General features: G+C 48.6%; 3 protein-coding genes across 10 annotated transcripts; 1 reads left to right on the plus strand and 2 right to left on the minus strand.

Annotated features, from left to right (window-relative positions):
* Positions 1-29318: 29318 nt before the first annotated feature.
* On the plus strand, positions 29319-58319 carry CCDC167 (coiled-coil domain containing 167). Of its 3 annotated transcripts, none has more exons than XM_084753163.1 (5): positions 29319-29399; positions 42085-42179; positions 42514-42566; positions 43404-43503; positions 58283-58319. In XM_084753163.1, the coding sequence occupies exons 1-5, from the start codon at positions 29358-29360 to the stop codon at positions 58302-58304; spliced, it is 312 nt and encodes a 103-aa protein (XP_084609289.1). In that variant the 5' UTR covers positions 29319-29357; the 3' UTR covers positions 58305-58319. The 3 variants fall into 3 exon arrangements, with proteins under 3 accessions (XP_084609289.1, XP_084609290.1, XP_084609291.1); XM_084753164.1 differs by lacking the exon at positions 58283-58319 and adding an exon at positions 44098-44386; XM_084753165.1 differs by lacking the exon at positions 58283-58319 and having other exon boundaries at positions 43404-43695.
* Positions 44636-90707, minus strand: CMTR1 (cap methyltransferase 1). Of its 4 annotated transcripts, XR_014773659.1 has the most exons (25): positions 90549-90705; positions 88135-88284; positions 77408-77559; positions 75319-75477; positions 69568-69660; positions 67618-67689; positions 66054-66148; positions 65872-65944; positions 62710-62908; positions 61243-61361; positions 58328-58424; positions 57894-58026; positions 56917-57096; positions 53822-53878; positions 53210-53267; positions 52547-52615; positions 50547-50678; positions 49755-49877; positions 49074-49165; positions 48335-48403; positions 47311-47358; positions 46820-46932; positions 46304-46412; positions 45358-45790; positions 44636-45309 (listed from the first exon to the last, which is right to left on the minus strand). XR_014773659.1 is itself a non-coding variant. In XM_084753160.1 (24 exons), the coding sequence occupies exons 2-24, from the start codon at positions 88262-88264 to the stop codon at positions 45649-45651; spliced, it is 2514 nt and encodes an 837-aa protein (XP_084609286.1). In that variant the 5' UTR covers positions 88265-88269; positions 90549-90707; the 3' UTR covers positions 44636-45648. The 4 variants fall into 4 exon arrangements, 3 of the variants coding, with proteins under 3 accessions (XP_084609286.1, XP_084609287.1, XP_084609285.1); XM_084753160.1 differs by having other exon boundaries at positions 44636-45790; positions 88135-88269; positions 90549-90707; XM_084753161.1 differs by having other exon boundaries at positions 44636-45790; positions 62734-62908; positions 90549-90706.
* A 15338-nt stretch (positions 90708-106045) lies between these two features.
* Positions 106046-135849, minus strand: RNF8 (ring finger protein 8). Of its 3 annotated transcripts, none has more exons than XM_084754313.1 (8): positions 135238-135849; positions 129419-129547; positions 120429-121172; positions 118409-118471; positions 116112-116201; positions 112932-113039; positions 111724-111902; positions 106046-106432 (listed from the first exon to the last, which is right to left on the minus strand). In XM_084754313.1, exons 1-8 carry the CDS (start codon positions 135346-135348, stop codon positions 106390-106392), a joined length of 1467 nt encoding a protein of 488 aa, XP_084610439.1. In that variant the 5' UTR covers positions 135349-135849; the 3' UTR covers positions 106046-106389. The 3 variants fall into 3 exon arrangements, with proteins under 3 accessions (XP_084610439.1, XP_084610438.1, XP_084610440.1); XM_084754312.1 differs by having other exon boundaries at positions 111698-111902; positions 135238-135847; XM_084754314.1 differs by lacking the exon at positions 118409-118471 and having other exon boundaries at positions 111698-111902.
* Between the last annotated feature and the right edge of the window lie 333 nt (positions 135850-136182).

Raw genomic sequence — 136182 nt, forward strand, 5'->3', positions numbered from 1 at the left:
CTCTTGGCCAGTTACTACTGTGGCCACTGGTTCCTCCCAGAGGCTGGACGGTGGTCAGGAAAGGGTCACTACGAGAAAGAAGGGCTGCTGCCTGTTCCTCTTTCTTGGAGACCCCTCGCAGGGCAGACAGAGGAGGGGCTGCAGGGACAGGCGGGACCCCACAGAGCATCGCTGGTAAATAATGCACGCCTCCCATGCCTGGCTGCCGCAGGTAGCGTATCAAAGTAATACCGCGAGACGGATTGCAGTGTAATCGCCATAATTTAGGGCCCCGTGGGTGAGGCCGTTTCGGAAAAGCTGCACACCCGGGTGGGCCAAGGTGACTGGAGCGCCTGCACCAGCTTTGACCTCTGGATTTCCTCCAAGCTAAGTGAGGCCATAAAAAATTCAGAAGCCCAGGCTGCCTCCCAGCAAATGGGGTGTGGGTAGAGAGATTGCCCTATTCATCTAGAGCCGGGCAGGATGGATGCTCTCAGGCCGCACGGAGAGAGATGCACCAAGCCAAAAGCCCCCGCCCCTTCCAGGTGTCTGAGAAGCCCCACAGACGTGATCCAGCCGCCAGGCCAACTAACGACATTTTTATTAGAGTTCTTGTGGTCCCTGTAGAGATTCCAGGTCCTAGGTGACCGGCCCCCTCCCCACCTGCACTGGGACACGGATACATTCCTCATATTCTTGTCCAGGTCTTCTCAAGGGATCTCTGCAGGGCTCCCCCTCCCTCAGCCCCTCCCGGGAGAGTCCTTTTGGAGTGCAGAGCTAGTAAGGGGCAGTTCGTTTGAATGAAACTTCTTGGTGGGAGCCAGCCGGAAGTAAGCAAGTAGGGGACCCCCCCCCTCTCTGTTCCTGATGACCTACAAGGTGATATTCATGCGTTTCTCTCGAGGAAAGACAAAGAAATAGAAAAACTTATCAGACTCTGCAGCCCTGTCAGGTTGCATTAGCGGCCAGCCTCGCCTCTGCCACCCCACCTTGCTTCTGGGGTCGGGGGTGAGGGAGGGAAGGGGGCTATTTCGTGAATTCTTAGAGGTGCCCTCATCCTCTCATTACATGGGCCTGGAGGCTCCTACTCCCTCTTCACCTGTCCCTAAATCATTTTATGTTTTGCAGTAAAGAGATACCCCAGGTTCCAAGCTTTCCTGGGTTGGCAATCTGCTCTCATGCACCCTCCCCCCCAGCTCTGCGCCTCCCCCCCCTCCCCCCCTGGCTGCTTTGATGTGGTCTGGGTGTGGGTTTGAGAGCCACCAGCGACCTTAGATGAGGTTCTGATTAAGCAAGTTACGGAGGGAGCGTCCTTATGACAGAACATTCCACCGCAACAGGAATAAGGGAGATTTATGCACATGTGGACACAGAGGGGGTGTCCGTCCGGAATATACTGTTAATCAGAAAAGGCAAGCCAAGCTGCAAATAGCATGCGAAGTACAATCTCATTTGCGTTACGTTTTAAATAAAGGCTGTACATGTTCACAAGCTTGCCTGTGCGTAGGCAATGTCTGGAGAGAACAGGGACCGTTGACAAGACTGTCCCCAGGGAGAAGGGAAGGGCTGCAACCTCTCCTTCCTGGCTTTTTTTCTTTTCTTTTTTTTTTAGCTGTTAATTTTTTTCCAACAAATACTTTTACTAGTTCCATAACGTAAATATAAATACCTTTCAAGGAAAGTGAGAAGGAAATATGGCTGGGCCAACCCCTCCATATGCGACAAAGGTCCAAAGAGAGGGGCAGCTATGGCAATACCCACAAGGCTCTGGGGACATGGAGGAAGAGGGGTCAGAAAGACTGTGTGAGCCGGAGGATAACGAGGAGAGCTTGTGAGACGGTGTTGACTTGACCATTGCATGTACAAACTCAGAGCAGCTGTGACGCCTGGACAAGAAGGAGGGGACGAGATTAGTCAGTGTCCAACCAGGCAGCACTATTCGGACTCAGTGAATTAAAGAGGGGAGGGCATGAAGGTGGGACAGGATATGTTGAGGGAAAGAGGAAGTAGGAGGGGCAGTTGGGGTTAGCATAATCCAAGACACATAGTATTCATGTATGAAACTGTTGAGGATTAAAACACTAAAAAAAAAAAACCCCTGTGAAATAGTTTTGGAAGCCCAACCGAGTGACCTACATTTGTCTTTGACCTCACTCAGTCCTCAACAATTGGCCTCTCCTGGGCCGTGCTTGCCCAGCCGGCAAAAGAAGGCCATGCCTAGGTGCCTAGCCGTCTTGACTTGTCCAGGAACATAGAGGGGTTCCCAGGACGCAGGCAGGGTTTCCAGTGTTAAAACTGAGACAGTGGGGGCAAACAGGGACAAGTGAGGGCCACGCCTTGTCTTGCCAGGCCACAGAAAGGTTTGGCAAAGACAGCTTTTAGTAACTCAAGGGTGAGGAGGCTTCCTAGCGGACTGACTCCTGCTTAAGCCAGCCAGATTCTGCAGCGGCTCTTCGGAGGAGGGTGAGGTAGCGAGGGTTAACTTGTTAATTCGTGGCTTGTCTGTTGCTTGCTCTCTACACACTGTATGTCCATACACACACACACAGAGAGAGAGAGAGAGAGAGAGAGAGAGAGAGAGAGAGAGAGAGAGAGAGAGAGACTGGCGCATGCGCACACATGCACACAGCCCCCAGCGGTTCTCAGCCCACTGAGAGGCGCATTGGCCAGGGCCCATCTATCCTATGCAGAGCCCACTGCCACTTTTGAGCAACATAATCCTCAAGAAATTCCCAAAGCCTTTAATTACACACAGGGTGCATGGCAATCTCTCATCTCTCCCTCCCCACCCCAGGAGACAAAAAGGAAATTTCACACCCTACTGAACCCAGCTCCGCTTGTTCGCTTTGATGCCAGCCTGGGGTTAAAAAGCTGGGACAGGCAGCGCCAGCCTCCTCCAGGTCCTGATGCAAAGCGTGAGCCTTAAAGATGATAATCAGGACGTTCTGTGCCGCCTTCCATGCCGATGAATGTCCCCCTCCCGCCCGTCTCCCACCCTCCCACCCCCAGCTTCTGCACTGCAGCACCGGGTGCTCTGCAGCCAGCCACACCTGAGGCTGGCCACCCTTGGGAGGTTGAGAGACACACTGGTCCTCAGATGGGGGAAGGGCCATCACTGGGAAAGATTCAGGTGGGTTCTCAGTCCTGTCACTTGATAGCTGTGTGGCTTGAAGTGGCTTTTCCCTGCCCCTCTCTGGTCATGAGTTACCCATCCATAAAGTGAAGGAGCCTCCTCCTGGGCATGGTGGCACACGTGACAGGAATCCCAGCATGCAGGAGGTGGAGGCAGGGATACTAGGGAGATACCTGTGGCCAACTGACTGTCTGGTGGGGCTCTCTGGTTCCCTCCCCGCAGCACCAGGCAGACCAGGAAGAGAGCCGGAGAGCAAGGCAAATGACCCTTGTTACTGTAGAGCATGCCACTGTAGGTGACATGTGGTGCCCAGCTGTGCCCCCATTGCGGATGTCTTTTAAACTTGTTCTGTGCGGTTCCCCCGAGTGGGTGATGTGTCACAGAATTGAGCCTGAGGCCCAGGAAGGTAACGGCTTGTCAGTGCATCCCTTTCTTGTAACTTCTCTCTCCTTCCTGCCTCTGCACCTCAAGATCACCCTCCAAACCGCTGTCCCCAAGCCCCTGTCACAGCTGGTATGGCTTTGCAGCATCAGGGTCAAACCCAGGGCCAAGTTCTTGCTAGGTAAACGCCCTGCGGCTGTGCCCCACCCCTCAGCCCCTTGCGCAGGGTACTTTGTAAACATCATCTTGCCTCTTTGGAACAACCTTCCTCAAGACACAGGACGACAGAGGCTAACTGCCACAGAGCCCTGGAGTGACCCAGACAGCAGTCCTGTCTCCCTGTGCCTCCACTGTCTCCTTCTCTCCTGGAAGAGGCTGCTACCCTGGAGGCCTTCCTGAGGACCTGTGGGAGCAGCAGCTTGCCTCCAGGCAGGGACAAGGGCCATGGAGCTGGGCCATCTGGGAAATATCTGCTTCCCCAGTCACTCAGAACCTTCCAGAACCCTTGTGGGGCACACCCCCTGGTCAGAGCAATCAGACATTTGACAGTATAGCTCGATTTAAGTGCCAATATGTGGAGACCATTGGGGAAAAGAGACCTCCCAGGGTGCTGGGGATGGACTGAGCCTCTGCCTGTCCCCCAGAGGGTGCAGTGCCTTCCTGGGCCCCAGCTGAGCCTCCCCTTGGCTCCTGGAAATGTGTGCTAATGGCAAGTGTGATGGGCCATCTGCCTAGACCCAGGGGGAGCCACACTTTCCCCCAGCACAGAGACCTCACTTCAGATGGGGGGGGGTGAGCACAATTTCTAGAGGTTTTATGCTTATGATCGCTTTTATATGTGCACAGTCCCAAACCCATGCAAGCCTTCCTCACTTCCCTGCGCCCCCGCCTGCATTGCTCTCCCTGAAGACACCTGCTGCTGGTGCTGACAGAAGGAATCCCACTGTATGAGGTGTTACTCGGTGATAGTGCGCTGCCTTCTACAGACGCCGCACACACCCGTGAGCACAGAGACGCCGCCACTCAGATCCCTTCTTCCTTCTTTCTGGAATAACAACACATCTTGGAGGCCTTTCTGTGTGGGTGTATATGGGACCTGGCGTTCCTCTTTATAGCTGTATAGTACTCCACTGTGTCTCTGGCCCGTGTGTGGTGTAAGCGTCTACAGTGGGCAGAGAATTTGAGTTAGTCCCGGTCTCTGCTTATACAAAGCCTGCACCCTTAGCAATGCATCTATAGAAGATAAACTTCCTAGCTGTGTGTCTGTAGTTAGGATTGCTGAGACAGAGTATGCAGTCTTGTGACTCTGGAAGATGGGATTGGTTTAAACTCTACCTGTCTGTCACTCTGAGGGACACGTAGGAGGGAACATGGCTGATGTAGGTCTCACAAGGGTAGAGTTATTGGCCTTAACTGAGGAGAACCCTTCATCCCGTGCCAGGCCGTGGGCCCCATGCCTTCCGCCCCTTTGGATTTGCCTTGCACACTGACACACCGAGGTGTGTATGCACTGTCAGTGCCTCACTTGACAGAAGAGCTGGGTGTTGGAGCTCTGAGAAGTCAAGTAGTTTTCCCGGCACCACACAGCCAACAGGTGTGTGATGTGACTCCTCGGTGTGGCTTTAGCCCAAGCTACCCCAGTTTCTGGTGACTTTTGTTTTGCCTTGGGTGTGCCCCAAACTCCTCTGAGTATGGAACCAAGTCCTCTCACCGTATTAGGCCCACGGTTGAGCAGTCAGAGATTAGTGGAAAGTCAGAACTGGGAAGGGCCGACCGTAAAGGGCTTGTTGGTTTGTTTTTTTTTTAAAGGATGTTTTCTGAGGTTGGTAAGATGGCTCAGTGGGTAAAGGCGCTTGCTGCCAAGCCTGATGGCCTGAGTTCAATCCTGGGATCCACATGGTGGAAGGAGAAAGCTGAATCCTGAAAGTTGTCATCTGGTTTCTGCATGTGTACAGCACACTCATACACACACACACACACACACACACACACACACACACACACACCGACTTTAATTTTAAAAATCTTTTTTTTAAGTAAATGGTTTTTTGTGTTGTTGAGTTTTTTTTGTTTTTGTTTTTGTTTTTTTTTTTAGATTTTATTTATTTAATCTTTTTTATTTATACCATATTCTGCCCCCATGTGTGCAGCAGGCCAGAAGAGGGCACCAGATCACATTATAGGTGGTTGTGAGCCACCATGTGGTTGCTGGGAATTGAACTGTTCTTAACCTCTGAGCCATCTCTCCAGCCCTAAAAATCTTTTAAAGGAGAAATTTCCTGCCCTGGGCCACAGAGGGAGGGGATGGTTGTGTTTGCCTAGTGTGTGTTGGAGGTGAGGAGGTGGGTAGTCAGTTGCCCTACCTCTTGTGGGAAGGTCTCAGTCGACAAAGGATTATTCTTCCCCAAAGGCCCACAGTGCCCCCTGTTGAGAAACTCCAGAACCATTTCTGTATTATAAGGAAGATCAGGAAAAGCCCAGAGAAGAAACAGGCACAGGGTGACTCTAGGCCAAGGCAGGACTGAACAGGGCCAGATGACCCTGCTGGACCAGAGGCTGAGCTCTGCCTGCCGCTGCCTCTTGCTCATGTGTGAAACAAAGGGGGGGCGGAGGAGGAGGAGGAGGAGGAGGAGGAGGAGGAGGAGGAGGGCTCTTTGCGAAGCGCCTGCTGTCTACTCACCATCATCTAAGTTCCAGGATAAATGTAATTCTGCCTTAGAGGAGACAAGCTCTGAGCCTCCAGCTAGAGACGGGGAGTTGCGGAGGAGGGGTTAAGTGGGGAGAAGCCGACATGCCAGCAGAGGGCTTTGTGTCTATCGCAGGGTTGGCTCCAGGCTCTCAGATGAGGCGTGGTTTGCCTGACTGATCACCTGTGTATATTTAGGGTGCCAGTTATGTTCACGATACTTTACCCAGGCTGCTCGCTGCCCACATTGCCTTTCTAGGCCCATGGAGACCCCCAAGTACTGCAGCTCAAAGTCTCTGTGAGGCGTTCTCTACCCCCCTGGGATTATACCCCCAGTTATGTGGGGATCCCTAGCAGGGGCTAGGTCATTTCTTTGCATCCCCAAGTCTATACCGGATGGATGGATGGATGGATGGATGGATGGATAATAGGATGAAGGAATGCATAGATAGATCAATGAATAGATAGGTGTGGATGGGTGGGTGGGAGAATGAATGGGATGGGTGGGTGGGTGGGTGGGATGGATGGATGGTGGTGGATGGATGGGTGGGTGGGTGGGATGGATGGGTGGGTGGGTGGGTGGTGGATGGGTGGGTGGGTGGGATGGATGGGTGGCTGGGTAGGTAAATGCAAGGATGGGATGGGAGGGAGGGAGGGACAGGGTAGATGCTGCATGAGGTGGTGGGTGGATGGGTGGGTGGGATGGGGTGTGTTCATTGACAGATGGATGAGTGGATAGATAGATGGGTAGGTGGGCGGGTGGGATAGGATGAACTGAGTGGATGAGTGGGCGTGCTGGTGGGATGGGTAGGTAGAAGGGGGGGATGGGGGATGGGCGGATGGAGTGATGAAGGCCTGTCTGAGCAAGCTGGAGGAAAGAGGGCATGACCTCTTAGCCCCCCAAATGCCGCTACATACTAACAGGGCTGTTACTGCTCTCATTCGCAGACAAGGAGACTAAGGCTCAGAGAAACAATGTATCTAGTTAGTTCTCTGCAACCTGCTGCTGCTAAGTAGCAGAGCCAAGCCTTGAACCTAGAAAGTCTAGCTCTGATCCAAGGTGTCCATTGTATACGACTTAAAAGGACTCCAGCTGGGGATGAAGCCCAAGCCATTCACCCTGGGACACAGGATAAAGAGGCTAGGGCTCCTATTTGCTGGCCTCCAGCCCCACCCACTCACTCCCTCCCTTTCAATAGCTCAGCTCACAACCACCACCACCACCTTCTTCAACCCACACAGAATGTGCTAGCTGGATGGAGGGACAGCGTCCTCTCCTGGAGACAAGCAGAAGTGCAGGCTGACAGTAGACTCTTCCCCCCCCCCCCCCATGGGCTCCTGGCCTGTCCCAGCTGAGTGGACTCTGGGCGAGAAGCCAGCTGCAGCCTGCAGTGCCCTCTCTCTTCTGCGCCTCCTCCCTCACCCCAGTCACACTCCACATGCTCAGGGTCCTTTGTGGTGGGTGTTTTGATTAATTTTATTCTAATTAATTCAGTAATCTCAAGCTGTTTGCAAAATCTGCACCAAGCTCTGCCCTGTGATGGATCTGCAGAAGTGGCTGCAGACGCAGGCTCGTTCAGCTCTTAGTTGTGTGTGTGTGTGTGTGTGTGTGTGTGTGTGTGTGTGTGTGTGTGTGTGTACTGAGAAGGAGGCCCGAGGCACAACCTCTGGTTTCTCACTACCACTTCCCAAGTGTCCTCTGCGTGCCTACACTGGGGCTGTTGCTGGAGAACAGGAACCCTGAAGGCCATTTTTTTTTACAGTGTGTGTGTGTGTGTGTGTGTGTATGTAAGCTAGTGAGCAAATTAAAGAAGTCCATTCTCTCCTCCTACCATGTGGGGCCCAGGTAGTGAATTCAGATTGTTAGCCTTGGCAGCAAGTGTCTTTACCCACTAAACCAGCCTCCTGGCCCCCTAAGGCCATCCTGTAGGGAGTTTGGTGGCAGGGATTTTTTGTGATGGAGACACAGGTGATTTGCTGCAACGACTTTAACATCCTCCCTTAGAAAATGAGTGTTGTAAAACCTTGTACAGGCCCCCAGAGGCCCCCAGGGGACCAGCGTGGGAAGTGATACAGACCACACAGGAAGGCGGACAGTAGGGGACGGCACCCAAGAAGCTAACCGGATTCCCTGGGTTTCAGTCTTGACTTTGTGCTAGCTGGGCCCTGGGAGAGGGATTGTACTTGTCTGTGCTACCCCCAACACACACACGGAAATAAATGTAATTGGAAAATTGTAAGGGCTGGCAGATGCCTCGAAAGGTAAAGGCTCTTTCTGCCAGATGTGATGACGGGGTCTGATCTCTGATACCCACGTGGTAGGAGAGAACTGACTCCCACAAGTTGTCCTCTGACCCCAACACATACACGGTGGCACACGCACACACACACACACACACACACACACACACACACACACACACACATTAATACACATTTTTTAAATGTTTAGATACCAGTACAGTGTATCTATTATTATAGCTCCTCCCCCCCACACCCCTTTTTTGGAGATAGGCTCTCTGTATCCCAGCCTCTGCCTCCCGAGTCCTGGGGTTATGGGGAGCACTCACTCATATGCCCTTGAGCCCGTATTTCCAACACCAGTACAGTGGGAATTAGAAGTGGTGTTTAACTAGGTGCCCAGAGGCAGTCTGCCCACTGAGGACCCTGGGTGAACGGCGCTCATGCTGTCTCATCAGAAGAGAACCCTTTCCAGGAACGGTCCTCAGTACCTCAGTACCTGGAGGCTAGACAGCTCCCTGGCTGCCCCACATCTCCTGGTCGATACCAGCAGTCAAACCATGACCCCTGGACTACCATCCTTTTCCTCACCTGGGAGGGGCATCTTCAAACTCCACCCACAGCTGAAGTACAGAGCGCCCCCTAGCGCCGCCAGTGTTACCTGTCAGAAAGCAAAGATTTCTATGACTCCCACCAACCTATCCCTCCCCCCCAAATAGTGCCACAGCAAGGGGTGGGATGGGATCTCCATGCCTGATGCCACAGGCCCGTTGCAGTCATGGACAAGTGGCCAGATACCTCCCCACCCCTATTTCTCTGCTTGTGTTTTTGCTCTCCCTCTGCCACTCTGAACCCCAAGTTCTCTCTTTGTCATATTCTGTATCACCACCCCCCACAGTTTAATCCATCCCATGTATACTACATTTGATAAAATTTCCCTTGAAAACCTAAGTTATAGCTGGGCATGGTGCTCAGGAGGCAGAGGCAGACAGATCGCTGTGAGTTCAAGGCCAACCTGGTCTACAAAGCAAGTCCAAGACAGCCAAGGCTACACAAAGAAACTTTGTCTCAAAAAAAACCAAAAAAAGAAAAAAAAAAAAAAAAGAAAGAAAGAAAAAAAGAAAAAGAAAGGAAGGAAGGAAGAAACCCTAAGTTATTCTGTTTCTTGTATGACCATTGGTCTCTCTCAGAGGTGGGACTGCACGGGAGGACCCTGGCCAGGCAACTCTCATTCCTATGGGCACAGAGGCAAATCTGTGACCTCCAACATCAGGCAGCACATGAATTTCGAAGTTCATTTTTTAAAGTTCTCTAGTTGGAGCTGAGTGTGATGGTGCCTACCTAAAATCTCAGCACTTGGAAGGTAGAGAACGGTAGAAGAATCAGGAGTTGAAAGTCATCATCTGGTACTTAGGGAGTTCAAGGCCAGCCTGGGCCACTTGAGACCCTGTCTCAAAAAAAAAAAAATGCTGGGCATGGTGGTGAATGCCTTTAATCCCAGCACTCGGGAGGCAAAGGCAGGCAGATCGCTGTGAGTTCAAGGCCAGCCTGGTCTAAAAAGTGAGTTCAGGACAGCCAAGGCTACACAGAGAAACCCTGTTTCGAAAAACAAACAAACAAAAAAAAGGGCACAGTGGATCATAGGATTCAGGAGGCTGAGGCAGGTGGGTCTCTTTGATTTAACTGCCAAGCCAGCCAGGACCACATAGTGAGACTCTGTCTTGAAAACACAAAATTATATAAATAACAACAAAATGAAGAATGAACAAATAAATTGCCTAATCTGTGGTCTTGCCAACTATCCAGACCAGGCTCTCCTGTAGCCCAGACCCCCTCCTCCACCAGTTGCCGGGCACCCACCTGCCAGGGACAGGGTACTCCACTTGGCCCCAGCACCCAGCTCAGGTCAGGTGCTCCGTAAATGTCCGAGTCAATAGCCCTGTCCAGTCAGACTGAAGCTGCTGGGCTAACTGACAGCTGGTATAGGGTAGGGTCTCTATGGAGTCATCCAGGCACACTGGTGACAGGATCCACAGCCGTCACCCTCACCTCCTTGGCCGCGCCATCTCCTGCCTCATTAGCTGGCTCTAGCCTCCTCCCTTCCTTCCCCTCTCTTAATGGCTGCGGATCTGAACCCGAGCACCGGACCGGACCGAGCTTTCTGCAATTACCGCCCACCCCCACCAGCCCAGATCACCGTGTCTGGGGGATTAGTGTCAGGAGATTTGCTGGGTAATGGGTTCTGGGCAGTAGGACACGGGCCCTCAGCTGGGACCTGATTATGCAAGCTACACTTCCCTGGGCCCCAGACACAGCCACAGACCTTGGCAAGCAGGTGTCTGCCAGGCGGGGTCCACGGGATCTTCTTTACTCGCTGTAAATATAAATGACACGAGATGGTTTTTCTTCCCCCTTTCCCTCTCTTTTCTTTCCGTTAGCAAACACTGCAGACCCTCGTGAGCCACAAAAGCTTTGTGATATTACACAGGAATATAGGAGGGAAACTCCATATTTCCGCCTGTCAAAGGTTCGGTTTTCTTATTTATTTACTAGCGTGCCACTGGGTAAATTGAACCCTGAACAATATTAAAAGGAAATAAACATATCTCTCAGTTGCTCACGGACCCAGCACTCGCCAGGGAGCTGGGCTAGCGACAAGCCTTCCAGGCTGGGGACAAAGTCACAGCTGGGAGGGGGGGTGGTGGCAGGGAGGGCTCCTGACTGCAGCTTCCCCTCCCCACCAGCCTGCAAGACGCACTGCTGACACACATGGCCACACAGCGTCCTCTACAGCTCCCAGGTGGCAGGACAGTTCCGGTCTGACCCCATCCTTCCAGTCAGTCACAATACAGACACACAGACACACACACACACACACACACACACACACACACACACACAAGAGAGAGAGAGAGAGAAAGAGAGAGAGAGAGAGAGAGAGAGAGAGAGAGAGAGAGAGAGAAACGGCTCCTGAGAGTTGTCCTCTGACATTCACACCCATGTCATGGTGTCTACACACACACACACACACACACACACACACACACACACACAGGAAATAAATTAAATATTTAATAAGTTAAAAAAAACTTACTGAATTAGAGCTGGCTTGCCTTGTCTTGCCTTGTCTCATCCTGCAGAGGGACCCTGTTACAAATCCAGTCTCACTTGAGAAGTGTGACCCCCCCCCCATCTGTGCCTACTTCCAAGGGTCAGGAGAGCTAGGTCCTGTGCCCCACCGCCACCCACCTGCAGGGTGAAAGTGAAGGCCCGTGGAGCCTTCTACACAGCAGGTGTAGTTCTGTCTCCTTGTGGGGCTAATGTGTCCCTTTCTCCTTTACTCTGAGCTAAGGAGGACTGAAAGGACCGAGGGATCTACAGGGGCCACAGGGCATCTTCAGCCCGCACCAGGGCCAGGGCCTGAAATCCTTGACCTCGCCTAGAAGAGGTGATGAGACCCTGTGGCCGATCTTGGCATGATCATGGAGACTGGGCCCAGCTGGGGGATTGGAGGGCGGTGAGAATGCAGGCCCCAAGCCAGCTAGGCCTGTCCCCACAACCATGCCCTCAGCCGCCCGCAGGGCCTCCCAGAGCCCACCTGTCCCGATCAGTGTTCTGTCCCTTCCCCCTAGCATGACCACAGCAGATGGTGATGACAGAAGTGCTCACAAAGCCTGGGGGCAGTTGGGAAAGTGGAATATGGCTCAGCCGCGTCATGGTGAGAACCAGGGGCAAACAGAGGTGCTGGCGCTGACTATGGCCTCCGGAGCTGTCCTGCCCAGGTTTCAGTCTCAGAGCTGTCGCGCAGAAGCTATGTGGCCCATCTGTGCCTGGGCTTCCTTATTTGCCAAACAGAGGCTTGAATGCCGGATGGTGATGGATCCCAGCCCTGGGGAACCAGAGTCAGGAGGATCTCTGTGAGTTCAAGTCCAGCCTGATCTACCTAGTGAGTTCCAGGCCAGGCAGGGCTACATAATGAGACCCTGCCTCGAAATAAACAAACAAAAAACAGAACAAATAAAACAAACAAACAAGCCAGAGGTTCTGGGAGTTCAGACCAGATCAAAGAGGCCAACCGTTTCCAATGTGGTTACAGAGGTCCTAGATCAACACAGCTGGTTGGCTTCTTCTCACTGTCTTCTCTAGTCTCATAACTCTCAGCCAAGGACATGACCACACAGAATCAAAACTATATCCGCTGGCTTCCCTTGCAGCTAGACATAGTATTAACTTGTGAGCAAAATGGCGTAAAGGAAAAATAACAGATAAAAGCTTCGTGGATTCCTCCTCCAGGTGATTAGAAGGTGGATGAAATGGCTGGACTCAGAGCAGCCATGTTGGTCTATGAGGCGACCTTGTCATAAAAACAATTTATTACATGGGAGACTAGTTGTCAGAGGATCACGTGGAACAGAGCCACCGTATTAGCCCGGGACTGTAAACTTGTAAGAAGTAAAGAAAGCAAGCCACTAAACTGTATAAGCCAACATTTTAGGGGGTGCTACTTTTCAGAACGGCTCGTGTGGCTCCCAATAGATACCCACACAACACTAGGGAGGCAGTCGAGAACACAGGTAACTCAACTGGTGGGAGGCAATGGGTTTGCACACGGTACTGTAGGAGGAGGAAGTGGGGGAGTGGAGACCACAGTCTGCCTGGCTTCCGGAATGAGTGCCGCTGCATCAGATCCCCTGAGGGATTACAGAATGGTGAGGGGTGGGAAGGACGGTGACATGGGGTCAGGGCAATCTAGAGAGGGAGAGAAAGAGGGAGAGAGAGAGAGAGAGAGGGGGGGGGGGGGAGGAAGGGAGGGAGGGAGAGAGAGTATTGTGTGGCACTGTCCCACAAAAACAGGACACTGGGGCTCTGAGTAGTTTGGCTGGCTGGGAAGGCTCCAGTGTGGGACCAGAGTTGGCTTGGACATCACTGACAGGCCTGGGGCTTCTGTGCCAGATGCCTGGTGTCCTATATGGCACATTTTTAACTACAGCATCAACTCTATGAGATGAGTACAAGGTCTCCCTTTCTGGGGACAGAGAGCAGGCTCAGAGCCTAAGCTGCTTGCTCAAGGAGGTGGATGGCAGGGCTGGGCTGGGTCCTAGACAGAGGAGCTGCAGCCTACCTAGTCTCCCAAGGCCACAGGTGTCCTGGGGACACCCTCAGCCCTTCCCCCCCACCCCTGAAATGGCCTCCTACACCCCCACTGGAACACTCCCAGACAGATAACTGTTTCACTTTTGTCCTGTGAAGAAACATGGCACGGGGCTCCCCCAAGGAGGCAGAGACCAGAAAGATGCTAAAGAGGAGCCCCTGGATTTCTCTTCCTGTTACACATGAGGTCCAGAAAAGGCAAATAATTTTCTTGGGGTTGCCAGCTCATAAACTATGGAGTTCTGAATCCACCAAGGTCTGGACCAACCTAAGCCCACTTAAAACTGCCTCAGTCCTACAGTAACTCCCCTGGGGAGTGTCCCACATCCATGACAGAATGACAGAATTCTGTTCTGCTGTGGCTGCCTCCCCTCTTCATCCCGCCCCCCGCCTTTTTCTGTCCCTCCCCTCTCTCCATCCCAGCCTGCTGCCACAATCTGTAGCCAACATATGCCTTCAAAAGGCCACAGTGCCGCCATCCACTGAGGTTTTAAAATATGTAGTACTATTCTGCAAGGGCTGAGAGCGTCTCTCAATTTACTTAATCCCAGCACGTTGGAAAACCTTCTTCAACTCGAATCTGAGAGCCTTTGAACACCGGAGACCTTGGCGAGCCATGTCTCTGTGTCTCATGAAGGCTTTCCTGTGCCTGTAAACTCAGCCCTTCGATGCCACAAAGCTCCGAGCCCCAGCACTGCCCTTCAGGAACTTCGGTTGCTGGCCCTGGGCCTATCAGGTCCAGCCAGTGACATCTTCAGGCCAGGCTAGAGTTTTCCTTCGGGCTGGCTGCTAAAGCCCTCGCTCCCAAGGTCTTTCCCAGGAAAAGCACCGAATGCAAGGCAGTAAAATGGAAAAAAGCAAACAAACAAACAAACTGATACTCCAGCACCGCTGCTTGCTGCAGGGCTGAGCAGGTCAGGGCCTCCAGATACACGAGCACAGATTTTAAAACCTACAGCAGCAGGCCACTAGGCATACTGGAAGCCAGGACACTGTTTCTAGATGGAATTTTCAAGCCCCTGTGGCTTTCAGAGATCAGGTCGGCAGGGGCAGCGGGTGGGGGGGTACGGGTCTCCAGATGCTGAGGTCCAGAGCAACCAGGGGTAATGGCTGCTGTCCTGAGCTGTCTTTCCTCCTTACCAGCTCTCTCTCTGGTCTGCTGCCTTCTGCCAAGATCCTAGCTCTCCAACAGTTGCGGGAGTGGGGGCGGGGGTGGGGGGGCTGGTTAGGTAGGAGGAGGAGAGGCTTTGATCCTCACTCCACAGATGTAGACGGCTAATGACAAAGGAGTCAGTCCCAAGGGACCTGGGCCTTTGTTACAGGTACCCAACCACGGGACAGCCGCTCCCGGAATAGTTCTCAGTGCAGCTGCCAAGGCAGGGAGGGGAGCCATGGACATCAGGTGCCTGGGGTGTTGGCTGGTTGAGTTCTACGGATGTCACCCAGCAGCCAGTAACATGCAAGGAGGCCTGGCAGATGCTGTCCCTGTGCCCGACTCTACCTTATCCTCTTCAGCCAGTTTAGCAGCCAGCTCAGTCCCCAGGCAGGCGGAACTCCATCCCTCGGAGCCCAGGAGGCCAGGGTGAGGACCAGAAATGCGTGGATGCTGAAAATAGACTAGAGGAGAGGCTCTCCAGCGGGGAAGCCTGAGGCACCCTTTCTTGAATGGCACCGTCTTCCCCTTTGTGCTCTCAAATGCCACCCAATCACCAAGCAAGGCCACCAAAGCCAGAAGGCGAAAGGCAGAGAGGGACTGCCTGGGGCGCTGGCCTCTGGGCTGCCTGCCAGGGCTGACAGGCGGCCCGGACTTCAATACCAGCAAGTGAAGGAGACAAGAAAACAGCTCCTCAGAAAAGACTCACAACTGCACGGAACCTGGCCTGCCTTGTGCAGCGACAGCAGTTCATCCACACGGGGCTGTCTGCCCACAGGCTCACGCCCACCTGGTGGCCACTAATGAGGCCTGGCAGCCAGTGGAGCCATGTATTGCGTGCTGGCCCTGCTGGTGGTCCAAGTCCCCTGTCACTAATGAGCCAGAGCCCACCTCTTCCTCTGTGACCAGTGGGTGAGTTTGTCGGGCGGCTTCTCTGACATTCCCTGTATCTTCAGAGCAAAGAACACAAAAGCCCTGTGGTCGGTTCAACTCCCCCAGTGAAACTGCTGTGTCCCAAAGCATGTTTGGAGAGATGTCCCCAGGCAGCATTATTAATTTTGTTGTTATTTATTCTCTTTAAACATCTTATTTAGGGCATGGAAAAGGGGTTCGGTGGTTAAGAGCACTTGCTGTTCCTTCAGAGGACCTGTGTTGGGTTCCCAGCACCCACATGAGGTGGCTCACAATGACCTATGGCTCTAGTTTTGGGGAATCTGACACTCTTCTCTGGTCTTCAAGGGTGCATGCATGCATGTGGTGCACATGCAGGTGAGCGGGTGCACACACATTAAATACTTTTTTAAAAAAGATTTATTTATTGTGTATACAGTGTTCTGCCTGCATGTACGCCTGCACACCATAAGAGGGCACCAGATATCACTGTAGATGGTTGTGAGCCACCATGTGGTTGCTGTGAATCGAACTAAGAACTTTGAAAGAGCAGGCAATGCTCTTAACCTCTGAGCCGTCTCCCCAGTCTCCTAAATACTTAAAAAAAAAAAAAGATTTTATCATGTCTGTGTATATGCATGTGTCTATGTGCCTGTATATGCATGAGTGTGCAGGTGGCTGTGGGGACTTGGGGAAGGCTTAGGTATGGGCGGTTTGTGAACTGCCTGATTTGGGTGCTGGGAACCAAATTTGGGTCCTCTGAAAGAGCAGCAAGCGCTCTTAGCCCCCTGAGTCACCACGCTGGCCCTTTCATTTGTTTGTTTCTTATGTGCACATCCGTGTTTATGCATGCTGGTGTGTACTGTACATGTATGTGGCAGCCCACAGAGGACACCAGGGATTCTCCATCACCTTTTGCCCATTTCTTTGAAGCATCATCTCTCCCTGAACCTATGGCTCATGTTTTCTCAGCTAGGCTGGAAGTCCCAGCAATCCTCCTGTCTCCACTCCCCCTTGAAGTTGGGGTTACAGGTAAGTGAGAGATGCCTAGCTTGTCAGACAGGTGCTGGGATCTGAACTCTGCTCCCATGATTTTACAGCAAGCACCTTAAATGAACCCCTGAGCCATCCCTCCAGCCCACCGTGGCACTGACAGCAGAAACAAAGCTGAATCTTGCTTTGCTTTGTTTGACACAAGCTCTCAATATATAGCCCCAGGCTGGTAATAAATCTGTGGTGATCCTCCTGTCTCTGCCTCCCCCGTTCTAGGCTGACAGATGGGTGCATTATGTCTAACATGATGGATTCTTTTTCCCAAATGTGCATGAAGATTCTCCTGGGGGCCAGTAGAGTTTGCACACAGAGCCCTATTTATCCATGAAGAATAATGAAATTATGACATTTGACATAATGTGTGGAGCACATTGGCCCCAGTATACGCGTCTTGGTTTTCTACTGCTGTGATGAAACACCCTGGCCAAGACAGCTTACAGAAGAAAGGGTTTATTTGGAGTTAGGATTCCTGGGGGATAAGGGACTGTAATGGGGAGGGGGTGGGGAGGAGGCAAAGGCGCGGGAGCGGGAACGGGAAGCTCAGGAAGCAGAGAAAGGGAATCAAGAATGGTGAGAGGCTCTGAGTCCTCAAACACACACCCTCCAGCAAGGCTACATCTCCTAGACCTTCCCAAAGAGCACCACCCACTGGGTACCACATGTTCAAATGCCAAAGCCCATGAGGGACATTCTCAAAGCACCACAGCACATGTCCGGAATGTGTTGACCAACATGTGCGCTAGGGGAGCAACTCCACCCACCCCTACAGTCCTCCACCTTCTTACCTTGCTACACCCAGCCCAGCTCAGCAGGGACCCCAGAGATCTGCTAGGATGACACGCATAGCAGATTCTGGCAGAGGGCACCTCAGGAGCCCCCCTCCCCCTCTTCTCCTATTATTTCCCTGAGCAAAGGCACCCCAGTCCACTTGCAATGCACTGGGCAAGTAAATGGGGTTTTGTTTTTTTTTGTAAGCTACTGAGACTGTCAGGGTTGTTTGTTACTCAGCATTATCACAATAGGTACTGACTAATACAATGGACATTTTAATTGTACTTTGTTGTGACAGTAAAGAATTGGAAGCATGTTTACATGTGTCAACTATGAATATCTGAAGTGGCATCTCAAGTTTGTTTTACGTGTGTGTGTGTGTGTGTGTGTGTGTGTGTGTGTGTGTGTGTGTCTTGAGCCCATCAATTAGCAAGCCCCAGCGATCTGTCCATCTCTGCCTCTGCAACACATCTGGCTTTTTATGTGGATACTGGGAGTCAGACTTAGACCTTTGAGTGTCCGCAGCAAGCATTTTGCCAACTGAGCCATATCCCCAGGCCCTTGCACCGCCAACTTTTTAGGGATGATTTGTTTTCCAAAGTTTTGTACCAATTTGCACTCCATCAGCCATGTCACAGGGCTTTCATGGCCCCACATCCTCGTCAACACTTGAGTTTGTCAGATGTCTGGGAGTTGATGGGTGTGAAATTACACTGCCTGTCTAAGCCCTTCTTGTGTCTCCCTGCCTCCAGGCCTCCGTGCTCGATGCCTGCCTCCGTGCTCGATGCCTGCCTCAACCATGGCCACAGAGACTCGGTGCACGCACAGGCTGTGTGTCCACAGATACCTACAATGCATCATGTCCATCTGATGCTCTGCAGACTGTCCCCTTGCCCCCGGCCCACTACAGAGCTCAGCACACAGTAGGTGCTTAGGTGACAACTAGCAAAGAACGTATGGTGAGAACTTCAACCACCTGGTCAACCTCTGCCCCGGGGGAGCATAGGAGCAGACATGACACCTCATCAAAGGTACAACACACACATCAAGGCTTGTCCGAAGGCAGAGACAGCTTTTTATGTGGCTGGCACACACGGGCTTTGAATACAACTTGTTTTTATGTGGGGGGAAAAATGTGATCAGTCCAAGGTAGATCTCAGGGGAAACGGAGGTGGCTAGAAAGATATGAGGGAAAGCTCACCTCTGAGGCCCTGGCAAAGATCTGTTGGCAAATTCTAACTCAAAAGAAAAGATGTTATCCACACAGAATAAAAGCATTTGTCTCATGCTTTTCTGAGTGCTTTATGCATATTGAGGCTGTGAAAAACCAGAGGAGATCAGGGACCAGTGGGCAGCACCAGAGGAGGGGATGGAGGGCGGTGTCCCATCAGGATACACAGCTAGGGAGAGGCCCTGGGTGGCACAAGGGCTGGTGGCTTCAACCACTCTTCTGTGACACATCCTGGAGCCCATCACTAACCCCCTTCAGGCTATGGCTTTAGAGGTTAAGGAGCTTGGCATGTCCCAGAGATCCCATCCCCGAAGTGAAGAGAACTACCTTTGGGTCATGGGAATATGTTTGACATCTCAAAAATCATATGCTAGGGACGAGGTCCTGAGAGGTCACTGTGGAGGCCATCTCACCTCCCAGTTAGCATGACGGGAAAACATGGGGTTCAGCTTGGTGACCTCTGTGGAGTCCAAGCTGGACCTAAGTCTTTTTTTCTTTCATTATGTTTGTCTTTTAAATTTATTTACTTATTTACGGCATGTGCGGTCAGAGGGCAACTTCGAGATTCGGTTCTGTTTTCTCCTTCCACCATGTGGTTCTCAGGAATTGAACTTGGGTCATCAGCCTTGTTGGTGAGTGTTTTTGCCCACTGAGTCATCTTATCAGAGGATGGACCACAGTCTTATTTGGAGTATTCTTACAGCAGGTGTGGTGGTGCACAGCTGTAATCCCAGCACTTGAAAGGGCTGAAGCAGGAGGATTCTGAGTTGGAGGATAGCCTGGGCTACATAGAGATACTCTGTCAAGAATTAATAAATAAGGCAGGCAGAGGTGGTGCACACTGTTAATCCTAGCACTGCGGAGGCAGAGGCAAGCAGATCTCTAAATTCGAGGTTAGCCTGGTCTACAGAGTGAGACCCAAGGCAGCCAGAGCTATACAGAGAAACCCTGTATTGAAAATAACAACGACAAACAGGGGCTGAAGAGATGGCTCAGCAGTTGTGCACACTGACTGCTCTCCCAGGGGACTTGAGTTTGGTTCACAGCACCCGTGTCTGCCGAACTGGTAACCTCTGGTAACGCCAGCTCCACTCCAGGAGATTTGACCCTTCCTTTTTCCTGAGTCAAACGCCTAGAAGGTAAAATCCGGTTGGCCCAGCTTCAGTCAGCTGTTATCTTCTGGTCCAATCAGCTGTGACCAGGAAGTTTGGCTCACATCAGCCTCAGGAGACCGAGACCATTGTGAGGGATAGCTCTCTAGAAGATTCTTTAAGTTTAAGAAAGTTACTCTCTGTAGTCTATCTCTAGGGCCTCTCTTGGAGATGACTTTTCTCATGTATTTGAGGAGAGATTGGATTCATGTTTGTTGAGCCGTTGCGTTGGCTGTTCCGGGCATACCATAGGTGCTTAATAAATGTGTTCAGTGGATGAGTGATGAGAGCGTTCTATTAGCCCCTGGGTCGGATAGTCTGGGTTCTGAAAACTCACATAAGACGTGGGTGCTGGGAACCAGCAGAAGGGAAGAGCAGAGGGTGGGTAGACGCTGGCCGGAAGTGCCCGGGCATGCCAGCTTAAGCAGGCTTTGCTCTGGGCATCTTTCCAGAGCCCATCCTGTGTCTTCACCAAGCAGCCTTCAGGAAAGGATTTGGCTTCTCTAATGGACTCTATGTCTCCAGGGACAGTGCCCTTTATAAGCCACTAAACTGGCTTCCTGACAGCAGCCAACAATGCTGCCGTTTGGGAAGTGCGGTCGAAAGGAGCCGGCCGGGTTCAATTCCGATTCCAGAGTCTGCTCGCCTGGGCGGGGCCATCGCCTCTGCAGAATGCCAGCTTCCTTTTTACCAGACACATATATTCTATCTCATTCATGGGGATGTTTGAGAGAGAGAGAGAGAGAGAGACAGACAGACAGACAGACAGACAGAGAGGGAGTGTGAATGAAAAAGTATGCAAAATAGTTGAGTTATATTTGTGGTGTGACAACTATTGGCAATCAGGATATATCTATAACCTCTGACATCGTGACACTGGGCTGTTAACAACGTTCTTCCTCAAGAGCGACGTTGGCTGGTTGGTTGGTTGGTTTTTCTTTCTTTTTTTTTAAAGTTAATTTTACTTATTTAATCGTTCCATGGCCTGATCCCAGCCTCCACCCTCGTTTCCCCTCAGCCTCGCCCTCAAGCTTCCCTCCTCCCCTTTCCCCTCTCTCCTCAGAAAACAGGAAGACCCTAAGGGGTACTAACCCACCACTGGCACCTCAAGTCACAGCAGGACTAAGCACATTTTCTTCCATTGAGACAAGACAAGGCAGCCCAGCTGGGAGAAGGGACCCGAAGTTAGGCAACACAGTCAGAGGTAGCCCCTACTCTCCTTGTTAGGAGACCCACATGATGACCATGCTGCACATCTGCTACATGTGTGTAGGGGGCCTAAATCTGGCCCATGCAAGCTCTTTTTTGTTTTTTTTTGTTTGTTTGTTTGTTTTTTGGTTTTTTTTTTTTTGGTTTTTCAAGACAGGGCCTCTCTGTGTAGCCTTGGCTGTCCTGGACTCGCTTTGTAGACCAGGCTGGCCTCGAACTCACAGCGATCCACTTGCCTCTGCCTCCCGAGTGTTGGGATTAAAGGCGTGCGCCACCACGCCCGGCTCATGCAAGCTCTTTTCTTGGTGGTTCAGTCTCTGTGAACCCCCGGGGGCCCAGGTTAGTTGACTCTGTCTTCTTGTGGTGTCCTTGGCCCCTCCAGCTCCCTTATTCCTTCCTCCCACTCTTCCACAAACCCCCTCAAGCTCAGCCTACTGTTTGGCTGTGGGACTCTGCATCTGTCTCCATCAGCTGCTGGATGAAGCCTCTCAGAAGACAGTTACACTAGGCTCCTGTCTGCAAGCACAGCAGAGTGTCATTAATAGTGTCAGGGTTGGTGGGTCTCAAGCTGGGCCAGTCATTGGTTGGCCATTTCCTCAACCTCTGCTCCATCTTTATCCCTACATTTCTTATAGGCAAATTTTGGGTCGAAGATTTTATGGGTGGGTTGGTGGTTGATTGGTTTTTCAAGACAAGGTTTTTTGTGTAGCCCCCGGCTGCCTTGGAACTAGCTCTGTAGACTGGACTGGCCTCAAACTCAAAGATCTGCCTACCTCTGCCTCTCCAAGTGCTGGGATTAAGGGTGGTGTGCCACTACCACCAGACTTTTCTTTTTTCTTTTTAATCTCATAATGTTTTGAGTTTTTGTGTCAGTTTGTATTGTAATCTGTTTCAGGTTCCAGGGCCCTCATGGCCCAGAGGCCACAGATTGAACTCTCCCGAATCTCTTTTACTCTCTGTGAGACAGGTTTTCTCTGTGTAGATTTGGCTGTCTACTCACTGTGTAGACCAGGCTGGCCTCGAACTCACAGAAATCTGCCTGTCTCTGCCTCCTGAGTGCTGGGATTACAGGTGTGTGCCACTGCCACCCCAAATATGTATTTTGAAATTTTATTTTATGTGCATTGGTGTTTTGCCTGCATGTATGCCTGCGTGAGAGTGGCAAATCTTGGAGTTACAGAGTTGTGAGGTGCCATGTAGGTGCTGGGATTTGAACCCAGGTCATCTGGAAGAACAGTCAGTGCCCTTAACTTCTCAGCCGTCTCTCCGAGCACTCTTGAATCTTAACAGGACTCTTAAGGTCAGGCATGGTGACCTGTGCCTGTAATCCCAGAGCTGGACTGGCTGGAGCAGAAGAGTTACTGCAAGTCTGAGGGTCGCCCAGGCTGCAGAGTGAGACACTCCCTGTCTCAAAGGGTCAAATAGTGAAGCCTTGGGATACAGCACAGTGCCAAAGCATCTGCCTCGTGGGGGAAATCCTGAGTCTTATCACAAACGTATCTGATTAAGTAGCTCCTCCTGATGTCCCCATTTCACAGACCGAGGGACGGAAGCTCGGGGGTTAAATGGCATGCCCCGTACCACACAGCCAATGAACAGCTGGGCAGGATGTCCCCCCTGAGCCCCCAGATGTGACTGGCATTGTCATGATTGCCTCCCAAAGTCCAGCTACAAAAAAAAGATAAACACGGGGTCTGACTTGTGAGTCTGGGAGACCAAAGCTTGGCCTGCAGGAAACATCATTTCTTTTGATTTTTTGAATTTTATTTTTGAGACAGGGTTTCTCCGTATAGCCTTGGCTATCCTGGACTCACTTTGTAGACCAGGCTGGCCTCTGCCTCCCAAGTACTGGGATTATAGGCATGTGCCACAACCGCACAGCTCACATCTTTTTTTAAAAATATGTTTTTATTTGTAGATTATGTGTAGCTGTGTAAATCTGCATGTGGGTAGGTGTTGGAGCCATGAGAGGCTGGAGTCATTTGACTCCCTAGAGCTGGAGCCACAGCACCCTGATATGGATGCTAAGAACTAAACTCAGGCCCTGTGGAAATGCTCCTAATAGTTGGGCCTTCTCCCCAGCCTGAGAGGCATCATTTATTGGGGGGGAAGAGAGGAAGGGAGGAAAGAAGGAAACAAATGAACAAGGCAAGTTTAATTTTTTTGGTTTTGTTTTGGGGGATTTTTGGTTTTTTGTTGTTGTTGTTCTTTTTTTTGTTTTTGTTTTTTTGTTTTTGTTTTTGTTTGTTTGTTTGGTTTGGTTTGTGGTTTTGGTTTTTGTCAAGACAGGCTTTCTCTGTGTTTTCTTGACTGTCCTGAACTCACTTTGTAGACCAGGCTGGCCTTGAACTCACAGAGATCCAGTTGCCCTGCCTCCCCAGGTACTGGGATTAAAGATGTGCGCCACCACGCCCCCGGCTCTTCTCATCTTCTTCAAAGGGAGCCTTCTGCTTCTCTATGCAGCAGGAGGAGCAGGTCTGCCCTTTTCTGCAGGCCACATTACTTACGGACATACCCCATTCCTTTTTCTGCAAAATGGAAGTGACTAAGCCAGCTCTACCTTCCTTACCTGCAGAACTAGTGGGTACAGAGACTGCTGTAGGAAGAGCAAAGTGTCACATTTACAAACACAGGATGCATTTATTGATTTATTCATGGTCCTTTGTGTCCTCCCCCCCAAAAAAAGAAGGATTCCAGGTATCATACTGTGAGCTAAAAATAGGGTCTGTGGAGCTGAAGAATTGGCTCAGCAGTAAAGTGCACTGGCTGCTCTTTCAGAGGACCGGGACTCAGTTCCCAGCACCCACACTGCAGCTCACGACCTTCTGTGACTCCAGTTCTAAGGGATCCAATGTCCTCTTCTGGCCTCCAGGGACATCAGGCCCAATGCAGTACCCAGCCACACACAGGCAAAACACCCGCACACATCCAACAAAAACAAACACCTTAAGTTGAAAGGAATAGGTTCCATGATAGAGCTAAGAGAAATCAGTGAGAGAACAAGCCGAGCCAGGGAGAAAGCTATGTTATGGGGGCTCATGCTCTAGGGCCCAAAACAGAATCACAAAAGGTGCAGGAGCCCCAAGATGGGACCACAAGGCTCGTCTTGTCCCGAATGTCTTGATGAGGGACTGGGGTTTAGCTCAGTAGGGGGCGGGCCTGCCTGGAATGCATGAAGCCCTGGGTTTGATGCCTAACACCCAGCACGGTGGTGGACACCTGTAATCCCAGCGCTTGGAAGGCAGAGGCAAGAGGCACAGGGCTTCCAGGTCATCCCCAGCTACCTAGGAAATCTGAAGCCAGCCTGGGCTACATGAGACTATGTTTTAGAAAACTTCAAGAAAGAATTCTGTGGGATCAAAATAATTGGATTTCTGTGCCGTCAATAATCCCCCATTCTTTTGTTTTCATGATCTCCCCCAGATTATCTATTTATTATTATACTTGACTAGAAACTGGACACCAAGTAAGATATTGGCAAAAAAAAAAATCATGTTTTTTTTTAAATGTAGCTGGATCTAAGCCAGGGTATATATGAGGTTCCCTCCAGCATCTTGGCTTATATATCTGAAACATATAAAAACCACGAAGACATGAAACCCATCTGAGCAAGCCATAAACACACCGCTGCCTTTGCCTTGGAACTTGGAGCTATAATCTGCTGCCCTGGAACAAAACTCAAACATAAATCAGCTCCCACCGTATTTTAAAACCAGCTACGAAACTCTTCATTTCCTGCCTGAAGTGCTTCTGACGGTGAGTGATGCCGCTCTCGCTCGGCCCTGCTCAGAAGAGGCTCCCTCGGGGGCACTGCTGGGGACCGGAGCCTGGGATCACAGTTCAGGCTAAGTCCCGGAAAGAGGAGAAGGGTGGAAGGAAGCATCTGGAGCTTGGGCAGAGGCCAGCGTCTGTAATGCTGTTACCCAAAGTTGGATGGGGCTCTTCTTCCCGGCGTTCCTTACCAACCGGGAGGCCCTCTCTTCATCACTGCCCACCCCAGTCTCATCTGCGCCCTCTGACCTAGAACTCCTGCTAAGCCACCCCAGAAGCCCTAGCATTTGAATGCAGCAACCGTAAGCACCGGGCAGCTGGCACTTAATTATACCATGTCTGGCATTCGATATTTCATCTTGTCAGTCTGACTCTCTAACTAGATTAACGATATCTTGAGGGTAACGATGGGATCGTTCTTACGGCGTATGTCTTACCTTACAGTTAACCGTGGCGCCTTACGTCTGGGCACCTTTCGAACAACAAGCTCAGGACAACAGGATGGCAGGCCGTCTAAGCTGGCTTCTCCCACTGCTCTTTTCGTTTTGTAGAGAAAGAAAAAGCCAAAAGGGAGGCTTGACCAGCCCAAGGTTGTGCCGTGAGAACTTTCCAGAAGTGACCAAGCCTCCTGCTTGCCAACACACATGTTCTATTTGCTTTAGCCACTCCAAAACCCTAAAAAATAAATAAATAAATAAATAAATAAATAAATAAATAAATAAATAAAATAAAATAAAATAAAATAAAAATAAAAAAAAAGACAGTTCAGGCACACACACACACACCTCACTTGGGAACAAAGACACACCCATCCCCCAGGACTCCCATCCGCTCCTGGGCAGGACTGGCAGGCTAGGTTGCAGTAAAGCTCAGTGAACTGCCTTGGTGGGAATCAAAGCCAGGGTGGAGTGGGGTGTGCAAAAACCTGAGTGGATTACCTGCATGCCCGAAGCCTCCCTTCACATGCAACAGGGTCAGCAATCTGTGCTGCCCTGACACGTCAAACTGTGACGGACGGCCCCGCACAAGGTCAAGCAGGGAGAGGAAAAGGTGAGGGCCCTCTGTAGAGAGATGCCTGTGCATTCGGGGGGTGGGGGGGGGCGCTGTCTGCAATAACTCCACATTCCAGGTGTTTGCCTCAAACTTCAAACAACAGATGTTCTATGTTTTAATGTGAAGGTTAGCAGAAACCAGGCTCAAGGCAAGGGAATAAATGGCAGCAACTGGTACCCAAAACCCAGTCACAGGCTGGTGGCTCCTCAGTCCTGCAGGCTTCCCTGGCCACTCTGCAGCTGCAACTTCTTAGCAATCCTCACAAGGGACTTCTACCCCTGGTGATGTGCTCACTTAACAGATGTGAAAACTGGGCTCTGGGAAACTGAAGTACCTCGCTCCGCATTGCCACTTTGTACAGCTGCTAAGGGACAGAGGTGGGGTTGGGGGGCAGGATGGCTTCACTGTAAAAGTCCTCCTTTTCACTATAACCCACGAAAACAGAGACTTGGATTCCAGTCCATTTTGAGTTTGTTTGTTTTGTTTTGTTCTTTGAGAGAGTGTTTCCTCTGTGTAGCCCTGGCTGTCCTGGTAGTTCCCCTGTAGATGAGGCTGGCCTTGAACTCAGAGATCTACCTGCCCCTGCCTCCCAAAGTGTTGGAATTAAAGGCATCTGCCCTTTTTTTGTTTTTGTTTTTGTTTTTTCTGAGAGAGGGTTTCTCTGTGAAGCCTTGGCTGTCCTGGAGTCACTTTGTAGACCAGGCTGGCCTCGAACTCACAGAGATCCACCTGCCTCTGCCTCCTGAGTGCGGCACCTGGCTTTTTAAAAGACTTATTTAATTTTATTTATGTGCTTGGGAGTTTTGGCTGTGCACCATGTGAATGCAGTGTCCAAGCATGCCAGAAGAGGGCGTTGGATGCTATGAAGCTGGGGTTACAGGATGCTGCTAGACACCATGTGGATGCTGGGAATGGAACCTTAGTCCTCTTGCTAGGTCCTCTGCAAGAGCTAAAATGCCCTTACCTGTGGTTCCCTCTCTCCAGCCTCTCATCTTGACCCAGGCCTGGTTGGAAAAACATGAGGCTGCTCAGGGAGGAAAGCTGAGCGCTTTCCTGACTTTGCGCGGGGCTAGGAGGAGGAAATGTGACTGGCATGAGGCACGCCCAGAGCTCTGTGGCTTTTTCTTGGTGCCAAAGAAATGCAGAAGGAGCCACTTGTAAAAGAACACAGTGTTTTTCCTCCTCTTCTCACCTCCCCTGGGCCAGCGCCTGTGATAATTGGGAAGCAGAGTCTGCTTTTTCTGGGACTGGACCCAGTGCTGGAAGAGTGTTTTGACAATAGGGGTTGTTGATTGACAGCTGATAGACAATGTTCTTGAGGAAGGTTTTCCTGTGCCGGGTGTTAAGCTGAGAACTGCACTAAACAACTTCAACAGCCTGCGTCCTGCTCAGGTAGAATTTACTGCATGTTCTCTCCGTGGGTCGCAGTCAGGCGGCCAAGTGAGATGGTATCTCAGGTCCCTTCCAGCCCCATCACTCAAGGACTCTATCAAGAAGCAAACACAGATCTGAAAACATTTTTTTCCCCTCCAAACAGTGAGTGGGGTTATTATTCACACGGAGAAACAGGCTCCGGTAGGTACAGAGATAACTGACTGCAGAGCAAGGAGCTTCCATTCTGGGCTCGTCATCTTTGACCTGGTAATTCCACCCGGGCAAATTTATCTTTCGCACGGAACACAGAAGGACAGAACTGCGCTTGCAGAGATGTGTGCTCTGTTCACTGAGCACAGAGATGTTCCACCCTAGGATTAATGTCCAGCACAAGAATGGAATGTATCGAGGCCAGCCTGGTCTACGAAGCAAGTCCAGGACAGCCAGGGCTACACAGAGAAACCCTGTCTTGAAAAACCAAAAAACAAAAACAAAACAAAAAAAAACCCAAACAAACAAACAAACAAACAAAAACAAAAAAAAGAAAGAAAGAAAGAAATTGAATGTATGAGTCGGGAGCAGTGGCACACGCCTGTGATCCCAGCACTCAGGAGGCAGAGGCAGGTGGATCACTGTGAGTTTGGGGCCAGCCTGGTCTATAAAGTGAGTCTAGGAGAGGCAAACGCTACACAGGGAAACCCTGTCTCAACCCCCCCTCCCAAAGAATGGAGTGTGTTTACCTGATAGCATCTATGACAGTTTTTTTAACCACACCCCACTCCTTTAGACCACATCTACCTACTTGGTAGGGTTTTTGCCACACACTCAAACACACACACACACACACACACACACACACACTTTTTTTTTTAAATTAAAAGCATTTTTTAATTGTTGAGGTGTCACTATTGTCCAGGCTGATTTCAGATGTGTGGGCTCTAAATGATGCTCCTACCTCACTATCCTAAGTAACGGAGACTACGCATGTGGCCCATCCTGCTCGGCTATCTACAGTAAAACCAAAAACCACAATACTGCACAGATGCTGAAGGTACTGACTTGTAAAACTTTGGTTGCAGTTCTATGTTCTGTGATAGGATTATAGTGAAAACATCTCAGAGACCACAGGTCTAAGCTCGGTACAATACTAAGCATGAGCAAGCCTATAAAGGAACGCAGAGAACAAGGTGAAAGCCAGCAAATCGTAGGCTGGACAGCGCATGCTGCTTGCCCTCTCCGTGTCTCCTGTGGTGTTCTCTTCTCTCCAGAAAACACGGCAAGACGGAAAGGCTTAACAGCACAAGGCCATACTAGAACTCAAAGAGCAGAGTGGGTCAAGTTGGGGCGGAAGGAGCAGGGCTTGCAGGCTGAGCATCTTGTTGAGGGCACATCCATCCTGCAGCGGCCGTGTTTGTGAGGGCCATGTTTGACATAGGACTGACAGAAACTGTGCAGAAACCGGCCACGGTGGCACACGCCTTTGATCCCAGCACTCAGGAGGCAGAGCCAGGAGGATCTCTATGAGTTCAAGGCCAGCCGGGTGTACAGAGTGAGTTCCAGGACAGCCAGGACTGCACAGAGAAACCCTGTCTCGAAAACGAAACAAAGAAACAAACTGTGCAGGTATGCTCCTGAACGATGCAAAACTGAAGATGTTTTAAAAAGAAAGAAGGAAGCTGGGCGTGGAGGCGCACGCCTTTAATCCCAGCACTCAGGAGGCAGAGGCAGGCGGATCGCTGTGAATTCGAGGCTAACCTGATTTACAAAGGGAGTTCAGGACCACCAAGTCTTCACAGAAAGAACAAAAACAAACAACCCCAAAAACAAAAAGAAAGAAAGAAGGAAAGGAAAGGAAAAAGGAAAGAAAAAAGATCTCAATGTGTAAAGAGGTCTCTACGCACTGAAAGACCAGTTACTATTTCTAGGCAGATCTTATGCCCTGAGACTTCCAACTAGAGGACGTCCCTCACAAACATGGCCGCCGCGGGTGGACGTGCCCTCAACAAGATGGCGATTGCTGTAGCCCCGCCTTTTTCCTCAGCGCGGGCCAATGAAAAAGAAGCACGAGGATTTGCGCGTGCGCAGTGCGACTTAGTGGGCCGGTCCAGTACCGGGACACAGCAAGCAATATGACTAAAAAGAAGCGGGAGAATCTTGGCGTCGCTCAGGAGGTGAGGGGAGATGTCGGGTTGGGGACACGTGGTTAGTCACTGTGTTCTGTCGCAGGGGCGTCGGTCAGCCCGGCGGCTGCGAGGTCGAGGGGCCAGCGGGAGGAAGCGAGGGAGACGTGGCTTTGGGAGAGGCCTGGACGAGGCAGGGCCCTCGAGAGCCTCCCGAGGTGAAGGGGCATGACCCGGAGGTGAGGGGGTCACGATGAGGAGAGCCCAGGGACGACGGTCCAGAAGCCAGGGGATCCCGGAGGAAGAGATGTGGAACGGGGACCCTAAACAAGACAGTCCATAGTGGGTATTCTAAGGGCAGAGACTCGGAAACTGAGGCGAGACTTCATAATTTAGGAGTAGCCAAAAGGGACAATGGCTACCAAAGGTGTTGGGGACATGTAGGTGAGGGGACCATCCTGGAGCTAAGACTCAAAGGTGAGTGTGCTTCTGTTATCCGTGTTGCTAGTGGCTTAACCCTCTCCAGAGGCGGCCAGTTTTTTCCTGTGGGATGTCAAAGCTTGTAGCTTGGAAATTACTTCGAGGATCTTTGGGAATCTGGAAAGAATTCTAGAATTGGCGTTAGGGAAAGCCTTTAAAATATGTTGTCATATGCGAGACGTGGTGGCGCACGCCTTTAATCCCAGCACTTGGGAGGCAGAGGCAGGCGTGTGAGTTGGAGGCCAGTTGGTCTACAAAGCGAGTCCAGGACAGCCAGGGCTACACAGAGAAACCCTGTCTCGAAAAACCAAAAATAAAATAATAGTTTGTCACACATGAAAAGAAGCTACTCTTCGCTTGCATTCTCAATGAATCCTTGCATTCCTGTCATGTTCATATAGACGAGGGAACTGAGGTTCTAAGTAAAACGCAGGAGCTGGGCGTGGTAGTGCATGTTTACAGTCCCAGGACTTGGAGAGCTAAGGCTGTAAGATTGTGAGTTCAAAGCCAGCCTGGGATACAAAGCAAGACCGTGCCCCAAAGAGGGAAAGGAAATGAAAAGGTGGAAGTGGTGAAGGTGACAGAGCAGAGAACGAGCCTCAAGTGGGCTTCCCAGAAGTGAGGACTCAGTTCCTTTCGGTTACCATAGAAAGCATGGGCAGCCTGGGTCCCATAGGGCTGTGACCCAACATGTTTATAGATGGCAGTATCAGGGGTTTCCATGTCGGGAGTTTTGGACACTGCTGGGGTCATCTTCCCAGAGGCTTCCTACTGATTCAGTAACTCTCAAGAGTCTCCGCTGTAGAGCTTGCAGAAGAGGAGGCAGGACCGTTTCTTACATCGCAGGAAACTCAGGAAGACCTGACTATGTTTTACAAAGGCTATGCGTATCCATGCTAAGGCTGGTGTTGTGTATGACTGTCCTGGGAGCCAAGCCATGGCCACCGGAGGAAGTTCATGTTGACTGTTTACTTGCCACATGGGGGGTTTAAGGGAGGGTCAAAGATCCGCACCTGAGTCCCCAGCCTCTCCCTATGTCTATCACCTGTTGTATGCAACTCTGCTTTAATTGCACATAGGCTCAGGGCGGGGCCACAGTATATAGCCAAGGGGGCCGGAGCTCCATCCCAGTGGCTATGGGGAAGCCCTCATCCCTGTCAGATAAGGTAAAGCCTTCCAAGTGTGGGCTGTTGGGGGAGGAATATTGACACCCCTGTAAGTAACCTCTCACCCACTCTCAAGAAAGCCCAGTAAACCCAAGAGTGAATCTTGTTTGCCGTTGGAGTTTTGGAGGAGGGGTAGGCATCGCTTATGTCTCCTCCTGGGAATGAATTTTAGCAACAGCAGATGACTGTAGTAGCATCTCTCCAACCGGGTATTGGCCTGCTTGATAGGCTTAAAAAAAAAGTTGTTGGAAATGTGACTGTCCTTCTAAAAGACTAAAGCATGCATGCTGAGAGAAGCTGACAGTGCAAGCGTGGAGACCTGACAGCCTGTATTAGAGCACGGTGAGCTGCTGTAACAGAAACCCCAAAACTCAGAAGCTTCAAGACTGAAAATGTCATTATCTCTAACAGCCTGGAGCAGAGGTCAGGAGACCTTGTGTAGAGTCAAACAGTACCTACTTGAGCCTCTGTGTAGGATGCCTCTGTTGCAGCTCTCTTCAGCCTTATTCACTGTCGTATGTCTGCTGGCCTCAGATCAGTGCCAGCATATTTGCAAAAACAAACAGGCAGCTCATGGGAGTCACCTGAGAGCCGTGTTTCCAGCTTCGACTGAGCAAGTACGGCCCTGCCCTGTTTGGGCTGTCGTGCCATAACAAATGTCCCTTTTATGGGCTTTCTAGTGCCATGATTTTTGCATTTTTGTGCTCTTTATTGGTGATTTTGCTATTTCAAGGGATCCCTAAGCACAGCTCTAAAGTACTGCCTAGTGTTCCAGAGCTGTGATGGGGCTGGTAGGGACAATCGGTTTGTTAGATAAACCGCTTTTCAGGCCTGAAACAACTCGACACTACATGATGCCCTGGGCAATGAGTTCAGTGCTAACGAGAATCGTCCGTTTATTAAATAAGATCTCTTTAATGGAAACACACATCTGAGAACGTTGTATGTGGATCAGTTGATGGAAATGTTGACCAGAGCTTTGCAGAAGCCCAACCCACTTCAGTGTTTGCTAATTCAATATTGGGTCAATTTTAAAGACTGTAAGTGCTGGGGCTGGAGAAATGGCTCAGTGGTTAAGAGCATTGGCTGTTCTTGCAGAGGAACAGGATTGGTCCCCACCCTCCACATGGCAGCTCGCAGTCTCTCTACCTCCAGTTCCAGGGGATCTGATGCCTTTTTTGGCCTCTTTGGACACCAAACATGTATGTGGTACACAAACATGTAAGCAGAGCATTCATAAAATATAAATAAGTCTTGAAAAAGGTTAACTGTCATAGCCAGTAATGATAGCATATGCCTGTCATGCCAGCACTTAGGAAACAGAAGGGAAGATCAGGAGTTCAAGATCACCCTAACTACAGAGCCTAACCCATGCTACATGTGATCCTCGCTGAGGTCAGGCCTTGTTTAAGCTAATTGTGTGCTTAGGTGACTGAGAAAAAAACACATGAGTTTAAGGTCACCATAGACGACAACAGTGAGAAACATCTCAAAAACCAAAATGCCCTTCTTTGTAAGAAGAGAAGTAGTGGATGTTTGGTTCCCAGGCCCTCACTTGCCAGCCTCTAGTCTAGTGCACCTGGGGTCCTGCCACCTTATCAACAAGGCAGGACACACCTCAGGGTATGTCCTTGGTCAGGAGAGGGTAGAAATGCCCACTGAATTAAGGACCCTGAGCCCAGACTGCCCGCTTTCTTTAAGAGCCAAGGTGCATGGCCCCACTACCTACCAGGGCAGCTGGGAAATGGGCTCCTTAGCCAAGAGCCACATGCTCAGCTGCAGCCTGATGGCCTGGTGAGAAGGGGTTGGCATGTCGTAGGGACCAGGTCTCCTGCACATCACACCTTTTCTCCCCGTGCAGCTGTCAGGTGCCCAGAGTGTGCCTGGCGTAAGGTGGCCAGCAACAAAGGCTGTTCCTGCTTCATGGCCTGTGCAGGTCTGAGTCCATCCCCTTCTTCCTGCTTTGGTTCCCTCATTAGTAACACTGAGGAATAAACTGTCTTGTCGGGCAGACACAGTGTCTGTCTACCCGTCTGTCTGTCTATCTACCTGTTTATGCTGGATCTAGAGCCAGGCCTGCCTGCCTGCTAGGCAAGTGCTCTACCAGAATTTTAAGTATTTGAATTCAACTCAACATGTAATCTCTTAGTACCCTTTATTATTTGGCGGGGCGGTTTCGAGGCAGGGTTTCTCTGTGTAGCCTTAGCTGTCCTGTATTCGCTTTGTAGACCAGCCTGGCCTCCAATTCACATTGATCCTCCCGCCTCTGCCTCTGGGATTAAAGGCGTGCGCCACCGCGCCTGGCTCTCTTAGTGCTTTGTATGGGAGCAGCTCCACCCGTTCTGCAGCCTTACGAATGATAGGGTGCTGGCTAGGTTTTTTTGGTTTTGTTTTGGTCAAGTTGACACAAACTAGGGCCATCTATTAAGAAGGAACTTCAAGAAATTACCTCCATGACAACGACTTGTGGGCAGATCTGTGGGGCATCTTCTTGATGAATGATTTTACGTGAGAGGGCTTAGCCCACTGGGAGCAGTGCCAGCCTCGGGCAGATGGTCCAGAGTTGTTTAAGAAAGCAGGCGGAGTGAGCCATGAAGAGCAAGCCAGTAAGCAGCTTCCACCATGGCCTCTGCTTAGCTCCTGTCTCCAGGTTCCTGCCTTGAGTTCCTTGAGTAAACTGTAGGTTGAAGTTAACCCTTTCCTCCCCAAGTTGCTTTTGGTTGTGTTGTTTATCACAGCAATAGAAGAGCAAATTAAAACAACTTGGTACCAGGTTCCTGGGTAATTGCTGTGGCACACCTGACCATGTTGTTTGGGGAGGATTGTGGAGGCATTTGCAACCCTGGGCTGGAAATACCATTAGTGAGCAAGCTTAGTGGGCTGTTCCAGGAGCTGGGAAATAAATAAGAGCAGATCATGGAGGGTCTGGCTTGTGGCGTTTCAGAGCAAAGACAAGACTTGACCAGGGCTGATTGTGTGCTGTTTTGTATTGAGAATCTGTGCCTCTGGTCAGCTGGGACTCAAGAGCCAGCTGTGACATAATGAGACCAGCACAGTAGGCAGGTCCTCTAGCACTGAGCTTTATCGCCAGCACATTTTACCTCCTCAGTAACACTGCGCTTCCATAGATGTTTGCACGGATATTTGAAATATCGGTAAATAGGTAGATGTGTAAAAATATATGAGCCCGCAGGTATCCTTGGGTTTGTCTCTAAGGTTACTGTTTGCTGGGATATTCAAGGATTTGAAACCTGTAACCCTGGGCCTTCCTGGCATCCGGCTGTTTCTCCGCTTCCTTTTCTGTCTCCCCCAGCGGGTCTGAGTATTGAATGTGCACTGGATGCTCACTAGCAGTAGATATTGTCCTCTTATTAAAAGTCGTGCGCTCAGAGCTAGTCAAGTGGTGATTTAATAAAAAAAAGTTTGTTAATCTGACAAGTGCAGTAAAAGACCCACAAGTGAGATCTCAGCCCCTGCAAACAGCCCTCGTTTACTTGTCATAATGAAACAATTACCAAGCAGGTGGCCCTCACCCCGAGGGTAGCCATGGGCCAGCTGTGCCAGGTGATTACCTGTAGGGTAGCCAGGCCCCTTAGTCATTCCCCAACTCTGCCTTGTTAGTAGCTGGCCTGTAGCCTTTGGTCAGTTGCCGTAAGTTACTAAGCATGGGTCTTAGCTGGCCCCAGCCTGTTGTAGCACTAGAGTTTGAGCCCAGTGCCTCCTGCACACTTGGAAGGTGCTCTGCTGCTGAGCCGTGTCCCCAACTGACACCTTGGAGGGGATAACTTGGCTAGATTTGGTGCCGAGTATACAAATTTGTCCATTTGGGAAGTTTCTATGTACCAAGTTTCCAAGTTTCTTATGCACATGGGAATACTGTTCTCCCCAGGGGAAATGGTAGGAAAGCGCCTGCATTGGTTCAAGCAGCTTATCTCTGTTCAGCAGCTAGTACTTAGTATCAGGGTTAGGGTTTCTGCATACCCTCATCTGTGTCCATAGTCACAGGAGAGCTGCCACAGCTCCAGTGATCATGGTCAGCCATAAATCAAGACTCTTACTAGCCAAGCATAAACTTCCAGGAGTCTCTCAGATGATAATCTGGAACATCTCATTGCTCAGTTGTGTGCAACCCTGGCTGTCATCAGACTGTTTTCTAACATCTGCAGTGGGGCAAGTTGAGGGGATTGGCCAACTAACAGTCAGAAAGGGATAAGTGGGAAGCAGTTATCATCTCATGGTTCTCAGCAGACCGGCTGAAGGGGACTCAGGCTGGGTGGAAGCTTCGGGAAAGAAATGGTTTGGCCAGCATCAACTGTGACCACAGTTAGCCAGTCTAGGAGTCCTAGGATGAACACGAGCCTAGGGGAAGCCCCCAGTCTCCTGTGACCTACCAAGTTGGCATAAGTGCCAGGAGGCCGGGCTGGGTCCAGGTGGGGTGTACAGGTGGGGCTGAGGTCAGGCACTGACACGCAGCTGCCTTGCTGGGGGCCGTTCAGAGCTGACCCTTAAACGAGCGTCACCTGCACAGGTGGAATCGACAGGTCGTCATCGGGCAGGTGACTCTCTTGGCAGCCTGCATCTGGCACCGCTCCACTTAACGGGGGTCAGGAGACTAAAACCTCATTACCTAACGCTGCTGGATGTCAGCTTGTGTGGAGTGGCTGTTTGCCAGCGTCTTAATTAATGAATTCATAAGGCACGGGGCGGATGCCAGCTCTTGAAAAATGCTTTGAGCCTTTCAGCGATGGAGATGCTTTTGCCAGTTTATCAAAAAATAGTTTTGGGGAGAAAGAAGAAAAACCAAGCCCCAGACGCCATTTTGGCTGGGGGCAGATAAAGGCTTAGGGCAAAGTCTGACCTGCAGGGTGACTTCCAAAGCTGCACACATAGCTCCTCTCTGCAGCCCTGGGCAGCTCACCTGGACTACAGCAACCTCATGAGCTGGGGTGGGGTTACTGTTCAGGTGTGGTGGTCCCCTTGGCTATCACTAGTCACTGGCGAGAAACTGGAAGGCTTGCTGTCTTCACCTGCTCTGCCAGGAAGAGAAACTTTGCACTAGGCATACTGACTTGGGGGACCCTCGTATGTTTTCTGCCCCCACAGAGTCCTGTGAGCCTCCTCTGCAGAAAAATACCACCTAAGCAGTGTCATGGGGATCAGCCGTTTAAGTCTGAGGCTAGTCACCTGGAAGATGAGGCACATGGTCCCCTGTGACTTGGCTGGATGGCCTGGCGGCCCTAGATGGAAAGCTTCAGTGCTCTTGCCAGGGACCATCTGTGCAGGCGGTCTAGCGCCTTTCCCCATTACAGTAAACATCCCAGGGCTCCTGATGTGTGACAACACTGGCTTTCCTCGACCAGCCTCCCAGGCACTGAATTAGAAGAGGAGGAAACTTTGATGCCCTTTGGGGAGGGGGAGGGAGAGGCTTTACCAGGCACAGCTAGCCCACACATTTCCTTCTCTAAACTGGATGTGTTTTGTGCACATTTGGGAGGGTACTGTGACAGTGTGGCAATGTGGGGGAGGGTGTTTGCAAAAAAGACAGTCAGCTTAGTATGAAGACAGACACCGGGCTCCTGGCGCCTGTATCTCCTAGCACACAGATTCTAGGCAGGCCCTTCCAGGCAGTGCATCTGTTGTGTGAAGAGAGACCAAGCACAGGCAGGCACAAGGTCATTCAGGGTAGAGGATCTGTTGAAGCCAGACCAGCAGAGTTCTGCAGGCTCGGCCAGGCGGTGCTTGACTTTGCTTCTTAATGTCAGTAGTCCTTGTTGGTTGTGGATATTTTCATGAAGGGTACTGGATAAAAGACTGGTGTTGAGGAAAGCACATGTACCTGGACCCAGTCCCTCCATCTTCTAGCCGTCTCTGCCAAGTGGCTAACCACCTCTGCTGAGAGTTTGCTCTGTGCCAGTAGTGATGGCCCCTTTGCAAGGTGGATACAAAGTCAGACTAAATGCCTGCAGCTGCTGCTGCCCATACGCTGCCCATCCTAGGGCATGAGGAGGTGGTGGTGGGGTGGAAGTTGCCTCCTGGGCTGAGTCACAGCTTTCAACTGTGCGGTGACGGGGTTAGGACACACACCTGGACAAGCTGTTTCCTTCCTGTAAGTCTGTAAGATGTGGACTCTGGTTGTCCATCCTCCCATGTGGAGTGTCTAGAACACAGCCTGAGAGTGCTGCAGATGTGTTCCAGCTGTTGCATCCCCTTTGTGGACCCTTGTTTCCCAGTGCTTGCTGCTCCTGATCTGCCCTCACCCAGACACATGACACCATCTGAGTCCTCCGTACCAGGCAGGTGTGGGGCATGCCCCATGACCACTGCCTGATCCTCCAAGGCAAGCCCTTGCCCAGCATCCTGTCATGTGCCAGCCAGAAGCTCCCAGGAGCAAGGCCTTAGACAGAGAGGAACCTCTTCCCAACCTAGAAAACAGAGTGGGTTGTGTGGCCTTGAACCAAGCCGCAGGGGAACCCCTGGCCGCTCCGGGGAGAGAGCCTGGCCCTTGGGAGCTGCAGTGGCTGAGACTGGGCCAGGAGCAGCTGCCTCCCAGCTGCCCTGTGCTCTATTGAATGCTGTTTAATTGTTCTACTCCCCTGAAGAGCCTGTGCTCCTGCTGGCTCTTGCTTGTCAGAGGAATAAAAGCTGCCCAAGCTCCTTCAGCGGCCCTAGAGCTGGCACCCTGTGGGGCCTGACCTGACCCATGCAGGGGCAGCTGTCTGTGCAAGTGGCACGAGTTCCCTGACTCTAAGGAGCCTATTTGGGGCTTTGATTCCTGAAGGCTCCATCCTCTGAAAAGATGCCTCCTGGGGATTTCAGACAATTTTTACAGTTTCTCTTAACACGGTGGTTTTATGGTGCATAGGACCCCAGGGAGACTTGCCTAAAGCTCTGGAGTAAGGCTGTATTCCTGAGTCAGGGAGGGGCTCTTAGTCTGGCCTGGGGCTGGAGAGGGAAGCTCTGAGGAGTCCCTGACTGCTACCTGCAGCAGTTCTCCTGCCATCCCAGCGCTGCAGGCCTCACATTCAGGCCTCTCTAAGTGCAATGCCTGCGCCTACTCGCTGTCTCAGGGCTGCTCCTTCCTCTCCACACCTTGCCTCCTGCTCCTCCCACCTCTGCTTCTCCCCTGCCTCCACTGGCAGGTTTAGCTACTGCCCAGTCATTGCTGGCTCCAGGCTTGTCTCAACAAGACCAGACTGTTCCCCAGGGCCTTATGTGGTACCTTTTAGCTTCTCAATGCAAAGTTTGCTAGCTCAAAAACTCCAGCACCACCCCCGCGTCTCGGGGTCCCTGCTCCTCCCAGAAGACTTCAAGCCTGCTTCAGCCATTGGTTCCTCTTCCCTCAGACACCACCTTGTTTGTGGGTGTAAGCATAGCACGTGGATGTTTCTTTGTTTGTTTTTTGTTTTTCGAGACAGGGTCTCTCTGTGTTAGTCTTGTACTCACTTAGGCTGTCCTGGACTCACTCTGTAGACCAGGCTGGCCTCGAACTCACCGCGATCCGCCTGCCTCTGCCTCCCGAGTGCTGGGATTAAAGGCATGTGCCACCACGCCCGGCTCGTGGATGTTTCTTAATCTACCAGGGACACCCATTCTACCATGTCCAGTCTCAACACCTAAACTACTTGTAGCCAGCTGCCGCTCTTCTGCCAGGCAGGTGGCTCTGTGACCTTTCCTTTCCACCGGAAAAGGTCCCATCTCTTTGACTGACCCTCTTTCTGCCACAGTGCCCAGGATACCCATGCCTGCTCCTAGCCTTACTGGTTGCCAGGCCCCTAGAGCTTTGCCAAATCTGACTGCCAGGCTTCCTGTGCTGCCCTTGTTTCCTCAGAGGACCACTGCTTCCCTGGGCCTCAGTTGGGTTTTCTGTCTAGAGCTCTGCTGATCTCACTTTCTCACCTCTGCCACGTGAACCTACCCCAACACCGTCCCTCAGAAAGATTGCAGAGCTTACTCATGTGCCATGCTCTGTGCCAGCTAGTGGGCTGACTCATGGTGGAGGCCCTGCTGTCCCCACTGCCTGCTTGTGGACCCCTCCACAGACAAAGGACCAGCCAGATCCTGCCAAAGAGGCTCCCTCCCACTGCTGCCTGCCGGTGGCAGCAGGGCTTTCCCGCCACCCTTAACCCCAGCTCATGCTCTCTTCCTCTAGCCGCAGAGACCCAGTGAGTACCATTCTCTTAACAGCAGCTGGCACTAAACTCCACCTGTGTGAAGTGCTGTTCCAAGCACCTCATTACCTTCACAGCACAGATGTCTGTCACCTGAGGCACAGGCCTACTAAGGAGCCTGCCATTCATTCACAAGTGACACCTGGCCAGTTACAGCTAGAGCTTTATACTGTACTTCACACGGTACACCCACACCACCTTTAAGCTTTTAGTCCAACTACTTGCTCAGCCCTGACCCTACTCTTATAGAATCTGAGATCCGTCCTCTTATTCTGATCCTAAAGCTCATAGCCGCTGGGCCTAGCCTTTGTCCTGAGGGCAGGGAGAGAGTGATCTGAGGACTTTGGATTTGAACTCACAGCTGTAAAGTTCATAACCCATGTACATGAGAGCTCATTGAAAACTCCAACTGAGGGCTTTCTCCAAGGTGCAGCCACCTCTGTGGCCCCTGGTCACATCTAAAAGCAGCACTATGACCACCTCTCCCTGCCTCTTCCACAGCCTGGTCGAGGAGCCTCTGCCCCATTATAAGCGTTTCTGACAATGGTCTCTGCTTCAAGTGCTGCTGGTGTCTAGTCCCCTTCTAAGGATGTGTCTGCAGCCTCCTGAAGAGCCCCCTTCAGGCTCAGCCCCCACCACCCACCCCAGCCACCACCAGGCAGTTGTAAAGAGAACTTGCTATTTAGAAGGGAATCAGAACTGTCAGCAGGACATACATATTCATAGAGAGAGGTTAGAACCAAGTCCCTAAAACCTTGATTTGTGTTCGCCCATTTAAGCCTCATTAAAAAGTGGCAAATGAAAGTGGGGATATTCAGTTTAACTGCAAATAAATTGGGCTTGTTCAGAGAAAGGCCCCCGACTGCCAGCCCCTCAGGCCCTGTCCAGAGCATGATGGCAGAGCGGCTTGGCCACAGCCTCAGCTGTAAGACTGCTCAGCAAGAGCTCCTGGCCTTGCTCCGGGGCAATTACCACTTGTTTGGGCACCTGGTCACCTTCCAGAGGCATTCAGGGGTGGAAATCCTTAACCTGATCCCTCCTGAGAATGGCCCGCAAAGCAGGGCCCTGCCCAAAAACAGCAGGTAGAACTGAACCTGGACTGGACATCTGGGGCAAGCTGCATTAGCAGTGTGGAAGCACAGCTGTTTTCTTGCTTTAGTGTGCACAAGGGTTTAAGAAGTCAGCTGTACAAACTCCTAACCATTTGTCTCCAGCCCCTCAATCCACCCAGGCTGAGCTGCCGCTCACTCCAACCACAAATAGGCATTTTGAGGGTCCAGCCAGGTCACGGGCACAAGTAGAATTTGCCATTCTGTGGGCTTCTAGCCTGGGCAGATAAAATCTAACAGGAGGGGTAGTGTAGAAAGGGTTGGTTTTGCTAGGTGAAACAGAATGCGATCTACCAGGGCAGAAGGCTTATCTGCAGGAGTAAGTTTTAGGCCCCATCATGGTCTAAATGGTGGTTCCTGTGCCACATGAGGACACACAGCCTCAGGCAGTCTGTGAAGGGCATATGACATGTGGCCAGAAGTGCCCATATCAGACTGTCGTCCCCAAGCCTGGCTCTCCAGTGTGCACCTCCCTACAGTGCAGTTCCAAGGCAGCTTGTGGCTTCTCTGGGGACTGCCCAGTCTGCTGGCTGTAGCTGGTACTCATCAGCAGAGAAATGGTACAGTTAACCATGCAGAGACCTCGAGACTCTGTAGGTTACTCCTTCCCTTGGAGCCCTCCTGACTCGGCTGCAGGAGAGGGGTTGGCCTTTCGTTTGGACTCACCAAAGTGGCTGACCCAGGAATATCTAAGGTGGCTGGCTGTTGGCCAGAGAGAAGGCAGAATTAACTTTCCTGATTCCTGGCCCCAGGCTAGCACACGGAGCATCCAGACTCGGAGCAGCCTGTTTAAGAGGCAAGATTCTTGCAGGGATAGCTCCTATAAAGATTGGATGAGACCCACATACGTGTGCCCCTGTGACTCTTCAGAAAAGCCATTCCATCTAGGGAGCCCTGTCCTTGCATTTGGTGTCTCTCCTGGGGATTTGGTAAGGGTGAGTGAAGTCAGAGATGAAAAGAGACAGTTACAGGGTTCTAAGGAGCCCTCAACACAACTAGCCACCAAAAGTGAGGCACTAGCCAGCCAGCCTAGACCCAGAGGTGGCCACTTAGACACCTAGAGAGCAAGTGTGGTGTTCGATGCCAGATGCATGACATTGGCACACAGGTATGGACAGCCCTGCCCAGCATTTCACAAACCACTTCCCACAACTTGGGTATTTTCTCTAAAATCACATCTCTGAGATAACTGAGCAAATGGAAGAAGATAAGTCTGGCAGCCTTCCTTTCAGGAGCTTAGCTGCTTTGCCATCAAGTTATGCTGACCTTGGTGATAGGCAACATCTCTGCCTAAGAGCCATATCAGAAAGAAATAGAGGTGGTTTTAAGTTGCATTGTTTTGCCAATTTTTATTGATTCTCAGAAAAATGCCTATTGGCACAACACAAACTGCACTATTAGAATGATTCACATCTACCAAGAAAACACCCCTCTCTTTAAGCCCCTTCCCTCCCACATGGAGTACTCGGGACCTTGCACTGTCTCTGCAGTGTTCAATTCCTTTAGTCTACCATAGGGCAGAGCCTGTGGGATGCCAGGCTCTGGTGGAGACAACGGGGACCTGTTCTTGTTGAGACATAGCTAACCTGGGGTTCTGCCTCTTTATCCCCAACCTGTGCCTGATTCAGAGGGTCAAATGCAGGCAACACCCACTTCTTGTTTCCCAGAACTTAGCCCGTCACTTCAAGGCTTGAAGCACTCTGTTAACAGCAAAGCTGGGCCCTGTCTAGTGCAAACATGGGGTGGGGGCCCTGGGGGTGAGCTCTCCAGGCGCCAGTCTTAAGCTGTGGATCTCTGCCTTTGTCTCTTTCAGATTGATGGGCTAGAGGAGAAGTTGTCTCAATGTCGGAAGGACCTGGAGTCTGTGACCTCCCGGCTCGACAGGGCAGAGCTGAGTCCTGAGGACAGGTAATGCCTCTGTCCAATCATGCCCCTCTAAGCCAAGGCAAAAGGATCCCTAACTTTGAGCTTCAACTCTGGTCCCCTGAGATCCTCCTTACTTACACACACACACACACACACACACACACACACACACACACATCTGGTCCCCTGAGATCCTACTTACTTACACACACACACACACACACACCTGGTCCCCTGAGATCCTACTTACACACACACACACACACACACACACACACACACACACACACACCCTTATTCAAACAGGCAAGAAGATCTTCTGTCCCTCTACTTAAACAGGAAAAAATGGTCTGAGCTGTAAACTCCTTCCCCACAGGAGATCTCTGGAGAAGGAGAGAACCACCCTCATGAGCAAAGCCTCCAAGTATGGTAAGAAAGTTCCTCTCTGATCCCTGGCACCTGGGAGCCAGCTGCCTGGGAGGGAAGGGTTCATTTTCTGTCCAGAGGAAGCAGTAGCAAGGGGTGTGTATTCTCTGGGGTGTACCTGGACCATGTCTGAAGACAGGACTGCATCCCACGCCCCACCCCAGCAGAACAACCACACTGGAAGTGGAGTGGTTAGAGGACAGGAAAGGGCTTCTGCGGATGGAGCAATGCTGCCACCTTCTGGGTGCTGGACGTAGAGCCCAGCCCCCCTGCCCTGAGGCTAAGACTGTGGTCTGCAGAGGGCCCCATTCCTTCTCTACTCAGCCCAGGGCTGGCTGGCAGTTCTAATTCATTGCACAGGTACAGGTGGTGGCCAGGACATCAGTTTGGCCTTTGCAAAGTAGAACCGGTGCATAAGTGGTGACTGGGTCTGAACATAGCGGAAGACTATCAGGATGCCTTCTAGTGCACCTTCAGGCAGCAGGAACTTAGCAACTGTGTGAGCCCAAGGAGGCCCAGTTGATCTGAAGAGACTCCTGAAGGATGAGCACCAGATAGCCCATCCTGAGACGGTGAGGGCACGTGCCTGCCGATGGCTTTCACAGGTGGCCCTCTTGGTGTCCCACACCCCTACTGTACTCACAGATGGCTGAGCAGTCAGGCTCCCTCTTAGGTCTCAATCCAGCTAAAGGCTTATGAGAGCCTGGGCAGATCAAGGAAAGGGCCTTGGGTATGGAAGTGGCTGGAGGCAGACACTGATAACAGTGTCCATTCTGGGAAGGAGAAGCAGTTAGGTGGGCCTCAGTCAATGTTGTCTTGTTCCCATCTTTTTCCTCCCAGAGAAGGAGCTAAAGCTGCTTCGTCGAGAGAATCGGAAGAACATGCTACTCTCTGTGGCCATCTTCATCCTCCTTGGCCTGCTCTATGCCCACTGGACTATGTGAGTCAGCATCCGCAGCCATGCAGGTTCCCTTCCACTCCCTACTCAGGGACCAAGCAGCCTTTCACGCTCAAGACAGAGATGGGGGCCTTTCTCCTGTGGTTGTCTAGTGCTGTAAAAGGCCACCGTACTGCCTCCTCCTATTGCTCAGTAAAGGGGCAATAAAGAGCCCCAAGCTCTGCTGTTTAGTAATACCTATCTCCTGCTAACTGTGAGGGCTAACAAGAGGAAGCACTCCTGTCTCAAAGTTGAAGGGATGTTCCAAAATTTTTGTTCACAGTTCAGGAGGGAGGGAGAAGTACAGCTGGGAAGGTAAGCACTGTGCCCTGGGCTGTGATCACCACTGAAGAAAATGCAGCATGCATGGTAAAAGGTGACTTGGGCTTGAAGTGGAGTTTCCCCGGGGCATGCAGGATGAACTCATCTTCCAGAGGCAAGTGGGGCCCAGGAGGCCTCCATGAGCTAGTGGGCAGCAAGAGCTATGGTAATGACCAGACTGACTCATGGTGGCAGTAGCCAGTAAATACGGTGAGGTTGATCAAAAGGAAGCCAAGCAAGAGCAGCTAACAGATACCACCCCAACTCTGCTCACAGGGGAGGGTCCTGAGCAGGGGAAGGATGACTGCCGCGGGTGGAGCAGAAGCATTCAGAGGCTGTGGAGCGTGAAGATGGAAGCAGCCTGCCAGAGATGGTGATGGTCAAGTGAAGGAATCCTCAGTTGGAGACTCTGTGAGCATCTCCTCAGTGCAGAGCACTGGCCTCTTATGGAGGGAGGTTAGCCAGGGTCAGGAAAACATCCTGTCTCTTGTCCTTTGTCTATGACACTAATTGGTCTGACACCTCTGTTATTTTAGTCACAGACTGATCCTGAATTGTCACAGTGGCACCATGTAGTGAGCTGTGGTTTATACAAGAGAGGGAAGGTGCCTCCCCACCCTCCTAGGGTTGTGGGCTCAGCATTCCCTGATCCCCTCTTCAGACAGGAACTGCACAACTTGATGCCTTTGGGCTCCCAGTCTTGCAGCGTCAGGAGCTGGAGAGGCTTGAATTCCACAAACCCTCACCCCATCCTCTTAAAGTCAGTCCCAGCCACGTCACTGTGGACAATAGCAGCCTGGTACAGAGCCACACAAGCAGTAAAAATATGTTTAATGATCCAAGATTCTGCAAGACACACTGACGGACCCAGAATTGGGTGGGAATATGGCATCCTAGCACTGTTGCTGCTGACTTGGTGGCTGGAGGAAGGGACCTCCCATGGTGGAGTCAATTCCAACCTCACAGGTGCTTCAGTGCCCCATCCCCATGGAAACCAGTATGGTACTGGCATAGGACCCTAGGGAGCCTGCATGAACATCTCTTAAGAGGTACTTGCCATTAGAAACAACCACAGGTACTTTCTCCAACCAAGGCTGCTATCCTTCCTCCCTCTTACAGAGACAGGAAATGGAGTGACCATATTCGGATATATATGTACCTCCTAGTGAAGAGGAAGGGGCAACTAGAGCCACCACTAGCTCAGGACTCTGGACTGCCAGAGGGCTGGTGCTACTCCTACCTAGAGGTACATTCTGCTAACGCTTAGGGAGAGAAAAGGGCAGGTCCTTACGGTTGCCCCTGCCCCCTAGAGCTGCCCAGTGTTTAGAACACAGGAGGTGGAAACACAGTGGGGAGTTACCCAGTACCCAAGACTAATGTCTCCAGGAGGCTAGGCACACACTCCTTCCCACATGCCAGGACGACTCCAGGATGGGAAGAGGAAAAAGACCACAAGAAACAAAACTTTGATTGGTACAACAGCTGCTTCTGGCTGCTGCACTTGGCTGGCCTAGTGAAAGTGGGCAAAACCAGGACCTGGCTGCTCTTCAGGGCAGTAAGTGGAACTCAGAAAACTGAGTCTACAAATTGCAAAGCTTGCCACTCTGGCAAGTCCTAAGCACTGGCTGCCCCAGCAGCTGCTTTCAAGGCTGACTCCTGCGGGTGTCAGAGTTCCACAAGGATGTGTCCTCTAAAGGCCCTGAACGAGATCCTTGGGAATGGAGAAGAGCGCTACTCCCTCATGACCAGGGAGAACATTCCCAGTTCCTTTCCAAAAGGCAGAAGGAACCAGAACAGGGCTAACAGGACATCCATCAGCTGGAAATCCTAAGGGCCTCCAGGATTGTGACTCTGGATGAAAGAAAGGACGTCCTCCTTAGACAGCTTGTCTGGATCCTGGGTCTTCTGGGAGTCACGCATATGGAAGCCATCTCCCCACTCCCAGAAGAGCCGGCCATAGTAACAGGTACTGTGAAGGGGCAGGGGAGGAGGGGCAGTCAGTGCTGCACCTGCCTGGTGCTGGACCAAGAGACTACTTGTCTACCCCTGGCAACTATGACTTCCAGGATGGGTGTTTTTAAACTGGGCTCTGTCAGTGACTGAAGTTCAGAGTTCCCCCCTGACATCCAAAAGACAGACACCCAGAAGGCTCCAGCTCTTCCCATGCCTCCAAGAACTAAAAAAATCAGTATTAGCTGGTTACAGAAACCAGTGGCAGCTAGTTTTCGGCCCCATTGGGGCTGCTGCTGGAGTCCATATCCAGTAGAAATCTGAGAAACATGCTATGCTTTGAGGAGGAACAACTGGGACCTTGAGTTTTAAGGGGCAAGGCTGGGAGCCTGCAACACACTCCTCCAATTCTCTTGCAGGTTCTCCACCACCGCCTAGCTAGTGAGCTCTCTACCTGGGTTCTGAATGAACCAGGCCCTACATGGGGCAGCTTCTGCATGGCAGTGATGGGTTTCAGTGGAGGGCTACTTACTGAAATGGGGCAATGGAATCTGCAGGAAGGGCAAAGGTGGAGGATTTACTTTTCTTGTTGTAGAAGAACTTCTTCTTAGCACTCTTGCTCCATCCTATGGTCCATGGCCCTAAGGGAGGAGAAGGCAGGCAAGCACTTAGTGGGGATGGGTCTGCCAACAAGGATGCCGTTCTTTTCTCCTGCTGGTCCCTTCCAGCTTCCATAGCCAAGCCCAAACAGTTCAAGGTGGTGGCAGATTATAACTTTTCTTAAGGCCTATCCTGGTGTTGGCTACCACAAGGGTGACACCTCCAGCCTATGGGGGTACAGAGTAGAGAGGCCATGCTTACCCACCGAAAACACTGTGGGCATCTACAACTTCATCTCTCCCTGCCAAAGACCAGAACAGGCCCAGTCTGGGGGTGTAGTGTTCCCAACAGTTACCTCAGAAGTTGCCAGCTAGGTGCTGTCCACCCCAACAGGGAAGTCTTGGCTAGTCACCCTTGCTGGGGGAAGGGCAGGGAGTTTAGTACCTACCAGTCACAGTCCTGACGATGTAGAGGCCCGTGGGCACAAAGTGCCGGTCGTCCCGTCCTGTGTAGCTGAGCTTTGGAGTGCCACCAGAGCCCTTAATGAGCTTCATTTCCAACCTGGCTTCCCCAAATACATGAGCATCCAGGGAGCACACACATGGGGGACAGAGTTGGGCATGCTAATGTTAGTCTCTAGGGAATTCAGAGTGACACTGATCCTAGTATTCTATGCTGGCTTGGCAGAAGAAAGCAAAGCACAGATCCTTAAGCACTGCTCCAAGCCAGATCAGGTAGAGCTAGAGCAGAACTAAGATTAGGACACGGGCTCTGCACTCCCCATCAGGCAGTGTGCAGAGTGTTGCTCCTCGAGAGGTTTTGTAGTGACACAGGTAGTGTGAGGACCCAGCTCTATAACCCACCCTTGTAGAAAAATTAACATTGACTCAGCTGTGCACCCCACCCCACCTATCTAAAGCATATGGATGAGTTACTCACCTGACAAAAATCTTCTCCATCTCTTCCAACCTGTACACTTCCTTCACCCTGTGAACAGAGCATGTGACAGCTTCCTGGGATGTATTTGTGAAGGGCATGACAGGGAGGCTCAGACCTGTCCTTTCCTTCAGACCCTTCCTGCAACCAGCAGCCCACAAAAAATGAGGCCGCTGAGCCTGCCTAGGTTTCAGAGCTATGACAGCCCCTTGGGCCTGCACCAGCAGCTGGCACTCAGTGAGTCTTGAAGACAGAAGGGGTAAAAGAGGAAAGATAAAGCAGGCAAATTAATCTAACAACATCCTCATCCTCAAGTAACTATCACTAATACTGCAGGCCGGAAGTCCAAAGGGTCTTGCCCGGGTCTCTGTATACAGACCTTAGATCTTCCTATAGCTGAATTATTCTAAACAGCCCTGGCAGTTCTGTTCTTGAAGGCACAGACACTATACAGGGTGTAAGGCTCCAGTTTGAGGTCCAGCCCTCCACGTCTGGGGGCGCCAAACCTGCCTTGGGAACTGTTCCTGGGCAAGCTGCCTGTTGAAACCAGCAAGCAGAACATCACACAGCATAGACAAAGCTCACTTTGAGACTGTCCTACATCCTCAATGCTGGACTGAATTCTGTTTACTGAGATGATCATCACCTATAACTGCTAGTGTATCAATAAGCACCTCACCTTCCGGTGCTGTCTTAGCGGCCTCTGACCTGGAGAAGGGAGACTGCTCTTCACCTGTCCCCTCTCCTGTCCTGAGCCTGGGACTTTTGCCCTTCCTGCTTACTGCTGACATGGCCCACTCTTTCCTCAAGTAAGTTTCCCTTCCTTAACCACACTCACTATCAGATCCCCATTCTTTGTTAGGCCCTTACCTAGAGGCCATGCAGTCAGCTAAGGAGACTCAAGTGTGAACGAGTAGCCCATTCTGCCAGGCTAGATAGGGAGCTGCATCCCTAAACCACTGACAAGGCTGGCTTAGCTCCAGCCCCACTTACCCACGGGAGTCTGGGAGGAGAATGACATGCTTACCTGATAGGATTCATATCTGGTCGACTGGGCTTGGAAACTGCTTTCACCAATTTCTCAGCAAGCAGAATTCTACAATCCAAACAGAATCCTTAGAAGCAAGCCAGGGGACCTCACCTGAACTGAGGCATTTCCACCACATAAATGAGAGACCCTGGTCCCCTATAGCCAGGGCTGTCCTCTGGAGTCTGGCCTCTAATTTTACTAAGTATTAGCTGCTTTTCTTAAAACGTGCCTTTCTGCTGTGTTCCAACATCTCCACTAGGACTTCAAGTGCTGTTATTGTACAACACGTGCTGTCAGCCCAGTCCAGGTACACCACACTGAGACTACCCACATTGTGGCCATCATTCCCCGCCCCCGCCCTCCCACCCCCTGGCTTTTTGAGATAGGGTTTCTCTTGTAGTCCTGGTCCTGGTTTCTGGACTTGTTTTGTAGACCAGGCTGGCTTCAAACTCACAGAGATCAGCCTGCCTCTGCCTCCTAAGTGCTGGGATTACAGGCGTGCGCCACCATGCCTAGCTTCTGGCCATGGTATTTAAAAGAAACCTCTATTCAAACAAGATAACCCTTTTCCAATCTACACAACATGACCTACAATCTAAACAAGTGTGCAAGATGGAATGTACTAAAACCTGGCAACCAAGGCCCACATCTAAGCAAACTTCAATGCCAACCCCTCTTTCTTCCTGCCTTTGAGCCCAGCCCAGGCTGCCGTCCCTGCCCTAGGGCCCAGGCACACCGTTGCATGAAGTGTTGCTCTCGAACATCGCTGCCATTCAGCACCAGGACATCAAGGATATGGATGGCACTGATCTTCCGCTGGGCCTTCCCCTACAATGACAAGCATGCTGTCCACTGTGCAGGTGATAGGTTTTGGCCTCCTCTGCCTATGGTGTGTGGCATGCTAGTATCTATCCACCCACGGCAAAGCTGTGAAAAGGTGGCATCTGGCCTCCCTGCCAGCTGGTCTTCAGCAAAGACTAGCTTGGGCTTGAGAGCAGGCTTTAGGGACAGGAACCCTCATGAGCCTCAAACCGAGTGAGACTGCTGCCATGCTTACATAAAGCTAGGGCTGGCTTCCCACTGTGTGGCCTGTTCACACTGGGTAGTCTGAATAACATCCCTATACTGTAATAACTCAAAGCTCTGAGAAAATGGCAAGTCTCTTCTTTCCTAAGGGATTGATGGTTACAAACTAAATTAGCTACTAAAAACACTTAGTAGGATCGTCAGGACTGTGGATAAATTTCTAGAGTCTGCTCCCTCCCAGGACCTTCCACAGAACAAGGCATCTGCTTTAGAGGAAATTAATCCATTATACCATGAAACCAAACGAAGGTGAAATGCACAGGCCGCTGAGCACCCTCCCCCACCCCCCCACCCCGCCTCAAAGCCATCTGGGAACAGAAACCCTTCTGACCTCCCCTTTAAGCTCATGCACAATTTCCACACAGAGCAGTGTGTCCCGGGGCAGCTCTGTCTTCAGGTCCAGCTTTACCCAGCGGTCTGACTGGCGGCCATCCCATGTGTAGATCTGGGACCTCTGCAGGCAGGGAGAATGGGAGGCATGAAGGCTAGGGAATGGAAGGCTCTGTCCTCAAGCTACAAGCAGACAAAGGCATCTTACTGGTAGGAAAGCCTGCAAAAGAGCTCTGCCTAGGCTTGATGTACATGTGGAGGTTGGGATTACAGGAATAGGAGAAAGCAAAAGGAGAAAAATACAAAGTATGGACACAAAAGAAGTGATTGGGGATGAGTCAACTACATGGGAAGATGCAAGGGTAGGGGAAAGCAAAGGCTGCCAATAAGATATCAGATGTCAAATAAAATGTAAAGCTAACTGCTCCCCTCACCCCACCCCACTAGCAGCCAGTGGCCCAGAGTAGAAGAGGGGTGTCTTCCAGACAGGAAATGGCAGGATGGGACTGCAGAGAACTGGGTACCCAGGATCAGCCAGATGAGCCGCTGGCTCTGCATCTCAAGAAAAGCAACAGCCTTCCCTTCAGCAAGGCAGGGTTAGGCAGTGGGAAAGAAACAAACGTGAAGAAATGAAAGCATGAATGAATGAATCACACTTGACAAGCTCAGAACAAGAAAAAGGTTTCAGTGGGTGCCAACAGAATAAACACAGTGTGGCCAGAAGCTGTCTCCATCTATAGGCAGAGTACACTGTCACCACCCCAAACCAATGGGAGGCCAGCTGCCAACTTACCCCCAGGCCCAGGAGGAATTTCTGCTCACTACCAGATACCATGCAACGATATTCAAACACAGGATGGATCTTCTCCAGAGTTTTCACAGTGAGCATCGTGGGTTTGTAGCTGAAGATATTGATGTCAGTGTCCTGTGGCATGGATCAAAGAAAATGCTGCTAGGCTGGAGGAGAAACCGGCATTTGCTTTTAGAAGCAGGCTCCCCTACACCCTCTTCTCTACCTAACCAATCACTAGTATCTATTTCTAATTGCTTGCAGGGTTCCTTTAGGATGGGTTAGGAGAAACTAGGAAAGGAAAGAACACAAAATCCAAAGGTCAGACGGATTTACCAGAGCTACAAGGAATGTCAGCAGAGTAGAGCAGCTATGCACTCAGTGACACCGACAGCAAGGAGTCCCCAGAAGTTGGCCTGAGAGCACAGAATGATCTCTTTACCCCACCCCAGAAAATATAAGCATTTTGAGCCTCATTCTTTGTCCCTCACAAAAGCAGCACAATGACCACATCGAAGGGACGCCCTGGGGCCAGCTGGAGGTTGGTGGCAGAAAAACTGAAGACTACCTCACTAAAAACAGGATAGAGAATCGAGGTTCAGGCCATACCGCTGTGCTCCTCTGCAGTTCCCCTGCTAAGGCCGTCATTCCTCATCTCCTCTCCCTCATTCCCTCTTCCCTGCAGACAATCCCTCACGACCCTGAATTTCTAAGAACCTTATGGCCAGCTGGCACAGCCATATTCATTGGAAACAGTGAAAGTCATGAAGCCAGCAGTTGTTTGACAGTTCCAGAAAAGTTGAGCCGAATGCTGTAATCCTGTCATTCTGTCTCTCATTTAGGTTTTTGTCTCTGTGTTGCATTATGGGAGACTTTCTGTATTATGACTCATTTTATGTCTTTTCCCAAGAAAATTATGTCTGAGTCTTTTTAAGAAAGTCCTAAACTTTCTATCCCTCCTGCTTTTGGAGAAATAACTTTATCTTGTCCTATTTGGAAATTTTCCTTATGCCCTGGAGAACACGATAAGCAAAGATAAGCACTAAGACACTAGGAATTTCCTTATGAGACCCAAGCAAACTCAAAATGGAACAGGGAAAACTTAGAGATAGTTGACAAACTCTGGCCAGCCAGGCCAGGAGAACTGGTAAGATTCAAGCCACTTTTTATAATATGCTTAGAGCTCTCTGAAAATGTAGTTCAAATATATGGGATCATTCAGGGTACACCCCTAGGGGAATAGAATGCATTAAATAAGACTAAAATAACTTTTCCTACTTAGTAGCGTAGATGATGAAAGGATATAGTAAAAGGGGCTAGGTATTAGTATTTGCTATTGATAAACAGATCTATTTAGCTATTTTCTATTTGTCTGGAGTGCTTTAAAGCTACAAACACTGCCAGCCTAAAAGCAGACTGTCATATAATAAATGTGTTTGCTTTGGCAGAAACATTCTTTAGATTCTTTGAGTTGGGGCTATAGGGCCAATAATAAAAATAAATCTGTTCTATTTGTACTTTCTAATTGTGACTGAACTTGTATCCCTGGACATGTAATGAAAAATCAAACACATGTCTGGAGACAAAATGATATAATCTGTACTTCTTGGATAATCTTTGGTCTTTGTTCTGTGAAATTTATATAAAGAAAGAAGCAGCTTAATCGCTGCTAGTCAGTCAGAGCTCCAAGATTCCCCTGACCACTGTGCCTGATTCCTCCCTCACTGACTTCAGGCCACCCTGTCAGCCACTGGGGCTGGCCCCCCCAGCAACCAGCATACCCTTTGGGTGTCAGAATGCTAACCCAAGCCCATCTCAGGACAAGAGTCTTGCTGGCCTGAAGTGACCTTGGGAAACCCCATATAATACAGCTCATTTGTGGAGACTAGTCCACTTCTTTAGGTTTGAAGATTGATGCCTTCTCAATCCTTACGAAAGCCAGATTGACACCTTCCACCCCTAGAAAAAGGCCTCTCATATGGTGCCACAGAAGCCACATTTACCTTGATTAGCTCAAAAAACTTGAATTTGGGGTCTGAAGAAGATGGAGCAACTCGAGCCTGGTCTGGAATCTGAAAGCAGATAGCAAAGGGCTTTTTAAGTATGTGGGCATGTTGCATGCCTGTATGTCTGTGTACTCCATGTGTGTGTGCCTGGTGCCTGGTGCCTGCAGAGGCCAAGAGGGCCTCAGATCTCCAGGAACTAGTTACAGGCAGGTGAGAGCTACCATGTGGATGCTGCAAACTGAACTTGGGTCCTGTGGAAGAGCAGCTAGTGCTCTTAGCCACTGAGCTCCAGCTCTGGCTTTGGTTTTGAAGTGCTCTGTTCTGTGTGGGAGATGGGTTCAGGATGGAGAAGAAGAGATGGCATGCAAGCAAATAGGCCTGCAAGGGAGCTGAAGGTGCAACATTCACTCCCTGACAAGTCATTATGTCGACATAACCCAAAGCCAAATCTTTCCTCTACGAATATTACTACATAGAGCCATCAGGGCAAAATACAGCCTACCCAGAACCTGTCTGTCCTTCTGACCCAGCCGCAGGCCAAGCTGTCAGGGGGCCAAGGAGGTAACTGGTAACATGCCAACGAGGTGAGGTGGAGAGTTAAAGTGACAAGCCTGTTCTCAACTACAGCTTCCTGGCCTGGAGTAACAATGGGCTGCTTACCTCCCACAGCTGGAGGCATTCTTTCCGGATCTCTGCCTGCCTAGGCTCAATCAGGGTCCTGGAGAAACAAGATGAGAACAAGATGAAGACCCTACATGGCCTCTTACCTGCTTAGAGGTACACCTGCAAGAGAGAACACCTGAGTGCACATACAGGAATGACCTCTACAGACAGCTCAGAGCTTTCCTTTCCCACCACCTGCAGCCCCTCTCCTGTGCAGTCTTCCCTCCACCCACCAGCACATTCTGATTTCCCTTCTGTTCTCAAAGATGTCACTATGCTGATATTCCACAAGGTAAAATGAACCCTGAGAGTGGCTTTTAAGTCACTGCTAAAGAAACAGAATTGAGCCAAGCATGGTGGTGCACACCTTTAATCCCAGCACTCGGGAGGCAGAGGCAGGCGGATCGCTGTGAGTTCAAAGCCAGCCTGGTCTACAAAGGGAGTCCAGGATAGCCAAGGCTACACAGAGAAACTCTGTCTCAAAACAAACAAACAAACAAACAAAATATTAGAGAGAGGGGAGAGAGAGAGAGAGAGAAGAAACACAATTGGTGGTTAGAATAAAGCAAGGGCCTTCTTTGAAATTGGTGAAAAATGGACAGTACTCACGAGTCTTGTACAAAGGCATGGATTTTGGCCAGAGCTTTGATCTGCAGGCTGCAGTAGCTAGGAGAAAACAAATACAAGGACATCAACAGAGAAGTGTAGCAGGAAGAGAGGCCGCCTGTGTGCTGTGAGGTAGGTGGGACCCACCCAGCAGTTACATGGGGCCTACAGACCGAGAGCAGAACACAGATGAGCTAAACTCAGACCAGACACTCAGACTACAGGCCTGCTGAAAAGAAGGTTCTTAGCCCACCCACCCTTGAAAAACTAAGCAACAGCAAAGTCCATACCCACCTGGACTGCAGATAGCACTAACAAACCAGCCACACTGACTTTAGCCTTTATACACAGTGTCTGGCACTTAAAAAACTATCAAGGATGCTGGGGAGATGGCTCTGCAAGCATTTGGAATCGGAGTTCAAATCCCTAGTACCTGAATAAATGCTGGTCAAGCGCTGGCAACTCACCTGTAATCTCAAAACTCAGGAGGTGGAGACAGGATTCCTGGAGCCAGCTGGCTAGCTAGACTAGGTGAGCTGGTGAGCTCTAGGTTTAAGCGAGAGACTCTACCTCAATGCAAAAGGTGAAGAGCAGCCAAGGAAGACACCTGATGTCAACCTCTGGCCTCTTAAAAACAACCAGAGGAAAAGACACGTGATACACAGGAAAATAGTAACAGAGTTAATAATGGGAGCTAGCAGTGGCTCAGTGGTTAGAGCACCCACAGCAAATGGCTCACAACCACCTAGAACTCTAGCTTCAGGGGACCCAGGGTCTCTGGCTTCTGTGGGAAATGGCAGTCATGTGCACAGACACACAGAAACAAATCGAAAGGGATATTTTTAAAACCTAATAGCTTTCGGGGCTGGAGAGATGACTCAGTGGTTAAGTGCACTGCCTGCTCTTCCAAAGGACCTGGGTTCAATTCCCAGCACCCACATGGCAGCTCACAACTATCTGTAACTCCAAGATCTGACACCCTCACACCAATGCACATAAATTAAAACTAAATAAAAATATTTTAAAAACAAAAACAAAAAACCTAATAGCTTTCCACCAGAAGAAAGGAGAAGAAAGGGAGGTGAGAAATATGGAGTAATATCTTTAAAGTAGTAAAAGAAAATTTCCATAGGCAATTAAAATGTTCCTTAAAAAGAAACATTTCCGTGTGTGTATGTATGTATTTTGGTTTTTTCAAGACAGGATTTCTCTATATAATAGTCCTGGTTGTCTTAGACTTGCTTTGTAGACCAGGCTGGCCTCAAACTCACAGAGATCCGCCTGCTTCTGCCTTCCAAGTGCTGGGATTACAGGTGTGTGCCACCACGCCCAGCTTCCTGTGTCTATTTTATAGGTTGTTTCTTGAGACAGGGTCTCATGTAGCTCAGCTTGCCCTGAAAAATCACAGAGATCCTCCTGCCTCTACCTCCTGAGTGGTCAGATTAAAGGCTTGTGCCACCACTATGCCTGACTAAGATATGCATTTTTAAATAGACAAAAACTGAAGAGATTATCTCTAAAGTCTATAGGCTGAAATGGAATGACTGCAAATAGGAACTTGGTTCTCCAGGAAGACTAAGTGTGTCAGGAAATACCAAGGAGAAGATACTGCGATCCTAGCACGCAAGATGATCACTGAGGCAGGAGGATAACAAGTTCTTACCAGCCAAGGCTATACAGAGCTTGCAAACTCTAGGCTTTTGGAGAGAAAACAAATCATTCACCAGAAAAAGAAAAAAGCCTAATTGATTTTCATTATAAAATTTAAAGACTTTTGAGTTATTCAACCTGGAAAGGAAATAAAAATGATCTCACTTCACAGATGACATGCCAATGGAACAAGATAGAAAGCCTAGAAATAAATACTCATTTACTACTATTTATTAGCATTGCTAATGAAATAGCAAAAGATTTTTGGAAAGTGTGCCAAGACCATTTAATAGAGAAAGGACAGTCTTGGGAAATCTGAAAAAATGAGGTGGGACCATTAATTAATGCTATATCTAAAAAAAAAAAAAATAATAATAAAGTATTTCAGTTGGGCACAGTGGTGCATACCTGTAATCCCAGCACTTGAGGAGGCAGAGGCAGGCAGATCTCTGTGAGTTTGAGGCCAGCCTAGTCTACAAAGTGAGTCTAGAACAGCCAGGGCTGTTACACAGAGAGACCTTGAGGGTGGGGAAGAGCTTCAACACAAGGGCTAAATTTACAGAATCTTACAAGAAGATAGAGAGGAAGCCTCGCAACATAAGTGCAGTGATAAGAGAAATGATAAGCCAGGCCACAGTGAAAAATACAGAGCAGGAGACAATACTCACATCCAAGTCTAGTAAGAGATTAATATCTAAAGTACATAAAGGGATAGTCCTTTAACTCAATATTAAAACTAAACAAAACAGCTGGGCATGGTGACACATGCCTTTAATTCCAGGACTCGGGAGGCAGAGGCAGGTGGATCTCTGTGAGTTTGAGGCCAGCCTGGTCTACAAAGTGAGTCTAAGACAGCCAAGGCTACACAGAGAAATCCTGTCTCAAAAAAACAAAAACAAACAAACAAAAAATACAACAAAACACTAACACTTAAAAAAAGTCTTGAAAAAGAGAAATGACCAGACAGATAGCTGAGCAGTTAAAGAATGCATACTGCAGTGGCTGGGCATGACACACACCTTTAATCCTAGCACCTGGGAGGCAAGAGGCAGGCAGATCTCTGAGTTAGAAGCCAGCCTGGTCAACCTGGGCTACGTAAGACCTTGCTTGGGGGAACAAAACAAACAAACAAAAAACAAAAACAAAAACAAACCCATACTGCTCTTGCAGAGAACCGAGGTTCAGCTCCCTGCACCCATAAGGGGAGGCTCACAACTGCCTGTAACTCCAGCCTCTCTGTTCACCATCAGTCTCAGGTTCCTGTGGGCGGGACTATGGAGCCAGCGGTCCACCTGCCACCCTTGGGACAGGACATGCTAATAGAACAGAGTAACCAAAAGGTAGCTGAAGTCCTAGGATGTTCCAAGAGCCAGTAGGTCATTGGTCCTTCATTCTCTAGGCTTCCTTAATACCCCAGTGGTACCAACAGACACAGACAGTTGGCTTACCTCTCATTAGACCGTATCATGTAGTCATTAAATTCATGGTCTCCTTTGATCACCGTCAAGGGAACTACCAGGTTGACATCAGACTCGGTGTTGCGAAGCTGGTTGAGTTTAATATTCACAGAGAAGAGGTACTCCCTCACGTCGTCTATGCCCACCTTCAGCCCTTTGCACACCACATACCTGCAGGACACACCATGTCACTCCAAGCAGCAAGAGCCTTCTCCCTACACACTCCTTTCCCCCGCTGCTGCAGTCACAAAGCTAAACAGCTTTTCTATTCGACCTTAAGCTTGAGCTCAAAGAGCAATACATACTATGCCTTAAAAAAATGTTACTTCAAGTCCTTCTGTTTCATAGGGATTGATAGCATACACTTTTAATCCCACTTGGTAGACACAGGCAATTTGATCTCTTGAGCTCAAGGCTAGCCTGCTCCATGTAGTAAGTTCTAAATCAGCCAGGGCTATCCTGTAAAACCCTGTCTCAAAATAAAATACGTAAAATCTTCCCCTTATTTCTAAGACTATTTCTACTTCCACGGGGGTGTTCCCCACTGCCCTGCACCAACAGACAAGCCTTCGGGGAGCTGTTAATTATAGATGTAATAGATCATCAAACTCTCCACAAAAATCTGCCTTTGACAGGCGACCTGACAATTCTGACCAGCCTTCTTTCACCTCAAATGCGGGTGCCTGGATGTCTGCAGTACCTCTGAATGGCAGCCCCTCTGCCTATTCCCAGCCTCTATTCCCCTCAGTGTGTTTACCAACAGTCACACCCTTCCTACCAATATGAGAATCCCAGCTAGAAGCCGACCCCGGTGTGGAGGATGACCACTCAGACAAGGACACCGGCTTCTGGAGAATCACATCTCCAAGCCAAGGTTTTAACAGTTTGAGAGTTCATGCCAGCCAGAAGCACAGGGTTTCCTGCTGACTTCTGACCTACCAGCTGGCTAGCGGAGAGGAAGGCCTTACCGCTCTGAGTTGGCAGGCCTGCTGGTGATGGGCTTGAAGAGACACACACGTTCAAAGCAGCAGTATAACAGGTAGATGAGCCCCACACTGAAGGGTGTGAAGAGGTCAAAGGTTTTGCAGATGAAGTGGCCCCCTGGATTGGAAAGAAAATGCCCAGGGCAATCAGGGGCTACTCCAGGATGTGGGGGAGGTCACCTTAACCAGTAAAGATGACTGAGACGGGTTCTATACAAGTCCAAGGCAATTTATGGGGTCACCAGCCTCGGAGAATGCTTTAGGGATCCTCTTGCCTTTTCATCTAGCCACCAGCCACCTGACAACAGGGATTCTTTCTCCTTCCTTTTTAAAAAGTTCCTTAACTAGCCCCTGCCCATGCTCTTGTCATACAGGGCCTCAGTGAGTCCTTGTTGAGGAGAGAGATGAGGAAGCATCACCTGTGCGGACAATAGACAGTGCCATGAGGAACTGGCATAGCAGGAGCTGCTTGCTGAGGATCTCCTGCAAGTTCTCCTGCCCCTCCACAGAGAAGCCCTGAAAGGAGAGCACAAGGACAGGAGAGACAAGTAAGGGTGGAGAACCACACACCCTACCTCATCTTCATCAGGAGCTCCTGGAGGTGTCAGACAGTCACCATCTGTCTGATCAGCATGTCAATTTCTTTGTCAAAGTAATGTGGTCAGTTACTGCTGAACTTGAGCCACCTTCCTGCTTTATCACTCCTAGACCACAGGACCAAATCTGCTTTTCCAAAGAAATGGTCCAGAAAAACTTTGAAATTCACATGGGAGCCAGGTGTGGTGGCACATGCCTTTAATCCCAGCACTCGGGAGGCAGAGGCAGGAGGATCTCTGTGAGTTCGAGGCCAGCCTGGTCTACAAAGTGAGTCCAGGACAGCCAGGGCTACACAGAAAAAACCCTGTCTCGAGAAAAAAAAAAAAAAGAAAGAAAAGAAAAAGAAAAAGAAAAAGAAAAAAATCCACATGGAACCCAGGGAGAGAAAGTACTAGCTTATCACTGGTCAACCCAAGACAGAAATGTCAGATCCTATGAAGACTGGAGGACAATCTGCTGGGCCCTGCCACTGCACTGCCCTCTGATGGCCCCAGGCCTGACACAGAATGACAGAGCAAGGATTTATTTACAGTACCCACCACTCTGCTCTTAGCTGTGGAGCCCCTGTCTCCAGCTGGCACACTCTCAGATTAGGTCTGCTCCAATTCCCAGAGCATCTCCCTTCCTCAAGGAGCAGCCAGCCACGAGCCATGCTTATACCCAAGTCAAGGGGGCAGGCCATGGGGAGAAAAGACTGGTCTTAATGGGTACAGCTCCAGTTTTACAAAACAAAAATGTTCTACAAATCAGTTATACACCAGGGTGGATAGACAAACACTACTAAGCTGTTCACAGGACAAACTGCATTGCACATTATCATTTTACAGTAGAGAGCGAGGCCGCTGGCTTCTGTTAAGCTGCCCCATAGGCCAGATCTCACATATGCAGTCCTATAAAAATGATGCTTACCATTGTCTCCCAGACTTACAGATGCTTCTCAAAATTCATGTTTGTTACAGAGCTAATTAGGAATTCAAAACAGAACCAGGCATGGTGGTACGTGCCTATTGTTCCCAGTGAGCACTGGGAGGTAGAGGCTGGAGGGTCAGGAGTCAAAGCCAACTTCATCGTATAGTAAAAGTCTGCAGCCAGCCTAAGCTATTTGAGATACTACCTTTAAAAAATTTTTTTTAGGAAAAGGTAAAGAGATGGGGAAATGTGAGAGTGGAAATATGTTCAATGTATAATATACTTGTATGAAAATATCCCTGTGTGGGGCTGGAGAGATGGCTCAGAGGTTAAGAGTACTGGCTGCTCTTCCAAAGATTCTGAGTTCAATTCCCAGCAACCACATGGTGGTTCACAACCATCTGGTACCCTCTTCCGATGTGAAGTGTACATGCAGGCAGAACACTGTATACATAATAAATAAATAAATCTTAAAAAGAAAAGAAAAGAAAAAAGATCACAAGTCAGAAGCTGGGCATGGTAGCACACACCTGTAATCCCACAACTTGGGGAGGCAGAGGCAGGTGGATCGCTGTGAGTTCAAGGCTAGCATGGTCTACAAAGTGAGTCCAGGACAGCCAGGGCAGTTACACAAAAAAACTCTGTCTTAAAAAAACAAAAGAGCCAGGCGTGGTGGTGCACGCCTTTAACCATAGCACCTGGGGGGCAGAGGCAGGTGGATCACTGTGAGTTCGAGGCCAGCCTGGTCTACAAAGTGAGTCCAGAACACCCAAGACTACACAAAGAAACCCTGTCTCGAAAAACCAATAAATAAATAAATAAATAAAGTAAAAAATTAAACAAAGAGACTATCCCTGTTTAACATATTGCCATATACAATGAAAAATTTAAATAAGTAACAGAAATAAATCAAAAGTTAAGGCCAGCCCTGCTGCTACCAAAGCAGAAATCCTTGCAGCCCTGTTGTCCACCTGTAGAACAGGCAGAACCTGCAGACCCCACACATCTGCTCTCAGCCAGCCCCAACCCTGTCCATCTTCTATCCCTACTGTACAAGGCTTCAGGAGCCAGTGCATCCTCAGGTCCTTCTACCACTGCCTTCCTTCCACACACAGACAACTCCCACGGCTCTTCTCAACTCCAGCTGTGTGATCCTGTAGCACATGGCATACTGTCTGTCCTCTCTCCAAAGTAAGTGGTGGCTCACATAAGAAGCGATCGCCTGTAGCATGAGATCACTGGATGAGCGAGCCTCTGCCGAACAACGTAGTGGTCGGTTCTCTCGGCATCCCACGTGGCTGCTCTGGTAGGCCCCTGAAAATTCACTTGAGCCAGCCAAGAGCCTCCATGAATTCTGTGTTGCTGCTGCTGCTGCTGCTGCTGCTTAAGTACCTGTTAGTTCATGAGAGGCTCAGGAGGCCACCTGCAGACAGCCTCCAACAGCAACAGCCAAGATGACAAGTGATGGCAGGGTGCCTCCAATTCAGTTCTGCCTAGTTGACTTCAGCTGGAGCCCATGCCTCACAAGCCCCTCAGCCTTTCTGTTTGCTAAGTGAGCTCAGCAAACACGTCCATAAGAGTATACTACTTACAAGAATTGTAGGAAAATATATAAATAAAAAATGTGCATCCTTACTATATGAACAGTGAGTTACCATTTACTGGGGCAGCTAAAGAACAAAACCAAAGCATTTCTCAAGGGCTAGGGAGGGGCACACGTTCAGCAGCTGAGCACTTAGTAAATCTGCCCAAGGCCAAACATTTGGTCCCCAGCACAGCAAACAAGCCTCTACATTCACAACACATTCTTAAAGAGACAGTCACCTACCCCATCTGCCATCAGAAAGTGGACACCCTTGCGATCTGTGTTGTCCAGGACAAAATTCCGAAATGCATTGATGTTCTCTGGGCGGGTGATATCTCCATCTCCATCAACTCCACCCTCACCTGACGGGACACAGGAGCCCTGTGAGTTTACTTGTATCCAGCAGCTGGGCCAGGAGCTCTCAGAACCAGCACCCATCTGCCTCTGGTGATAGACTAGCAAGAAACAATTCCTGCTCTCAGAAGCCAGGGCTCAAAGGGAGCTGACCAGCCAAAACTCATCAGCGGAGGCAGAGGATCTTCCATGTTTAAAAAACAGTATTAGCTGGGCGTGGTAGTGCACACTTTTAATCCCAGCACTCAGGAGGTAGAGGCAGGCAGATCACTGTGAGTTCAAAGCCAGCCTGGTCTACAAAGCGAGTCCAGGACAGCCGAGGCTACACAGAGAAACCCTGTCTCAAAACACCAAAAAACAAAGACAAAAACAAAAAATAAAAAAAAACTCTGTATTTGGAGCTGGAGAGATGGCTCAGTGGGTAACAGCATTGGCTGCTCTTCCAGAGGTCTTAAGTTCAATTCCCAGCAACCACATGGTGGCTCACAACCATCTATACTGTAATCTAATGCCCTCTTCTGGCCTGCAGATGCACATGCAGATAGAAGCATTCCCATATAAAATTTAAAAATTTAAAAAATCAGTATTAGCCAGGCATGGAAGCTTGTGCCTATACAGGTATTCTGGAGGTGGAGCAGGAAGACTGCCCATAAATTTAAGGACAACATGGGCTACACAGGGAGTTTTAGATTGGCCTAGAATACAAAGTGAGATCCCTTCTCAAAATATCAAATCCTAGCACTTAGGAGGCTGAAGCAGGTGGATCTCTGTGAGTTGACGCCAGCTGGATCTACATAGTGAAGCCTAGGCTAGCCAGGGCTATGGAGAAAGACCCTGTCTCAAAAACAAACAGACAGAACAAAACAAAACCACAGCAAAAACAAAACAAAACAAAATCAACCTCCACTAAGGGCTGTTAGGAAAGGATATTTAGGATTTGCAGACACATCACAGTCTACTTGTCAGAGCAAACTGTCTGCTAGTAAGTGTAGCCCACACCAACAGACAGGGCTGCAGCTAGGCCTGTGACCTGTTTGTTAGTAACTGTTAATATAACTATGATCTGCTTGTTAATAACTCTGCAGTTATCACTAGAAATCAGGCAGTTCATCATCCCCCATCACCACACAAAAACCACGATCTGGCAAGGAGGAATTAATATGGCTTTGAAGTGATTCTGCCTAGAGGAGTGCAGGCCTGCGGCTTAAAGACACTTCAGAGGGAACCAAGTCCCTCATGGCAGAGACTGTGAGCCCTGGCTAACAGAAGTGGAAGAGCACAAGAAGTGAGAGCCTTGAAGTTCCCACACAGAGGCTACCCTCATATGTCCTCGCCCACCCTGTTGAGCGTCCCTACCATAGTAGGGCTCGAAGAGCTCACTGGAGGCTGCGTAGAAGTCCTCCAGCTTGAAGTCATTAGGGCCCTTCAGCGTCATCCCGAAGCCTTTTGCATGCCACTTCTTCCTCCACAGCACGTACTCTGAGAAGCCACCTGGGCCTGCGCAGACATCAGCAAAGTACAGAAGGTCACTCCCCGAGTCCTTCAGTAGTGGCTTCTGCAAAGACAAGTGGAAGATAAGGAGATGGGGAAAACAGACAACTCAGTGAGGAAAAGGAAGGAGAACTCAAGGAAGAAGAGGCCAAAAAAAAAAAGTATAATCCAGAGCTCCCACTAGGCCACAACACCCGTGCATTTTCTTCAGTCATCACTGCCCGCTGGAGCTTCCTCACACAAAAGGAGCACCTTCCCCCAACCAGGCCAACCCAGAGTCCTAATGAGAGGAGTAGCTCTGTGGCTGAGCGGGGTTCTCATGTCACAGCGCTGTTTGCTCAGCACACTGTGCCTTCTTTGTGCCCTGGTGAGCAGAACACTGCAGACAGAAGAAGAGACGCCAACACAAAGCAGCCTGCCCACAGCAGCTGGAACAAGGCCGGGCGGGGTGGGGCTGACTATTAGACAACTGCTCTCAGCTTCAAGGACCTCCTTTCCTACAACCATAGCCTCAATCGTCCCCGCTTGGCTCCTTCTCCTCTTTTGTCCTTCAACTACCTTTACTTTGGAAGTTAAGACTTAGATAAAAGTTACAAAGAGTGCAGAGGTCCTGTACTTTTTATCTAGCTGCCAGTTTTGTTAACAGTTTGCACAACCATGGTATGTTTGTCGAAACCAAGAAATCAGAATTAGTACAGTATATTAAAAGTAAATTCTGGACTTTAGATTTCCCTAGCGCCATCTGCTGTTCAGGCACATCTCATTCACATACACACCCAAGACCTAACAGCACGTGCAAGAATATCATGAAATATTCTGCAGTCAGCATAGTGACTATGAGGCAGGAGTCATAAGTTTCAGTGCTATTTTAAGCGCTATAAACACTACACAGAAGGAAACACATGTTTCTCAGCACTGGTGCCTTAGCCCCAGGCTACAGCTTCTTTAGTCAAAGGGCAGCAGGAAGCTTAAGGCCTCAAAGTATCTCCACGATACTCAAAGGACTCAGAGCCTCCATGAGGTACCTAAATATGATCTCATTTTGTGATTTCAAAACTAGTGGCTTGTTGGTGCATGGTAGTATACATATACCACCCAGCACTTCCAGCACTTAGAAGGTTGATGCAGGAGGATTGTTTTAAGTTTAAGGATAGTCTGAGTTACATAGCAAGAAGCCTTGTCATTTAAAAAAAAAAAAAAAAAGAAGCCTTGTCATGAGGCAAGAGGCCTGTCCAGAGTCTGCTCACAGAAGGAATGGCTGGTTCTTAGCTCTGCCACTTCCCCACTGTGCAGGCAAGGACAAGCACACATCTGAAACTAGTAAGCTCAATTGTTCAACTATAAATTGGGACCAGTGTAGGTATTTCTCAGGGCTGCTGCAGGATTAAATAATGCAACCTGTGGCAAAGGCCTTTCTAAAACTATAAAGTAGCCACAAAATAACATTATATTCAACTAGATCAACTTTCTTGGAGTCAAAACTGTAGTCTTTTCCATAGTCTCCTCCTTTACCTGCCAAGTGCAATGCTGCACATAAAGTGGGCGCTGTCGACGACTCTCATGGCCACTAAGGCGACAGAGAGGTGAGAACCCACATTCACTGTGTCCATCACAGTACACACAGGCTTCTAGATGAATGACACCGTCGGCACGAGATCCCTCATAGGATGCAATCAATACTCCAAGAATCTAAATCCCCTCCTTCCCTCGTTTCTTCCAGTTCTAGCTCATTTCTTTTTCTTCCTAGTCCTTTTTCCTTTTCCCATAAGCTGTAGCACCAGAGACCAATTATAATACTTCTCTCTCCTTCTTTACACCACCCCAAGCTTCTGGTTTTCCAGTGCTTAGGCAATAATCTGTCTGACCCAAACCTCCCTGGGACGCCGGCATGGCCATGCTTCTGGCCGTTCCCACCTCTGTTGCCAACTGCTCCTGAAAACACACAGGCCTGCTGGGCTTGGCCTGCTCCTCAGGGAAGATGAAGATGAGAAGGAACAACACAACCAAGGGTGAGAGAAACCTCTTTACCAGGAGGGCAAAGACACAGCTCTGACAGGGTAATTCTCCCTGGCCACTATCAATCAGTTCAGGTCCAAACAGGCTGCGTTTCCCTATGTGACGAACGTCTACCTTGACTGGAATGCTACAGTTGGTACCTACTTCATTCTCATGACAGTAACCAACACCAGTGCTGAGGATATGCACAGGCAAAAGCCCAGACTCTGTGACTTCTCAGCAGCTTAGCAGAGCTCTTCTGCTAGGCAGGGCCTTAAAGGGAACCACCGGGAGCTCAGAAAATCAAGTCAACATTGTATCAACCCAATCTTCTCAAGATGCTAATTCCAAGAGCCCTTTGTACTGACTGCTGGCCCGGGAACATTGGGAGGAAGCCCTGGGAAAGAAATGAGTGAAGCCTGGAGGGTCTATATGCCAGTTTTTACCAGCATGGAGAAGGTAGTTAGGCAGGTGGAACTGAAACATCAAAGAATTTGAAAATAAGTTCCTCTAGCTGGTGGGTAAGGAGGGGGTGGGGGGGCTGGTAGAATAAGGGTTCATGAAGCAGAAACAAGTTTGGGGGTAGCTGGCTCCTGGCCCTGTCACTGTAAAAGAAAGCAACTTTCTAGGAGTGGGTAAAAATGCTTTGACCCCAAAAGGAATTCTAGAATGAAATTTCCCTTTTTGCTTTCTCTATCATTATGGACGGCCGATGTTCAGAGAAATGAGATGTAGCAGAGCAGAAAATCATTTTGTTCTACCGCATCTAGAAAAAGGCCAAAGCCTCATAATTACAATCCCACACAGAGCTTGTTCAGAGCAGCAGAAAGAGAAAATGACCCTGCTGAAATCACAGATCTGTAGGGCCTGGCACACTGGGCCACTCCTGGGACCAGGAAGCACTGAAGGACTCCATCTGGGGAAAGCACAGCAAAACGCATCGCTTCCTTTCAGCAGGAACACCCCCGCACTGAAGAAATGGCACCCTCTAAGCTACCAAAGCTGAATCCACTCAGCACCACAAAGTCTCACCCCATCGGAGTCCAGGGGATTCGTGAACATTCGATCAAACACAAAATCCATGTTGGCCATCTTCATTGCTGCCCTGTAACAAAGCAAGACAGGAAAACACAGATCAGTCCCAGAACTATGGAAAACTATGGCTCAATGAAAGGTGCAGCTGTGCAGACAGGAAGGGAGGGGGTGCAGCAAACCTGTTAAGGAAGAAGACTCCTCGGATCATCTCATAGGGATTAGCTCTGGTGCGTGCTCGTCTCATCTCCTCCCCATCCAGGATGTCAAACACACTCTGCCAAAAAAGGAGGAGATTCTATAGCAAGCACCATGCCAGGCCCTCTAGGGTAGGACCAGAGTCCTGAGACTCATTGCCCTCAAAGGAACTGGGTCCTTGCTGCAGCTCGGCTCACAAGTCCACCTTCACTTACCTTGCCTATAAAGTGATAAAATAAATCCAATGAAGCAGGTGCCTGGCTTCTGGTTAGTGGTTAAACCACCTCTGCTACATAGAAAGCCAACTCTATGTACAGCTAATCCACACAGTCAATCGTTTCTCCATGCCACCAAACCTTCCAACGGATCTAAGTCCCAGCAGTTAGGTTCCCCTTACGGGAACTCTAAATTTAAAAACAAGCCTTTTATCCCAGCACTCAGGAGGCAGAGGCAGGCACATCTCTGAGTTCGAGAACAGCCTGTTCTACTGAGTTAGTTCCAGGACAGCCAGGGCTACACAGAGAAACCTTGTCTCAAAAAAGCCAAACTAAAGCCAGGCGTGGTGGCACACGCCTTTAATCCCAGCACTCGGGAGGCAGAGGCAGGCGGATCTCTGTGAATTCCAGGCCAGCCTGGTCTACAAAGTGAGTCCAGGATGGCCAAGGCTACACAGAGAAACTCTGTCTCAAAAAACCAAAAAAAAAAAAAAAAAAAAGCCAAACTAAATGAATAAATAAGTAAACTTAAAAACAAGTCAAGACCAGGGTTTCCTGACAACACACACACACACACACACACACACACACACACACACACACACACACACACGTAAACACTCCCACCTTCTAACTCTGCTTTATGACTTTCTCTCTAGAAGCAGCCGTCCTCGTCTCACTTGAGATATGGGGATCTTATGGATATATTTCCAACCCTGTCTGTTCTACCTCAACCCCCAAAAAAGAAAAACAGAGCTTTGTAAAGTAGCCTTCACTCTTTTCTAACCCACTTCCTCCTCAGCAAGTACCAGGTGTGTGCTTCCTGAGTTGCAATCAGGCCGGAAGATAAATGTAAAGGGAGGCTAAGTGTTGTTACACACTCCCAATTTCATCTAATGCTCACAACCACCGAGAGAAGTGCTTTCTTCAGTTTCACAGAGAAGACACACTCAGAGACAACCGAGCTACTAGTACAAGGTCATACAGCAAAAATACTAGAGAAATGAGATTTAAATTCTGATTTGATGCTAAAAGATGATCCTAACTCTTCACTTCAGCAGCCCCGTGGGCATTACCAGGATCCGACACAGCGGTTGAGTGAGGCCTCTGCTGACTGCTGACCACATAGACAATACAACAGTCCAAGGCCAGATGCTTATCAGAAAATACTATCTTGGACGTATGCATCATGTCTACTTCCATTCCCATCTCCAAGAAAAAACTTAAATGCTACACTGCTACACCCCCACCAAACCAGCCAAACAAACAGAAACAACTAGAAAGCCCCCTCCCCCTCAGCCACAGGCTCTGCAGCCGGCCAGCCCGGCCTTACCTTACACTTGAGCACACTATGAAGCAGCTCTTCCCCACAGAACTCTGTTTCATCTTCAATAACCATCTTCCTCTGCAGGGAGAAGAGAACCATAAACACTGACCAAGTGTGACTATTTCCTGCAGAGTGGGTAGAGTAGGGCTCTGAGTGCTCGAGGCAGAAAGGGGCTTAGGTTGCTGCCAAGAAACAGCAATCCCTGGGAGCAGGAAGAGACGATCCCAAACCCCGCTGGCTGTGCTCCAGATGGCTGTGAGATGAAGCAGTGTGCTGGGAGCGCTGGTAGAGTACCATATGGTCACAGCACGCCCAAATGCTGAGGCTGGGACGTGCACACAGGGAGGAGACACACAAGCTGTCTGCCCCTAGAGCAGAAAGGCACAAGGACAGGGCTCCCCGGCACGACAAGCATGTCTGTCATCCAGTAAGCTGCTCACTGAGATAAGGAGAAATGCCTGATACTGGGGCACTGACTTGTAACTTTCCAGAAAACAGGGATCTAACTACCCCCGCCCCCTGGGATGTCAGATCCAGTCCCGCCCATCGAAGTGTCACTACCTCAAAAACAGCATCCAAAATTTTGTGGTCATAAAGATTTTTCATTTTTTCCCATGGGGTGTGTGTGTGTGTGTATGTATGTGCAGGGACACCCACACCATGGTATGCATGTAGTGCTCAGAGGACACTCTCAGGAGCTGGTTCTCTGCGGCCCATCCTGTCCAATCCAGGAATCAGGCTCTACTCATCACGCCCACATACAAGCGCCTCTGCCCACTATGCCATCTCACTAGCCTGGAGTCAAATTTTCTATTTGTCACAGTTGCTGAAGGTAGATACAGTTCAGTATAGGATGTTTGTCTAATATGCATAAGTTCAATCCTTAACACTCTAAAAGCAAACAATAAACCTCCCTAGAGTTATTGTTTTTACAAATCAGATAGCAACTTATTAAAGGTATCAAGCTGGGCAGTGGTGACGCACACCTTTGTTTCCAGCACTCAGGAGGCTGGTGAATCGCTGTGAGACTGAGGCAGCCTGGTCTACAGAATGAGTTCCAAGACAGCTGGGACTACACAGAGAAACCCTGTCTCAAATGCAACAACAAAAAAGAACAGAAAAAAAAGAAAAAGAAAAAGAAAAAGAAATCAAAACTGAGATTCCTAAATGTTTACTACCTCAAAAGAGAAAATATATTAAATTGCTTTATTTAAAATAACCCTAATTTTCTTTTTTGGTTTTGTTTGCTTGTTTTTTTGTTTTCAGACAGGGTTTCTCTGTGTAGCCTTGGCTGTCCTGGACTCGCTTTGTAGAGACCAGGCTGTTCTGGAACTCACAGAGATCTGCCTGCCTCTGCCTTCCCAAAAATAACCGTATTTTCAAGACAAAGTTTATTTCTGGAAATTTCTTCAGTGTATGGCTTGGTAAGAAGAAGGGAGCCCAGTTCTCTGACTTGGTTTTGCATTTTAATCAGCTGTCAGAGTACATACACTGGCCTCTGGAAAATCCCCATAGATATATGGAGAAAATCAGACTGAAAAGAGCAAAAGCTCAGAGCCATGAAGGAAGCTTTGACTCTGTGGAGCTCCTGAATTCACCCTACTTCTAGAGACCACATGGCAGTGGTAATCACGCACCTCATTTCCAGTTTTCTGGAGTGAGATTAGATAAATATCTGTGCTGACAATGTCCTTGTCAGTCTGAGGACAGGAATGGTGTCCTTTCACCTATCTGAGCGAGCCTACCAGTGACCAGAGAATGCACTGACACATAGCAAGCTACTCAAAGGCATCTCCATGGACGGCAGAGATAACCTTTTCTACTTTTCAGTTTTCATGCCACACCTCCTGGGGCACACCCATGACACATCTTCCACATTTCTCTAAAACTTCAGTAAGCATACCAGATTCAAGGGAAAGAAAAGGCAGAAACGAGTACATTTTAATGAAATCCTACCTTTCCTATAACCATCCAGTCACTCATTTCCTGAGAGTCAGGAATTTCAGTGGTACATTCTGGAAACCATGACACCTGCTCACAGGCACTGGCCTACAAACAAAAAAAAGGTGGACAAGTCAGATGATAGGCCTTCAGGATTCCACCTCAACTCACCAGGGTTTCGCCAAAAGGGACCAGGCCGAGAAGGATCTAAACTGGTGATGCAAAATGCAAGTGATCAGACATGAGAAATGAAAGCTCCAACTCTGAAGTTCAGCTTCTGAAAGACAGCTGTTTCAAATCTTTTAGGAAATTTCTGAGTCATCAATGTTTCTTTCATTTTTTCTAGTATTATTTGCTGATTGCCTATTGTGTGTAAGCACCCGAACTGCAGAATGAAGACAAGTCTTTGGCTTAAGGTGTTTAATAAGAGAATGAGGACTGAGAAGTAACTAAGCAGTGTCATATAAATATAATTCTCAAGCCGGGCGTGGTTGTGCATGCCTTTAACCCCAGCACTCGGGAGGCAGAGGCAGGTGGATCGCTGTGAGTTCGAGGCCAGCCTGGTCTACAGAGCGAGTCCAGGGCAGCCAAGGCTACACAGAGAGACCCTGTCTCGAAACACCAAAAAATAAATAAATAAATAAATAAATATTCTCCAAAACAGTGAGTAGCAGCAGTTAGCCTCACCTCCTAATGCCTTCAACGCTGCTCACAAATAACCCAGGCGCCCGCAGCTGTCTCCCCAGCACCAACTGTAGGAGAGCATAAGTTCACCTCTAGCGGCTGCTACTCTTAACTTCTCAAGTGCTTTCCTCAGCAGACCTAAGCAGGGGTTTCACACTGCTGTGCACTGGAGCCACTTACACAGCTTTTCTAGAGTGATGCCTTTTAGAGCACTTGGTTGCGGTTGGTCTGAGGTAGGGACCGAATATATTTGAGTCTCCAAATAACCACACAGTGATTCAGGACTGAGTGCCACTGGGCTAGAAAAATGAGGATTCTAAGCCGATCCTCATGGCTAACCTGAGTGGCAGCGGAACAGACGGCTTTCCCAAGCAAGAGACTCTCAGTAAAACAGAAGCACTGTGACTAAAGGGAGCATTACATGCTCTGAAAGGCAGAAAGTGCTAGCAGAACGCAGGGCTTCAAGGCAAGGCAGCCACCACCAGACAGAGACGTTAGGAAGCAAATCCCCTGAAGCCTCTGTACATGAAGCTGGCGGTGAGTTCCAATCTCCTCTCCTGTTCATGCCCACATCTGTAAGTGCAAGGGTCTGTACACAGAAGCTGTACATGACAGGACACCCCCACACACACTGGACATCAGCTTGTTGAGTAAAAGCAGAACTACCCAGGGGACGATCTGCCTGAGATGTCAAACCCTGAACTTTACAAACATGAGCTCCAGAAGCCCCTGAGCACTTTCCCTCTGTGGCCAACCCGACCTTCTCTGCCTTAAAGAAGCAGCTACCAAGTGACTGTGCAGCCAAACTCTTCCTCCTTACCAGGAATCTTCTGTCTAAGAAAAATGAATTATGGTCTATGACAACTAACAGCTCATGCTCCGTCCCCCCCCAAAAAAGGAAGGAAAATTTTATAGCATATCTCCTTAAGAGATTCCCCTCCCACACCCCACCCTCGAGACAGGGTTTCTCTGTCCTGGAGTCACTTTGTAGACTGGGTTGGTCTCGAACTCAGAGATCTGCCTGCCTCTGCCTCCCAAGTGCAAGGATTTAAAGCATGGGCCACCACACCGGGCTTCCTTTATAGACCAGAACCACCACATACTTGTTTCCACACAAATGAGGAGGAGGAAAAGAGTATTTTCTAAGGCTTCAGCCTACATATAGCCACAACTATAAATCTTTACCCAATTCCACACTGCTTTGTCCATAGCTATAAGGCAGCAGAGCCCGTCAGGGTCTGAGAAGATCTCAGTACGTTCTCTCCATACACAGTTAGCTGGCCTTCTGTTTGTTTGGTTTTTTGTTGTTGTTGTTGTTTTCCAGAGAGGGTCTCTCTGTGTAGCCTTGGCTGTCCTGGACTCACTTTGTAGACCAGGCTGGCCTCGAACTCACAGCGATCCACCAGCCTCTGCCACCCAAATACTGGGATTAAAGGCGTGTGCCACCACGCCCGGCTAGCTGGTCTTCTTTCGCTGAAACATCACAGAGACCAGAACCCAGCAGCTTCCCAGCATTCACAGCCACACATGCTTAAGGACAGCCATTGTGTAGACAGACTGTCAGAAAACTGTGTTGTCCCTTGACCTCAACCCTGTAATGCTGATGTCTCAGACTATTGCTGGTTTCATGTGCTTTAACTTATACCTCTTTCAACCCTTGAGAAGTAAAGGGAAAATGAATAAAACTTCAATCCTATCTATGCATGCAAATGAAATAAGCCTCTCTTTTGCTCAGTGGTTGAGTACTTTCCTGGTACTATGTGTAAGTTGATTCTTTTTCTTTCTTTTTCTTTTTTAAGGAGTTATTTCTTTACTTATTATGTATACAATATCCTGCCTGCATGTGTGCCTGCCCACCAGGACAGGGCCCCAGATCATATTATAGATGGTTATTAGCCACGATGTGGTTGCTGGGAATTGAACTCAGGACCTTTGGAAGAGCAGACATCTTGCTCTTAAACTCTGAGCCATCTCTCCAGCCCCTTAAGTTGATTCTTAACCTTGCAAAAATGTTTCTTAGTCTTACAAGTACAATCAAGTAATGAACAACTAAGCAGAACAGCAGGAGAGCTGCACACAAGCAAACACTTGTTCAGAACCTGGACGGCAAAACCTGTAAAGATGAAAAAATTTTAGAGGTTCATATCTGTCCGGTGCTCAACGGGGCAATAGGTGCTCTTTTGTCTGCCAGACACTCCTAGCAGGGAGAGAATTCCCTAGCATGTGAAGTTTAACAGTGCACTAGGGATATTCCACTTAGCTCTCAGTCTTCCTCCTGTCACACTGTGTGTCACATCATATATACTATACATCCTGTCAGTCTCCCTCCTGTCACACTGTGTGTCACATCGTATGTACTATACATCCTGTCAGTCTCCCTCCTGTCACACTGTGTGTCACATCATATGTACTATACATCCTGTCAGTCTTCCTCCTGTCACACTGTGTGTCACATCATATATACTATACATCCTGTCAGTCTCCCTCCTGTCACACCGTGTGTCACATCATATGTACTATACATCCTGTCAGTCTCCCTCCTGTCACACCGTGTGTCACATCATATGTACTATACATCCTGTCAGTCTCCCTCCTGTCACACCGTGTGTCACATCATATGTACTATACATCCTGTCAGTCTCCCTCCTGTCACACCGTGTGTCACATCATATGTACTATACATCCTGTCAGTCTCCCTCCTGTCACACCGTGTGTCACATCATATGTACTATACATCCTGTCAGTCTTCCTCCTGTCACACCGTGTGTCACATCATATGTACTATACATCCTGTCAGTCTTCCTCCTGTCACACCGTGTGTCACATCATATGTACTATACATCCTGTCAGTCTCCCTCCTGTCACACTGTGTGTCACATCATATATATTATACATCCTGTCAGTCTCCCTCCTGTCACACTGTGTGTCACATCATATGTACTATACATCCTGTCAGTCTTCCTCCTGTCACACTGTGTGTCACATCATATATATTATACATCCTGTCAGTCTCCCTCCTGTCACACTGTGTGTCACATCATATGTACTATACATCCTGTCAGTCCTCCTCCTGTCACACCGTGTGTCACATCATATGTACTATACATCCTGTCAGTCTTCCTCCTGTCACACTGTGTGTCATATCATATGTACTATACATCCTGTCAGTCTTCCTCCTGTCACACCGTGTGTCACATCATATGTACTATACATCCTGTCAGTCTCCCTCCTGTCACACCGTGTGTGTCACATCATATGTACTATACATCCTGTCAGTCCTCCTCCTGTCACACCTTGTGTCACATCATATGTACTATACATCCTGTCAGTCTCCCTCCTGTCACACCGTGTGTCACATCATATGTACTATACATCCTGTCAGTCCTCCTCCTGTCACACTGTGTGTCACATCATATGTACTATACATCCTGTCAGTCTCCCTCCTGTCACACTGTGTGTCACATCATATATACTATACATCCTGTCAGTCTCCCTCCTGTCACACTGTGTGTCACATCATATATACTATACATCCTGTCAGTCTCCCTCCTGTCACACTGTGTGTCACATCATATGTACTATACATCCTGTCAGTCTTCCTCCTGTCACACCGTGTGTGTCACATCATATATACTATACATCCTGTCAGTCTCCCTCCTGTCACACTGTGTGTCACATCATATATACTATACATCCTGTCAGTCTCCCTCCTGTCACACTGTGTGTCACATCATATATACTATACATCCTGTCAGTCTCCCTCCTGTCACACTGTGTGTCACATCATATGTACTATACATCCTGTCAGTCTTCCTCCTGTCACACCGTGTGTGTCACATCATATATACTATACATCCTGTCAGTCTCCCTCCTGTCACACCGCGTGTCACATCATATGTACTATACATCCTGTCAGTCTCCCTCCTGTCACACTGTGTGTCACATCATATGTACTATACATCCTGTCAGTCTTCCTCCTGTCACACTGTGTGTCACATCATATGTACTATACATCCTGTCAGTCTCCCTCCTGTCACACCGTGTGTCACATCATATATACTATACATCCTGTCAGTCTTCCTCCTGTCACACTGTGTGTCACATCATATATACTATACATCCTGTCAGTCTTCCTCCTATCACAATCTATCTACTGATGTTTGTCTTAGAAAACAACAGAATGTGCCGGGCGTGGTGGCGCACGCCTTTAATCCCAGCACTCGGGAGGCAGAGGCAGGCGGATTGCTGTGAGTTCGAGGCCAACCTGGTCTACAAAGTGAGTCCAGGACAGTCAAGGCTACATAGAGAAACCCTGTCTCGAAAAACCAAAAAAAAAAAAAAAAGAAAACAACAGAATGAAACTGATTATCTCTGTATATTGCCTCGAGTGTATTTTTGGGTTTTGTTTTGTTTTGTTTTGTTTTGTGTTTTTGCAGACAGGGTTTCTTTGTGTAGCCTTGGCTGTCTTGGACTTGCTCTGTAGACCAGGCTGGCCTCAAACCCACAGACATCTAACACCTCTGCCTCTCGAGTGCTGGGATTAAAGGTGTGCACCACCACACCTGGCCTTGAGTGTTCTTTTCAATCTGTCTCAGTTAAGAGTTTCTACCGCTGTGATGAAACACCATGACCAAAAAGCAATTTGAGAAGGAAAAGGCTTATTGGCTTTCACTTCCACATCACAGTCCATCACTGAAGCAGGCCAGGGCAGGCACTCGAGCAGGCCAAGACCCTGGAGGCAGGTACAGCCTGTATTCTTATAACCCAGGCGTGGCATTCCCACACAGTGGGCTGGGCCCTCCCACACCATTCATCTATCAAGATAATGCGCCACAGGCTTGCCTAACCTGGGGGGTAGTTTCTCAACTGAGATTCTCTCTCCTAAAATGGCTCTAGCTTGTGTCAGGTTGACATAAATGTAGCCAGCACACCTTCCAAGTAAGATGCTAATTTTGCCCCCCCCCCCAACCACCCTACTCAAACTGCCTCTGAAGCGTACTGATTTGTTAAAATACGGTTTCAGAGAGCCACCCGTACAAAGATGCCAACAGCTTTCCTGATTCCTGCACCCTTATCAGTTACCTCTGAGTTATCTCGCCAATCCACATTCAGCTCCTGATCAAAGCCCTGCAGCGTCAGACCCAAACCACGCCGACCTTTCTGATTGGAGGCCTCCACGATGTCCTTCCGACCCTGGCTGTATTTACCCAGTCCTTCACCTTCTCTGAAGCCCATCTTGGCCTGAAAAGAGAACAAATCACAATTAATTCAGTCAACAGACATTTAGTCCCTATCTCAGGCCATATGTTGTGATAAACCTTGAAAAATATAGATGAGCAAGGTCTAAAGTTTGCCTTTTAGCTTAATGTCGAAAAGAAGCATAAATAACTCACTGTGGGACAGTAACTGTCTATTCTGAAGTCGGATGAATGTGAGGGGACTGTGGAGCTATAATTGAAAGCACCCGGAATACTTAATGAATCTCACTAGAAATTTTTGCACAATTTCCCCTTGTAGCTACTTTGTCGAACTAAGTGAAAAAGAAATCCAGAGTAAAGCTGATAACAAGAAATTAATTTATGATACAATAGCTTTAAGCAGTACCTTCTTTACCCCTTGCCCAGGCATGTGACATTACCCGGCCAGGACAAGAGCTTACAGGAACCTATTCAGTTGGGAAAAGTAAGTTGAAAGTCTGGATCATATAACTCAGAGAGGGAGGACAGTTCTGGAACAAACATGCCTTCTTAAATGTCCTGTCTATATGTGCACACCTGACCCCAGAAGTGCTAGACAAGGGTAAGACATCAAAGATCAGGGGCCCAAACCCCACAGATTCTTACCAAATCAAACAACTTCAATCCAGAGATCTAATGGGGATTGGGGGAGAAAGGGGGCTGCGTCCTGTTTGGAGGCTGCTGCTGCAGCTTATGAACTGGGTGGGTTCTGTGCAACAGCCACAAGCCCTTTTTCTGGATCAAAAACTGAGTCATAAGCGTTCTATTTTTCTTTTTCTTTGGTTTTTTGTTTTTTGTTTTTTGTTTTCTAGAGACAGGGTTTCTCTGTGTAGCCTTGGCTGTCATGAACTCACTTTGTAGACCAGGCTGGCCTCAAACTCACTGCAATCCTCCTGCCTCTGCCTTCCAAGTGCTGAGATTAAAGGCGTGTGCCATAATCATAAGCTTTCTATCTTCCACTTACCCAAAGCTTATATGCTTCAAATTAGAACCCTGACCTACAACTTCCGCCAGAGTGCATCTCATTCTTAAACTAATCCACAAAGTTACAGGAGGAGACCGTGACGTTGGTGAAGCTAGTCAGAAGGCAAACGTGGGCTTCTCTAAACTTTGTACAGCCACTAAATTCTAAAGAGGAAAATGAGTGAGTTTCCCTTTTCATCTTGATAGCTGCAAGTGGGTATGAAAGCTGAGACAGCTGGGCCTTACATGCACAAGACCATGCTACCTGCATTTATTTTCCACACCTCAGAATCACGGGCACTGAGTCCTTCCTTGGGAGCAATCACTAGAGCAAAAACAGCATGAATCCTCTTCAACTACTGACATACACCCATGTCATAGAGCGTATCCACACATGCGTAGGACAGCATCAGTCAGTGAGGATGTTGAATTGTGATCCACTTCTGGGCAGGACAGCAGGCACTGGCACTTTTCATGGATGATGCCAATATGACAGACATATCTATTGATAGGAGGCTGTACTTTCGGTTTTTTCGAAACAGTTTCTCTGTGTAGCCTTGGCTGTCCTGGACTTGCTTTGTAGACCAGGCTGTCCTGGAACTCAGTGATCCGCCTGTCTCTGCCTGAGTGCTGGGATTAAAGGCGTGCGCCACAATGCCCAGCTCTTCTCTACTAAATTTCAACAGCCAAACGCTGAGTGGTGGTGGCATACGCCTTTAATCCTAGCACTTAGGAAGCAGAGACAGGTGGATCTCTGTGAGGCCAGCCTAGCCCATAGAGTGGTTTCCAGGACAGCCAGAGTACACAGAGAAACCCTGTGTCGGGGAGGGGGGGGCAGCCAGAAAGAGGAAAATTACTCAAAACCTAGCCTGTGCCAACTTGTGCCCCACCCCCAACACCAATACCCTCTTGTCCTCTTTCTCTCTCTCTCCTGTGGCAGCTTTAGAAATCCGTTCTAAGGAATGACGTACCATAAGCTTCTGAGACACACTATTATACATGGAATAGCGAGAAGATGTTCCCTCCACAAGGGAATCTGCTTTGAAGGCATCTTTGAAATCATCAGAGCAGGGCTGCTTCTCCTCAGTCTCACTGTCAGATCCACTAAGGCTTGCAGCCGACACTGAAAAAGAAAGAGAGAAATATGTATGTGCGACTGTATCATAAAACTGCCTCCACACATTCACACTCTACTTCTTCAACATGCGTCTAGTACATGTCCTGCATAAAACGGAGGTCACACAGTGGCCCAGGGTCAAACTTCTACTCTCACCAGCTGTAGAGCCTTGGCTGTCACCAATGTTCCTAATGGCATATAACACAGCAGGAACTCAAACATAATCATTTTCTTATCTCACCTTTTCAGTTTGATCTACCATCAAACCAAGATAATAAAACCTGCCTCATAACGCTGCTTAAAAACTGAAATAGTAAGCTGGGCGTGGTGGCGCACACCTTTAATCCCAGCACTCGGGAGGCAGAGGCAGTTGAATCGATGTGAGTTCGAGGCCAGCCTGGTCTACAAAGCAAGTCTAGGACAGCCAAGGCTACACAGAGAGACCCTGTCTTGAAAAACAAAAAAACAAAAAACAAAAAAACCTGAAATAGTAAGCCAGGCATGGTGGCACATACCTTAAATCCTAGCACTCTAGTGGCAAAGAAACGTAGAGCTCTGTGAGTTCGAGGCCAGCCTGATCTACAAAGGGAGTCCAGAACAGCCAGGACTAAGAGAAACCCTGTCTCAAAAAATAAATAAAATAAAATAGTATATAGGGAAGCACACTATCAAATGTAATGTGTATAGTAAATATGCTATTTTTTCTGCTACTGCTACTGTTCAGTAGGTTCTGGAGATTGACTCAAGTCTTCAGACTTGGCAGCAAGCACCTTTACCTACTGAGACATCTTTCCAGCCTAAATTTTGAAATTCTGATTGCTTAACTTATAGTTAGTTTTCTTTGCATTCAGTCCTTCAAACTAAGAGGCAAGGGTGTAGGTCTTCACTGAAGTTGGCTACAGAAAGAGAAAAAGAGGAAAGAAAAAGGGGCAAGGGGAGAGATGCAGAAAGGCAAAAGAAAAAAGAGAAAAGGAAGATGAGGGATGAAGACAGAAACTCCAGCAAGACACACAGAGCAGACAATAGAAGAAAATGCTTCCGGAGGGACTGGAGCCTGAGCAGGCCAAGCCATCCTCTGCACTGTCCATCAACCTGTCAAAGGACTCCAAACAAGCTATACCTCAGCAGCAGCCAGAAAGGATGGCTGGATGCTCTTCAGTCTGGGCACTCACTTGGGTACTCACATTTACTCTGCCATTTGCTTAATGAACCCATTTACCTGAAGGCTACTTATCCAGAGCAGTTTCTATTCAGGGGGTCTACTGTGATAAACACTATGACCAAAAAACAAACTGGGAGGAGAGGGTTGGTTTCATCTTAAAGCTTACTGTTCTTCGGGGAAGTCAGGTCAGGAACCTAGGGAGGAACCTGAAGGCAGAAACTGAAGCACACAGAGGAGTGCTACTTACTGGTTTGTTCTCCATGGCTTGCTCAAGTCTGCTTTCTTATACAATCCAAGACAATCTGCCTAGGAACAGGACCACCTACACTGGGCTGGATTCCCCTACACTAACCATTAATGAAGAAAATGACCTATAGGGTTTCTCTGTGTAGCGTTGGCTGTCCTGCACTCACTTTGTAGACCAGGCTAGCCTCTATGAGTTTGAGGCTAGTTCCACCTGCCTCTGCTTCTCAAGTGCTGGGATTAAAGGCATGTGCCACCACCGCCCAGCTGTGGAGACATTTTCTTAATGAAGGTTCTTTCTTTCCAGATGACACTAGCTTGTGTCAAGTTGACAAAAACCTAGCTAGCACAACTGCCCACTTGTCAATTTGACACAAAGACACATCACTATTCAATTACCTATAGGAATTTTAATTCAGAACATGGCTGCTCTGGCAAGAAATCACACCCAAAGACCTTCTAGGTCTGTGTGATCTGGCTGGAATACAAACACGCCTTTAATCCAGCAGACAGAGGGAAGCAGATCTGAGTTGAAGGCCAGCCTGGTATAGAGCAAGTTTCAGGAAAAGAAAAGCTTAGATCCAGGTGTGGTGGTACATGCCTTTAATCCCAAACAATGAAGGTAAAGTTACTTTGTAAAAAGAAGCACCCATGTCTGAAAGTGTATCTAACTGAGTAGCAGAAAAATGACAAGTCAGAGAAGATTTGACAAAATAGGAAAAGAAAGCTACATAAGGGGCAATACAGAGAGAGGGAAGGCAGTTTTTACTGTGAGAGTTTTACAGAGAGGTTGAATGAGAGAATAAGCTGGCATGGGTGAAGAAAGAACCACCCACAGAATAGAAAGGCGCCAGAAAATTAGAGCAGATTGTTGGAGTTGGTTTGAGGCCAAGCAGAGCAATTCAGAGGCCAGGAGAGAAACTGAACTGAATAAGTTAGCTAGGAGGAATTTGACCCAGAACAGCTAAATTGAACCAACCAGTCCAGAGCTCAGTAAGAACAAGCTGAAGGGCTGGAGAGGTAGCTCAGTGGTCAGGTGCACTGGCTGCTCTTCCAGAGGTCCTGAGTTCAATTCCCAGCAACCACAAGGTGGCTCACAACATTCTATAATGAGATTTGGTTCTTGCATCTGGCCTGCAGGCCTCCATGCCAGCAAAATACTGTATAAATAATAAATAAATAAATCTTTTTAAAAAGCTTACTTTAAAAAATTTATTATTTATACAGTGTTCTGCCTCATGTATGCCTGCACTCCAGAAGAGGGCATCAGATCTCATTATAGATGGTTGTGAGGCACATGTGGTTGCTGGGAATTGAACTCAGGACCTCTGGAAGAGCAGCCAGTGCTCTAAACCTCTGAGCCGTCTCTCCAGCCCCCAAGCTGAATTTTTTACATTGTCTCAAAAGAACAAAAGAAAAAAATTTTCATGTTAGTATCACAACATAAGACACAATGTAACTTTAAAAGTTTCTGTCTTAAAATAATTTCTAAAGCATTAAAAAAAAAGTTCAGTCTCTTAAAATATCAAGGTCTCAGCCGGGTGATAGCACATGCCTTTAATCCCAGCATCTGGAGGCAGAGGCAGGTGGATCGCTGTGAGTTTGAGGCCAGCCTGGTCTACATAGTAAGTCCAGGACAGCCAAGGCTACACAGAGAAACCCTCTCAAAAAATAGAAGAAAAGAAGGAGAAGGAGAAGGAAGGAGGAGGAGGAAGGAGGAGGAGGAGGAGTTTGTTCAGCTTGATGTCTGAGACCCACCCATGATCCTGTGGCTCCAATAGGCCTAGGCAGCCCTGCTTCTCCAGCTCTGCCGTTCACAGGGCACGCAGCTCATCTCAGAACCCCACGACCACTCCAGCCCACAGCTGCTGCTGCCCTTCGGGGTCATCCCCTTGTGCTCATGTCTCTGATGGCTTCTTCTGCCAAGCCTCTGCTGCTCTCTATGAACCTTTCCCGCCTCTAACACCAGGACCACAGAGGTCTGAGACGTTCACACATTCTCAGGGCCAGAATGAACTGCAGCCTCAGCCACCTCTTGAGCACAACTTCCCCAAGGTCTCACCTCCCTGCTGCTGATCTCACTAATCACAGCGGAGGCTCAGCGCCAGCTAATCAGCATTAATTGTCCCAGAGGAAGCAGCTTCCCTTTGGTGGTGCTGACCTCTTCTTAATTGCAACTGATTATTCAGTCATATCTAACTACAACTACACATTCTTAATTCAAATTTCACACAAATAACCAACTCCCCACAGTCTTGTCTTTCTTTTTTTTGTTGATTTGTTTTTTTGTTTTTTGTTTGTTTTTCAAGACAGGGTTTCTCTGTGTAGCCTTGGCTGTTCTGGACTCACTTTGTAGACCAGGCTGGCCTCGAACTCACAGAGATATGCCTGCCTCTGCCTTCCCAGTGCTGGGATTAAATGTGTGCACTACCACGCCCGGCAATAACCAACTCCCCATAGTCTTTAAGAAACTCTCAAAGCCAGGTGGCTCACACCTTTAAGCCCAACACTCGGGAGACAGACGCAGGCAGATCTTCGTGAGTTCGAGGCCAGCCTGGTCTACAGAGTGAGTTCAGGTCAGCCAAGGCTCCACAAAGAATCTCTATCTCGGAAAAAAAAGAAAAAAAAGAAACTCTCAGACTTCCCTCTGAAACCTCCCAAGCCAAGCCTCCATCACGGGCACTGCTCTCAGCATTATCTTCCACGTTCCCACAACAGCTCTGTAAGCTCTGAGCACTCAATGGATTTTCCAGCCCAAAGTTCCAAACTCTTTCCAGAATCCAAAACAGCATGATCCGGTCAGTTACAGCAACATCCTGTGAACCTGGTACCAGGTTCTAGTTTGCTGTATCTGTTGCTGTGATAAACACTATGATCAAAATCAACTTGAGGAGGAGAAGGTTGGCTTCATCTTGAGCTTACTGTCCTTCAAGAAGGGAGTAAGGGCTGGAACTGGAGTAGAGGCCACTGAAAAACACAGCGCGAGAGCAAAAGGAGTGCTGGGCGGTGGAGGGCGTGCCTGTAATCCAGCACCCAGGAGGCAGAGGCAGGCAGATCTCTGAGTTTCTTCCAGGCCAGCCTGGTCTACACAGTGAGTTCCAGGACAGCCAGGGCCACACAGAGAAACCCTGTCTGGAAACCAAGAAAAAAAAAAGAAAGAGAAAAGGCTGGGTGCACACCTTTAAGACCACCACTTGGAAGGCAGAGACAGGTGAATCGCTGTGAGTTCGAGGCCAGCCTGGTCTACAAAGCGAGTCCAGGACAGCCAAAGCTACAGAGAGACCCTGTCTTGAAAAACCAAAATAAATAAATAAATAAATAAATAAATAAATAAAATAAACAAACAAACCCCTAGAGAGCACAAGAGACACCAGAGCTTAGCACGCTGACATCATTTACTATGACAGCCAACTAGGGCTGCTGACACAATCTAGTGATAGAGCACTGCCTACTGTACACAGGTCATCAGAGCTTATTTTAAAACAAGATAAAGAAACAGTGCTTGTCAGGGCAGACAACTCTTGGTTCAGAACCTGGGCTATGAGAGGCCATACTAAGTCAAACAGGACAGTTCCTATGAAGAAATAACAACTGTTGGAGAACTTCAGATTTTAACTGCTAAGATATGAATGCATTTTAAAAGAATATAGTAATTTTCAAAAGAAAGAAAAGGCCAGTAAATGCATGGACAAAAATATTCAAAATATACTCAAAATTGTGTTTTCTATACCAATTGCATAGTGAGAAGTTTTGGTTTAAGAGCCACGAAATCTGCCCTTTCCTAATAAAATGGCTGCTCAGTTCTTAATAAGGAAGTATCTCGCTCATATCCACCAATGTAGTACAAGTCACAATGGCAGAGTGTTACTCAGGAGGAAAGAGCCAGAACATTAACAATAAGTAACCATGGAAACTGAAGGGTGAGGCGATATTTCTTTTCTGTTTTGTACTGTCCTGCAGAAATGGGGGGGGGGGGGGAGGGGGGACCCACACCACCATAAAGAATTACCATTCCAAGCTTTGAGAAGAGATTGGTTCCTTTCCAAACAAATCACCAGGCAGGAGCTCCAGGAGCAAGGCCTCCTAAGTGATTCTAGCCACTGCCCAGGCTGCAGTCTATCATCACCCACATGGATGAGAGAGCTCGGCAGCAGAGCACCACATGCTAAGGAACGGTGCTCCAAGGCAACAGTGCTCTAAGTTGCCTCCATCCCTTTAACGTTCACTGCTCAGTACTGAAAGGGCAGGATGGGAAATGTGCCCCATGGCATTTCTGGGAAGTCTGTAGTGATACAGGGTTAGCTCTTATTCCTTTTACTCCTAACGGCAGGACATGCAGGGCTCCTCACCCTTTGCTCTGGGACAAAGTAGTGCTTTCTTTTTTCTCTCATAACATCTTTGGGGGGAAAATGACAGGCAAAGTCAAATTTGGGTGGAAAACTTACCAGGCAAATCAGTGCTAGACTAGGTGCAGAGCTCCAGCATGGGACCCCAGCACAAAGATCTTTCCACTCCATTCCTCCTCCCAAGGCTCTGACTACTGCAGACACTGTACTTTGCAGACTCTTTTATTTATTTTTTAAAGATTTATTTATTATTTATGATGTGTAGTGTTCTGCCTGCATGTACATCTGCAGGCCAGAAGAGGGCACCAGATCTCATTATAGATGGTTGTGAGCCACCATGTGGTTGCTGGGAAATGAACTCAGGACCTTTGGGAGAGCAGCAAGCGCTCTTAACCTCTGAGCCATCTCTCCAGCCTCTTAAAGAGTGAGGATGACGACGACGACGACAACGATGACGGCAGCTGAAACAGCTAACAAGCCTCACTTTTCTCTTATCCATGTACATAAAGCCAATGCTTAGCCTGACGTGTCTTGTGATGACGTTTTTGTTTCGTTTTGTTTCGTTGGTTTTCCCAGACAAGGTCTCTCTGTGTAATATCCCTGGCTGTCCTGGAACTCTCTTTGTAGACCAGGTTGGCCTCATACTCACATAGATCCACCTGCCTCTGCCTCCCAGGTGCTGGGGTTAAAGGCACCACTGTTTCTTTTTATCGCCTGGGCCTTTGGGCTACTCTTTTCAGATAAATAGAGAACTGCCATGGCTGTAGTAGAGCTGAAGAGGTTTTGCTCCTTAAGACTGTAAGAGTTTAGTAAACACTGAGCAGAGAATGTGGTGATGACGACTGATAAGGTCAGTCTATTAAGATCAGTAGTTTCATTAAGAACTCACCAAGGCTGGGTGACATTCCTACCTGCCTCCCAAGGAGCATCCCTTCCAAGATCTACAGAGAGCCCAAACATTGCTTAGGATATTGCTACCTAACAGAAGTAATTACTAAGTCATTTTAAAGAAGACTGACTTACTAAAAGGACAGGCTTCCCAGCTGTGGGCAAACTGTCCACGTGGCAACAGAACAGTAGGTGAGGCATGCTGCAGTTTAAAGTGGTAACACAAGGAGAGGCAGCTCCAGCCACTCCTGGCCAAGGTGAGCCGCACACAGATACAGAATAAATTACTAGTTTTAATAAACATCACATCCTACCTAACAATTTCCGGAGAATACACTCATTCTTGCTTTAAAATGCCATTTCTCCTTCATGCCAAACAAACAGCAACTTATTAGAGCAACTGAAACAGATCCAGAAGGGAGCTTTTGATTAAAGTCATGAATCTGGACTGACAGGAAAGCGATTGTATCTCAGGGCAAAAGCCTGTGCAGGGAAGAGTTAAAGCTGGTCCAGGGAAGGTGCTTTTAGTAAGGTGCTGCTGAAGGAGCTTTGCAATGTCTGACCCAAGCCGCTACAGGAGGGCCGTGAGCCCACGCTTCATGCACAGCCTGAGAGAAGAGGCAATTGTCGTAGGGTCTACACCAGTTTTCCTCAGAGAAATAAAAAGAACGAAACGCCCTCATCTACCTCTCTTCACTTCAAAAAGGTTACTTGACTCCACGGTCCTAAGAACGTAGAACTCCTGCAAGCGGGTGATGCCAAGGCGCCATGATGACACCCTTTCTTCTTTCCCCTGGCTAACTGTCAAGCTCCTGAGCTGACTGCTTACTTACTTTGTGAGTAATGTTAAACAAACAAACTGATTACAGAGTTCTGCTAATGAATCATCTCACCATCCAACAAAGGAAGCGAACACAAGGTCCAGACAGGAAGTGACTACTATTTTCCTATCTTCTGGTTGTCCCCAAAGGGCATGCATGTCTCAGTCATCTAGCTGGACAGTGTGTGCAGGCATAGGCAGCTGGAGCAAATGGAAACACCCAAGAGGAAAGCTGCCATGTGCAACTCAGGAGACAAGTTTCTGAAGGACAGCAAACTTGTCAGAGTGCACTGTCCAGGACATGCCTGAGAGGGCCTGATACAGAACACAGCTGGCAAGACGGAGGAGAGATGGGCAAAGGAAAGACATCAGCATTTAAGGAGTCTTAGGCAGATGACACGATGACTTTTTCTTGAATCCTACCCAGTACTTATGTACTAAGCATCTGACCAACGCCAGTCATGAAGAGGGGGCAGGAACCACTGAGTAGTCAGGCTGATCCCTGCTTCTCTGTCACTGTGAGGCTGCCCTCTTCCTGTAGTAATTAGCCTGGAAACGTGTGGCTTATGTTGGTTTGCCTTTGCCTCCTGCCTTGTTTTCTGGTCTGTCGTCAGACATATGAGAAACTGAGAGCTCCAAACCTCCACACACAAAAGCAACAGTCAATCCTACTGCCAGAAAAGGTGAAAGCTATTTTGCAAAATTAAGGGATTAGGCCAGGCTTCACAGTCACATTTTAAAGTTTAAAATGTCAGCTGGAGCCGGGCAAGGTGACACATGCCTGTGATCCTAGCACTCAGGGAGGCAGAGACAGGAGGATCTCTGAGTTTGATACCAGCCTGGTCTACAGTGTTCCAGGTAGCCAGGGCTACACAGAGAGACCCTGTCTCAAAAAATCAAAACAAGCCAGGCGGTGGTGGTTTACGCCTTTAATCCCAGCACTCTGGAGGCAGAGGCAGGTGGATCCCTGTGAGTTCAAGGCCAGCCTGGTCTAAAATGCGAATCCAGGACAACCAAGGCTACACAGAGAAACCCTGTCTTGGGAAAAAAAATCAAAACAAACAAAAAAGTTTAAAATGTCAATCAGACTAGTTCCCTTAAAGGAGCTTCAACTTTATGTATTCACCATCCTTACCCAGGAGCTGTCCTCTCACTTTTGTCAAAGCTATTACCTGATAGAGAATGTCCAATGACCCAGTTAGCGCTAGATACTTACTCCCCAGACACGCTCGCCCCTGTCCCCCATAGCCCCCGCCATTCCCAAGGGGACCTAAGCACAGCTTTATTTTCTTTCCATTTAGTGACCCAGGTCATAGGCAGACTTTTTTTCTACCCTGAAATCCACTCAGACTTTCTTATAATATTTTTTTCAACAGGTCCCATGGCATTGCTGGGCTGGTCTCAATTTCATCAGCATAAGTGGTCTCTCTGGTGTCAGCCTCCCAGATAGCCAGGAACCAGGCATTTGTGACCGTGCGCAGTATCAGTGAGACTCTGAAGATACCATACCTCCACATGCAAGGTCATGAGTCTCTGTCCAGCCCAGACCACACCTGCACCAAAGCTTCCTGTCTGGCTTTTTTTCTGGCCAAGCTTCACCGGAAGAGCTAATGAGTAACTGTCCTCCCATGAAAATAGACTACACTTCCTAACACCCACAACAGAAGCATCACATCCACTTTACCACGGATCTATCTCACAGGGCATGCAAAATGCCAGCCTGCTAGTGTACTGTGTTGAATATAGTCTCCTCCTCAAAAATTCCTGTCACTTCTAAACAGGAATATTATTTTTAAATACAGTCTTTGCAGATATAATCAGGTTAAAATAAGTTAACTCTAAAGTGGCATAAGTCCTAAACCAAGACTGACATCCTCAATAGGGAAATGCACACGGAGACACAGGAAGGCAGAGGCAAAACTAGAGGCACACTGCCACTAGAGCCTTATGGTAACAAGGACTCAGTGAGCCACTGGACAATATGCAAGTAAGGGGGGTGGGGGGACCTTCCCAAGAGCCTTCCTAGGGACCATGCAGCCCTGATAACAACCTGTTTGAGACTGCTAGTCTCCAGAAGTGTAAGAGAATAGAGTTCTACTGTACGCAGTGTAGCATGCAAGAGTTGGCTAGAGCAGCTCTTAGAAGTGAATGGAGCTGGGAGGTGGTGGTGCACACCTTTAATCCCAGTACTCAGGAGGCAGAGGCAGGTGGATCTCTGTGAGTTCAAGGCCAGCCTGGTCTACAATGCAAGGCCAGGACAGCTAAGGCTACACAGAGAAACCCTGTCTCAAATAAATAAATAAATAAATAAATAAATAAATAAATAAATGGAAGCTGAGTATAGTGGTGTACATGTTTAATCTCAGTACTTGGGAGACCAAGGCAAGTGGATCTCTGAATTCAAGGTCAGTCTTGTTTACATAGCAAGTTCTAGGACAGCCAAAGTTACATAGACACCCATCTCAAAATAAATAAATAAGTAAAGAGGGGCATGGTGGCATATACCTTTGGTCCCAGAACTTGGGAGGCAGAGGCCAGCCTGGTCTACAAATCAAGTCCAGAACAGCCAGGGCTACATAGAGAAACCATCTCAAAAAGAAAGGAGGCTGGGCGGTGGTGACACACGCCTTTAGTCCCAGCACTCGGAAGGCAGAGGCACATGGATCCCTGTGAGTTCGAGGCCAGCCTGGTCTACAATGCTAGTCCAGGTCAGCCAAGACTACACAGAGAAACCCTGTCTTGAAAAACAAAAACAAAAAAAAGGGAAAAAAATGAGCAAAGTTGGCTTGTCAGAGTTACTATAAACACAGTACTTTTGTTTATTTGTTTGTTGTTTTGTCTTTTTTTCTCTGTGTAGCTCTGGCTGTTCCATACTTGCTTTATGAACCAGGCTGTCCTCAAACTCACAGAGATCCACTGCCTCTCCCTCACCAGTGGTAGGACTAAAGGTGTGTGCCATTACCACAACAGTGGCAGAATGGAAGAGTCTATGTAACTACCATCTTTCTGTTGAATTTGCTAACTTTGCCCCAGGGGCAGGGAACTATATTCTGCTCAATCCAAGTACTCAGCATTCAAACGGCCAGATGGCCAGTGGCCTGACATCACATAGGCCAGTATACCTTTTGCTGCATGACTGACAGAGGAGACAGGTTCATCATCAGACGTGGAGCTCAAATGCCGGGCCAGCTCCCCAATTCGCTTCTGTTTCTTGAGGGGGGCAGTACATTCTGGGTCAGTTCTCCTCTTCATTGTTACTGCAACCATAAATCCTGTCAGTCAGCGTCTAGGTTAGAACGACTGGGAATGAAGCAAGGATCCCAAAGACAACGAGCACCGGCTGGGCGGTCACCTCCTAGTGCCAGCGTGAGCCGCCGCCGCCTCCAAGCAAGGGCAGGAAGGAGGCAGCCAAGCTCCGCTGTTTAGTAGCAATGATTAGTTTAACTAGGAAACAAGATAACCTCAGACTAAGACACCCCAAGGACCACTGGTGTCAGATACCAAAAAGCTAGATTAACGCAAGAAGACACGGGAGGAAACAGGCCTTCGGGTTCTTACTCTTCTACGCTTTCGGTAACACTGGCTCTCCATGACAGTGCACACTAGAACAGATGAAGAGCCTGCTGGGTACCAGCCACCAGCATGTCCAGATTGATTTTTTTCCAGAGCAATTAAGATAGTATATAATATATGACAAAAATGCTGGGATTTGGTTTACTTCATGCTCTGAAACATGAAACAAGTAGGGTAAGGCATGGAGGTAATAGCTAGGTTACAACTGGGGAGATAAAAGAAGACCTTGAGACAACAGACAGACGTAGCACTGACATACAAAGACTTTTTTTTTCCTTTTTAAATTTTTGGACATTAAATTTAAGACTAGGAATACAAGCCAAGTGAAGTGGTTGCCAGCAGTCAGGGAGGCAGAGGTGGGCGGATCTCTGTGAGTTCGAGGCCAGCGTGGTCTACTAAAGTAAATCCAGGACAGCCAAGGCTACACAGAGAACCCTTTCTCAAAAAACAAAAACAAAAACAAACAAACAAACAAAAAAAGGACTACAACTCCACAATAAGGAATGGAGGGCTGGGTGTGGTTGGCATTTCCTTCTGTGTCAGCACTTGGGAATCTGAGACAATCTGCAGCCAAACACCAAGGGCCTGAGGCCTGAGGGTGTAGCTCACCAAAGGAGCCTTGCCTTGCCCGTGTAAGGCCCTGGGCTCCAGCCCAGCTCTGCAAGGGAAAAATAACAATGGTTATGAGCACGCATATTAGAAGGACAGGGAGCTGGAGACACGTCCTGAACTCAATTCCCAGCAGCCACATTGGACAACTTACAACTGCCCCTAACTCTAGCTCCAGGGAAACAGGTGTCTCTGGCCTATGCAGGCACTGACATGCATGTACACAAAACTTAAAATACTCAAAATATTCTTTAAAAAATAACGGGATGAAGTAATTACAAGATCTTCAAGAAAAGTAGTGTAATGATACGGAGAATTCGGAAAAGAGAAAAGACTTAAAGTTAGAGGCACACTGACAGTTGAGGGGAAATGGGGACACAGGGCTACGAGCATGGACTTTTAGGGCATAAGCCATTGGCATTAGCGGTTTTAAGATCATGCTTTCACTGTGAACTGACTACTCAGTATTGTGATATTAAAATTTGAGCCAGTTCAACTTATTTAAAAACATTTGTTGGCAGGCAAAGAATGAGCAGCAGCAGCCAAAGCAAAAATGTAATGGAATTTGAAGGGGATTTGTGATCTCTCCGCGCCCCCCCCCCCCAATCCTGGAAAGCAAAAAAAGCCCAGGATACTGAGCAAACAAAACGCAAGACCTCAGGCAGCGACATTTCACTTGACATTAGATCTCCTGAAAAGGAGGGGCGGGAGGGGGACGGGAGGAGGGCGTGTGAGCTTTCCTGCGGCCACAGGACGCAAAAGGGGGTTCCTTTAATTCTTAAGCCGTCCCGGAGGGTGAGGGACAGACTGGGAGCAAGGGGAACTCAGTGCGGACTGCGAGTGGGGCAGATGCGAGAAAAGGAAACTGCTCGGTGGAAGGCAAGGCGGCAGATACGAAAGTCCCCGGCACCACAGCGCCTTCGACTGGGGCCCTGCAGGGAGTCCAATGCAATTCTCTCATTTTCTCAGCAACGGGGAAGGCCACGGAGCTATCTGGTGGCCTACAATGGCAGACGCGCTGCGACCAGGCACTTGCAAGCGCACAGAACGGGAGCCTGCTTCTACCTGCTGCTGGGTTCAAAAGCCGTCGGCAGCCTTCGAGCCCGGGCCTGGGGGGCCCGAATGCAGAGGGGAGAGAAGGGAACACCACCTCCCCGACCGAGCTTCTGGTTTGGAAACGTCAGGTTTGAGACTGTGTGCGCGTCGACCAGCAGCAGCGATGGGGCCAGGAGCGGAGAGAAGCTACCAGAAGGCGGGCAGAGCGGCCGCCACAGGGGAAGGATGCTGTGTGCCCGCGGGCCCGCCCGCTCGCATCCCACTCCACCCCACTCCCCGGCCGCGCGCCGGCACTCACGCTAAGGGGATGGGGCGAGCTGCGGACGAGCGGAGACGAGGGGGTCAGGCCTCCACTGTGGCGGCCGAGCGTGGCCCCTGCAACCTTCTCCTCCCTCACTTTCGTTTCCTCGCAGGGCAGCCTAGCTGCGCGGTCGCGCTCGGATCCCGCCCTCCGGGCGGCGCCGCTTGATAACGTCACGAGCCCGCCGGCCCCGCCCACGCCGGGTTTAGGCTTGACCCCTAGGTCGTGCCAGGGTCAAGGCCCGAGGCGCCTGCGCGGAAGGGTGGCCCGGGAAGGAGTTGGGGTGACGGGGAGGTAACCTAGTGTCCTCTCCTTGCTCTAGGGAGGTGCAGTCAATACTTCAACTCAGTTTACTTCACCTGTTATGATGAACCCAAGATGGCTGGGTAAATCTTATGACGTCTTTATTATTTTAGTACCACCAGCTGGGCTGTCCCAAGCAGAGTAGTTGGAAGCACTCTCAGGCCTCCAGTTAGAGGCCTTAAAGACAAGGACCGCAGCTGTGATGCATACAGACAGAAAGACGGCTCTGGACATCTGCTTATAGAAGAAGAGAGAGTGAGCGATGAAACGGTCAGGCAGCTATCCTTTAGATCTGAGTCGCATTGGATAGGAATTTATGGCTGGTCCAGAGACCAATTTGCCATCGGAATTTTAGGCTGGTCCAAGTGACCAGTTACCTTTTTACCCAAGATGCTTTTAGCAATGAACTATACTTAGGAGGCAGGTGCTGTAGCTGCAAGCCTTTAATCCCAGCACTCAGGAAAAAGAGGCAGGCAGATCTCTGTGAATTCTAGGCTAGCCTGGTCTACAGAGCTAGTTTCAGGACAGCCAAGGCTATCATAATGAAATCCTGTCTCGGGAAATAAAAACAAACAAACAAACAAACAAAAAAGAAAGAAAGAACAAAGTCAAGGCCAGCCTGGTCTACAGAGTGAGCCCAGTAAAGGCTACACAAGAGAAACTATGTCTCAAAAGAACAAAACACAAAAACAAAACAAACAAAAAACAATACACACACACAAAGAACAAGGCTGAGGTCAAAGGCCATTATTCACATTGCATAGGGGTGGACTAGGCATAGTGTTGGGGGATGGTTGATGTATTTTGATGCTAATTACTGCGGGGGGGGGGGGGAGAGAGAGAGAGAAATTCTGGGAAGAAGAAGAAAGACGGCCCCCATTAGCTGGAGGAGAAGCACATGGCCGGCGTGGATGGAGAGTTCCGCCCAGATGAAGAACATGAGCAAGTATTTGGGATTATGGATGGGAGGTAACTTGATAAAAGTTATTGGAAGCAGATGGCATGGGATTGAGGCAGGGATCCCATGCCTGCCCCACTATGGGAGGTAGTTTAGAGGATTGATATCTGCCCTGCCCCAGGTTAATTAAGGCTATCTTAAAATATAACAAGTGTCTGTGTCTTGATTAATCACTAGCCAGGCCTAGTGATTTAAATACATGTAATTTAAAAAACAATAGCATAGCTCAGTGTCAATACTGCCTGGTACACACCAGGTCCTAGGTTCGATTCCCAATGCCTCAGACAAAAAGAAGGAATGCCTTTGACCATATGGACAGAGGTGGACTGTCATCTTGATTTCCCCTTTTCCATTTGAGACTAATATAGCTTGTTGGGCATTCTCAGCTATGTCTACGGCTGTCTCTTAAAGCCCAGTCACCCCATGCTCTCCTGTAATGCTGCTTTTTTATTTTGTAGCCTTGGCTGGCGTGGAACTCACTCTGTAGACCAGGCTGGCCTGGAACTCGCTCTGTAGACCAGGCTGGCCTCAAACTCACAGAGACCTACCTGCTGCCTCTGCCTCCAGAGTGCTAGAATTAAAGGCGTGCGCCACCACCACCCGACTAAAATACTGCTTTTTTTAAAAAAAGATTTATTTATTTATTATGTATACAATGCACATCAGATCACATTATAGATGGTTGTGAACCACCATGTGGTTGCTGGGAATTGAACTCATGACCTCTGGAAGAGCAGTCAGTGCTCTTAACCGCTGAGCCATCTCTCCAACCCCTAAAATACTGCTTTTTAAGAGGATTTTATTTTTATGTGTGAGTGTCCTGTATGCATCTATGTACGTGCACCACAGGCAGATCATGCGTGTGCAGGCCAGAGGAGGGTGCCAGATCCCCTGGAACTGAAGTTTCAGATAGCTGTGGGTGCTGGAACTGAACCCAGGTCCTCTGGAAGAGCAGTGAGTGCTCTTAAACCCTGAGCCATCTCTGTAGCCATTTTCCCAAGTAGCTGGTGCTATAGGCTCGACCGTGTATCCAACCAGAGATCCAACTGGCTTCCCTTTTCTTCATTTCCCTGAAGCCAACAGTACACGTGAGATTTGTGTTCAGCTTCACTGTCTATTTGTCCGGTCAGCATCTGTCCTATCACACACGCCTCTCTCTTCCTCCCTCTCTCCCTCCCTCCCCCCTTTCCCACTAAGGCTTTCAAAGTAATCTCCAAATTATGACACCTGGCTCCAATCAAAATGTTTCTAATTCATTTTCCTCAAAACTAAGTTTTGTAGGGGTTTGTTGTTGTTGTTGTTTGTTTGTTTGTTTTGCATTAGTATGTGTGATCCTATCACAACCCATCCGAGATTAAAACCTGTCAGTGCCTTTCCACTGCTTTTAGGGTAACACTAATGTTCCCTGGGGGAGGCTCTAAGACCCCCAGCCTTGTCCACTCTCTCTTCTCACCCTCCTGGTCCTGTCTGTCTTAAATACAGTGTCTCTAAGTGTTCCTCTCCCTGCTTTCTCTCAAGGATGCTAATGTCCACTTATGCCCCCCATGACCCTCAGGTCTGAGTGTAATGATCATAGTAGAAAGTGCCTTTTAGACATGTTAAGAATAGCTTAGTCAGGATCCCCACTACACCGAAGGCTGCCCCTGATAACCAGGACCCAGTCACGACACTCACTCAAGATAACCAGACAGTCCCAGAACCACGTAACACCCATTGGACAGTATATAAGCAAGGACCAAGAGTGATGCCCTGCTCTCCACATCTGGAGAGGTGCCACTTTGATCTGCCCTGCCCTGGAGAGTCTACCCCAGGATCTTGACCTTTGATCCAGAGATTTCTGTTAGGGACTGGACCAACCTAAGGTATGTCACACAGGTGAGCAGCCTTGGGGAGATAGGCTTAGGACCACAGTTAGGAATTTAGAGTGTAAACCTTGTGTGATGACCCTTAGCCTAATAAAATATAACTTTCGTTATATTATGTGTATCGCCAGGCGGTGGTGGCACACGCCTTTAATCCCAGCACTCAACAGGCAGAGGCAGGCGGATCTCTGTGAGTTCGAGGCCAGCCTGGTCTACAGAGTGAGTTCCACGCCAACCAGTGAGACCCTGTCTCAAAAAATCAAAACAAAACCAAAAACAAATAAGGAATGGAAGGAAAGGAAACAGTATCAGAGAACATTTCACAAGACAGGCTCAGTAGGAGAGGAGAGATGACAGAAGAGTCACAAAACATGAAGGTTCTCTCAAGGAAAAGGGATGATTAGACAATGCCTGCGATGGATTAAATGTGACAAAGTTTGAACAATGAAAGGTCCTAGCGTGGCGGGAGTGGCGCACGCCTTTAGTTCCGCTACTCAGGAGGCAGAGGCAGGCGCATCTCTGTAAATGTGAGGTCAGCTTGGTCGACAGAGTGAGTTCCAGGGAGGGAGGGAGGTTCTACAGTGAGACAGAATTCCAGGCTGGAAGCCTCCACCAACAGCAGGGAATGCTGAATTAGTCACACAAAATTAGTCAATTGGCACATGCAAGTTGCTTTACATCAGCTTGTTTGGAAGCCTCCAGTAGGCTGAGGATTTGGCTGCTTTGATTGGCTGAGATTCAGTCCCTTGGTTACTACAGCAGATTTCATTATATTTCTTTTGTTGCTGTTGTTTGTTGTTTGTTTTTTGAGACAGGGTTTCTCTGTGTAGCCTGTCTCTGCCTCCCAGGTGCTGGGATTAAAGGCATTTGCTGCCACGCCCAGCGGGGAAAAAAATCTTTTTAATGCAGGGTCTTGCTATGTAGCCTTGGACTGTTGGTTCAAGTCTTAGGCAGCACAGCACTATATATTGAGTTCCAGGCCAAGCTGGGCTACAGAATGAAACTGCCTAAAAAGAGAGGAGTGGCGCACACCTTTAATCCCAGCACTTGGGAGGCAGAGGCAGAAGCTCTGTGAGTTCAAGGCCAGCCTGGTCTACTTATCGAGGTCAGTGCCAGCCACAGTTACTTTGTGAGACCCTGTCTCTAATCACCACCAGCACCAGCACCAGCACCACCACCACCACCACCACCACCATCACCATCATCATCATCACCTCAGATAAGTAAACATACAGGAGATTGTACCTCATACTTTCAACTTTTTGTTTTGTTTTTCCAGACAGGGTTTCCCTGTGTAGCCTTCACTGTTGTGGACTCAGTTTATAGACCAGGCTGGCCTTGAACTCACAGTGATCCTCCAGCCTCTGCCTCCCAATCAAGTTCTTAAGAATATACATAATAGTTGAAAGCAAATGTACCATTGTCAGGTGGGAGGAAGGTGAAGGAGCAGGGAGGTGAGCTCTCCACACGCCACTGGATGGGAGAAGATACTGACTTTTAAAATTCAATGTAAGGGGGCTGGAGAGATGTCTCAGCCGTTAAGAGCACTGATTGTTCTTCCAGAGGACCCGGGTTCAATTCCCAGCACCCACATGGCAGCTCACAACTGTCTATAACTCCAAGATGTGACACCCTTACTGAGACATAGATGCAGGCAAACACCAACACATATAAAAAATTTTAAATAAATATATTCAATATCTATATCAAGTATCTATATTACAATCCCCCAAACTTTTATAGAAAACCTTTTTTTTTTCAGTCATCCTGAGCACACACCTGTGATCCCCATACTTGAGAGGTAGAGGAAGGAGGATCAAGAATTCAAATTCACATCAGCAAGTTTCAGGCTACCCTAGGCCACCTGAGACCCTGCTTAACCACAAAAGCTGGCTCTTTGAAAAGATCAGTAAATGTACCATGTTGTTAACAAACAACAACAAAAGGTTACAAATTACCAATATCAGAATGAAATAGGGGACATCTATACAGACCCTGAAAATGTCAAGACTTTAATAAAGGCATTCTGAGAATTGCTATACACCAACTGATATGGCCCAAAACTCCTTAGTAATCACAAATTACTTGAATTTACCCAAGATAAAATAGAGACACTGACTAGTCCTGCATCTACTAAAAAACAAAAAACAAAAAAACAAAAATTGCACTCACATTTGCTTCTTTTTTAAGTACCCTTTAAAAACTTAAAGGCCATCTAGGACAGCCAAGGCTACACAGAGAAACCCTGTCTGCGGGGGGAGGGCCGATAATGAAAACTTAAAGGCCAAATGATACTTTAGTTTCATTTCTGTTACTGTGATTAAAAAAAAAAAATACCCTGGTGGTGGGGGGAACCTTAGGGAAGAAAGAGTTTATTTAAGCCCACAAAGATTATAGCCCCTCAACCCAGAGAAGTTGAGGCATCAGGGACTCAAAGCAGCTGGTCATATCACACCCACAGTCAGGAGCAGGGAGGAATGCGAGCCTGCACGCTTGTCGGTGCACAGCTCACCCCGATGCTTATACAGTCCAGAACCGCCAGCGTAGAGAGTGCTGCCCCCCACAGTGGGCGGGGTCCTCCCACATCAATGAACAATCTAGACAACCCCTCACAGCCATACCCACAAGACAGTCCGGGGATTTAGGTTATGCCAAAACGACACCGGGACCTAAGCATCACAGATGGTTTCACTGGTTACCACAACACACCTACGAAGAAGAAGTACCACCAACTCTATACAGTCTCACTCTCCGGAATATTCCACAAAGCCAGCATTACCCTGCTACTAAAACCAGATTTAGAAAAACAGAAGAAACTGCAGACTGACGTTCTTCGTGAATATGGAAAACAATGACGTGAAACACAATACTAGCAGGCCACGCCCAGCAGGTTCTTTTCTCCATGTTTACAAGTATGGAGTTTATGAGGAACATGTGTGAACAAACGAGCTGGCACATGCCTGCTCCCAATTTTGTCCATGGTCACTTCAGAGACGTAAGACTGTAAAAATAAGCCGCGCACGGGAGAGATCGGCCTGTGTGGTTTATGTAGCGCTCAGCAACAATGGAAAGGATTCGGCTGCTGATGTCCGGGCAGCGGTTGGCTCTGAGTCAGGGGAAGTGTGAGGAAATCTGGGAGCTGGGGACATTTTATACATTGACTGACGTGGTGATGGCGTGAGTACACTCACAGTCCGAACTCACTCAACTATTTACTCACTCTGACGCCCATCGACTCCACTCTTATTAACTCTACCTCAGAGAGGAAAATTTAACATGTCTGTGAATGAATGCAGTGAGCCGGCTGCCGCCGCCGCCGCCGCCGCCGCCGGGACCCCGGAGATGGCCAGGCCTTGGCAACCCTGATTTCCACCCCAGAACTTGGAGACTAGCAAGGCAGACCTGATTTCTCTAAGTTGTCCTCTGGCCTACAAATATGAACCATGACACATGTACATGTGTGCACACACACACGTATACACACATAATATTTTTAAAATGCAAAATAGGACTGCTACCTGACTTAAATACGAAATTTTCATTGTAAGATTATTTTGACATGCATGTTTTGTAGATTTTTAACTCTCTGTCTCTGGTCTCTCTGTGTACCCTTGGCTGTCCTGGCACTCACTCTGTAGACCAGGCTGGCCCTGAACTCAGACTTCTACCTGCCTCTGTCTCTCGAGTGCTGGGATTAAAAGTGTGCGCCACCAGGGCCCAGCAATGTATTTAAGAAAATATTTTGTTTTTATGTGTATGCCTGGGTGTGTGCACATGTGGGTACAGGTGATCATGAAGGCCAGGAGAGCAAACCTATTGGAGCTGGGGTTACAGGTAGCTGTGAGCAGCCCAGCATGGGTTGCAGAAGACCAAACTTGAGTGTTCTGCAAGAACACCTAATGTCCTTACCTACTGGGCCATCTCTCTAACCCTGACATTTCATTTTTAATTTGTTTCAGTTGTCATAAATGGGGACATTTTCATTGGTAAATTCAAAAATAACATTGTACAGGTAGGACTAAAGCTTGCAGGTTTTTTTTTAATCAAATTTGGAATAATGCTCTCTTAAGAAATACGATAGTTCTGCGGGATCTTTGTAGGCCAGTTGTATCTCTTTTCTCTGAAGATTAAGAATTCATCATCAGTTGCATAAATATCTTTAAGAACTCTGAGTCATTTTGAGTAAGAAAGAAATGGATTGTGATTCAACTTAGAAGCCACAGAGGTGGAAGCAGCCTTGAAAGACTTCTGAAGTATTCCAAATATTTCTAGAATTTTCTTTTATAAGAAAATGCCAGAATTGTACATAAAAAGACATGTCCTCCAGCTCCTTCCATATCGACCACTTGGCTGAGAATGCATCTATAATGGTGACTTTATAACACTGAATTGAAAGGTTACACTCATTCCTGTGGCTAAAAGAATCTTCCAGACAAGCAGACACATCAATAAAACTCCTTTTCTAATAAGGTCCGTGGAGTGAATTTTATTTTCCTTTTTTTTTCTTCTTTATTATTTCAAGTAAAGTAAATATTTCTGCCTTTGGCTTGGAAAAGCACTTCAAGGCATATTTTCATAATCGCTGGCTGTAAACTTCTGCATGAAACAAAAGAACTCATGTTTTCTCCTAGGATCTTTCAAACACTGTTTAAATGTGTTTGCTTGACTCAGAAACCTGCTTTGTTGATGACATTTAATTATATATTATATATATGTAAATATATATACTGATGATGTGCCCATGTGAAAGTGACTTCCTCATTAAAATAGCTCCGCCAGATATATTACCAGGCACGGCAGAGTCCCATCTGTGCACAGTGGCGAGGGTCTCTTTCCAAAATTTATTTTGCAGGGAAAAAAAATCTTTTTTATTATTTCCAAACTGTTCAATGCTTTTATAGTTTACAAAAGGATGAACAAAACAGGAATTCTTTGATGGCTTTAGTGTACACACAAGAAAGGAGAGAGCTGACTATATAAATAGCCATCAGTTCTGTCAGAACCCACTTCTTACTGAGATACCCTTTCAAGGTAGGGAGATGTGACACACATATTCACTCTTGCTGGTATCCAACTTCAATTAAAATTAATGTACACACACACACACACCACCCTGCCCCTTGGTTTTTCCAGATGGGTTTCTCTGTGTAGTCCTGGCTGTCCTGGAACTTGCTACATAGACTGGGTTGCAAGACCAGGTTGGCCTTGAATTCAGAAATCTGCCCATCTCTGCCTCCATAGGGCTGGGATAAAAGGCTAAGTCACCACACCTGGCTGAGGGGCTTTTCTCTCTTAATAGTCAATAATGGAACTGAAACAATGTAACACGTTTTTATCATTCTCCTTTTCAGTGATATCTTTTTTAAGACTAGGGTTATAAAAAAAATAAATAACAGAACAAAACAAAAACCATCCACACCAGGCTTAGTGGTACAAGCCTTAAACCTCAGGATTCAGGAGACAGAGGAAGGTAGATCTTTGAGTTCAAGGCCAGCCTGATCTACACAGGGAGTTCAAGGTCAGGGCTTGACACCTTGTCACAAAAACACAAAACAAATTAAACCATACAGAAGTATACACCTTTAATGGGGGACAAGGGGCACAGCCACAACACACAACAGAGGGAGAGTGAATTCCAGGCCAAACAAATAATAGACACAAGAGGAAGGCAAAATACATTTGATTCAACTCACTTAAACCTTTTTATTTTTGGTTCAAGGCTAGCCTGGTCTACAGGACTGCTAGACCGCCAGAGCTACACAGAGAAACCCTCACTCGAAAAGACAAAACAAAAAGACCTAAATAAAATTTAAAAATTCATTTTGAAATTATTTCAGTTAAAAGAAAATGCTAAGAATAATACAAATTACTTCCACACACATACACCCTTTGCTTTCTGGTTTTGCTTGTTTGTTTATCTGTGACAGGGTCTCTCTATGTAACCCTGGTGGCCTGGAAATCACTATATATACCAGGCTGGCCTTGAACTCACAGAGATCTACCTGCTTCTGCCTCCTGAATGCTGGGATAAAGGGCTATGCCATCATGCCTGACTGTATATATTCATACCAACCTTTTTAAAGTTTTTTCATTATGTTCATTTTTCTTCTTTTTTTGGGGGGGGTTAGGGTTAGGTTAGGATTAGGTTAGGGTTAGGGTTACAGTTAGGGTTAGGGTTAAGTTTAGGGTTATGGTCAGGGTTAGGGTTATGCTTAGGGTTAGGTTTAGGGTTAGGTTTAGTGTTAGGGTTGATTAGGGGGTTAGGGTTAGGGTTGAGTTTGGGCTTAGGGTTAGGGTTCATTTTTCTATGTAAGGATATATTGTTTTTATTATAAATAATTCGAGATTGTGGGCAGAACACCTTTTTATGATAAAACGTTAAAGTGTTTGTATCATAAGAACAAGGATAATCTTACCTACCCTTAATTATCAAATAAGCAAGTTAACATTGTTAATATGACCCAGTAATCCATATGCCTTACCAGCTGTCTTATAGTGTCCTTTGTAGAAACTAATATTTTTTTGTTTCCTGAATCCTGGGACCAATCCACGTTTGCCAGCTATACAGGCAGGTCCTAGATGCAAACTAAAAGAAAATGGTTGCAGAGAATAGCCTAGTGCACAGAACTACGGCAAGACTGGACCAGGCTCTGTGTATACTGGAAATGGACTTTGAGTATATTAAGTAAAAAGAGATTAGATCATCAAAAGGGTTAAAATGATGTGGAGAGGGAGAGAGAGAGAGAGAGAGAGAGAGAGAGAGGGAGAAAAGAAGAAGAAGAAGAAGAAGAAGAAGAAGAAGAAGAAGAAGAAGAAGAAGAAGAAGAAGAAGAAAAGAGAAAAAGAAAAGGCTGGGCAGCTGTCCAGGCAGGAATACTTCTTCAAACCAAATAGAACAGATCTGAAGTCATAGCTTCTACATCAAGGATTGAACAGCAAATATCCTTGACCGTGGGCAATACCCTGGGTATCATGGGCATAGATATCCCTAGAAACTATCAGCACCCATCCTCACAGGACCTGAGCCTGCTGGTGTTGGGTACCAATTTCCTCCAATATAAAACTGTCCAGTTGGAAGGAAGCTTATTAGGAAGCAGGCTGTTCTAAGGGGAAGTTGAGGCAGTCCATACTGAGGGAAGATCCTTAAGCTCAGGATGTTAACAACTCAAAGGGCTCAGGAAGTCCCTGAAACTCACCAGCTTCAGTAGCTCCTGCCTTTCCCTAACTATTAATCTGTAAGGATTGCTCAAGAGATATTCTTTGACAATCCCAACTGCCCAAGAAGCTCAGACCAACTGAGATATGGGGAAAACACACTAACCTGATGATCCACCTCCGAGTTGCAGTTTGCTCCAGGTTTCCAGCTTTCATGACCTTCCACCATGCGAGGGTGGGCTTTGGTGATGCAGCTTGTCTTTGAGTCTTTTCTGCTTCTGTAAGTAACCTCTCACCCATATTCCTGTAAGCAATCCTAACACAATCATTGACTCACCAAGTTGGACATTGGTATCTTAAGTAGACATTTGTTCACACCTCGATGTCTAGGACAGCCAAGGCGACACAGAGAAACCCTGTCTCGGAAAACTAAAAACAACAACAAAACAACAACAGAAAAATAAACCCACTTGAGATCATTTCACGTAGCCCAGGCTGGCCCCAAACTGTGTAACTGAGGGAGACCTTGCTGGGGTCACAGCAGTGTGGCAGTTTATGTGTCACCAGTGTTACTTGTGATGGGAATGAGGGGCCCCTGTTCCTGTAGTAGGAATGCAAAACTTACATCACACAGTGACTTGATATCCTCTGCCTTCTGCCCAGAGAACCATTGTTTTAAAATTCTGTACAGGAGTTGTTTCCTTACACATGCATGTGCCTTACATGAATGCATGGGAATGTATCTTTGCATATTGTCTGCCTTTTAAATTATTTATTTACATGTATGTGTGTGCCTGCTCATCTGTATGTGTACCAGATGCTCATAGGAGCCTGCATATCCTCTGGACCTGGACTTAAAGACAGTTGTAAGCCGCCATGTGGGTGCCGGGAACTGAACCCAGGTCCCCTCTGCCAAAGCCAACCGTGAAGCCATCTCTCTAGCCCTTGTAGAGTCTGTATTTTTAAAATTCACACTTGGCAACTCTCTTTTAAGATTACAGATACACATTTTATGAGGTACACCACCAGCTCAAGCTCCTGTCTGCTTCTGACAGCAATCCTGGTTGCCTCAAATCTCTTAATTCCTTTTTTTTTTTTTTAAAGTATCTTGCGGTAGGTGCATGTGCGCATATCTGCGTGTACTTAGGTAACCACGGAGTTGATGGGTGGTTGTGAGCTAGCAGGAATGGCTGGTCCTGGGAAGGAGCAGAGAGTGCTCTTAACCACTGAGCCACCTCTCCAGCCCCAAACCTCTTACTCTTAAACAGGTCAACACCTTTGTGCCTGAGTCACCAGAGGAGAGACACTTGGATACCTTGGCTCCAGCTGGAATTCCATCTACAGAGGCCAGTCATGTAGACTGACCATTCACGACTTAACACTTTTTCCTTTCTGAACACCACATCCCTCGAGCATGCTACAGTTGTGTGCGGAGGAAGGCCTGAGTGAACGTGGGCTGTTGACATGAGCACAGCCATGTCAGGGACCACAAAGCCTCAGAGCCATGGAAACCGCAACACCTTCCCCTAGTGAGCTCTGGAATGGCAGCTTCCTCCCTCCCTCCTTCCCTCCATCTCTCCCTCCCTCCTCCAGAGGAAGCCTTTTACCAACCTGCGTTGGAAGTTGAACAGACTAGCCTCTCTTCCTTGTGCTGTGCATAAAACACTGTCAAGTTTCTGGTTTCATAGTAGGTGAAGCCTCTATCAGGAGAGCACAGCCCACCTGACCCCAGCCTTTGTGTGTGCGCGTGCGTGCGTGCGTGCGTGCGTGCGTGCGTGCGTGCGTGCGTGCGTGCACGTGCATTTCATTCCCCCGTCAGGTTTCCAGGAGCAAGCCACGCAGCATGCAGCAGACAAAGAATGAATGAAGACAAACTTCAGGCTAGACGCTGGGTTTGGATGCCAGTCCTACTGACTGTAACTGTGTGTCCTTGGCCGTGTCATCCCAACCTCTGTGGGCCTTGGCTACCCCAGCTTCAAGCGGGGCCCCATCTCTAAATTACTACAACATGAGGCCTGAATTATATATTATAATTGTTATTGTTGCACTACTCACAAGCCAGAACATTGGTTTGTTTGTTTTTTGGGGGGTAGGGGGTGTTTGTTTTGTTTTTAAATAGGGTCTCACTTTGTAGCTCTAGATGGCCTGGAACTATGTAGACCAGGCTGGCCTTGAACTCAGATCTGCCTGCCTCTGCCTCTGGAGTGCTGGGATTAAAGGTGTGTGCCATTATGCCAAGCAGAATGTTCTAGTTTTAGCCGGGCGTGGTGGCGCACGCCTTTAATCCCAGCACTTGGGAGGCAGAGGCAGGCGGATTGCTGTGAGTTCGAGGCCAGCCTGGACTACAAAGTGAGTCCAGGACAGTCAAGGCTACACAGAGAAACCCTGTCTTGAAAAACCAAAAAAAAAAAAAAAAAAAAAAAAAAAAAAAGAATGTTCTAGTTTTAGAAAACACAAAAACTAACCCAAATGTCCATTTTCCCCGCTGAGTTCCAGAGTGGTTTTTGCCTGGAGAGATGGCTGATACTAAACATCGTCTGTATCTTGCTTGTCTAGAAAAGGATGTGTAGCCGGGCGTGGTGGCGCACACCTTTAATCCCAGCACTTGGGAGGCAGGGGCAGGTGGATCACTGTGAGTTCCAGGCCAGCCTGGTTTACAATGCGAGTCTAGGACAGCCAAGGCTACACAGAGAAACTTTGTCTCAAAACAAACAAAAACAAAAACAAAAACAAAAACAAAAAAAGCAAACCAACAACAACCAACAAAACAAAACAAAAAAACAAAAAGGACGTGTTAGCTGGGCTTGGTGGCGCACACCTTTAATCCCAGCACTCGGGAGGCAGAGGCAGGCAGATCGCTGTGAGTTCGAGGCCAGCCTGGTCTACAAAGTGAGTCCAGGACAGCCACGGCTACACAGAGAAACCCTGTCTCAAAAAGCCAAGTAAACAAACAAACAGACATGTTAGCCCTCAGGTGAAGGGTGTCTCAGCGGAGTCAGCGGTGGCCCTTCCAGGCCGACAAGCTGGGTGAAGAGGGATTGTTTACAATCCTAAGCAGCCGTGCAGCCAGCTTTGCTACCGGAGGCGCTTTGCAGTGAGTGGGAGGCCACAGATCCACGCTGGTCTAGAGAAGGCTCACCCTGCCCTCCCCTCAACTCAGCCAACAGACCGCCTGGATGCTTATTGTTTTTCTGATTGGAAGTCACCACCGTTGTCACTAAAGAGACCTCGAATCCCCTCACTGGTTGCAGCTTCTCTCTTCACTACTTTTTTCTCCTCTGGGGAGGGCCCGGCTATCACATAGCTACAGTCACCATGGCACATAGGTCCATGGGTCACCCTAACTGTGGCTCAGCTCTCTCCAGCTGCTCACTGGCTTTCCACAGGCTCAGTCTGTAAGCAGACTGTCCACTCCTCACTTGAGGATAAGCCAGAAGCACGGGGTGGCCCCAGGGATGCTGAGATGACGTTTATTCTGGCAGGCCTCTGATAAATGCCAAGATTAGCATTTGGTACAGAAATTAAGAGGACCTCCAACTTCCGTTGTGGTCTTCATATAAGAAGAACCTGAGAAGACGAGGCGACAGTTGGAGTCTTGTTAGAGACGCAGGGCCTCACCTGAGTGGGATGCTGCCATTGACAGCAGCAGGCCAGGGCCTTGTTCTGAACAATGTTAAGCTCCATTGAGAGAGAAAAAAAATTATTTTGCTGAAATTTCTTTGTATTTATTTTGCAAATGGAAGTTGCAGTAGGAGTGGGTGTCTTCTCTGAAGAAGATACGGCCTTGTAGTTGACAAATAATGAGCTGTCTTGCTCAGCCAGCTCTGTAGTCAGAATAGCCTGTCCATCAGAGAGACAGGTTGAGTCTTTGAGAGATGCCCAGCGCACACTCAGATGATGTAGTTTCATTGTTGACAGCACCCACAGGCCATTCCCCGCCCCATACCCCACTCCTCGCCCAGGATGGGTTCCCAGAGCTCAGGGAGTCTCCACAAATTATTTCCTGCTTGCTATTGCTCAGTCAGACTCTGGTCTTGATTTTTATCTCAGATACATAAACTTTATAAATTTATGTATCCCCCACCCCACCCCACCCCCGCTTGCAGGAGCCTAAAGCCAGAATGTTTTTTTCTTTTTTTAAAGATCTATTTATTAATTATGTATACACTGTTCTGCCTGTACATATGTATGCCTGTGTGTCAGAAGAGAGTACCAGATCTCACCATAGATGGTTGTGGGCCACCATGTGGTTGCTGGGAATTGAACTCAGGATCTCTGGAAGAGCAACCAGTGGTCTTAACCTCTGAGCCATCTCTCCAGCCCAAGAATGTTTCTTTACGTTTCTTACAATTCAGACAGATGACACATCGCACCCACCCCATAGCCACAGCTGGCACCTCACACCTGGCTAGGCCTTAGAGCTGGAGCTCTCACTGGCCTCTCTGGCCAGGAACACTTTAGCGGGGTCGCTGGGGTGTGTGTGGGCCCTCTACATGAAGAATAATCCCACATGTTTATTCTTTTTCTTTTCTCTCTTTTCTTTTTTTCCAAGACAGGGTTTCTCTGTGTAGCCTTGGCTGTCCTTGACTTTCTTTGTAGACCAGGCTGGCCTCAAACTCACAGAGATTCATCTGCCTCTGCCTCCTGAGTGCTGGGATTAAAGGCGTGCACCACCATGCCCCAGCTCAAGCGGGTTTTAAAAAAAGATGTATGGAGAAAAATGGCAGGGCAAAAAAAGAGAGGCTTTTTTTGTTTGTTTGTTGTTGTTTTTTGAGACAGGGTTTCTCTGTGCCTTGGACTTGCATGTAGACCAGGTTGGCTTTGAACTCAGCTCCATCCGCCTCTGCCTCCCAAGTGCTGGGATAAACTAAGAGACAGCTTTTAAATAAAGGGGAGAGGTGTGTCAAGTTCTCATTAAATCACTGCTTGCCCATGAAACTGAGGAAAAGACAGCTGGAAACATCCTCTGAATGGCAGATGAAGAAAGGAACTCCCCAAACAAGGAGAGCTGTGACCTGACCCCGCCACAGATTGAAAACAGAATAGCAAACGCTGGTGTGGCCATGAGCTGAGCTCCTGGGCTGACGCCTGCTGGCAGTCCACCATGGACTCTCCCTCCCAGCCACAGGCTATGAGCTGTCAGTGTTTACCTGGGAGACTGTCTGGTAGCGGGAAGCAAAGGCAGGTAAACACACTGAAGCCCAGATGAGCAAATGGCAGGTTTTACATTTTATTTCCAAGAAATGACATCTTATTTTCATAAAAAGATAAATCAGACTCTCAAAATGCAGGCTACCTTCAAGGCAGCCATGGGGTACACCCCACTGTCCAAGGGTGCATGAGGTATCAAAACCAATCAACAGATTAAGGAACAACAGAACTCAAGTCATTTAGCTTGTAGTGAAGCAGTCGGGGCAGGAGTCCAGTGGTGCTTTGGACGATAGTGTCAGCAAGGCCAGCGACGCAGGCTTCCTCGGCAGTCTCTGCAGCACATGGCTTCCCAGATGATGTCCAGGAAACCCTCTAGTCCACTCCGAGCGGCCGTCGTCCCCCTAGAGTCTCACACATGTCCTTGGAGCACGACCTTCATGACACTCTCTTTGCTTTGGAGAGAAAGACAGCTGTGTGAAGGAGGGGCCCGTGTCTCGTCCCCTTACACCCCCTTCCATCTTAGCCACCTTTGCTGGCTCTCCACAACCAGAGCAGAGGGAGAACGTCAGCCAGCTCATGTCACTGCTGAAGCCTGGTCCTTGTGGAAGCTGGGCTGTGGGCTGACGGCGCTGCCCAAGCAGCTTCCAGCAGGAAGTCTTCACCTTCATGACACGACAGGCTCAGGAGTCCCTGAGTCTCCAGTACTGCACTGTGCACAGCGTATACGTAAATGTGAGGTGAAGAGGACTGACAGCATTGGGAAAGGCCACTCTTCTCACCTGGGCCATTTTCTTGGGTGGACACAGCACAGACATTTCACTACAGATCACTAAGTCAGAACAGCTTTTGTCCCTCCAGGCTGAAGGCAGCCTCTCTCACAAGGACTACAGACAAGTAAGAAGCCTGAGGTTCCTGGGTCACTAGTTCATGCAGTCCAATCAGTCTCAGACTGACACCACCAAAAGGACAGTCCTGTTTTCTACCAGTTCCTGTGATGCCTGTCACTTCCCTGTGAACGCACTCCCATGGGTGTGTAGCATGCAGGTGAGCACAAATGTCCGTGCGAGTGAGTGTGGAGACCAGTCAACCGTGGGTGTCCTTCCTCAGCTGTCTTTGAGACAGTTCACTGTGACCTGAGGCTCACCGAGGAAGCTCCCAGCAAGTCTCAAGGACATGTCTGTTTTCACTACCCCAAAGCTGTTTTGATTTGGTTTTTTTGAGACAGGGTCTCTCTATGTAGCCTTGGCTGTCCTTGGACTCACTCTGTAGACCAGGCTAGCCTTGAACTCACAGAGATCCACCTGCCTCTGCCTCCCATCACACCCGGCCAGGCCCAGCTTTTCAGTGGCTCTGGGTCCTCATGCTTCTACGCACTTCCCCATCCCCCACCCTTGCTGTCATTCAAACTGTATCCTGAGTTGTCGGTTAAAGGTGAAAAGGGAAACACATTAAACAGAGGAAATCTCTTATTTTAATGAGGAAAAGAAGAATAAAAAACAAGATCTAAAAGAAGGGGGGGGGGGGGAGAGGACCAGAGCAATTGTTCAGAGGTTAAGAGCACTGGCTGCTCTTCCAAATGTCCTGAGTTCAACTCCCAGCAACCACATGGTGGCTCACAACTATCTGTAATGAGATCTGGTGCCCTCTTCCAGCCTGCAGGTGCACATGCAGGCAGAGCACTGTATACACAATAAATAAATAAATAAATAAATAAATAAATAAATCTTAAAGTCAAAGAAAAGGAAAAAAGGGAGCAGTAATGAAGAAACTGCTCATTTTTATCCTGTAATGATTCTGCAAAACATAAATCTTTAAAAATCAAAACCTTACGGCTGGGCTTGGTGGCACTCGGGAGGCGGAGGCAGAAGGAATTCGGAGTTTGAGGTTAGCTTGGTATACGAAGCCGGCCCTGTCTCAATAAGTAAACAAACAAACAAACAAATCATTTGACTATGGTGCTACACGTTCTCTGAGTGTAACCTTGCCGAGCCATTTTCCCTTAGGCAAACACTACAGCGGCCTTAGTGTAAACAGCAGTCTCTGAGGTCAGGCTGAGTGCGTTCAGGAAGTGCCTGCTAACTACAGTTCTCTCTGGGTGGTTATTGACTAGATCCACCTGACTGCCACCTGCACCAAGCAGTCCTGTCAGGGCTGTCTTCCAAGAAAGGAGATGGGCAACATCAGAGAGAATTCCAGGGGAGCAGAGAGACATCTTCAGAGTCCAGGGCCCTTTCAGTTTCTCTGGACCACCTTCCTCTCAGCTAAATACATCAGTCACAGGCCAGGTGGATGTTCCTAGAGACCTTCAACTCCAGAACAGCACTGTTCACAGACTCACAGCGCCTTCCCTCTTAGGAGCTTCACTCTAGTTTTACAATAGCAAGGGAATGGGGGAATGCAATCTGAAGAAGCCAGAGTTGAGAAAACACACACACACCTTTTGGTTCTGTACACTGCCCACCTCCTGTGTACACACGCACGTACGCACGCACACTGCCCACTTCCTGTGCATGTCTCCAGCCCTGCTTCTTTCATTTCAGACACTCTGCGCTCAGGGGCTCAAGCCTCAGATCCCAACACTTGGGAGGCTCAAGGGAAGGACAGCTGTGAGTTCCAGGCTGGCCTACAGGGTAAGACTCTCACATCCACCCTACAACCTCAACCGCTATAAAAACAGGAAAAAAAAAAAAAGGAGGAGGAGGAAGAGGAATTTCTGGGGAAATCAAAGTGTAAACATACTTGTTAATTTGTAATTTAATGAGAACAGAAGAAATAGGGAGGGGTGGGGCGTATCTGCCGGAACTCCCTCCCCTTACCAGCTCCCTACAGGAATTTCAAATCTTTTCCTTCAGAAGGTGCCTGTGTCACTGTTACTCTGCCACAGTGAGCCCTGAGCCAATGCCTGGCTTGAATGTTCGTTACCTGCCCCAGCTGCAAGGCACGCTTCCTTAACCCACCGCCCTGCCGCCGACACACCACAGGCTTCAGTCTATAAGACCTCAATAGCCAATCAGTCAGGAGGTGCTTACTCCCACTGGGACCTAGACCTCGGAGATACCCACCAGTTAGGGAGGCTAAGGAAGGCCCTGCTCTTGGAGAGCACAGGACATCCGTATGAGAAGCAACCAAATGCTTGCTAGTTTCCAGAGCCTATGTCCTTTTTAAATCCGGTTTGCTGTTTTCTTCTGTGTATGGGTGTTTTGCTTACATATATGTATGCACACCGTGTGCATGCCTGGTCCTTGAGGCAACCAAAAGGAGCCAGATCCCTTTGGACTGGGGTTACAGACAGCTGTGAGCCACCAGTGGGTGCTGGGAACTGAACTCAAGTCCTCTAGAAGAGCGGAAAGTGCTCTTGACCACTGCGCCATCTCTTCAACCCCAGACCCTAAGTTCTTTTTAAAAATTCCCATGCACTAAGGAATAAGCCAGCTCTCAAATGGCAGCCGAGCACTCCAAGAGAGCTGGCATTTCATCTAGAATTTTCTCTTAGCCCCGAACTGCAGCCCAACAGAGACGCTGGTGGCTCTGGCACGCCTTTGCCTAAGTCAAGCCTCACAGCTCTGCCTTGTCTAGAGAAAGTCTCGGAGCAGCATTTGCTGTGGTAACTGCTGGAAGCAGTGTGAGCGGTGATGCAACAGGGAGCTGCTTCCTGTTCAGTCACTCCCGGTCCAGAGAGGCCCAGGGGCGGCCCATTTAGCCTCTGCAGAGAAGGGGAGCAGGACTGGGGTATGCAATCTATATAAGTGACTCTAAGAGGAGACGGAGATGAACTTGGGACATGGCTCTTCTAGTCTTCAGCTGTGAGTGGACTGATGAGAAGACAACATGTTCCAGGTCAAAGGTCAGAACCTGATCCTGAGCCATCTGGTTCCCAGGCTGACAAAAGCAGGCCCCTCCCAGTCTTGGCTTTTCTGAAAGTCATGTGCCTTGGAAAACAAGTGTCCAGGAAGGATCACTACAGGATCCTCTGCCATCTGCCTGCCCAGACTAGCCTGGGCGGTCCTTCCACAGAAGCTGCCCCACACCCTGCTGTGGAACTCCAGCAGACAGTGAGTGTGAGAGCGCCACACGATGTCTCTCTCCACCCAGGGCTGGTGTGGTGTTCTGTGGAATGACAAGGTGGAACTGGAGGGCACTGAGGGCTCTGCTGGAACCAAGGGCAGAGGCAAAATTTGTGGAGGCTCTAAACTTGGCAGGTATCAGGAAAGCAACAAACAAGACACTTCTGTCCCTGGTTTAGGAGGTATTCCTGGACAGTGACTGGCTAAGGCACACTTCCTGCTCAGCATCTGCACCACCCCGTTCTGTGATGAGCCTGCTGCCTGCCCGGTTCCCACCATGGCGGGGTCTGAACCAGCAGCAGACTCCCATCCCTGCTTGAGACAGCTGACAGCTGTAGAAGGGCTAGGAGAGAAGACAGCACTGAAGAGAGCCCCCAACCCCTGTTAATGCACTTGGTCTCTTAGGCTGCCCAGCATCTCTGACCTCACATACTGTAGTCAGGTGACACCACTACAGACAGCAGCTCCTCGTTAATTTCCAATCCCCAGAAGGCAGTGACGAGACGGAACATGACAGCCACCCCACCATGTCTTTTGCACAGTGGATCTCTGTGGGTAAGCAATGCTTCCTACTCAGTAGCAGCAGCTTCCTTGTTTCCTGCTGAGTCTTCTCCTGCAACAGTACCTAGAGGAGTGGCTCTCTGCAGCCCTAAGCATGGCACGGTCACTTACATCAGCGGTTCTCAACCTGTGGGCCACAACTCCCCAAAGACCATCAGTGAACAGATGTTTGCATTATGTTTCCGATAGTAGCAAAATTCATTATGAAGTAGTAACAAAATAATTTGATGGTTGTGGCTCACCACAACAGGAGGAGCATGCTTTAAAGGGTGCAGCATTAGGGAGGTTGAGAACCACTGACATAAATGACCAGACTTTCACTACAAAGGAACAACCTGGCAGGGACACTGCCATCCCTACCCCAATGTTTTCATCTAAAGCCCCCTGACTGGAGGATGTGTTATTAAACCCACTGGGACCCAAGGACAGAAGAGCAGGAATACACTTACAGTTCTTCAGACGTACCTGTGTATACGTGTAAGGGGTGGGGGGTGGGGGGAATAACGGGGCGGGACAGAACTGGAGACTGAACCCAAGGCCTTATGCATACTATGCTGAGCTACACCTGAGCCTAAGCACGGCTCTTATAGAGCTTGTACATTTGTTTCCACAGGTACTCTCGGAGTCCTGAATCTCACCTGCAGGCATCCTATCTGTATCTAGCCAACTCAAGTGGCGGAACCAAGCTACCTTCAGCAACAGCACCATCTAGAGGCCCACATGACAAACCATCTGCTGTTTGTTTTCTAGTCACGGCCTTTTCTTTCCTATTCTGTGTAGCCATGGCTGCCCTCGAACTCACAGAGATCCGCCTGCCTCTGCCTCCCTGTTTAGTGCCATCCAGGAGCAGGGCATACACATTTAAGCTTCCTACCTCTTGGGTGCTCACACAGCGGAGGCTGCGCTAACTCAGTCCCTTCCCTATGCGGTTAGCTGAACTCTCTTTACAATCCCACGCCTTCTGCCTGCCTGTCCTTAATTCAAAAATCATTTACTAAACTCTTTCCCCCCACTTGCCCCCTAAAAACACCTGACGCGGTTCAGAAGTACTGAAGTCCCTTGTTAAGGAGCAGGAGTTCTCAACCCACTCACCTTTTCGTTCCCTAATAAGGACACACCTTCGTTCTCTCACTTCTGAGCTGAGACTGTCCACCATCTTGTTAATGCAGTTGTCCAGAACCAGGGAGTGGGTTGTGGACTCAATATCCTTCCGACAGATGGGACACTCTACCTTCCGTTTCATCCACTCCTTGATACAGAAGGAGCAGAAACTGTGGGCACAGTTCAGGGTGACAGCCTGCAATGGGAAGGGAACACAACAATGACTTGCCACGCCTGCTTTCTCCAGGCACAACAGGAGCAAATCTCCAAGGTCCCACCTCATAAAGCCGCTCTGGGTTGGCTCACCCACTAGCCGTTCCCACCTCGCCTTCCTCTACCGGCTCCCACAGTCCTAAGCAACGCTGGTTCTCCACAGCACAAAATCTCTAGACTAAAACTAGGTAGAAAACAACAACCTGCAGCCAGAGTCCAGTGCTCAGGCAGACACTGGCCTTCCCGAGATCCCGAAGAAGGCAAACACAGCCATCTCCCTAGGGAGGGCCTCAAAACAGGAACCCTATGTACATGCATTTTCCTTTCCAAAGGCATCTAAAAGCCTGCCATTTGACTCATGAGCTTAACACTTAGCATGAAATGAACTGGCTACAAGTGGTAGGGATTAGTGAAAAGGCAGAGAGCTGGTGCCATACTACGACAAAGTCACAGACAGTACTAGGAGGCAGGTGGTTCGGTTTCCTTCTTTTTTGGTTTTTTGAGACAGGGTTTCTCTGTGTAGGTCTACACATGTAGACCAGGCTGGCCTCGAACTCAGAGAGATCCACCTACATCTGCCTCAAGCTCTGGGACTAACGGCGTGCGCCACCACACCTGGCCAGTGTTTCATATTCAAAAGGACCCTCCAGGGCCTGAAATACACTCACTCTGGCCCTGAATACCTACAGTGACCACATGGTCAGTGGCATCCACTACCTGCTTCGAAGGCCACACAAGCCCACTCTGAGCACATGCCCATCTTTAGCAAAGAAAGGACAGCACTAGTGGGCAGCTTTAGTCCAGCACTTCAAAATCCCGATGCTGTGTGGCTTTCATTGCAGCTGAAATGGCAAGTGTGCTAGGTAAGAAGGAAAACGCAGTGCAGACTGCATGTCGTAATGAGAGGTGGCTGTCTCAGACATCACCTTGAAAGCAAACAGCTCTAGTTTCTGAACAAAACTTTCTTCAGAATGGGCCCACGAGGGGCAGGGTGAGCCCTGCTCATACTTAACTCGATGAAGTACTCCGAGCAGATGATGCACTGGAGCTCGTTCTCCAGCACGTCATTCATGTGGCTGAGAACTTCCTCCTTCTGTGCCTGGACCTTGTCCTTCTCCTCCTGAGAAGACACAAGCCCACCCGTCACCTGGGGAAACCAACCAGAGGACCTGCCCGTGGCTCTCCCCGCAGGCCACCCTTCCCTAGGAGAGGCCAGTGGCTCTCCCTGCAGGCCACCCTTCCCTAGGAGCGGCCCGTGGCTCTCCCTGCAGGCCACCCTTCCCTAGGAGCGGCCCGTGGCTCTCCCTGCAGGCCACCCTTCCCTAGGAGCGGCCCGTGGCTCTCCCTGCAGGCCACCCTTCTCTAGGAGCTGCCCGTGGCTCTCCCTGCAGGCCACCCTTCTCTAGGAGCTGCCCGTGGCTCTCCCTGCAGGCCACCCTTCCCTAGGAGCTGCCCGTGGCTCTCCCTGCAGGCCACCCTTCCCTAGGAGCGGCCCGTGGCTCTCCCTGCAGGCCACCCTTCCCTAGGAGCGGCCCGTGGCTCTCCCTGCAGGCCACCCTTCTCTAGGAGCTGCCCGTGGCTCTCCCTGCAGGCCACCCTTCTCTAGGAGCTGCCCGTGGCTCTCCCTGCAGGCCACCCTTCCCTAGGAGCGGCCCGTGGCTCTCCCTGCAGGCCACCCTTCCCTAGGAGCAGCCCCTAACACAGAGCGCTAGCTCAAGCTAAGCTGCAGTGTGACACATGAAGGGTGAAGCCCTGGGGTGGCCTAGGACAAAGACTGCAGATGCTGGGCCGCTCTTCTCACATCATCTGTGAGACAAAACCCTGACTCACCAGACCACACCCACCCCTGCCAGGACCCTCCAGAACCTCCTAGCCTGCAAAACTTTGAAAAACTAACTTCCACTGTTTATTAGCTAGCAGTTAACATTGTTTACCAGCTAACAGTGTTGCAACTGCAGCCGACTGGATGAACTAAACCAGGGCGGAGGGTGGGGCACACCAGCAAGGTGCAACCAGAGTAATAGAAACTTCCCAGGACAGGGTAAGAGCGCACAGGGCAGGGGCGTGGCTGAGCATTGTCAGCAGCTGTCTCTTGACAGGAGGAGGACACCTAGATTCCTCTGAGACATGGCTGGAGAGAAGTATTCCCGTCTGCTACCCTGCTTTCCCCACGGTCAAGCTATAGGTTAGTTATGTCATCATCCCCCAAACAGGAAGCAACGGGAGCCCAAGACGGGAGGAAAACACACTCAAAATACATCTAAGCAGTCGGGTTAATTTTGTCTTTTCTTCTTAGACTTATTTTTGTTTTATGGATATGGTATTTTGTCTGCACACTGGTGGAGGGCTGCGTCCCCAGGTGCCTGAAACTGGAGTTACAGATGGCTGTGAGCTACCACATGCGGTGCCCGCACCTGAACCTGAGTCCTCTGGAAAAGCAGTAAGTGTTCTTAACCACTGAGCCATTTCTCCATCCTACTGAGAAAAATATTTAAGTTCCTGGGTTTCAAAATCTATGGTAAAGCAAAGTGATAGCAGCTTGGAGTTGGAAACAGGAGGATTGAGAGTTTAAAGTAAAGGAGAGCCAGGGCTACAAACAGGGAAGCCCTGTGTCAAAAACCAAGAGTTCAAAATAGAGGTGGGGATGGGCTGGAGAGGTGGCTCAGAGGTTAACAGCACTGGCTGCTCTTCCAAAGGATCCAGGTTCAATTCTTGTTGTTGTTGGGGTTTTTTTTTTTTTCCAAGACAGTTTCTCTGTGTAGCCTTGGCTGTCCTGGACTCACTTTGTAGACCAGGCTGGCTTCGAACTCACAGTGATCCGCCTGCCTCTGCCTCCCAAGTGCTGGGATTAAAGGCGTGCGCCACCACACCTGGCTCCAACTTCAATTTTTAATACCCACATGGAAGCTTACAACTGTCTATAACGCCACTTCCACGGGACCCAACATCTTCTTCTGACCTCTTCAGGTACTATACACACACGTGTACATGTGCAAAGTAAATACTCGTATATATAATAATAAATTATTTTGAGAGAAAATGATTCAAGGTCATTTTTAGCTACATAGTAAGTTTGGGGCCAGCCTGGACTATGAGATCACACCTTAAAAAAAAAAAAAAAAAGGAAAAGAAAGAAAGAAAGAAAAAAATTGTTGGAGTCAGGTGTGGGTATATGACAGCAATCCTAGCATTTGCTGAGTAGAGGTAGATGACTGGCCGCCAGGGCTATATAGTAAACAAACACAATGTACTTAAAGGTTGTAGCTCAGTGGCAGAGAGCTTGCCCAGAATGCCTAGGGCCCTGGTCCAGCCCTAGCACCATTCCCCGCCCCCAAAAAGTACTGATTTAAACCATGGCCAGGGACATCAAATCTGCGAGGAGAATGCCTCTTCCTTTCTGTACTCAGCTCCACTTCTGAACCTGGAGCAGGGTGATGCAGCCTGACTCAACACTCATTTCAGGTTAGAAACTGGGACCGGTGGACCTGAACTTGTACATACACTAAAACGGCACGACTCCTCATAAATGATTATACAAGCTTAAAAAAAACTTGACAATATTTTAAATTTGGGGCATTTCATTTAACATCTGGGTTTTTGCCTATTGTGAAAAAAAATTGGACCTGACAAGACTGGACTGCCAATTCCGGGTGGCTACTGACTGCAGAGAGAAGAGCTGCCTTCTGGGAAAGGAGCTGGGAAGCAGCACGGCCCTCACAGCCCCTCCAGGGTTCTGTGCTTAGGGCTCTTCTCTCGCTTTTAGTACTGCTCTGGCCTTGGGAGGCATTTGGGTTCATTACTTATAATTTAAGAATTCTACCAATCTGATAGGGAGACAGATCCCAAAAGGGAATCCCCACAGACAAAGGCTAGAATGCAGGGTGCATGCCTCCTTCCCAGTGGTTAGCTTCTGAACAAGGAAGGAAATAAATAGGTGCTGTTTTACAGTGAGTATCTATAGGGTGAAAGACTGGATAGATCATCTCCCTGAGGTAAGGAGGAGCCATCTTTTAAAAAAAAAAAAAAAAAAGACAGGGTTTCTCTGTGTAGCCTTGGCTGTCCTGGACTCACTTTCTAGACCAGGCTGGCCTCAAACTCAAGTAATCCACCTGCCTCTGCCTCCCGAGTGCTGGGATCCATGCACCCTTGCGCACGCTGCACTAACTACTGAGCTCCACCCTCTATCCAGTACCTTGGTCTGCTCCAATTCTTTGTTCTTGGCTTGAATAATTTTCTCAAAGTCCTTCTTGCTTCGGTTTAGTTCTTCCATTAGAGCCCGATGCTGCAGAAACAGCAGGAAAGCCATGAGGATGAATGCACAACAGCCCTCTTGGTAGCCACACCTCTTTGCTTCCTCCCTCTGGTCAGCAGCTTTAGTTTAGGGACCAGTGATGACAATTTCAAAAACAGCCTTCTCTCATTCGTGATGGATGGATCAGGATAGGGGCAAGAGGCCAAAACCTGTTAGTCCTTCGGAGCCAACCTGGCCACTGTCTTCTAACAAGCTGCTCAAGTGCCAGCAGCTGTTTCACTTTGACTAGCTCCTCACACCCAAATGTCAACAGGTTCTACATCTATGAAACTATCTGTGGGTTGAGATATGACTCAGTTACAGGCCACATCCTTAGTGTGCATGAAGACCTAACAACACAGAGGATATAAGGAAGGAAAGAGAGGAAAGAAAAAAGGGGAGAGAGCAAGCAAACGCTGAGTCCTCCCAGGCAGCGAGGGTATTCTGAAGAATCTCACCCTCAGTCCTTTTTAAAGGGTAGAGTAAGAAACAAGTGAGCCTCCTCCTACCAGTGTTGTTAAGAGAGTAACAAGCACGAAAAACAGTCAGAAAAGAGTGCTAAATCGGCTGGGCGGTGGTAGTGCACGCCTTTAATCCCAGCACTTGGGAGGCAGAGACAGGCTGATCTCTGTGAGTTCAAGGCCAGCCTGGTCTACAAAATCCAGGATAGCCAGGGCTACAAGAGAAGTCCTGTCTCGAAAAACAAAAAACAAAAACAAAATAAACAAAACAAAAAAGGATGCTAAATCCTTGTGTATGTATAAGTTCTATCAGTCTGGAGAGAGAACTTCATCAGGGGGATCAGCCACATCAGCACAGAGTGGCATGTCTGTCAAGCATGAGAGCAACGAAGTATGACATCACACACCAGATTGATGACTGCATGACCTCATACACATGTGTCAGAGTAGGTGAGGTGGTGAAGCTACAAGGAAGCACAGTGAGTCCCAGGCCTTCTGCACAGCAGCCTGACTCTTCTCTGACCAGTTTCAAAACATCCAAGTATTAGTTTGAAAGCACTCAGAAGGAGGTCAGTGAGGTGGACTGGGGTAAAGGTGCTGTGTGCAAGCCTGGCAGCCCGAGTTTGATTCCTGGACCCATATGGAGGAGGGAACAACTCCTGGAAGCTGTCCTTCACAACACTTACACATGAGCATCCACTCCAGTACACACTATTTTAAAATGTATTTGTTTTTTATTTACTTTAAAGATTTATTTATTATGTATACAGTGTTCTGCTTGCATGTACACCTGCAGACCAGAAGAGGGCGTTTGATCTCATTATAGATGGTCGTGAGCCACCATGTGGTTGCTGGGAATTGAATTCAGGACCTTTGGAAGAGCAGCCAGTGGTCTTAACCTCTGAGCCATCGTCCCAGTGCCGTGTTTGTTTATTTTAAAAGAGGTTTTTATTCTTATTTAGTGTTTGTATAAGCCACATGTGTACAAGTGCCCTGGGAAGCCTGAAGAGGGCATCCAGATTCCTGCAGCTGGAGTACAGGATCTGTGAGCTATCTAAAGAGTGCTGGCAACCAAACTTAGCCAACGCTTGTGTGTATATACACACACACACACAAAATAAAAATGTATTTAAATACTCAAATGGGAACAATGCCTACCCTTTTACTCCATAGAGTAGATAAGCTCAGAAAATAAAATCCAAAGACAAAAAGAGCACATAACAGGTGGCCAAGTAAAAGCAGCGCTAAGCTCAATGACATAAATCACAAACGGTCTTTTAGGTGACCCGAGGCTGTAAGTGGCACTACTGTTAAGCGGATGGTTTTGCTTTAGACTGTTCATACTTAAACTGCTTGACTGGAACACTCTTGAGTGGTTTCTGGATGCCACAGTGCAGGGCTTGTGAGGTACAAAGGCCCTTCCAGGCCCTAAGGCCAGAGGCGGAGCTAACATCTCCCCTCCCCTGCCCTTACTACTCTGGAAGTAGAGCCCCTATTCCAGAGAGCTCTGAATTTCTCAGGCTGTTCTGTCATCACCAGACGGCTTCTGCTTGAAGACAGACGTCTCCCTGCTGACATCTGGTAGGCTCCGAGTTTCGTGCCTGATGGTGTGAGCACCTGGCCCCTGTTCTGTCTGCAGAATGGAGACAACACGGAGCAGAGGCGGCTAACGGCCAGTGATGCCTGCCTGTTCCCGCCCCCAGCTGCCACAGCCTCTAGGGTAGGAGATTGGGTTACCTCCTGCAGAGCCTGGACCAGCTGCTGCTTCAGGTCCTCTTCTCCTTGCTCTTTCTCCAAACCCTGAAAAGCCAAAACAAAATGGAGGTCTCCCTGCTGCCAAGGGGAAGAGAAGACAATCCTGCAACAAGCAGCATGACAGGAACACCACAGGCAGGGGCAGGCGCAAACCCCTCACTGTACTTCAAACTGGCGCCCACGGCAAACCTCAGGACTGTCCGCGTAAGCCACCAGCTGAACGGCTCTGAAGACAACAGGCTGTGACAGCCTACGCTTCTTTTGTTACCAATGTCATGATACGCAAATGGATGGAATCCGAAAACAGAGCCAACAAACATCTAGACCCACACACAGCCTGCAGGCTGGCCCCACGACACTCCCAAGTTCCGTCCCTCTGCAAGCCACTCTGTGCCCCTGCCTGAGCCTCCCCGGCTTCCCTCTGCATTCCAGCCGGCACTATCTAAGGCCACACAGCCTGCGTTCCTGCTGCCTCAATGCCTGTAAGGTGGGGGGGGGGGGGCTTCCGACTCATTCATAATTTAATGCACCACCCTGAAAATCATTCTTCTAACGTGCTAATGAAGAGCATATCTTGTCTCAACAAGATAAATTACTTAGGCATTAAAAGAACATTAAGCATTTTATACCATGCAGAATTCCAAAACCAATTCAGGCAATTTGGGTACTACGAACACAAAGCACGAAGCTGGGGCTTGATAGCTTCTGGAGCAGGCCAGGCCACGCTGAGGGCCGAGGGCAGCTAGCACAAAGTACGATGTGCTCGTCAAAGCTATGTGTGTGTGACCTCAAGACACATGTAAACACTGCGTCTGCCTTAACAGAACAGTCGTGACTACTAACCTCAGGGACCGTCCCGCCTCTGACACACTATCCTTTAAAGAGAAGGTGCTCAGTGAAGGTGAGACACAGTAAACAGCAGATCCCTGCTCTGTCATTTACCGCAGTCTGGGCTGGGCAGAGGAAGCAGAAGCTCTGCACACCACCACGCATGCCACAAGACACCCATGGCTTTCACTAATCCTAGCAGCTAAGGAGATCACAGAGACAAGAATGAAAAGTATGAACTCTTCAGAAATAAGCCAATGCCACCATAGGCTGTGCCTTGCCCAGAGAGACCCAAGGAAAATAAAAGCCACCTTTGCACTTTAGCTGTGACTGGTCCTTTTTGGTTTTAAGTCAACAAAAGGGAATTGCTGACATTCACCATTACATGAACACCTGGTGCGGGAACGGTGTGGTTCCTACCACATGGGAACTGACATTTAAGCAGGCCTAGGATCAGCGCCAGCCTGGCACTTAACGTAAGAGCTTGTCATCTAAGCAAACGATTTGAAGATGAGAACACATTTGGTCTAAACTCCATACCTCTTAGATCTTCCTTCCTTCCTTTCTTTTTAAGGACTTATTTTATGTATGAGTGCTCTGCCTGCATGTACACCTGCAGGCCAGAAGAGGGCACCAGATCACATAATAGATGGCTGTGAGCCACCATGTGGTTGCTGGGAATTGAACTCAGGACCTCTGGAAGAGCAGTCAGTGCACTTAACCACTGAGCCATCTCTCTAGGCCCCAGGTATTTCTTTTAGCTTCTAGGAAAAGGATGGTGCCTTATCATTCAACCCATTGTGTGCCTCCCCATGGCATTCTGGCTGGCTAAGACAGAAACAAAACCCCTGTCTGCACCACCACGTCCACCACAGGTCAGCTAGAGTTAATCAAGCAGCTGTCGTGTACAAGGACAGAGCAGCTAGCTGCTGCACCTGCTCTGGGCCGTGACCTGGTTTTGACTACAAAGAGCACAGAAGTCCTGAGGACACTATGGTTTCGTGGCATCCTACCTGGCTCCTGATTGTAATCCTTCCCAAACCCTACCAGACTTTCTGCCCCCGCTGTGTCTCCCACACTTAGCATTTAGCGCCTGCTTCCCAGACGACTCTAGCCAGACGCTCACAGGCCCCCGCCCACCTGCGGGCACCCGTGCCTACAACCCCTGTGCTACCTGGAGGTGATGCTCCTCTTCCTGGAAAGTCTTCTCCAGCTGCTCCACTCTTGCTTGCTGCTGAGCCTGCTCTGCATACAGCTGAGACTGTAAGTCTTGCAGCTCCTTCTCCATCCTCGCGATTCTCTTGGAGCGCCCCTTCCGGGCCTGCCTCTTCACATTCAGAACGGCTATCTGCTTCTCGTGCATCTGCGTTTTCAGCTTCAGAATCCTGGACATAGTCACCTTAAACAACTCTAAGCTGCTCTGGGATGCTGACGGGCGGGAGGCCTTCTGCCTCTTAGGATACACCTCGATGACCTTCAGAGGAGCAGAGGAAGTGTGAGTCCCGGTGGTCTTTTCACTTGCCTCAAGAGAGGTCACCTTAGGACACAGATATCCCAAGGGCTGACTTGCTGCTTCACCCTTCTCGTGTGACGTCACTGGCTCACTGGGTTTATAAGAGCCTTTAGTTACTACTCTGCATTTGAGATCTGAGGGGCCTTCGGCTGTAAGACTCTCCAATCCATCCAAACTCAATTTCCTCTTAGTTCTCAAGCCTTTGTTTTTGTCCACTGTCTGGTCACTCCTGGGGGCAAGGCAGGGAGTCACATTCTCCCAGTCCTCCTCAATAACTTCGTACTCATACTCCGCGCTCTCCCTGCTTTCCAGCGGCACTCCAAGCTGGATGTGGTCTCCCTTACGGAGGCAATAAACCTGTAATGGTGCCAGGCGCTCTCTGTTCAGCCAAACACCATTCAGACTCTGGGGAAAAAGAAAAGGAAAACAAAATAAGCTCATGATTTTCCTCCTCTTAATGGAATTTCTCTCTTGCTGCTGCAAAACCTTCTGCCTTTTCAAAAGGAAAACCCTTGAGAACAAACAGAAGTGAAAGGTTCATAAACCACCATCTCTGGAAGAGCACTGTGCACACAGCGCTTTGGCTCCCTACCTATATTTCACATTCATACCTCCACAGAGGACCGTCTGTGTAACAGGCAAGAATCACCTTGCTCAAAACACAGGCAACGCACTAAACAACACTGAAACCCAATCACTCCTACTGACCTACACGCCAGGCAATGGTTCAAGAACGGAGACAAAGCTCCTAGGGAAGGAAGCGTTACCTTACAGTGAACCACAAGGTAGGCCAGCCAGGAGTCACCCATGTTCTGCACGTGGGCCCTCAACACTGAACAAACAAAGCACCCTCCAGCATACAAAAACTAAAGTACAGCACCAATATTTTGTACTGGGGGAATCAAACTGAAGGTGGAACTTGACCCAAGTGACACCAGCAGCCAGCCATGTACACTATCAGAGTGTAACGAACAGAGTTGAGCTATGGCCTTGAGCTCACAGAGCAAACTCAACACCTTGGGCATATTAGTTGCATGGCTTTAGCAACTTTGCTTCTCTGTGTCCCAGCTTTGTCTATACGATGACGAAGTCTGGTATCTATCCCACACTGTAAAATGCATTACACAGCACTCAAGCGTCATGAATCTTTGCTCTCGTCTTGCTTTAATGAGGTTACGTTGCTAAGAGCATGGGTGGGAGAGGGTTGAGCTCTGAAGTAAAAGCACAGGAAGAGCGGGTTCAATCCCCAACACCGGAGATGAAAAAGAATACGAGTCTTGAGCCGGGCGTGGTGGCGCACGCCTTTAATCACAGCACTCGGGAGGCAGAGGTAGGCGGATCGCTGTGAGTTCGAGGCCAGCCTGGTCTACAAAGTGAGTCCAGGACGGCCAAGGCTACACAGAGAGACCCTGTCTCGAAAAACCAAAAAAAAAAAAAAAAAAAAAAGAATACGAGTCTTGGATCAGACTGCCAGGTCTGCAATGTGTCTATCATCCAGCAGTTCAGCGGCACTGGGCTGACTTCCTGTTTGCTTTTTGGGTTGGGTCCTGCGTCTATATAGATGATAATCTTTCTGGTGATCCCCGTGAGAATGCAACATGTGTAAGATACTTAGACCACAGCACAACTGACAGGCCACTTCATTTCTGCGTCTAACATCTCATCAGGTGTGGTGGGCTGAATAGGAATGCCCCCAGACTCATGTGTTCCAATGCTTGGCCCATAGGGAGCAGCACTATTAGGTGTGGCCTCATTGGCGGAAGTGTGTCACTGTGAGGGTGGGCTTTGAAGTCTCCTATGCTCAAGGCACACCCAGTGTGACACAGTCTCCTGCTGTCTGCAGATCAAGATGTGGAACTGTTGGCTCCTCCAGCACCCTGTCTGCCTGCACGCTGCCATGCTTCCTGCCATGATGGTAATGGAGTAAACCTCGGAAACCATGAGCCAGCCTCAGTGAAATGTTTTCCTTTATAAGAGTTGCCAGTCCTATTCTACTCCTTGGAATATACCCAGAAGATGCTCCACCACTCAACAAGGACATATGCCCAACCATGTTCATAGTGGCCTTATTCATAATAGCCAGAACCTGGAAACAACCTAAATGTGCCTCGGTCGAAGAATAGATAAAGAAACTGTGGTACATTTATTTACACTATGGAATACTACTCAGGTATAAAAAAACAAGGAAATCCCGAAATTTGTGGACAAATGGATGGAACTAGAAATGATCATACTGAGTGAGTTAACCCAGACTCTGAAAGAATCACATGGTAAATACTCACTTATAATTGGACACTAGCCCAAGGGGCACATCACATGAAAGTCTTCACTTACCAGGAGATTGGGATAGTTGTATAGACATCCTATTGGGACTCTATGTGAGAGAAGCATGGGAGAATGGGGAAATAGAAGGATCCAGAGGGTCCTAGAAACCTACAAGAAGAACATCGTGACAGGTGGATCTGGGCCCAGGGGCTCTGCTCAAACTACTGCACCAACCAAGGACAATACTTGCAGTAAACATTGAACCCCTTCTCAGACCTAGCCAATGGACAAGACATTCTTCATAGTTGAGTGGAGAGGGGGGACTGACTCGGACGTGAACTCTGGTGCCCCATATTTGAACACTTCCCCGGGATGGCACTCAGAGACTTGATAGCCTATGACCATATAGTGGGGGAGGAGGTCCCACTCGGTAACAGACATGGTGGGGGGAATAGGGTGAAAGCGGAAGGGAGGGAGGAATGGGTGGATACAGGGATGGGACAATAATTGAGGTGTAATCTGAATAAATTAATTAAATTTGAAAAAAAAAAAAGAGTTGCCATTGTCACGGTGTCTCTCCACAGCAATAAAACCATAACTGACATACCAGGTAAAGACACCCAAGATTTTCATGAGAATAGCTTGTAGCAGCTATCTGCAGGGGAAAAAAGCAACATAAGGACACAAGTTTAGAATCCTCCGGCACAGTAAAGAGTACCACGTGGACGTGGGTTAGCTAAACGGAGATGACAAGTCCTACAATCGGCTTCAGAGCTGGCAAGACGCTGGCAGGGCTTTTAGCTTGACTTGAGGACAGGCCAGAGTGTGAACTCACGGATCAGGGAGACTAAGACCACATGCGTTATACATACATATACACATATGTAAATACATATATGTGTGTAAGCGCGAACACACACACACACACACACACACACACACACACACACACACACACACACACACACACGGTGGCTTAAAACCATCTGTAATTGCAGTTTCAGGGACTCTGTTTCCCTCTTCTGGCTTCCACAGGCACTGCATGCATGTAGTGTACAGACATACATGCAGACAGAGCACGCATACACATAAAACAAGACAAAAAACAAAGTGTGCCACATAAAAGCTGAACAAGAAACAGAAGTCAGTGTCACTGGTTGTTGCACACCTGAAGATGGATCGCCCAGGCAGCGAGACTCAGCCACATAAAATACACTCACAGATTTGAGATGGCAGACGCTATAGCAAAGGTAGAAGTCGCCAAGTAGCAGATGAATTTAAGGCTAGCCTGGTCTACACAACAAGACTCCTGTTTTTTTTTTTTTAAAGTCTTCAGCACACCTTTAATCCCAACACTCGGGAGGCAGAGACAGGTGGATCTCGGTGAGTTTGAGGCCAGCCTGGTCTACATATGGAAACCATGTCTCAAAAACAAGACAAAAAGTCCCCTGTTCCATAGACCGTTTTCATTATACACTGGGTGCTTGCGTATTTGCACTCTAGGTGCTCCCTAGCTCCTGGGCTTTGTAAATTTCCCACTAGACCAATGACTTTACATTTTACTTAAAGGAGACTGAAGAGATGGCTCAGCAATTCAAAGGGCTTGCTCCTTTTCCAGAGAACCCGAGCCCAGCTCCCAACAGCCACATGGGGCATCTCACAGCTGCCTGTAACTCCAGCTCTGAAGAATCCAAATCTCTCTTCTAGCCTCAAGCACCTGCACACAAATGTGCATACAACACACACATGTAAATAATACAGTAATAAAGAAATCTAAAAAAAAAAAAATTAAAGCAGAAAACCCTTTATTCAAAGTAAAATGTTTTTGAGAACACAACAGTTACACAGGTTGATTTTTAAAGTGGGGGTGCACGTGTGTGTAGGGAGTGTTCTGAAAGGAAGGTGAGGGAAGGGAAGCAGTTCAGTGCAGGAAGCTCTCTCTCTCTCTCTCTCTCAACGCCCCCCCACCCCCACCCCCAGTCACAGCTGTCCTCCAGAAGCTACAGCAGAGTCCCAGGATCTCACACAACCACCTTTCAAAGGGGCCAACTTCCCCACAAATGTGGTCTAGTTCCTGGAAAAGGAGCCAAAGCTCTATTTCAGACACTCCCTTTGTGGTACCAGTCACTCAAGGCTGTTAACAACCTAACTGCCTGCAGCACACAGAATTGCTACACTTTGGAAAGAGAACAACAGGTGGCTGTGGCTGCACTTCTGACTATTACACCTGAACAACCATTAGGTGTTAAGAAAAGGAAGTGTGCTCTTTCTCTCTGTCTCTCTGCGCCCCTAGGCCGCCCCCACTTTCCTTCTCTCCCCTGCTGCTACAATAAATCTTATACCATGTGGGGGGGGGAGGAAAGGAAATTTTATCTGGGTAGTGATGGTGCATTCAGGAGGCAGAGGCAGGCAGATCAAGGCCAGCTTGATCTACAGAGCTAATTCTAGGACAGGTAAGGCTACACAAAGGAACCCTGTCTCAAAAAATTAAATAATAAATAAATGAAAAATGGAAGGAAAATAGAGCTGGAGAGATGGCTCATGAGTTAAAACACCACACGCACACTGCTCAGTTTCCAGCACACACAGAGCGCCTCACAAGTACCTGAACTCCACTCGCAGAGGGAGCCCCAGCAAGGCAAACTTTTCTGTACTTAAACATTCTTCTAAGGTACTTGTGTCTGAATCAGGAAGTAAGATATCACCCATGTAACGGTAAGTTATGGATTGAGGACATTAAGTACAAATTACTTCTAATGGCTGTACAAAACTTTGGCATAAAAAACAGAACTACTTAACATTCCTTGTGGCAAGACCCTCCACTGGGCCTTTTTGGTTGGCACAGAAAGATAAAATGTGAGCACTGTGGAAGCAAATCTTTTTCTATCTTGTCTCATAAAGGAATGGGGAAGAAGCAACCTTTCAAGTCAGTTACTATAGTAGCTGATTCCTTAGGTAGAGGAAGGCAAGGATCCCAGGCTGTGAAGAGCCCACAGGCTAAATGGTTGTGCTGATCACTGAGATCTGTCAACAGCCTCCATTTGCCAGATTTCTTTTTAGTGACAAATACAGGAGAATTCCAAGGACTGGTGGACATTTCTAAATGTAGAGCCTCCAACTGCTCTTGGATCAGCTGTTCTAGTGCTTGTAACTTTTCTTTTGTTATGGGCCATTGTTCTATCCAAATAGGTTGGTCAGTCAACCACCTTAGTGGAAAGGCCATTGGTATTTATTGTCAGCAGTGTCCTCCCCATATAGAATTGGAGGACCAGCTTTTCTAGTGCGCTCTTTATGGACAACTTGGACAGTCGTCTGACCATAAAGTCAGGAATATCCCTGACTTTATGGCTTGTCCCTGAAATTGGAAGAATGATAATCTGTGCCTCCCACTGAAACAACAGATCTCTCCCCATAAAGTCGTAGCTACATTAGCCATGTATGGCCTTAATTACCCTATTTGTCCTTCTGGTCTCACACATTTAAGCCATTTTAGATTTTGTTTTACCTGCAACAATGACTCAATTCCTAGGAGCTGTGTAGATACCTTTTGAAGTGGCCAAACTGGATGTCAGGAATTTTGGGAAATTATTATGACATCTGCCTCAGTATCCAGTAACCCCTCAATCTCAATACCATCTAACTGTAATTTTAAGTTTGGCCTTTTATCATCTTGAGGGTGGGGGCTCGAGACAGGGTTTCTCTGTGTAGCCTTGGTTGGTCTGAACTCTCTTTGTAGACCAGGCTGTCCTCGAACTCAAAGAGATCCACCTACCTTTGCCTCCTGCGTGCTGGGATCATAAAAAAATATAGATAGATAGATAGATAGATAGATAGATAGATAGATAGATAGATATTTTTTTTTTAATTTAAAGAATCTTTTTTGAGTTTTATATTTATTGTGCATACAGTGTTCTGCCTGCATGTATACTTGCAGGCCAGAAGAGGGCATCAGATCACATTATAGATGGTTGTGAGCCACCATCTTTGCTGGGAATTGAACTCAGGACCTCTGGAAGAGCAGCCATTGTTCTTAACCTCTGAGCCATCTCCCCAGCCCCCAGGGCACTGATATTGTTAAAGATTAGTTACTAGGTGAAGGTCCGTATTCTGAATTAAGAATACAGATTACCCTTTGATACTGTCCTACGACAATGCCACACAGCAGCCTTAAGTGCTTGGGACAGGGTTGAATAACAGGGACAAGCTAAATCATTTACGAAGACAACCCAAGGTTGAAATGAATCTTTCACTGACTTTGTACAGATATTAACTAAACCTCTGAGTAGAACAGTATCAGATCCAAATGGTAGAGAAAATCTATTTTGGTCTCTAATTTTTAGAATGCTAATGTTGAATTTGATGCTAATGTTAGACCCCTGAGGGCAAGATGTGCACCTCTTCATGAATGGACCAAAACTACTGCAGACATAGGAACAAATGTTCATGATTCAGTTATAGTTGGACAAACAGCTACAGGAGACATCAAAACACAAAAGACCCTTGCTGTGGCTGTGAAAAGTCAAATTATTCCCTAAAAGACTGAACAAGGAATCTTCTAAATTTCCTAAATCTTTTAAGGCCCTCTGTTTTAAAAAGAAACAAAAAAATCATCATTAATACCAATATAATAGTTATCAACATGGCAGTGTTTGTAATCTTTTTCCTTAAGCCATTTAAAATGGCATTATAAAAGTCCAAAGGTGTGTCAGGTGTGGTGGTGCACACCTGTAATCCCAACACTCAGGAGGCAGAGGCAGGTGGATCACTGTAATCCTAGGACAGCCAAGATAACACAGAGAAACCCTGTCTTGGGGTGGGGCGGTGTGTAAAGGCTTGGTGTCATTGTGCCTTCTTCCATTTCCAACACGGAAAATAACCGTCTTCTTTAGTCTCAAAACCTCTCCCTAAGGACTTTAATTTCTTTTTTAAAAAAGATTTGTTTATTTATCATATATACACAGTGTTTTGCCTGCATGTACACCAGAAGAGAGCATCAAATCTCATTATAGATGGTTGTGAGCCACCATGAGGTTGCTGGAAATTGAACTCAGGACTTTGGAAGAGCAGCCAATGCTCTTAACCTCTCAGCCATCCCTCCAGCCTGACTTTACTTTCAGAGGAACAAACATTTGTGAATCAAGTAACTTCCCAGAGAGGGAGCAGGGTCAGGATCCAGCGAGGGAGGCCAAAAGCCTCTCCCTGGAAGCAGGAGCCGAAGACGACTGAGAAGCTTCAAGCATCTGAACTGGTCCAGAAGAGAAGCTGGGGGGAGGCTACCTGGTCCACAGGTACAAGTCAGGCCAGCAAGAGCCCCCTCTCTCTCTTCCCCCACCCCCAAACGGGGTTTCTGTTACATAGAGCCCTGGCTGTCCAGGACTTTCGAATTCACAAAGGTCCTGCCTCTGCCTCTACCTCCCAAGCATGTTCCACCACACTTGGCAACAGGTCCTTCTCAAAGGGATTTAGCTTCCTTCCTTGGCTAGCAGGTCTGACTTTGAGAAGCTTGCTTATGTAAATAAAAGAGCCCCTGCCCCCCTCCGCAAGGGCTTCCTAAAAGAACTGCCTCTCTGGGGTTTGTAGCAGCTTTTCTTCTGCAGCCAGCCTCTTCAGGCGGTCTAATCAGGAGGCTGTGAACTCCTGCCTTAGAGACTGGCTCTCTTAAGAAACAGAACTAAGAAGCTGCTTCCTGTTTAAGTTTAGATTCTACTTAAGCCAAAATGTTAATGCTGTTTTTATAAAACAGATTGCTTTTCAGTTTTTCTCTTAACGTGGCTATTCACAAATAACTGAGACTCCATTATATTACTGTAACAAGCTCCACAGCACAGGAACTGAGCAGCTGTGACTCTATCCTTCTTCTAAGCTATTTTGGCTCCCTCCCAGTGAGCACTGCAGAGATACTTAGACTCTGTAGCTCTCTTGCTTTGTTCTCACTCCTGGTCTCTCCTCTGGCTGAAATCCCCTAGTTCTTCCTGTAAACTCCTCCTCTGGCTGGAAGGGCCCCCAGCCCTATCCTCTCCCCTGCTCAGCATTGGCCACAAACTGCTTTACTGGCATATTAGGGGACAATTGGGGATGAGTGTTTACACAACACTGAGACAAGAGATTCTCAAAACAAGGAGTGCAACCAGATAGTGTGTGTGTGTGTGTGTGTGTGTGTGTGTGTGTGTGTGTGTGTGTGTGTGTGTGTGTGTGTACACAGAAATCAACATTTGAATTAGACAATAACATTATGCCTAAAGATCTGGCAACACTAGCCTCTGCTGGCACCCGCACTCACATTATCTTAACCCCCTCCCGAAGCACACATAAATTAAAATAATAATACAATTTTTCAAAATACATAAAACCCAAAGGAGTCATTAAGCTTATGTGAGCTCTTGTACCTTGTTGTCCATAATTGTCCACTGTCCCTCAGGATTCTGCTTCAAAACACAGTGGTTTCGTGAAATCATCAGAGGGCACACCTTTGATATCAGTTGGTATGTGACACCAAATCCTCGCCCTATAGTCACCTGAAAGACAGAGGCCATGGAATAGACACAGTCAGTCACTATGCTAAAAAGGAAGGTTCTTGCCAACCAGCAGCATACACAGGTCCTGACGTAAGAAACCAGACAGCTGGGCTGGAGAGATGGCTCAGTGGTTAAGAGCACAGCCTGTTCTTCCAAAGGTCCTGAGTTCAACTCTTGGCAACCACATGGTGGCTCACAACCATCTATAATGTGATCCGATGCCCTCTTCCAGCCTACAGGTGTATGTGCAGCCAGAGCACTGTATACATAATAATCAATAAATAAATCTTTAAAAAAAAAAAAAAAAGAAACCAGACAGCTGTGGAACCTAAACTGCTCATCAGCTGTCTTTCTGCTCCTCAGTGGACACATGGAAAAGGCACAAGAAAAAGGACACAAGCTATGATAAGAGAACACTTAAGAGTTAACTATAGGGGCTGTCAAGATGGCTCAGTGGTTAAGAACACTGGCTGCTCTTCCAGAGGTCCTGAGTTCAATTCCCAGCAACGATGTGGTGACTCACAACCATCTATAAAGGGATCTGATGCCCTCTTCGGGCCTGCAAATGTACATACAGAGTACTCCTACATTACAAACAAAAACAAAAACAAACAAACAAACAAAACTACCTATAATCAAAGTGTGGGGTGGGGTGAGGGAGAAAAGCCAGGCAGTGGTACTGCACACCTTTAGTCCCAGCACTGGGGAGGCAGAGGCAGCAGATCTCTGTGAGTTCAAGACCAGCAAGTTCCAAGACACCCAAGGCTACACAGAGAAATCCTGTCTCAGAAACAAAACAAAACAACAACAAAAGAGTTAACCAAGGAAGGCTGGAGAGACAGCTCAGAGTTAAAAGCACTGGCTGTTCTTCCAGAAGACCAGGTTTGTTTTCCCAACACCTACATGGCGGCTCATAACCATCCATAATTCCAGTTGCAGGGGCTCTGCCACCCTCTTCTGCTACATTATCATCTCTGCCTCTGCCTCCCGAGCGCTGAGATTAAAGGTGTGCGCCACCATGCCCGGCTAGGCCTTGGAGTTTCAAAACTCAGCATCTCTCTCTCTCTCTGTGACTCCCTGCAGTTGGCCCTGGTTCTGCTCTGGCACATCAGGAAACCTCCAATCACCGTCTCCACACAGTTGTGAAGTATCTCCAGTCACCACCACTCCTGCCCTGCATCCCAGCTGCTTTACTTAACCCTAAGGTTGAGTTTGTCATCTCAGCAAGTCTGAGCAGATGCCTGGTTTATTGTTATAGTTGTCATAATAAGAAAAACAAATTTAAATTATTCTGCAAAGTCAAGTCCTACGTTACCTTCCCCGTCCTGGGCATGGCTACTGGGATATGTGCAGCACCAGCTGACACAGAGTACTGCAAGGCATCCTCGGGCTGGGAGATAACACATTCCTGATCCTCCCGTCCCCCAAGATGACTACACTGTGTCTCTTTCTACAGTTGACTAGTCGGCAAAATGTTGCTTCAAATGCAGGAGCTGACACTGATTTCTGTTGATTTCTATCTTGTTAGTTCAGCCTATTACTCTGCCTTAAGATTTAAAAAAAACTTTTTAATCTGCCATCAGAGAGACTATTACATAATGCTCCTTCTAGCTTTAGTCTCCCATAAAACTGACATGGTAGCTGATGATGTACCTTCAGTCACGACATGGAAAAAAATAAAATAAAATGGGGGCTGGAAAGATGTTCAATGGTTAAGAGCTCATAACTCCAAGTCCAGATTCATCTGGCCCCTGCAGGCACATGTGGGAGACATACTCCATAAAGTCTAGTAAGTAGCACCAACTAAATTCCCTACGTCCTAGGTCCTTGCTTACCCACAAGAAAAGCCCGAATTTCTTTAGAAGATAGAAAGGAAGCCCAGATTCCCACCTATCACTTAGATCCATCTAAGCATAGCCACCGGGGGAAGGAAATGCAGTTCTTCTGAGACCTAGGTCTTAGTGTCTTTACTACTTTCCGTGGATAAGTGATCGACTAACTGATCTATACAGTGACTTTAGCAGGAAAATCCAAGGTTATGGTTTTCTTTTTTCCTGTTTGTTGGAGGCAGGGTCTCACTAAGAAGCCTTTGCTGGCCTGAGCTCATTATGTAGATCAAGTTAGCCTGAAACTCAGAGATTCTCCTGCCTCTGCCTCTGCCTCTGCCTCCCAAGTGCTGGGATTAAAGGCGTGAGGTCTGTGGTTTTCTAAAACCTGCCTTCTTTCTTTCCTCCTTTTGAGAATCCTTCAGAACCACATCTTCAAGATCCTTCAAGAATACCATGTTGTTCTAGGCTAATTTATTAATTGCTTATAAACTCATAGTAGTGGACACGACTGTAGATGCACACTCAGCCTAGAACGCGTGTGTGCCTTCCATTCTCACGCTGACACTGTAAATAACTCCAGCAGCTGCAGCACTCCTAGGCCTGCCCTAGGTCTCCTCACTCTCATCTCGCAGGCCAAACTTCCCAGCCCCGCGCTCTCAGCTCTCCCTGTCTTACTCTTCCTATAGCAGCCGAAAGGCTAATACAAAAACGTTAAGTCAGATCATCTCTCTTGAAGATCCATCATAACCTAAAACTATCCACACTCTAGCCCCCCGAGGGCCTTCTCCTGTGTACGCTCTGCTTTCAAACACTCTTCCCTCAGACTTCTGTGTGGTAAACCGAGCTTTCTAGACTCACCCCCTCAGGTGCCTACACTAATTAAACTTACCTGAAGGGGTAACTGCATTCCTCATGTTGTTAGCATACACTTACCTCAGCCCACACCACCAGGGTATGAGTTTCATTTGCCACTGCATCTTTCTTTTCTTTTCTTTTACTTTGTTTTTCAAGACAGGGTTTCTCTGTGTAGCCTTGGCTGTCCTGGACTCACTTTGTAGAACAAGCTGACCTCAAACTCACATGGGTCCGCCTGCCTCTGCCTCTCTGAGTGCACTGAGCCCAGCCCCACAGCCCTTCTGAAACAGCAGATACTTGGGAACACTGTGGTCTTGCCCAAACCACATGTGGTAGAGAGACAGCTATGACCCTAGCATTTAGGAGGACAGGGGAGAGGAAAGCCTGCCTGCCTAGAGGGTAGGCCCAGGTTCTAGAATAGTGCTATTTTGAGTCTTGCTTTATATCAGAAGTTGGAAACTGGGGGCCAGCCACCTAGATATCTCAGTGGGGAAAGGCTCTTGCTACCAAGCCTGACAGCCTGAGCCCCACGTCTTGGCTTTCATGGAGAACACAGACTCCCTGAAGCTGTCCCTTACCTCTGCGGATATACCACAGCATGCAGCCAGCCAGCCACACTCACACATACATACACGACCTTTTCAATGGAGAATGGCCATGTGTGTGAACTAGCGTGGCACTGGGGTATTTAGGAATCATCTACCGTCCATAATCACTAACAATTTCCATCGTCAGTCGATGTTTTACAGAAGTACTCCATATTCTATTTGATGTCCCTGTGGGGCTAGGGAAATGGCTCAGCAGTTACGAACACTGGCTGCTCCTCCAGAGGACCCGGGTTAATTGCCAGCACCCATATGGCAGCTCACAACTATAACTCAAGTTCGAAGGGAGCCAACATCCTCTCTCAGAAAAACATGCTGACAAAACACCAATGCACATGAAATAAAAGTAAGTCATAAAACAAAACTGTCCCTGACTTAGAATCCAGAGAAAGAAAGCATCCTGTCATCCTCCCCTTCACTGGCCAGTCCTAGAATTGGCAATGGTTCTATTTCAGCGCCACCCTGTGAACGCCCATGGGAGCCGCTCCACTTACAGCCCTTAGCAAGCACGCCGACATCCATCCAGAAGACCCGCTTGCTCTTGCTCATCTTCACCAGCTATGCCTTCCTGCCACCCCCACTGAATAACCAGTGAATACGCTAGAACCATTCCTTCCCCGTCCAGCCCCCTTAGGGCAGACTCTCGAAAACAAGCAAGCAAAGCTGAAACTTTGAGGGGAACTGGCCTGCCTGAGCTGTCATTAGAGGACACCAGCACTGCCCCCAAACCCTGACGCCATGCTACAAATACTGCCAACAAGCTGACGTTGCACATCACCAGGCCGACTTCTCTCACACATAGGCCGCCCCAAGGCAGGTCAACCCTCGCACTGTCTTCAGCATTCTCTTGGCTTCTATGGGTCTCTCCCCACATAGGTTTGACTCCACACAAATCACCGTGGAACAGGAGATCTCTTCAGTCCTCCTGCCCCTGCTACTCCGGGGCTGCCAAGCTAGTCACAAGTCACAGAACTGAATAAGTCAACACTTGATTAGGTTCCCCTAAAGGGCTGTGAGAGACTAGTGAACGGGGAGGGGAAAGAGGGGAGGGGCATGCCCTTGTATGTAAAAATAAGCAGCCCTCTCAGCCTGCCAATTTAAAGCCAGACCTGCTCCAGAACACTGCTAAATAAGCCACACCTTGGCACACTCACGTTACCAATTCAATTAATTTAAGTTACATGATGCCTTTGTTAGGATTACGATTGTTGCAACGAAACACCATGACCAAAAGGCAAGTTGGGGAAGAAAGGGTTTATCCAACTTACACTTCCGTATCACAGTGCATCATCAAAGAAGTCAGGGCAGGAACTCAGACAGGCAGGAACCTGGAAGCAGGCTACTCACGGTGGGGCTTGCTCAGCCTGCTCTCTTACAGAACCCAGGACCACCAGCCCAGGGATGGCACCACCCACAATGGTCCAGACCCTCCCCCATCAATCACTAAGAAAATGCCTTACAGCCGGATCTTATGGAGGCGGGTTCTCAATTTAGATTCCCTCCTTTTCAGCTAACTCCAGTTTGCGTGCCAACCTGACCTAAGACCACCACACATGACACACGGCCAACATTGCACAGACTTTGGCAAAACCCAAAGGGCGTTGCAATGCAAGCCCATATCCAACCCAGTTCTCTTTCCAGAGCAGACTCCAAGGATGCAGCCTACCCCAGCACCTCCCTCCGACTTATAACTGGGCCTCCCGTTTCCTCTTTGTTTTTGTTCTTAACTTTGCTCATTCAGCAGAGTGCTTGCCTTCCAAGTCCAAGGCCCTGGGTTCAATCCCCAGCACCAGCCCGTTAAGCCTGCACTTAGCAAACACTGAGCAGTTTCGGGAGAGAATGCTGTGTCTCTGACCCACTTCTGGGATGCAACAACCGTGGCCCACCCCAGCGCGCCAATTCTCCTCGGGGATGAAAGACTTTATTGTTTACACTCAAGCTGGAGGATCTCAGACAAGCTACCCCGAAACTCGCAATCACACTCGAAATCTACTCCAGAGAGTCCAAGCCCTCCGCAGCCATCCGGGCGTCCAGCTTCAGACTCCCTGGACGCGTTTGTCATTCTTGGGGGTCAGTAAGAAACGCCTCTGCCTCAGTTTCCCTACTGAGTTGGGTCACCGCAAGGCTCCGGGAGACCCAACGGGGACCGCGCCATCCTTCTCCTCGCCGGGAGACCGGTGTCCGTTACGGCGGCTTGGCTCGGGCCTCGCTCCCGCGCAGCCGCCCTCCAGCCCGGGCCTCAAGCCGCGGCCTCGCCTGGCCTCGCGGCCTGGTCCCGCCAGGCGCCGAGACGGCCAGGCCCCGGGGCCGCCCCGGCGTCTCCGCGCAGGCAGGCCGGGCCGGCATGGCGCCGCTCCTCAGCCTCCCGGCTCCCGCAGCCCGCCAAGCCGCCCGCCCTCACCTCACTCCCAGCCTCCAGCCGCAGCCACTCGCCGTCCATCCCCAGCCGCCGCAAGCACCAGGTCCGGCCGGCCGCGAGCTGCCCCGAGACCAAGGGGTCGGGCTCGCCCATAGCCCGCTCGGCACCGGGGCAGCGCTCAGCAACCACCGAAACTCCAGCCTGGGTTCCAGCCGTCCCCCGGGCGCCTCTCCCGCACCATAACTACACAACAGACAGAAGCAATCGCCCGGGGATCGCCGACGCAGCGAACGCCGGCCCGCCCCTGAGCCGGCAGGGACGGCAGTGCGCGTGCGCGGCGGCAAGGCCGCGCCCGCGGGCCGGAAGGGGGCAGGTGTAGCCCAGAAGGATGAGCCGAACGCTTGCTGCGGACCGAGGCCAACCCGGATGGATCACCGAGCGAGCTTTTGTCTTCCAAATCCAAAAACTTTCAAAATAAACTACAGGGCCTGGAGGATGGCTCAGCGAGCACAAGTCGCCTGCTGCCAAGCCTGGCGACAGGAGTTTGTTCCTCAGCCTTCACCTACATGGTGGCTGGAGAAAACGGACCCCCTCGAGTTGGCCTCCGACCTGCACATGCGCCCCCATGGCGGGTTTGTACGTACACACGAATAAATACTTAAATTAAAAATTACAATGGCCAGAGGTGATGGTGCACGCCTTTAATCCCAGCACTCAGGGAGGCAGAAGGTAGGTGGGGAGGCCAGCCAGCCAAGGCTACAAAGGAAAACTCTTTGTCTCGAAAAACCAATCAATCAATAATATAATATAATATAATATAATATAATATAATATAATATAATATAATATAATATAATATAATGAATAATAAGAAACACTTCTTCCCTTGGATTCGTGGTCCAATGTGAGTATCCCCCCAGGATCTTCCCCTCCTTGCTCTCCAAAGCCACTCCCCCAAGTCCAGCAGCCATGAACTGGATATTTATT

The sequence above is a fragment of the Acomys minous genome (genome assembly GCF_964271855.1).
Source record: "Acomys minous genome assembly, chromosome: 13".
Classification (NCBI taxonomy): domain Eukaryota; kingdom Metazoa; phylum Chordata; class Mammalia; order Rodentia; family Muridae; genus Acomys; species Acomys minous.

Bases quoted from the DNA above. Each gene is read 5' to 3' on its own strand.
- RNF8 (XM_084754313.1), bottom strand. From the start codon at position 135,348: ATGGGCGAGCCCGACCCCTTGGTCTCGGGGCAGCTCGCGGCCGGCCGG. The intron at 129,548-135,237 runs GTGAGGGCGGGC...TCTGTCTTTCAG, and splicing joins GGCTGGAGGCTGGGAGTGAG to GTGACTATAGGGCGAGGATT. The intron at 113,040-116,111 runs GTACTGGATAGA...GTGTCTTCTCAG, and splicing joins AAGAATTGGAGCAGACCAAG to GAGGAGAAGGACAAGGTCCA.
- CMTR1 (XM_084753159.1), bottom strand. From the start codon at position 88,279: ATGGTTGCAGTAACAATGAAGAGGAGAACTGACCCAGAATGTACTGCC. The intron at 67,690-69,567 runs GTAGGATTTCAT...TTCTCCCTGCAG, and splicing joins ACTGGATGGTTATAGGAAAG to AGGAAGATGGTTATTGAAGA. The intron at 58,425-61,242 runs GTAGGTGACTGT...CTCTCCTTTCAG, and splicing joins ACTTTCTGATGGCAGATGGG to GGCTTCTCTGTGGAGGGGCA.
- CCDC167 (XM_084753163.1), top strand. From the start codon at position 29,358: ATGACTAAAAAGAAGCGGGAGAATCTTGGCGTCGCTCAGGAG. The intron at 42,567-43,403 runs GTAAGAAAGTTC...TTTTCCTCCCAG, and splicing joins GAGCAAAGCCTCCAAGTATG to AGAAGGAGCTAAAGCTGCTT. The intron at 43,504-58,282 runs GTGAGTCAGCAT...CTTGTCATACAG, and splicing joins CTCTATGCCCACTGGACTAT to GGCCTCAGTGAGTCCTTGTT.